General features: G+C 36.8%; 1 protein-coding gene across 1 annotated transcript; it reads left to right on the forward strand.

Moving 5' to 3' along the window:
* The first annotated feature begins 19,433 nt into the window (after positions 1-19,433).
* On the forward strand, positions 19,434-74,179 carry CCDC172 (coiled-coil domain containing 172). The gene is made up of 8 exons (XM_047702896.1): positions 19,434-19,832; positions 20,018-20,103; positions 43,165-43,281; positions 44,886-45,051; positions 55,053-55,154; positions 55,507-55,609; positions 71,693-71,780; positions 72,619-74,179. The coding sequence occupies exons 1-8, from the start codon at positions 19,754-19,756 to the stop codon at positions 72,652-72,654; spliced, it is 777 nt and encodes a 258-aa protein (XP_047558852.1). The 5' UTR covers positions 19,434-19,753; the 3' UTR covers positions 72,655-74,179.
* Positions 74,180-103,702: the final 29,523 nt, after the last annotated feature.

A 103,702-nucleotide genomic window follows, 5' to 3' on the forward strand; every position in this document is an offset into this window, starting at 1 on the left:
ATCAGGGAAGTGGGGAGAAAGGGATGTCGGTTGAGGTTTCCTGGGGGAGGTGACATCTGACCTGAGGAATGAGAGGGAGTTGTGATAGCTTAGCAGGGGAGCACAGCATTTTAGGCAGAGGAAACAGTAACAGGAGGGGGAGGGAAATCAATCCAACATCTCTAATAGTTGCTGGCCAAGTTCCCACGGCTCTCGCAAGGGGGAGAATTGAAGCAATTATTGAGAACACTGTCTCAATCTTTCCTTTTCTCCAGGCTGTGGAAATTTGGCCATTGCTGCATTTTTGTAAGAAAAAGAGCCCTGATTCCAGAGACCACACAATGTTAAGGGATGGAAGAATTATTTTTTCGATAGGATAGAGAAAAACCAGAGCACCTGAATTCAACTGGGGAAAACCAGACTTCCTAAGGAAGGAAAACAAAACCCATTCTTCTCTGTCTCTCTGTCCCCCCTCCTCTTCCTTCTTCCTCTTTCTTTGGGGAGAAGGAGGTGGGTAGAGGAGGGTTTTACTTCAAAGAGCAAATCCATTAAGTGAAAACCATGTGTCCGCAGCATTTGATGCCTTGTGAGAGCTTAATAAATAGTTGTAGTGGGATGACGGTAATTATTCAAATAATTTCTCAAGAATTTCCTAACATCAAAATTAAAATAAAGTGCAACTCCAGGAATTGATTCCCACACCCTCCCCTCCCTTATCCCATCTCCCCAAATGCCTGAGTAGCTTGTTAGCATTCAACACATCCTTTGAAGATTAAATAGCATTGAATTTTTGCCTTGCAAGGGAAGAGATTATGAATTTATGTGAAAATAAGTCTTTGGGAGAAATGTATGCAGAAATATAAACAAGGATGAGATTTTGGTTTAAAGTCCACAAAACATCCACATATGAGCAGAAACTGACCAAACAGACCTTAGTTCGAGGTTCAGCACCACCTTTTAGTAACTGTGTAACTCTGGACTCATGTCTTAATCTCAATAAACCCAGTTTTAAAGTGGGAATAATGGGGGCGCCTGGGTGGGCTCAGTCGTTAAGCGTCTGCCTTCAGCTCAGGTCATGATCCCAGGGTCCTGGGATGGAGCCCCGCATCAGGCTCTCTGCTCAGCAGCGAGCCTGCTTCCCCCTCTCTCTCTGCCTGCCTCTCTGCCTACTTCTGATCTCTGTCTGTTAAATTTAAAAAAAAAAAAATCTTAAAGTGGGAATAATAGCAGTATCTATAATATAGAGGTATTTTGAGCATGCAAAGGGATAATTTGTCCAAAATGCTTTACGCAGTGCTTGGCACATAGGGTTATCTTGAAATCAACAGAACAATGAATTACAAAAAATCGCCTCCACAGTCGATCTTAACCACAAAAGTAGATATTATATCAAGATTCTAATCTGTTTGTCCCTTCATTGAGGTGTTATATTAACATGATTTGCAGACTGTCCTTAAGACATTATTCTGTGCTGGATATCCCCAGAGGACTTAGGGATGATCTTCAGTGCTCCTTACCCTTCCTGAAAACCTTTCTGCTTGAGAAAATCATTGAATTCTCTTCGCTGAAAACCTTGGTCATTTGGCACTACATGAGTTTCATGGAGGAGAAGGGGGAGATCTTAACGTGACAGTCACACTGAGCTCCAAAGGCCACGACACCAGAGCCCCTGTCCCAGAGCAAGAACATCCTCCTGAAAATACATCCTCTGAAAATACATCTCAGAAACATGCCATTCCATTAAGTCTTGCAATTTGCTCATGTTTAGCCTTCAAGCTTGAGTAACATATTCTTTTCATAAAACAGAAGGCAGCATACATAAGCTTCTAACTGAAGTGCAGAGTGGGTAAGAGACAAGTTGTCTACAGCTCAAATGTGAGTAGGAACATTCTCTTTATTTTACACACAAGAAGTAGGAACATAATTCAGTGTGGCATGTCTGTAACCAAAAATATAAATATAGATAAATAAATAAAATAATATATTTGCTTGTTGGACTCCTGACTTGGAACTCGTCTCTTACAAAGGAGCTAAAATATAAATTTGTGTGGAAACAGAAGTCATGGTAAAATTTTCACTCAGCTGCATTGTAAATTAGACCTTTTTATTCTTCACTTGCATAGTTAACTGGTTCAAACGTTATAATTCATCTTATTTAATATACAAGGACTAAAGTATGACTGATTACAGATACCAGATTGAAAATAAACAGGTGGAAGAGAGTGCTTAGGGCTATCCACTTTGTGGACAGACTTTCCCCTGACTTTGTTCACAAACCTGCCATTTAAATTCATTTTTAGCTGGATATGTACACCAAAGGGATGTGTCGACTGTTTGTGATTTATTGAAACATCTGAACAGTTGCAAGATATAGCTCTTTGTGGTCATCTATCATTCCAAATGATGATTAAGTACAAAAGGAAGATACAATTTAGAAAAAGAGCTACATGAAGTTGGGATAACAGGAATGGGCCACACCGTGGTTGTATTCATAATAAAATCTGAGAAAAAAAGATTTAATAGGAAAATCACAATAGATATGTTAGATTTTGCAAAAGCTAATAAACATGACTATAGAATGGGTAAAAACCATGATTCCTATTCATAATTGAATATTCTTTCTTGGGTCAATTTTTCAAGTGACATTATAATGGTCATTGGTTATGTGTGCAAAGACTTCTCACCTTTCTTCAATAAGTGTGAGGTTGAGAGAATTTTTTTAAGGAGAAAGTAGTTCAGTTCAGAAAAAGTCAACCAAAAGTGGGGGCTTTTGAGTTTAGAACCAATTCTTTTTTTTTTTTAAGATTTTATTTATGTATTTGAGAGAGAGAGAGAGAGAGAATGAGTGGGGGAGGGGAGTAGGGAGAGGGAGAAAGAGACTCTCCCCTCTAAGCTCCGTGCTCTAGGCCTGGCTCAATCCCATAACCCTGAGATCATGACCTGAGTGGAAGGCAGACACGTAACCAACTAAGCAACCCAGGTGTCCCTGTTATTAGTATCTTAAAATCAATTAAATTAAAGAGAATTACAGTTCTTAATTCTGCTACAGTGCTTACATGTAGTCTTGTCTGGGAGCAGGGTGACATAAAGCATTATTTCTAAAGGAAACTGTTGTCTTCAAAGTGAGCTAGTACTGTGCTATTTGTTTTATAATCCTATTTTTATTCTATTCTCAGGCTGTGGAGACATAAGGACATATTGGTCACACTTAGAAGTCTATGGGAATTAATGTGCATGTGTGAACCCACATACACATTTGTAAAAATGAGCATGTGTGCATGTGTATTATTAGCCTAATAGATAATCCTGGAATTCTGGGACCAAGTGGCTTAAATTTGAATCTTACTTACTTGTTTATAAACTTGACAAGTAACTTAATCTCATTCTTGCTGTGTCCCACTTTCCTTACCTGGAAAAGGGAAAAAAATGTGGGTATGTTCATACAGATTAAATGAGTTTATACCCTAAGTACTGAGAATGGTGTCTCTACATGTCATTAGTCCCTAATAAATGTTCATTATTTTTACTGTCAGGAGGACCTATATTTCAAGCAAAATTATCAGTGGTGATTTACTTTGTTCAAAACACACTCATGTTCTGTCTGCCTGGTGATCAATAGTTTATCAGAATATTAGCATAGACCAGGATCTCAACTTTTGGAATTCCTTGGGTGGCCTGTGGACAAGCTCTGGTAGCTACCTAAACAGAAATCATAATAGGCTTTGAACCATAAATTGTATTTTGTAGAACATCTTTGACCCTACCATGGTGAAGTATGCTTCATGAGGAAAGGGTCATGTTTGGGAACACTGTGTTCAACTCTACAAATCAGGTTTCTCCATCGCAGATTGCAGGATATCTCAGAACCTTTAATAAACTAATGTGCATTCTGGGTCTCCGGGGACTACAGAATGCAATTTCTCAACCTATTTTCCTACAGAATCACTGTTTTTGCTTTTTTTAAGGAAAGCCTTATAAAATCACAAGGAATGTTAGGAATTCCTTAAAACACAGCTTGGGAAATGCTTCTTTAAGTAATTTTTCTCAAATTCAGATATTTTAGGCTGGTAAAGGACCCCAAGTACTCAACAAAATGCTCTATCAATGAGGGTAAGTGTTCCATGGAATCTCCCACTGGAAGGTCTTGGGGTTGTTGTTGTTGATAATGAGTTAATAATGGCTTGTCAGTGATTTTATTTTTTATTTTTTTTTTTAAAGATTTCATTTATTTATTTGACAGACAGAGATCACAAGTAGGCAGAGAGGCAGGCAGAGAGAGGAGGAAGCAGGCTCCCTGCTGAGCAGAGAGCCAGATGCGGGGCTCTATCCCAGGACCCTGAGATCATGACCTGAGCTGAAGGCAGAGGCTTAACCCACTGAGCCACCCAGGCGCCCCCATTGTCAGTGATTTTAAAAGAGCATCTCCCAAGCCCTAGAGATTGCTGAACACTAGGAACCATGAGCTCTAGGCTCAAGTGTGATCTTTTGGGAATCCATTTGTACAATTTGGCGATGATGAGAATTTCTTTTTTATGGGTTAAAACAAAATTGTTAACTGCAGAGCAGAAGTTGGGTCAGACAGATATACTGCTCTCAAGAATGTGCTGATGATGATTTGTATTTTATGGTAGCTGCAGAGTTTGAGCTCCTTGTTAATGAGATCAAGCACCATTACATATATTACTGGCATCCTCTGAAACTGCGGATCTATTTTGAAATATCTTTCTGCTACATTTGTTCAAAGCATTGTCTTCCTGTTAAAAGAATTCACCTGCATGTTAAATTTCCTCTATAATATACTACTGATAGCTTAAAGAAATATTTCTATGTATCTTCCTGTCTGAATTTGGAAGCGATGTATTTTCTTTGAGTTCCATTTCTTCTGAAAACTAGTTGTTGACAAATACGACTGTCACAATGATTGTAGGACTGAATTACCCTGTTGATTTCCTAATTCGTTGCTTGAATTGTAATGACTCAAAATAAAAGCAGTCTCTCTAAAATATTTTGTCATCTTACACAGTTTGAAAGATAAATGGCCTTAAGCAAAATAGTTGCTGAAATTCTTTTGGGAGGATGGAAGTGTTCGCATCAAGGCTTTATCTAAGAGAATGTAGGTGGCAAGGGTTACTCTTTTGGGAATAGGTTTTCTAATCCAAGGAGGGGAATTCTGTAGAGTCAAGTCTAAAGTAAAGAAAGGAAGGTAAAAGGAGATGGATTTCCAAGTCAAAAGGAGAGCTGGAATGTGTATTAAAAAGAGTACAGGGTTCAGGTCTCTATCTGAAGCCTTGGGTAAATCAGGTAGCTGTCCAGGTGTCAATTTCTCTACTTATGAGATGAAAGGAAAGGACATCAGTAATCTGGAAGATACAACACTTTTCTTAAGAAAGTTGGTATGGAAGGAGAGGAACACAAGGAAAAATAGGAAGTTTAGCAACTTACTATAGAATTCTTTCCATGTGTTAAGCATGGGGGAAAGTCATGCTGTTGGGCCTCATGACTATGAATTCTTTGGTTACCATTTCACATGCAGATTAACAATGGCTTTGCTTTGGGGACCAGAGCATTTCTAAACTCCATTCAATTTTCTGCCTAGAATTTTCTATGTTGCTGTTGTATGCCTAGAATGTTTTATCCATCCCCCCCCACCTACTTCTCATTTGAAAGGCTTTCACTTACTATGCCTATAAGCTATGATATTAAGGTTCAATGCCAGCAAAGTTTCAGGGAAAAGAGTGAGAAAATTATTTAAAAGGACTACTTTTTGATAATGGCAGTGTTTTGACAGTTTTTGACAGGCAATTTGGAATAATGCAACCTCCTGGATTACAGCCAACCTCTGAAATGGGCTGTAATTTAGAATGATGGCAGCTTCTATGACCTCTATGTTGGAGAGTCACTGGAATTAAAAAAAAAACCTCCAAATAGTTTAGGTTCATATTTGAAAATCTGGCTTAAATGTTCTGACATTGAGCCATTTTATTTAATGAAAAGATTTTCTTCTCTTATGCAGAGCTCCAAATACTGATCTGAAAGCTGGGGAAAGATTTCTCTGCCTTTTGCCTTTTTGTGGGCGGTAAAACTCTTCTTCTCAGGTTCCACTCTCAACCAGATCGTGAGCATTCTAATGAGCTGGTTGTGGGCACATCTGCCCCTTTTCCCCACTGCATGAAATCAGATCCACGAAGGCATGGGTAATTGTACGATGCTGTCATCCTGTAGTGAAGGAAGTCCCGGGCTGTTACAGCTTCCAGCTTCTGCCTTTAACAAAAAATGTGTTGTCTCAGGTTCTAAGTCTGGCCCTCAAGGCCCCTTTGAAAAATAGTTTCTGTTACTTCCTTAATGCTGAGAGTTAAATGCATTTTAAAGAGTTGTATAAGTTAAATATGAGCTGGGTGTGCAGTGTCGGATTTGTAACAGAACTGCAATTCTCCAAACATACCAATATATTCCAAAATTGCCAGTTGCAGGCCATAAAATATTTACATTACAGAGTAAATAATGTATGTTTAGTAAGAAATGATGAAATATTTACAGTTTTTCTAAAGATACTATATGGTTGGGTTTTTTTTTTTTTCCTCTACCACAGCCATTTTTCTTAAAGCAGGCAAAATAGGCAACTTTCAGACCTCTGAGAACAACATAGGAGCGTCTAGGAAGGGAGAGAATGTTCTGAGGCGCTAAGAAGAAAAGTTTCCGCAAGGAGAAGGAACAACAGCTGATCCCAGATATCAAGATACATATTTCATATGGTTAAAGGTCTAGGGAGGCATTAGCAAACAATTTTGGTATTTTTACCATGAAACTGAAGGGTTGCTGGGCCCCATTCACGTGACACAGTTTTTTGCCAGAGTCATTGTGTGGGAGTATTCTGAACCTCAGAGGATGGTATGACCTTCCAAGCTTCCAAACAAACACATTTTTTAAAACCTCTCCCATACACTCATTGACCCTGAATATGATCTAGAAAACCCAATCACAGTGTCATAAATCCTCACCGCATGTGTTTCAGAAAAAGCCTGAAGAAGCCCTTAATGGAAGTTTTCAACAGAAAACAGAGTCTCACAAAGAGATTTTCAGCCCTCCGCCCATCCTGAGCCATTCTGATAGGCTCACCCTCCTGCAGGACCTGGCAATCTTTATTTTTGAAAAGCTTCCCAGGTAATTCTGATGATCATCTGGGTTTGGGAACTGCAGTAGAAAGAATATTGATCCCCGAAAATATCCACATTCTCTTCCCTCCTGGGACCTGTGGGTGTTACCTTATGTGGCAAAAAGGGGGTTATGGATGTAGTTAAATTAAGATTCTTAGGATGGGGTTGTCTCAGGTTATCTGAGGGGCTATAAATGTAATCACAAGTCTCCTTTTCAGAGGGAGTCAGAAGGAGATTTGACAACAGAAAAAGGCAAAGTGAGGATGGAAGTAAGATGCTAGGCTGCTGGCTTTGAAGATGGAGGGAGGGGCAAGGAGCCAAGGAAAGTAGGTGGGCCCTGGAAGTGAGAAAAAGCAGGAACAGATCCTCTCCTAGAACCTCCAGAAGGAACCAGCCCCGCTGACATCTCTTTCCTTTTTTAAAATTTTTATTTATTTATTAAAGATTTTTATTTATTTATTTGAGAGAGAGAGAGAGAACAAGCACAGGCGAGAGAGCATAGCAGGGGAACGAAGCAGCGGGAGAAGCAGACTTCCCGCTGAGCAGGGAGCCCAATGTGAGGCTAGATCCCAGGACCCCAGGATCATGACCTGAGCCCAAGGTAGATGCTTAACTGATTGAGCCACCCAGGTGCCCTTGCTGACATCTTCTTAGCTCAGTGTAAGAGATTTTGGACATTTGACCTTCAGAATTGTAAAATAATAAATTTGTATTGCTTTAAGCCACCATTTGCAATCATTTTTCCCGAAGCAGTAGGAAACTAGTTCACGAACCATTGCCCTAAGCCACCTCAGTTTTAGGACTCCTAGGATGCCAGACCCTCAAGGCCTTGGGGTTTAACCTGTTCCCCAGCACAAGTGCAGCCTTGCCTCCAGAAACCACTGCCTGCTGCTCCTCTTCCCATCCGTGGTGGGCACTTCCCTCCCAGACAAATGCCCTTGAGGATGCCATAGGTGCCCAAAAGAGAAAAGGCATCAGTGTGGGACCGTGGCCAATAACTGCATCCCTCAAGTTTGGACATCAAGCCACAAGAATTCATCATAGCCTGCCTGCGTACTCAGCGTTCTGCAGCTCCTCTGGGCAATTCAGAGAACCCGGAGAGGTCACTCCTTATTCTAGAGCTGAGTACACACACTGCAGAGTGACTGTGGGCACTTAGGTTGCATTTTCCAGGAATGTCAAGACTGAGGCTCCCTTGGCCACAGAGGATATGGTCTCATTTTGGGAGAAGAGAAATGCATCACTGCCGTTTAGGGGAAGAAGATGATATCAAGGTATGGGCTTCCCAGTTATACGAACTCTGATTAGAAGACCTGGAAATCCAATCATTTTTCCATAAGTTTTGGCTCTCCATTAGCTGAGGGACCCATTAACAAATTGTCTTGCAGCCCTTGAAATGTAGCTTTATTTTCCAAGGAGGGGCGGGGGAGAAGCTCTGTATTGTATCAGTATTTGCTCCTATCAGAACTCCTGGCAGTGAAAGGGGCGGGCAAGGGGGGTGGGGTGGAGTGAGATGGCAGCTGCATAGAGCTGGGATAGCATCTTGTTTCTATGACAACAGTGTCTGCTCTGCTCCCGAGCTCCATCTGGTATTTTCAGGCTTAACAGCCAGGTAGCATCTAAATGCCTCATGGGAAAAAAAAAAAAAAAAAAAAAAAGTATCGATAGAGATTCTTCAGATCAGGCACAAATAAATACAGCAACACCCTGTCCTTTCTGAGAAAAACAGTGAATTAGTTCACCAGCAACAGGGCATCACAAAGACAAACCACTTGGTCCATGGAACATGCTCGCCTCTATATTATGGACTAAGCAAGCACAACGTGCACATAAAATAAAGTGCTATTGGGGCAGATGGGGACTTTTTCCTAAAGGCAATCTAATGAGGCTCACACGGGATGATTCTCTCCTTAGTCTCGTACTCTCTTCCCCATCCTGCTCCGTGGAGCTGTGTGTGCTTTAGGTAATCTGGATGCAGTAGCTCTTACCTGCCTCACTGACCTTCCTTTCAGATTTTATCCTTGTTGATTACTGTTCCCTGGTAGCTCTGCAGAATTTATGAGAAGCTGAATTTCAGTCCTCCTCCATGGCACTCGCTCACAGAAAAGCATGCTTTTAAAACAGCACATCATGACACAGCCGATTTTTACCTTGCCCTACCCTCATATTGAACATAATTGAGTGAAAGCACCTCCTTTTCCTTCCTTTATGGTACAATCACTAAAAACAACATTTTTACCGAGTCATAATTTATCTGAAATATGATGCAATACGGCTCCATACCTAGGTTGTCATGCAATACCTGGGATACACTTGTACTAAAAAATCACTCATTGTTTATCTGACGTTCAAATTTAACTGGGCATGCTGTATCTTTATTTGCTAAATCTGGCAACCCTAGCAGGAATACAGGCCTTTGCAACTCACCTGATTGCTTAAGCTTTGATACATTATATCACAATGTGAGCATATTGAACTGAGTATTGGTTTCCAGCATTTCCTGGTTATTACAACAACCGTTTAAATGTTTGTTATTTACACCAGAAAGTTTATTTACATGAAAGTTTTGCATACATTTATTTTTCTCCTTTATTTACTCAATGCAGATTTCCTGGGCACCTGCTACTAGCTTGGCACCATTCTGGGAGCTGGAAATCCACAATGCACACAAAAAAACGGGTGCTTCCTCGTGAAGCCAACATTCTCTTGTGGCTCCTCGTTTTTGTTTCAGGACTTTTACTCCCATTGCATACAAGGCACTCTGATATACAAAGGCCCATCACATATGGGCCCGTCCCCGAAAGCAGATAAACTATACTAGATTCGTTGTCCCTTACTCATCTCCAAATTTCCCCCAGCCTCATCAAGTCAATCCCAAGTCTTTCCATGAACATTCAGTTACAGAAGAAATTTAAACTGTCATTTTTCACTTCCTTTGCCCCTCAGTATCACAGATTGGGAGACAGTTGGCCCTGGAAGGAGGGGGGACATTTCCTATCTGTTTCTAAAGTCCTCTCTTGTCCTCCCTGAGGTCCATCCACTTGAAGGTCCTTGCTCTGTCCTTCTCTCCTGAGCCCTCACAGGAGAGTCAAATGAGTGGCCCTTAACTCCTTCTGTCCTCTGCACTCCTTTCTGTGTTGCTCCAACTCTTTTCTCTTCAACCATTTCATCCATTTGATACTGGTCACTACTAAACCAGACAGGAAGATTAAAGGTCTGCAGTATTCCAGAAACTTTTTGAGATATGGACCTATTGTAAAAATTTTTTTTTCTAGATGAGTCAGATCCTTTCCCTTATATCTCACATTTTGCAACACACTCAGTTTTATTTTATGAGAAGTCTAGGTAGGATATTATATACACCTAGGTATGATATTTAAAATGTATAACCACCATGGTAGACAAAATAAGGACCCCCAAAGACATTTCCATCCTAATCCCTGAATCCCTGAAAACTATGTCACCTTATGTGGCAAAAGGGACTTTCAAGTTGTGATCAAGTTAAGGATCTTGAGGTGGTGAGAGCATCTTGACTTATCCCAATAGCATTACAAGCATCCTTATAACAGAGTGGAAGGAATGGCAGAGGAGAGAGATTTTACGGGGCTACCATGCTGACTTGAAGATGGAGGAAGGAGCAGGAGCCCAGGGATGCAGGGAACCTCTATAAGCCAGAACAGGCAAGGAAGCAAATTAGCCTCGAGTGCTTCCAGAAGGACGGTGGATCCTTTGATTTTTGCCTAGGAAAACCCATATTGGACTTGTAACCTCCAGAACTATAAGATAACAAATTTGTGTTGTTTTAAGTCACCAAAGTTGTGGTGATTTGTTATAGCCTCAAGAAGACAATATACAGATAGGCTCAGGCACTGAGAAATCAGAACTGACCATGAGCAGGCTCCTCAATGCTCTTTGCTGAGTGTTACCTCTTAGTTGCCAGGTTGTGAGAGCTCTGGATGGTCATGGAGTTGGGAGCCCTGGTGGTGGAAGTTGGAGGTGGAGGTCTGGGGGGTGGTTATTTACCAAATTCTGCGGAGCATTTAAATATTTTTATTGCTACAGTGGATATACGTGTGGATTTCTGCTTGCACAAACTTATGCACAACTAAATCTGATGGATATAGGGTGGATTCTGGCATGACTCTTGAATTTTTCTTCCCTAAGTCCCTGATATTAACTCTTAATCAAAGTGACCAAAACAATGATTCTAATATAATTCTATACTCATTTCTATCTGTCCTACACTGGAATTTTCCAGGGTGCGGACTGGGATGACTGCTTCTTGCTCAAGAGCTATTAAAGATGAAATTCTTACTTGTTTGTTTGATTGTTTTTCCAACTTACTATCTGAACTTTCCATCTTTAAATATTAAGAGGATTTTCCCCCCTTTTCAACTCTCCTATTGCCTCCTTTCTTTAATCCTGCCTCTCCTCTCCCCAGTGAAAACAAGTGGAATAAGGGGAAAAGAGAGTCAGTGACTTGCTCAAAGTCTCCTAGCTAGTTATCAGCCACCCTGAGCATTGGACCTGGGTCAACACCCCATCCAGTGGTATGATGTCACACCTCCACAAGGGAACAATGCTTAGGGGTCACCCTCTTATTCTTAAACTGCGTTCAGACTCCTACAGATTCCTCTTTGGCCTTCTACTGCATTCTGAATACAATCTGGACTGCTTCCATCGCTTTCAGGGCCCTGCACGATGTGGCCCTGACCTCTTCACCATCCCGGTCGGTGCAGTGATCCCACTCAGACACCAGCTCTGTCCTGGCATACGGGCTTCGTGAGAGCACAGATGTGTTGCCCACACCATCGGCGGCGGGTGCTTGCCCCACACAGTTACATTTCACACTTAACACTTGCTCTGTGTGCCTTGAGTTAATGAATGTGTATACTTTGCTGCCTGTTGGCTTGTAGGGTCCATGCGTGCAGAGAGCTAGCTCATTCATCTTGTTCATTGGTGCAGCAGAGCCCGGGACTCAGTAGTTCTTCAATGAACACTTTATGGAAGATGTCTGTGGTCATTCCTCATGGCCTCCCCCTAAGGTCATCTCCCCACTCCCGAGGCACAGAATTCCTAGTCTATCTTGCAAACCACTGACACGGGCTGCCAACCAGATGCAGGGGGCCGAATTAAAGGAAACACAGGTGTCTGGTCATTTATGTAAAATATCATAGCTGGCACTTAAAGGAAGTGGAAACTAGCTTTCTGACCTCTGCAGTAATCAGCTTATACCGTGAAGCAGGAGATTTGAATCCCCTTATCTACTTCTGGATGAGAATATTATGTCTCATTTACAGTTACAGCCTTCTGGACTGAAATATCATATTTTATGAGTAATAGCATCTGTAAGTAAGATAAAAGACATCGCAGAAGAAAATGAAAGCATTTAAAATACAACAATTACCGAAATAAAATCATCTTTAGGACATTCTTCTGACATGTTCTCTTAGGGTTTATTAATTTCTTCTAAGAATATCACCATGAATCTTTTTTATGCGTGTTTGGATCCTGTGTGCACAACCTTTGCATTTATTCACTTGAGGCTAAGGCACAATAGAGTTCAGGATCTTAGCCTTTTCCTGCTTTTCTCTGCATTAACATCTTGAAAAAGGAAATTGTAAAGGTATATTATCAAACAGTTTAAGAAACCTATTGATGTACGCATTTCATACGTAGAATAATGAGATCTAGCAAGAACAGAATTACAAGACCAACAAATTTCGAATGATGATGTATATACGACTTCAGTAATTCTAATATTTGCAGTATTTCCTTATTTGTTTTCAGGTATTTAAATTCCTTTCACTCTGTATGCATTCCTTCAGTTCTATTCCACAACTACTTACTATTTCCTGTGAAATAATCAGCTTATTCTGTTTAAAAATGTTTCTTACTGAGCTCTTTTATTCAACGCTAATTAATTGTTTCCTTTAACCATCTTACAGAGTTTTCATATTCTATTATCAACACACCTGCAATGTCAAATAAAAGATAAGTTTTATGAGCCATGTAAACTATGATAAAACATTTTGAACTGTCTATGGCATCATGAAGGGTAAATAATGACAGTGTCTGGCTTTTATAAGGTAATACTGTTATACTAGGGCAGCTAAGTCATTCCAACATTGGAAGCATAAAGTAATTTTATCCTGACAAATGAGCAATTTAGCAAATTGTTTTAAGAAGAAAAAGGATTTATATAGTTCACCATATATGTGTATATATAGACATTACATTTTTTCAAATTTTCTAAAGACTCACTGTGAATAATTCATTGAAAGTAATAGAAATATTAAAATTTATCCCAAATTTCCAAATTGTCACTATGACTAATTTCCTGAAATTAATAGAAATCTCCATAGAAATTATAATAAGAGAATATGTTAATTGTTGACCTAAATTTGAATGTATTCAAAGAGTCATTTATTTGCTGAGTAGCCATGTACTTATTAGGTAGGCAAAGACTATGTTAATGATGAAAACAAATAACTGGTAAGATAAAAAACACACCTTGAATTTCTCTTTTAATTCTTTCTGTGTAATCCCGAACTACTTAAATTTATTGTCATGGAAACTACAACTTGATCCAACCAGATTTCAAGTCCCTCATTTATTCATCTTTATAATTGAAAATTCTTACTTCCCTTACATATAGTGTCCACCAATAAATATTTATTAAAACAAATGAATTATACAAGGTGAAGAAAAGTGGTTTCCAGGTTCTGTTTTGTTTCTGTTTTCCAGAGCTGACAGGCTAATCTCCTGGATAGGGACACCTGGGGCAGCCTTCCCAGACCCTGTGCTGGGCTCCTCACCCTGACAGTGTGAAAAGCCAAGTCCACCAGCGTCACTACAGCTTTTTATTTCCAAAGAGTTTGCTGTTTCATGACTCTTAATGTGTTGTTGGAATTTCTTCATACAATATATTTCACAAGCAAAACAAGTTTGTTTTTCTCAATCAATAATTAAGAATTGACAGTTTGCTTTCATTTCTATTATAGAAGTGTAAGATGGAAAATTAAATTGATAGCTTTAAGTATTTATATATATGACCTTATCAAATATGTGTGTGTGTTTTTGTATATATCCATAAGGATCTATGCGTGTGTGTTTTCCCTATATACACCTATATCTATCTATCTATCTATCTATCTATCTAATCTCCTTAATGGAGAAGGGCTCCTACAGTAGGTGAATTGCCCCAGGCCCGCTCTGAACTTTAGCTGTTATACCCTTGCTTCAAACTCTTACTAGAAAGTTCAATATAGAAAAAAGATAAAAGAGGACTTCTTTTAACTGAAATACTTGAAAGCCACTGGTGAACAAAAAAGATCTTTCATTGGAGCAGAAGGAATTAGGAAGGAGTTCTAGACCTAGCTCTGACATTAATTGCCTGTGCCATGTCGGGGAAATCCATCACCTCCAAAGGCCTCAGTGCTAACATCTATAATATGAAAGGATTGTGCAAGATGTTTTTAAAGTCTAAGACAAACACTAAACATTAAAATACTTTAAACACGAAATACTTCGATTGTAATAGAAATAAATCAGTCACTTAAGTTTAAAAAAAAAAAAACATAACTCTTTCCTCCAACTTAACTTTTAAGATCTGCTATATACATTGAATTGGGTCCCCACCCCCCACCCCACCAAAATACATTAGAGTCCTAAATCTCTGGTAGCTCAGAATGTGAGTTTATTTGGAAACAGGGTTATCACAGGTGTAATTATTTAAGATGAGGTCATACTGGTGTATGGTAGGTCTTTTATCCAATATGACTGGTGTCTTATAAGAGGAAAGAGACAAAGAGACAGAGACAGACTTGGAGAACGTCAACGGATAATGGAGGCAGAGATTGGAGTGTTGCCTCTAAAAACCGAAGAACACCAAAAATGACCAGCAGGGACCAGCAGCTATGAAGAGGCAAAGGTCTGACTGTCCTTAGAGAGCCCAGAAGGAACGAGCCCTGCCAACATCTTGATTTCAGACTTTTGGCCTCCAGAACTGTGAGAGAATAAATTTCTGTTGTTCTAAATCACTGAGTTGTGGTATTTTTGTTATAGCAGCTCTAGGAAACAAATATAAATATTAGGAATTGAATATGATACTCTGTATACAAATTTCATTTTTAGTTTTACATGTTAGATATACAGCTGCTTAAATAAGCATTTACAAAGCATGATCCATTCTCAATTATTTTTCTTTCAATCACATTTGATTTTAATTGGTTATACATGGATTGCATTATTAGCCCGAATTCCGTTGTCAAAAAATGTCTTCTGAAAAGATATTAACTTGTTGGTGATAAGCATTTTTTTGGGAAATATATCTGCTTTGAAATGAAACACAGCTGCTGAAACAGTCTTATTTTCTCCAGCCTCTAGTTTTTGGAAGCAGGAAATGAAGTAGTTAAGGATCTGCCTTAAGATTTTATCAGGGTTTAAATCCTGATTTTGCTACCATATGTGACCATGGACAAGTTACTCAATTCTCTCTGCCTCACTTCTCCAACTGTAATATGGAAAAAAATAAAAGCCTTGAACTTATAAAGTTTATTGGGTTGCTTAAGAGAATTAGGATGTGTCAAGGTCTCAGACAAGAGTTGGCATGTAGTAAGTTATTAATACGTGTTAGCTGTTATTTTCTTCCTTTCTAGCGCTTCAAACCCACTGCCACAGATGGAACACATGGAGCAAAGTTGACAGACCCCTCACCCGTGGAAAATATGTAAAGTGTTAAAGACCATCTGAATGTTGGCTTCATCGAACTGTCTTTTTTTCCCCCCTTACTAGCTATCTACTGAAGTCACACCCTCCTTGAAAAGGTAGCTCATATTCTATCCCCCAGTGGTAAGTCTCCCCCATCACCTACGTCAGATTTATTCTTTCTCCCTCTGCCATATTCCCCTAGCACAAGGGGAAGCCCTTATATACAATCTGCTTAGGAGTTATTTGTGCATGCTATGTCCCATTTGATAGACAATGACCTCCAGGAGGACAGGGCTTGCACCTTTCAATTTTCTATCATCTGTAGTACCTAGCAGAGATTTTTTTTTTTTTATACTTAGTAGATACTCAATAAATGGTTGTTAAAATTGGTTGAAACTACATTTTGTTTTTCTTTTTGGCAGATGCCCTAAGAAAAACATAAAAAAAATGAATTACTTTTCTTCTTTTCATTGCAATATATATGCCCTGGGCTAGTAGGTATTTGCAAGCCTGGCTTAGAACCTAGGGGAGTCATCAATCTAAAAATGGAGAGGAAATACATTTTAAATCACAAGAGCAATATAGCCTTATGTAAGGCCTTCTAGCAAAGCATTATCAATGACTCAATAACCCAGGTGCTAGAGTTATTATGAACAAAAGTCTGAGGTTGAGAGACAATGAGTGATCTTAACTTTTATATTCCATAGGTATGCAATTCAATGAAACATGTACAGATGGAAAGTTGAGATCTGAGAATCATATGTGGGTATCATAATGCAAATAATTGGCTTTCTTTCTGAAGAACATCTGTTGAAACATCTGAAAGCAGTTGTTTATACTGATGCCAAAATGCTGAAAAATATAATAATTCTCCAATGAGGTTAGAAATATCCGGGGGAAGAAAAATAGTTTTTATGTAGTTCTGTTTTTATTAAATCCTGTTGTTTCTCTAATATGGCACATAGGAGATCCTCAATAATATTTGTTGAATGAATAGCAGAGACTCATTAAACAGTTGTTGAATGAATCATTTTTTCAGACTTATAAGATACCATTTTCAGAAAATGGTATGCCCTAGTTTTACCATGCCATATACCATTTTTATTTGGCATAAATTGAAGTAATGCTACTCTTGCTCTGAATATCATAGAATGCAATGTAGAAAGTAATCAGCATGTATATCGTTAAGAATAAATATCTTACTGAAGAATATATATGAATAAAGCAATATATAAAGCAATAATAAAGAATATATATGAATAAAGTATATGATACATGAATAAAGCTAGTATATGATAATAATATTTTAATATCCTGACATGTTTCTTTCACTCATTATTATAAAACACTTAAAATTTGGGGCCCCTGGGTGACTCTGTTGGTTAAGCATCTGCCTTCAGCCAAGGTCATGATCCTGGGGTCCCAGAATGGAGCCCACAGTGGGTTCCCTGCTCAGAGGGGAGCCTGCTTCTCCCTATTGCTCTGCACCCCCCCCACACACTGTCCCGCTCCTGCTGTCTCTCAAATAAATAAATAAAATCTAAAACAAACAAACAGAAAAACAATTAAAATTTGAATTGTGGGCTTGCACAATCATGTTTGTTTCAACAAATAAAAGAAAATGAAAACCCCTGCTAATGTCTATGACAGTAGTGCCTCTAAGTAGAATTGAATTTGGGATTTAAAAACACCAAAATATTCTGTGATATGAAGACTGCAGAAGATGAAGAAGCCATTTCTCCCCCATAACCCCATCCCAGAATTTCCGCAGTTTCTCTCTTGCATAGGCCTGTGCAAGTGAGGCGACTAGGCTCCCCAAAGGCTGCCCAAATTCCACTCTGCCAAGTTTTCAGTACAGAAAGAACATGTTAAATAATAAATGTGAGTTTGAGTGTAACTAATAAAACTGGAATGTTAAAGAGCAGCATGCTTTTGAAAACCAGCCTCCTTGTGAGAATGCTCCCTGTGCAAGTCCACGGGAAATAATTCTGAAGGGAGTGATATTAATTAGTAATATAATTTATCTTCTGGAAGCTCTTTCCTTTGATAGCGCTGTGGCACAGTTCATAAGCTTCCGAACGAGTGCACAAAGAAAATGGTTAACCACAATTTCTGTTTTGTTTTCCATCCTTGAACAGATAAAAGAGTCAAATTTATTTCAGTATATCTGAGTTTTATACATGTATCACATGACGGAGGATTATGAAGATATAAAAGTGTATTTATGAAGAGTTTTCAATGAAATGGTAAAATGCTTATGATGTAATCAAAGGAAAATAAAGCAGTATCCAAAATTAAATTCATGGCCTCTGATCTCAGATTTCTTGGTTTCTGCTCTGGCTCTGCCATATACAAGGTATGGCACCTTGGCAAGATACTTGACTTTCCTGCTCTCAGTTTTCTCATCTAATACGATGACGGTAATAGTAAAAATCATTGTGTTCAGAATAGTGCCCAGCATATACTCCATAAGTAGTATTAACTGTAATTATTATTATTGCATATTCACAATATTGCCAAGCTTGTAAAAGAAAAATGCAAGGTGAGGAGGATTAGCTGGAAGGCAGTAGCCAAAATGTTATTAATATTTGCTTTCGAACGGTATGTTTATGGATAATTCTTTTCTACAGCATTACACTTTTCTGTAAGTATTCTTTTGTAATACAGTTTAAAAATTAAGTTTTATGCCTACATGGCTTGATGGAAATTGAGGTGGAAATTTGGAATAGGTTAAAACTTATAGCCCATTAATGCTACAGCATTAATGAAATATTAAGACTTTTATACAGATGATGCGATAGAATTCACACTTCTTTCAATTCTAACACAATCTAACTAAACATTATTTTTTAAAGTTTAGCCAATGTCAGTTCTACATTCAGAAAAAAAAGTCAAGTGTTTATTACGATCTTACAATTTTGGCCTACTAAAACTAAAAATGTTTTATTTTTTAATTTGAAAATCCCATGCAAAAATCCCGAAGGTGCCTTTCATGTTTAAGCTTTAATTAGCAACCACTTTGGTCTCTGACACATATTGTGCAGATATTGAAGTGTTAATATTACTGAAGCTTGATTACAAAAGGCAATGATTAATTTTAAAGCAGACTAAAAAGATATGCCCTGATTACAAAGGAATGATTAAGGCGGAATGTCAGACGTTGCACATTTATAGCAGTCTTTGCCACAGTCAAAGGATAAGACGTTGCAGTTTATATTTAGAATCCCGGGTACTTAGTTCTTCATAACGCCAGGTGTTTGCGCCTCGGAGAAAGATCACAAGTCCAAGTGCGGCTTTAAGACCTTTGTGGCCACGTGGCCAAAGCGAAGCCCCTGACGCAGTCTGGGCCCAACGAGACGCCGTAGTTCAGTCTCCACCCGGCGAGGCCAAGCGGAGGTCCCTGCTGCGGCCTGCAGGAAGGGCTCCAGCCGACGGTTTTGTCAGCAAGTACACGGATTACTGTGAGACAGAACACTGTGAGGACGTTCGCCCGAAAAAGAGAGGGGGTGGAGAGGAAAAGGCCAGAAACACCGAGGGGTGCTGCCCAGGCCGGCTCAGACGCCCCGCCTGGGCGCCTCCATTTTTATTTGCCACCAGCACAGAAGGGAAACCCGCGAGGGCCCGGGGCCTCGTCGGGGGAGCTGCGTTCAGCCGGGGAACGAAAGCCCGGCTTCTGTCCCTGGCAGGGCGAGGGTGCGAGGGGGTGGTGAACGGCTGTCCTTTGTTAGTGAAGCGGGGAAACAAAGGCCGGCAGCCGGGCTGGAGCCCACCTCGCCCATCCAGAGTCAAGGCCAGCCCGGGGATAGCCCTGAACCGTCCTCCTTCCTCACTGCGCTTTGCAGGCCCCTCGCACTCCTCGCCCGCTGGTACCGAAAGGCGTCAAGGGAGCCGCGGGAGCCCGGCGCGAGATGAGTTTAGAGTCCCTGTTTCGGCACATCATCTTCTCGGAGCATCAGGCCAAGGAGGGTCGCCGCGTGATCCGAGAAGGTGGGTGCTTCGGTCGCCCGCTGCGGGGGGGGGGGGTCCCTTGTCTCCTCCAGGTGGGGGCTTAGAGCCAAAGGGAGCCCCCAGGGCGCGGGCGGAGAAGGGAGGGGGCTCGGCTGTCCACGCGCATAGGCCTGGGAACTCCAGAAAGTTATAAGAGGTGTTTAAGGATTTCATTTGTATTCCAGTAAGGTCGGAGATAAACAGATGTCGTGAAGAAATGAAGAAAGCAGCCGAGCTGCTGAACGAGGAGAAAGCCAAGTTGGAATCTAAGGTAGCTTGACATGGAGAGCTTGAAAAAAAATCTATTCGAAATTGCCTTTTGGAAGATATTTTATTATTTAACTAGCTGTCCTTCAAGTAGGAAGCGTACCCCTGGGCTGGTTAGGGCAGTGCCATCTCGCTGGGTAATATTCCAGACTCCAGGTCCAGGGACACTCATTCCAACAAGGCACTTGTCCCAAGGAAACCAGTTTAAGGAATGAAGACTTGATGGTCCATGGTGTGGGATGGTTGACTTTTTAAAAGAGCCCGATGTCACTGGAAAAAATAATTGCTCAATAAGTAGTCGGTGCAGCGTATACGTTTTAAGTAGTAAATAATTGAAGAAGTGTGCCCTGTTGATGTAACAGTTGGAATGTGACTTTCCAGCCAGTCTCTGTCTTTTGTATTTTTCAATTCTCTACCACATTTGGGACATTTCTTTCATCCTAAAGTGTAATTTTTTTCACTAGCATCTCTCTTTTCTGCATCATTTGGGAAGTTATGTTATTTAGATAGAAGCAAGGCAACCCAATGGCCTCTTGAAGGAAGATTTTGAAGGATGGGTAGAATTCTGGAAAGGTAGAAATAAGTAATAGGAGAAAAGTATTGGGGACAGAGAGAGGATATGAATGAAAGGGAGACATGCCCAAGGCATATTGGGAGAGAAATCTAGTCAAAGCAGAGAGCTGCTATCTGGGAATAGGACGAAATAGGCTTTTGATCAGGGAGCGGTGTGATAAAAGTGGTTTTAGGAAGATTTCTCTGAGCCCTGGGAGGAGGGGAGCTAAGAACATCATCCAAGCATGCCCTAATGATAACCTTGCCAATGAGGGAAGACGGGAGGACAGTCATTCAAAAATATTTATTCAACACCTAGAGATAAACTAAGCAAGCCCTGTGCAGTGGGATATCTGTTTGAGGAAGACTGTTTGCTTAAAAAATGTCTATTTTAACTTACCAGTGTGAGGAATTTCTAGTTTTCTTTGTGAACAAAGTAGTCATCTATCCCTTCTCTACCTGATGAGTTTTTGCTCTTCTGCCAGGTCTTACTCGAATGTGACCTGTGAAGCCCGCCCTTGGGCAGCTTGGGAATTTTTAAAAATTACAGCTCAGGGTACCATGTTAAAATTAGACAAGAGTGCTTACTTGAATTTGTGTTTGTACCCCCTCACTGTTTTGGAAGCAACGTATTTGGAATTTTTTTCTTAACCATCTTATGTTTCCATAGCTTATGTCCAGCGCCTAGCACCTATTTTACTTTGGTGTTTGAATGAATTAATGATTACTAATAGTAAGATGTTCTTTAAAATAGAAGTTTGGACTGTTACTCAAGTGAGACCCTAGGTCCTGTTTTGCTTTTGAGTAGCAGATAAAGTAGCTGCGAACACTGTAAGCTGATGGGAAGGGCAGAGCTTTAAGAATGTCATGACCTAGGGGTGCCTAGGTGGCTCAGTGGGTTAAAGCCTCTGCCTTCGGCTCAGGTTGTGGTCCTAGGGTCCTGGGATCGAGCCCTGCATCGGGCTCTCTGCTCGGCAAGGAGCCTGCTTCCTCTTCTCTCTCTGCCTGTCTCTCTGCCTACTTGTAATCTCTGTCAAATAAATAAATATTAAAAAAAAAGAAAAAAAGAATGTCATGACGTAGCTTTCTTTTTCTTTAAAAAGAATTCAGATACTTAAGCATTGGTAACTGGAAGCTAATGGAAGTAATAGGCAAAACATACAATTAGGTAATGCTTAGCTGACACTTACTGAGCACTTACTGTATGCCGGGCACTATTCTAAATGCTTCACCCATGTTAACTGCTTTAACCCTGTCAGGAATCCTGTGATGAGGCACCATTATTAATCTCCCTTTATGGGTGAGGAAACACAGAGGTTAAATGACTTGCCCATGATATATAATTAAAAACAATTAAACTACCATAATGAAAGTAACAACTGAGTAATGACAGAATATTTTATTAAAACGGATTTCTTGAGCTCTTCTTAGACTTTTTTTCTTCATAAAATCCACATGTAATAATGTATCTGAAGCTTCTACAGTTAGTTTAGGGCAGTTTTTAAAAGGTCACTTAGGTAAGTTTTTCTACAAAATGTCTTTTTCCCGGATTGGTGAAGATACTGACCTGACAGATAACAAATGTTAAAAAAATTTGCTCTTTATATGTCTTCTTTGAAAAAAAAAAAATAGGTTTACTCTTTGTACTATTTTTCTTTTTTAGCAGCCTGTTTTGTTGAAAATGGAAATGTAATTTGTTGCTAAAATACACATACATAAAAAATGTTGACTCAAATATTTATACTTGAGAAAAGACAGAGCAAGTCCTTAACATTGTTTAGAAACATCTGCTGAAATTTCTAATTAATATAAGCTCTTAAATGTGGATTGTTTTTTAATCAGCTCATATACATGGGTAATAAGTATGATTGTATCTTACTAATAAAATTAACATATAAGGTTCACCGTTTCATACAATACTAATTTGTAATTGAAATAATTTGATTGATAATATAGTCAAAATGGTGTGTGTGAGTATGTATGGATAAAGATTTTAAAGTGGAACCACAATTATAACGTAGATGACTAATGGGAGGAACTGAAAAAGTAATCATAAATTGATTTCTTGTATCTTTTATTCTGAGTTAATTATATGTCTGCCAATAACAATGAAAATATATTTACTTGAATATTTGACTTGGCATTTATTGACCAATTTATCAAGTGGAAGCAGCATCGGGAGAAACTCGAACATAATTTGAATAGGCCAGTGCTTTGTGCTGTTTGTACGGTGATACATTCAGACAATATTTGGGGCATTTATTTTGGAAGTTGCTTGTGGTCAAAAAATGTATTTAGGAAGTGCAATACTCATTTTTTTTCTGTTCTGTAAAACCCAGGTAGCATGTAATTAGAACTTGAATGATAGCATTTGCCTTTCAGGGCTCGATGAGTCCTTTAGAATATATGGTTGCAAAATCTCAGATTATGTAGTATGCATACTTTGTGAGTTGGAGAGCTGCAGTATGGCTGGTTAGGTTTGGTGATATGAAAACAGAAAGACAAGAAAATGCCCTGGATTTTCATTAATGCTTACCAATATACCTAACGCCTCTGATAAAAGAAAGGTTTTGAGGTATGGATGACAGAGCAAATCAAAATTAAGAACTCCTAAAACATTTGTAATTTCTTCTAAGCATCTGAACGGTTTTTTTTTTTTTCTGTTTTAAAAATAGTATATAGTTAAAATTTGACTATTTAATCTGTATAAACATGTTATATAAAACCTAATGGATTGCAATACTGTCTCAAAAGAAAGGAAATGGTGGAAAGCTATTTTGTTTAATTTTTATTCTCTCACTTTTAACTTATATAAACATTATAACAGTAATAGGGGTGGCTACCCAGGTGGCTCAGGGGGTTAAGCCTCTGCCTTCAGCTCAGGTCATGATCTCAGGGTCCTGGGATCAAGCCCCACATCGGGCACTCTGCTCAGCAGGAAGCCTGCTTCCCCCTCTCTCTCTGCCTGCCTCTCTGCCTGCTTGTGATCTCTCTGTCAAATAAATAAATAAAATCTTTTAGAAAAATTATAACATAATAAAATAATATGGCATAATTTTTTAAAAAAATTCATTATATTGAAATAAACAAGTAACTTAAGGTGACTTCTTTTACTTCAAACTGTGCCCAGTCCTTTTTTTTTAAGTTGATAAAACCCCTGCCAGTTAGTGACCCTCCTACTTAGGAGCCCTCCAAGACCAGCAGGCAAAGTCATATCTGTTAGTACTCTATTACCTAATTAGGGAAAGAACAAAATCCCAAGTTGTTATCATGTATAATACTGAAATAGAGTTTTGTTATGGAGATTTTTCTTTTTGTAAAAGTTGCATCAAGAAAAATTTATATCCTTTTTAAATTAAATTTAATTAATTAAAAGTTACTTAAAAACATAAATAAAAGAAGGGCATTATTTCTTCCCTGTAACATTGTTTAAATAGCAGTACATGTGATTTATTTAATCCCAATTTTAGAAAATAATATGGAAATTCTGCTTATCACAATTTAGCACATTCCTATATATAGATTCATTAATTATGACCAGGACACTTCACTTAGTCGCTTGCACTTTCTCTGACTTTTTCACATTAAAGTCTTTTAAGGAAAATCCCTCCTGTCCTAAACATGTATGGCTGATTTCTGAAAAATGGGAGTATAGAATTTTGGCTTATTGTCTCTTTTACATTCACTTTGGTCATATGTACAGTTCCATAGTCAGTCAATGTATTTCTGAGTTTGGAGTCCATTCTACAGAGGACTTTTCTTTTATACTCAAAGTACTTCCTAGAGGTTTGGTGGATGTTTTCGTCACTCCCCAATATGCTAATTCAGGACATTTCTCTACCTGTTTATGGTAGCTCATGCTATGTTCTACCATCTTTTCACCACTTCTCTTTTCTGTTATCCTGCTAACTCTCTGTGTACTCTCCTTTGCCCTTAGAACTGGTCATTCCACTCTTCCTCCTGACCTCTGTCCTTTTTTTTTTTTTTTTTTACTCCCCTGGCAACACTCCAACTCCAAGTGACCCAGTTACTTGCTACAGTGTCGGCACTCGGGCAGTTCCGGGAGAGACTGGATCTAGTAGTCATGAATGTGAGCCTCAGCTTCCACTGAGACTTCCACAGGGTCTGGAAATACTACTGCATTCCTTTCTCACTCTCTCTAAGGACTATTTCAGCCTTCACTCTTCTATATTTGATCCTGTCTTCTGAACTACTTAACTCTCAGGAGTTAACTTTGCCTTTTGTTTCAGAGAAAATAGAAACCATCCACCAGGAAATATTTTATTTTCCCACCTTCTGATTTCCAACCCTGCCTAAGTGAAAACCCATCTTCTCCCATTTTCTTCCTTTTATCAAGGAGATGGGCTTCCTCAACAAAGGACAATTCTATCTAAGCTTCAAGTCCCATCATCTTCATTATCATTCTCATGGCCATTGTTATGCATATTAGTGGGAAGGGGCCTATAGAAAGAGGTTGAAAATAGACTAGAGAGAAAACACGCCAGTAGTTAAAAGTCCCTGAGGAGGTGGAAGGAGGATGGGTGGGATCTAGAACATAAGGTAAGAATTAGCCTTAGACGAGATGAGTGATATTTCTTTCTTTCTTTCTTTTTTTTTTTTTTAGTATTTCATTTATTTATTTGTCAGAGAGAAGTGGGGAGAGAGAGAGAGCACACAAGCAGGCAGAGAGGCAGGCAGAGGCAGAGAGAGAAGCAGGCTCCCTGCCCAGGAAGGAGCCCATGCGGGACTTGATCCCAGGACCCTGGGATCATGACCTGAGCCGAAGGCAGTGGCTTAACCCACTGAGCCACCCAGGTGTCCCAAGGAGTGATATTTCTGTTGTAAAAACAAAATAAGGGGCACTTGGGTGGCTGAGTCAGTTAAGAGACTGCCTTTGGCACAGGTCAAGATCCCAGGATCATAGGATCCAGCTCAGCATTGAGCTCCCTGCTTTGCGGGGAGTCTGCTTCTCCTTCTTCTTCTGCCCCTCCCCCTGCTCCCTGCTCATGCTCTCTCAAATAAATAAATAATCAAAAACAAAAAACAAAACAAAAAAAAACCCCTAAAAGTAGTAGGTATTGAGCACATCATTACTATAAATCAGACCTTACGCTAAGCATTTACAAACCTTAGCTCAGTTAACTCTCTCAAGCACCCTGTGAGATAGAATTATTCCATTATTCATTTGAGAAAATTGAGATCCAGAGAAATTTAGTACCTTGCACGAGGTCACATCATCATCATCATCATAATAATAATAGATGGAAGATTTGAACGTATATGGGGTTAACTAAATGAGTCTCTTTTTTTTTTTTTTTTTAAAGATTTTATTTATTTATTTGAGAGAGAGAACATGAGCAGGGGGAAGGGCGGAGGGAGAAGCAGACTCCCTGCTGGGCAGGGAGCCTGATGCCAGGCTGGATCCCAGAACCCTGGCATCCTGACCTGAGCTGATGGTAGACGCTTAACCGACTCAGCCATAAGACACCCCCGAGAACCCTCACTCTTAGCTGCCGTAGTATAGCGTACAGAACAGAATAAGGAAAGGGTGAGGTTATAGGAAAGTTTGGAGACAGTGACAGTGACAGCGATAAAGCCACCTGGTTTTACTAGTTCAACAATTTTGACGAGTATGTGTCCTATGTGTTTAATGAAATTATTAATAAGAATGTTTTATTTCTTTGTTCGTCTGCTTTTACTGTTAGGTGGCCTTATGCAAGCAAGGCAGCACCACGAGTTAGCAGAAGTTTCCCTGTCATCACAGGGGCTCATCGTTAGTAAAGATCTACTTCAGTCAGCCAGCAGGTTAGCCCCCGAGGGTTAAGAGGCCAGTCAGAAGCACCATCCCTTCCTTAGAAGGCCCTATCAGTTTGGGTGGTTTGGGCTGCAAATAATAGAAATTCAGTTCAAAATGGCTTAAACATATCGAGAAACAATTGGCTTAAATATTTGAAAACCCAACCTTTGATTCTGCCGTTATATCCTTTGGAATTGCATCCGGTTGCTTGTAACAAAAATGTAACCATGGTGGCTTTACCGAATAAGGGTTTTTTTTTTCTGTGTAACAGAAAGTCTGGAGGTAGGAGAGCCATGGCCATTTATTAAAATTGCTCAAGGAAGTTGTGAAAGTCCGCGGTATATTCTCTCCACTCCGCTGTGCTGAGCGCGTGGCTCTCATCCTTGCGGCCACAGCACTGCTCCATCTGCAGGCATCGTATTTGAATTCCAGGTGGAAGAAGAGGAGAGCATGAAAATCAAAAAAAGACTCCTCATGTGGCTTTATCATTGTTTTGGTGGAAGGAAAGTCCTCTCTAAGGACTCAGTCCTGCATCCTAAGGATTAGAATTTTGTCACATGGCCAACCTTGGAAAATGGAGCCTGGGGATGTAAATACTTTTAACTGGATGCGTTACTTCACTGAATAAAATTGGAGTTTTGGGGTGCCTGGGTGGCTCAGTGGGTTAAAGCCTCTGCCTTCGGCTCAGGTCATGATCCAGGGTCCCCTGGGATCAAGCCCGCATCCGGCTCTCTGCTCAGTGGGAGCCTGCTTCCCCTTCCTCTCTCTCTCTGCCTGCCTCTCTGCCTATTTGTGATCTCTGTCTGTCAAATAAATTTTAAAAAAAAATCTTAAAATTGGAGTTTTATTAATAAAGAAGAATGGCAGAATGCTTGTTCTCCTTATGTTCCCCTAAAAGTAACTGATAACTCCCAGAGCCACATGATTTTACCTTCTAAATCAGGGAGAGAGAGAAGGAAGTTTGTTTGAAGCTTTCTCTAAATTGCAAAGGAATTATCCTCATCGGATACCTTCTTTTGCCTCATATACACAAATTATAACAATAGCTGTGATCAAAGGTAGTAAATTCTCCCAAATTCAGTGGGCTGCCTAGGGATAGTACAGGTTTCCAAAAACCAATAGTTAACCAAGGAAAAGAGGAATGCATGTTTGGGAGGCAACCACAGTGTCTACAACAAATATTTTAGTGGTCAAAGCCAGAATGACCATGTAGAGAAGCCCTGTCGTTGGTTGGAATATGTAAGGTTAATTATGTTTATCACTTAATCTTAGTGTGATTTGTCATGTATGCAAGGATACAATGCAAGATTTTCCCTTGTAAGTTACCCCTCAGTCAAGCAAGAGTTGTTTTATGTTGGAGTCCTAAAAAAGCCGTTATGTTATTACATGCACTTAAAATTCCTTTATTTTGAACAAGAGCTCAATGAGAGTTTGAGATGTTTGAAGGAATCACCTGATTGAATTGATTTTTGAAAAGTAGACAAAGACATTTAACAGATTTAGTTATTATTCCTGGGAGTATGATCTCAGAATTTAAGTGCTAAATGTCATTATGAAAAAGCCACTTAATAATGACCCCCCCCCAAAAAAATCCACAAATCTCAAAAACATAATATTATGATAAAAAAGCAACCTATAGAAGGTACATATGTATGATACCATTTAAAAACACACAAAACATCTATGAGGGATTATAAATTTATAGTGAAGTTTAATGACATGCATGGGATGATAAGTAGCAACATCAAGTAGTGATTATCTCTGATGGGGGTTGGAAGATAAATGTAATCAGGGAAGGGTATACAGGTCACTTCAGCTGTACACATAATGTTTAATTTCTTAAGCTAGGAGTGGGGACATAGCTGTTATGTGACTTTAAAAAATAAAGATACATTTTATAAGTTAAAAAGCAGTATTTATAGTCTATTCAGTATAGTCTATTCAAAAAGTTATGCAGTCATCACTAATTACAGAACATTTTCATCAGCCCAAAAGGAGCTCTATGCCCTTAGCAGTTCCCCTCCATCCCTGTCAAACCCCACCAGCCCTAAGTCACCACTAATCTACTTCTGTCTCCAGACATGGCCTGTAAGTGGAATTCTAGGATAGCTGGCCTCTTCTGCCTGGCTTCTTTCACTGAGCGTGTTTTCAAGGTTCATCCATATTGTAGCATGTATCGCTACTTCATTCCTTTCTATGGCCGAATAATATTCTATTGTAGGGATATACCAGATTTGTCTATTCATTCTTCAGTTAATAGACATTGGGTTATTTGCACTTTTTTAGCTATTATGAATAATGTCACTATGAATATTTGCCTGCAAGTTTTTTGTACGAACATACATTTTCAGTTCTCCTGGGTATTCCACGCAGGAGTGGAATTTCTGAGTCGTATGGCTAGGATAGGTTTAACTTTTTGCGGAAACGCCAGACTGCATAGCAGCAGCACCATCTTACTTGCCGCCAGCAGCATCCCAGGGCTCCAGTTTCTCTATAGCCTCACGAACACTTGGGATTTTCTGGGTTTTTATTTGTTTTGTTTTTGTGTTAAAGCCATCTTAGCAGGTGTGAGACAGTATCTGGTTTATACTTTGGTTTTGGTTTATATTTCAAGTTCCTTAATGACATTAATGCTCGACATCTTTTCAGGTGCTTATTGGCCATTTGGCACATCTAGTCTTAGAATGAGCTGTTTGATTAATGGTCGTGTCCATGTTTCCAATTCTTTTATTGGGGGGCACTGGTCTCTGAGTAGTGATTGCTCTTCATACTGATAGAACTGAAATGATTACATTTCTAATTGAAGTGAAAAATATTACATGTAGCATTTATTGAACTCCTTTTTCTCAACTTTGTTTTCATGATCTTAAGAAAATCCGAAGACTATTTCATGGTAATAGCAGTTTAGAGCAAACCCTATAACAGTGTGCCAGAGAGCCTTTCTATTTGGAAGTTCTTATAAAATAAATCACAAAAGTTGCTCACTTTCTGTCTTGGGTCCACAAAGTGGAAAATCTACTGCACTGTTTCTAATTGTATAAAATTTACACCAGTGTGCCTATTTCTTTCTTCTCTTATCTTTTCTTTCTTCTTGTTTCTCTTTTCTTTTCTCCTTCCTTTCCTTTTCCCTTCAAAGAGCTACTCTAAGTAAATTGTTTACCCTGAAATGTTAGAAGTGTTCTCAACAGGAAAGAAAAACAAAAAACAAAAAAAAAAACCTTCATTTCCAGGAACTGAGAGAAGGGTTCTCTAATTAAAGAACAGTAATAAGTTTGTGGCTCAGTGTGCAGAAGGCATGAGAGTACATTTAGTTTGCTAACCTCCTAAGACTACACAGCACAAAAGATTGCCCTTTCAAAAGTTGGCCTTTTTGCGTTTTGTGATTTCTTAGAAAATCAATTAACTGTGTTCCTCATTTCTAAATATCTCCAGTCACACATTGGGTAATTAAAATTATTCATTCAACAAACATTCATTAAGCAACTTCTGCATCACACCATGAATAACTGGAAATAAATTACATAATGATTCTCTACCTGAGTTTGAGAGTTGGCATCAAATAGCTTCTATGTATAAACTTAACTGTAAACTCAAAATTCTTGATGTTCTCCTTTCTTAAAAAAAATTGTGTTTTTTTTTTAACTTTTGATGTTTTCTGTGCGGTTCTGTAAAGAAAACCTCTTCATATTTGTCGCAAGTAGTTGAAGCATAAAAATAGATGAGGGCACAAGATGTCCTTAGAGAACAGCACTGGGCATTTTCGTGGTGGTAGTCTGTTTTTCTAAGGGCATTTGCCTTTGCGGTGGGTTCTTTTGTTCTGGAATCTGTAAACCATTCTTTGACTTCAGGGATTTTGCACTGCTGTCTAATCTGCCTGAAATGCTTCTTCCCGCAGCTAGGGGTGTCTTGCGTCTACCAGGTTCTTTCAGGTCTCTTTCAGCAGGGTGGCCAACCATTCCACTGCAATGTGAGACTTTACGTCACGACATGCAAATCTTGATGGCTCTTTACCTGAGGTTACAGTTGCCACTTGAGAGCTATGGGTTTTAAAGTGTAACCTGCAACCTAGGCATCCCCAAGACTCCCTCAGGAGGTCTATGAGGTCCAACTATTTTCTTAATGATGCGAAGGCATTATTTACCATTTTCACCGCGATTGCACGCACATTGATGGTAAGTATAGGCGATGATGAGTAAAACCGCTGGTGCCTTAGCACAAACCAAGGCAGTGGCACCCAACCGCTCTAGTAGGTCATTGTCTTCTTCACTGCTGTAAGCTCACAGTAAAGAACAGAACCCACCAGTTTCACTACACACCTTGATTGTTTTGAAGTTGACCATTGGGTCTATGAGTTTTTAATACCGTGTGTGATGAAATGGAAGTTCACATAAAGTACCTATATTCCAAAGTACAATGACTGTCTCAAGGGAGAGTACTTAACGTGTTTGAGTTACAAAATGAACTAACCTTATTTTTCTTTCCCCTTCCCCTGGAACACCATTTTTACTTGAATAACTGACAGGCTATAGTTATTTAAACTTTAGTACTTGGCAAAATTTTCTCAAAAATGAAGTGACCCTGACATTTCGAGGTAAACAACTGATAGTAGTAGTAGTATCTTGCCAATGATAATATTCAACCTTTCAAACAAAAGTCTGAATTTTCGAAGACTCTTATCTGTCACTATAAACTTGACAGTATTTTTCCCAAAACTTAAAGATTTTTCTGATGAGTTTGTTAATGATGTTAATGAATGTTATTTTTTAGTATCATATAATTAAATGTATTAACATTTGGAGGATTGGAATAATAGTTCAGTGAAGCAATATTTCCCAAATGACCAGCATATGTCACAAAACCATACATGGATAAAATATCCTCTGAAAGCACAGGATAGACCAACAGGTTTTATTGTAACAGAAGGTGAAAAGCTCTCTGAAATGATTCCACACTGCAACTAACCTTTAGGGAACTTTCACTGGTTTAGTTCGGGTACAGTATCAAGCATACCACAATCATTTGAAAAGGGTATTAAAATACATTGTGTGAAGCCAGATTTCCTGCATGTACTTCAGCCAAAAAATGCATTGCAAAAGATTGAATAAAGAAGTAGATGTGAGAATCCAGTTGTCTTCTATTAAGGCAGACATTAAAAAGATGCACAAAAAAATGTGAATCCAGCTCTTCTTACTATTTTTTTGGGGGGGGGAATACTATTTTTTCTTAGGTATATATTTTTAAACATGCAATAAATTTACTGTTACATTAATTCTTAATGAATTAATTAAATTAATGAATTAAATGTTTCTTAAAATTTCTGTTTTAATATCTGATACAGAAAATATTGATAGGTCTAGCTTATGAAAACAATCTAACAAAAATGTCTTCAGTAATTTTTTAAGACTGTGTTAAAGTCCTTAACACAGAAAAGTCATGAGGCCAAAAAGTTTGGTAATGGCTGCTGGAGAGGATCCTCTCTGACCTCCAGTCTATCAAATGGTATCACCCAGTCCCATCTCTCCTCGTTCACAGTCCTTTATTTTGTAACACTTACTGCCTCTTGACATATTTTATATCTATCTGTTTATTACTTGTCTCCCCCCAAAGGAATGTAAGCTCCACAAGGAATACAAATTTATCCAGTTTGTTCGCTACTGTTATTCCCAGTATCTAGAACAGTGCTTCAATTGTAGAGGGTGTTAAATAAATATTACTGAGTGAATAAATTAAAACTTTTCTCATAGGATTCTGTTTTCTGTTCTCTTCTGTGAATTCTGCTTGTTTAAGCTGGTGGCTTTCTTATGTAATGGTGTATATTCTTTTGAGCTTCAGATTTTTCTGTTGTGAACTTATCTTTAGCAGGGCTTATGTTTCCTAGGGTACCACATATTCCCTTGATAAAAAAGACATCCCTATGGAACAGTATCACCCCGGCTGCCAGGGGCGTACAAATATCACTTGTTCAGAACCAGTTTTTATGTTAATTTCTGAGCTTGGGATTTCTGCAGTACATGAGTGAGAGATACATAAATCTCATACCCATGAACCATTCAAGCTTGGGGTTGGAGCTTCTTGGGGATGACACCTTCCACTCATGGCTCAATGGTGGCAGCTCATTTATATGCTCCTTCTCTAAACCAATGAATGGAGTTTTGTTATTCCACTTGCACAGCTGGCATAGACACTGCTCAATTCCTGACTCTATCCAGTGAGCCCAGTTCCAGCTCCCTCTGGTCTTGACTTTCGGTCTTATGTGGGCATTTAAAACCCTAGCCTGTAACACCTGTACCCAATCTCAAGGATACCCCTTGGACTTAAATTCTAGCACACCGTTTTAACCCGAGTCACCTCTTCGAGTTTGGCTTGACAATTTCCCATTCTTGCTTTCAGTTTGACTATGTAAATGATACCTTATTTTAAATGTAGTTCTGTTTTATATAGCATTCCTCTATATTTGAGCAGAAAGTGGGTCCTTCCCACATTTGCTTAGACTGCCATATTAACCAGAATTCTTAACTTTAACTCTTTAACTTTAAAATTTTTTAATGCTTCAACTTCCTCATTCTTGGATTTTTATTTCTTTTTCATCTTTTGGTCAGTCTGTATAATTGTTCAAGTAATTTTTCAGGGACTATTGTGCATGATGAATTTTCTAAGCCATTAAGATCTTAAATTTCTTTCTATTGTTTTCACACTTGAATGAAAATTTGTCTGTATACAGAATTCTTGGCTCATGCCTTTTTATAGAAAATTATGTAGATCTAACACTACTGATTTTTTAAAAGTTTTTATTTAAATTCCAGTTAGTTAACATACAGTTTAATACTAGTTTCAGGAGTACAGTTGAGTGATTTGGTACTTACATGCAACACCTGGGGATTGTCACTAGAAGTGGCATTACTGATTTTTGGAATTTATTAATGCAGAAGAGAAATACTGAAATCAGCCTGTTTTTTAAAAAATTATTTTTAAAGGTTTTATTTATTTGAGATAAGAGTGTGCATGTACACGTGCATGGACGAGCTGGGGTGGGGCGGGAGGGTGGGAGAGGCAGATGGAGAGGGAGAAGCAGACTCCCTGCTGAGCAGGGAGCCAGATTTGGGGCTTGATCCCAGGATCCTGGGATCATGATCTGTGCCAAAGGCAGATGCTTAACCAACTGAGCCACCCAGGCGCTCCTCAGGCTGCTTTATTAAAATCCTTTTCAGGTAAACTGTTTTCATTATTTCTTCCCTGGTTGATTGTGCAGATTTTTTTTATTCTTATAATTCCAAATATAACAGATGTACGTGTTAGTTTTTTCTAGACCATGGGTGTCCCTCATTTTAACCTCAACTATTACTTTTTAACCTCAACTATTTTTATTAACCTAATTATAAGTTCCCATTTTAACTTCAACTCCCATTTTAACCTCAACTATTACTTGTGATTTCTTTTTTGTGTTCGCCTATTCCTTATAAGATGAGATCTTTGTTCTCTGTTCTCTGAACCTGTGATCTTCTCAGCAGCCTTAGAGAACTCTTTATACTTTACCTTACTGATTCCATCTTTTGCAGTGTTGGTTCTGTTATTTAATACTCTAAATTTAAAAGTTCTGTTGGGCTCTTTTCTTTTTTATATTTCTTTTGTTTCCTGTCTTCCTTATTATCTCAGCTTTTTATTTTATTAATATTACTCTCTTATGTCCTTACTTGCTCTTTTACTCTTGTTTTTTGGGGGACATACCTTTGCATTGTCTTGGTATTGACATAATTGATTAACAAAATTTATCTTTTTGTACCATGTAACAGTAGTATCTTACAGAGATTTGTAGTACTCTTTTTGTAAGCTTTTGAGTAATATTTTTTTTTTATCTTTCATTACAGTATTTTTTTTGGGGGGTGGGGTTAATTTCTGCTGTTTTTATGTGAGAGCTGTCCAGACTTACAGCTTGCCAACAGGTACAGTATACACATTGTTCTTTGTCCCATTCTTGTTTGCTCCAGTTCTTAAAGAATGAACTGTCTTCCTAAAGCTAAAGCTGCTGGTTAACAAGTTGATGTGAATATGTGTCTCCCTTCCTCCATCCCCCCACCATTTCTTGTAGTGTATTTGACTGAGGTAGGATCTTTTCATGCTCATGTGCCAAGTTTTCTTATTATGAGGAGGAAAGTGCGTGTTTTAAAGAATCTGTGACATTTTATAGTTCTTCCATTAAAAGCAGTACATGAAAAATCACTACCTGCAGCATTCCATTGTTTTATATCCTGACAGAATAGGAAGATGTAGTGATAGGTAAGATAAGGTACTGCCTCCTGCGTTGTCAAATAACACAGAAGTCACCTTATTTCAAAGTATCTCCCCAGTGAGTCTTTCAGATTAAGAAGTATCATTACAAATGTTCTTGGCCTATCAGTATTTGTGCATTACTGCTCTTTCCCTAATCATATTAGTATCTAGCTGTATCAGCAGTTCTTTGGAAATGGGAGTTTTATTTGAGGAGAAGGGAAAGAGTAATTTTGGAGTATGGGGGTTATTTTGAGAAGGTTAGATTTGGGTTGACTATGGATTTTGTAACACAAGACGGGTTCAAAAAAGGTGAATGAAAGAGGTCAAAAGCAAACTGGCTACTTGCAGCTGTGCCTGTGATCTTGATGTTGCTGAGAAGAATATCTCATATAGCCTTTGGTACTTATGTGGTTTTATGAATTGTTATTGCCTGAATTAATAGCTCAAGATAAGTTGAAAGGTTGCCTACCTCAGCTTCTTTGATTCAGTCTAGTTTCATGACTTTAAATATAGTCCAGTTTTTCCTGGTTAAAATTCTAATTAGTTCCTCCCAAGAGAAGACAGAAAAGATGAAGGAATGGGAGATATGTGATTGCCACTGTAGAAAAAATGGATTAAATGGTCTCTAAAATGGTCCTTTTTTCTTTATTATGAGCTCCTCTTTGTCTCCATCTTTATTAGGAGCACTTGCTTATGTTGCTACTGGAAGAGTGGCTTATAGTCTCGGGAAATATGAGGACCTCCTATCATTTTTGATGAACATGCAGCAGACATTTTTGTTTTCTGAATTGGACTAGTTTAATTGTTTTAATTCTTCATAAAAGTAGTATGTATTTATTGCAGATTATTCCAAAAATATAAATAGGTCAAACACAGAGTGAAAACTATTCATAGTTCCGCTCTATAGTTAATATTTTCATAGATCTTCTTTCAGAATTATTTATAAGTGCATGTATTTTTTCTGAAATGATTTGCTTTTTTTCCATTTACTGTATCCCACATATCTCAGTAAATATATATATCTAAATAAGCAGTTTTTAATGATTGCATAGTATTCCACTCAATGGTTATATCATATTTTAGATAACTGCTTTCCTACTGATAAATACTATTATTGTTAATAATTACTATTATTACTATCACTGTGATGACAATCTTGCACATGCATCTCGGTGCACTTGGTTTTTTTAGGATAAAGTCCTAGAAATCAAATTGCTCTATCAATAGTTATATATTGTTAAGGCTTTTGAGAATTTCTAAATTGTCATTCAGAAAAGTTGTTCCAGTTTATTTTCCCACAATTTCACTACTTGTAAAATTGAAATTATCAGTTGTTTTGGCAAATATAAGAAAAAGTGGCATCTTTTTATAGTTTTAATTTGAACTTTTTGTTTACTTATATTTTTATTTTTTTCATTGATTGCTAATGTTTACTATGTTTTTTGCCTATTCAAATCCTTTCCTTGTCTTTTTCTTATTGACATCTAGCTTTTTATAAGTTACAGATATTACCCTTTCTTTGTCATCCGTTGCAAACTTTATTGTTTGTAGCTTGGCTTTTTATGACATATTTTATCTAGTCAAAGTCTAGAATGTTTGTCTTGATAGAATTTTTAATCTTTTAAAAGATTAAATCTGAAATCTATCTCAGGCTTGGGAAAGCCTACCCCACTCCAAGATTTTTAAACAGTGTGTTTTTCCAGTACTTTTCCAGTTTTTTTTTCTTTAATATCTTTTTTTTTTTAAGATTTTATTTATTTATTTGTCAGAGAGAGAGAGAGAGAGCGAGCACAGGCAGACAGAGTGGCAGGCAGAGGCAGAGGGAGAAGCAGGCTCCCCACAGAACAAGGAGCCCGATGTGGGACTCGATCCCAGGACGCTGGGATCATGACCTGAGCCGAAGGCAGCTGCTTAACCAACTGAGCCACCCAGGCGTCCCTTTTCTTTAATATCTTAAATAAAAATGACTCTTCCTCCATTTTTCCCTGGGTAAATATCACATGATCTCCACTGACCAAGAGCACCATCTTTATGATGCAGTAACGCATATATATTTGTTTTTAGATAGCCTCTACCCTTCTATTAATCTGTTTGTTTCAGCGCTGGTAACATATTTACTTAATTACATTTGCTTCTAAGTATCTTTGATTCTCTGGAAGGATAGTTTCTTTTTTAGAAGTTTCCTGATTCTTTTCAGGTTTTTTGTTATTCTAGATAAACTTAAAATCGTTTTGTCAAGTTCTAACAAAATTATGGGGTTTTAATTAAGACTCTACTACATTTATGTGATAATTCAGGAAGAATTGGTGTATTTCCATCTTTGCATCTTTGCATTCAAGGACAAAGCCTATCATTTTATTTATTTGGATCTTTTATGTTCTTCAGTAGAGGGTTTTGTTTTTTTTTTCCCATATAGGTCTCATATTTTTTAAGCTTATTTGTGTTTTCTTTATGTGGTTACTGTTATGAATGAAATATTTTCCATGCTTTTTTTCTATTTATTGTTGGTAACTAGAAAAGATACTTTGTTTTTTATATTTATTTGTTACTAACTTTTTTACTGGATTCTTTTTTATTTCTAACCGTTTTCAATAGATTTATTTAGATTTATTGGGTATGTGACAATAACATTTATCTAAACAAATGAAAGAGAGCTGTGTACCAGCTTTTTGATAATTGTATCTCTTATTCCTTTTTCTTGCCATATTGCATTAATGAGAACTTCCAGAACAAACTTAAATAGCAGTAGTCTTATCTGGCATCCTAATAACCACCAATGGAAAGATGAAAGATGAGCGAAGATTTGACTGAGGTAAAGACATGAACCAGAAGGAATCTGGGAAAGGAGATTTTCAGGCAGAGAACAGTCAGTACAAAGGTCATAATGAGGGAGTGCACCTGGTAAATCTGAGGAATGACAAGAAGGCCAATGTGGCTGGAGAAAGTGAGTGAAGAGGAAAGTAGCAGACAATAAGGTTGGACAGTGAATAAAGGAGTGCAGATCATGAAAAGTCTTATGAGCCATGTAAGGATTAATATTTCCTGATATTGAAGCTTCCTACATTAGGATTCCTGTGTCATAGTGAGTTTTCCTTTAAGTACTGCATCTGGGTATTATTATATACAACTGATAAATTGTTGAACACTACATTTGAGACTAATGATATGTGTTGGCTAATTGAATTTAAATTAAAAAAAAGAAATAGATGTATAAAAAATAGATATTTTTCTTTTACAAAACCTTCATATCTGTTATTGATACAGTATTCACTGATGTACCTCTAGCATTTAAAATGTCTTTTATTATAGTCATAACACATTCTCCCCCCCAATTCCCATGAGCTTACAAATGTGAAATCTACATAACTCTCTTATGCAAAGTTGCCTTACACTGTGGGGTAGATCATTTAATCAGCAAAATGTCAGTTCCTAAAGTCTGAGAATATTTAAACAACAGCAGCCACACAAAGAGTAGCTTTGTACTTTGCTTACTTGGACCTAAACATTAATTTAGAATTCTCAGTCATTTTCAATTTTTGAGTTCTTCTGGTAGAAAAATACCTAAAGGCACCCAGGCAGCAAGAGTAGTGAAGAGTCACAAATCATGGCTATGCTGAAAACTGACCTAGTTGACCAGATAAGTCAGCTCACTGGGAAAACTATAAGCTCTGTTGAAAAATCAAATATCCCAAGAGGAATAAAACAGGGAAAGAAAAAAGCCTTTATGGCTGAGGGAAGCAGAATTAACCTGAGTGTTGGCACTGCTATAAATTAAAATTTTCCAAAACAGCAATATTTTCTGACAACGCTTGGCTATTTGATTCTAGAATATAACTTTAAGGCTGCATGCAAATATTTCTCTTCATTTGTAGTCAGAGGAAGAAGAGAGATGAGAAAGAGAAATTTGTATTACTGCTACTAGGAACCTTCTACCCTTTTCTTCTTGTTGTTATAACCCCTTGACATTCCTGGGTAATTTAGGATATAGTGTTAGTAGTCTCTAAAGTGCTGATTTATGAAAGATGTCCAAGCTACCATGGAAACAACCTAAGTATCCATCAATGGGTGAATGGATAAAGAAGATGTAGCTAAATATATAATGGAATACCACTCAGCCATACAAAAAGAATGAAATCTTGCCATTCACAACAACATTAATGGAATTGAGGGTATTATGCTAAGTGAAATAAATCAGATAGAGAAAGACAAATACCATAAAATTTCACTTAAATATGGAATCTGAAAAAACAAAACATACTAACAAACAAAGGAAAATCAAACTAATAGATACAGAGAATAGATTGGTAGTTACCAGTGGGGAGGAATTTGGTAGGGGCGGGGGGGCAAAATAGGTGAAGATGGTCGAAGGGTACAATATTCCAGTTATAAATTAAGTAAGTGCTCAGGTCATAATACATGGTCATAATGCATGGTGACCATAGTCAGTGATACTGAAAGTTGCTAAGAGAATAAATCTTAAAAAGTTGTCCTCAAAAGAAAAAAAAATATTTTATACCTTTGGACACAAATGGTAACTATACTTGCTGTAGTGATCATTTGGCAATGTATATAAATATCAAATCATTTTGTTGTACACTCAAAACTACTATAATGCTGTAAATCAATTATACCTTAGTTAAAATTATTTTTAAGTCTGTTCTACATTTCTTCTAGTATCTTTCCAATTCTCATCTGCACCCATCATTTTTACAAAAAAAGAGATGTTTCTGATGATAATTTATTCTGTGAAATGACCTTGTCTTGTGATCATAGCAATATGTTCCGGGTTATATCTGGAATTGTTTACCTAGATTTTACATATCAGTAGGTCTGGTTTTCAAACACAAAAATAGTTTAAGGAGTTGGTCATGATAACAGAAAGAACAAAAGGGATAATGAGAAACACATTCTGCAAATAGGTGGCCATGAAAAGCTATTTCCGTTTTTAAGCGTAACAGCTTACACTTGGCAGAGAGGAACTGGGAAGATCCACAAGTCTTTGTCCTTTCAGTTTCATTAAAATATGAAAGAACTCTATTAATAATAGACCCATGTAGCTTCTGGAACCTTAACTTACCGTTGTCTTCACCATGTGAATCATCATATTGTGGGCATCTGCTATTACTGACTTGAGCTTTCCCAAACTCCTGCCTCTTTTTCTATTACGCTTTTTCCTTTACTTGCCAGTTCCATTTTGTATTAAATGTTTTCATCACAGACCCCAAGTGAATTTAGAAATTAGTGTTACTATAATTTTCTGTACTTATTGACTCTGGAACTTTTTTAGGTTGATTTAAAGAGGAAAATGTGGAATTAAAAGATAAAGACAGAATATAAGAGGGAAAGTGGGAATGATGAGGAGAAGCAGACCAATAATAATAAAAACAACAACAACAAAGAAGCTGAAAAGACCTCAAAATGATAATTCCCATAGAAGTTTGGGGGAAGAGGAAATTTATAGATATGCTTTTCTTATAAAGCTTTTGAATAGTTCTCTACTTTTCATTTGGGCTATATAGGTTTCATTTTTCAGATTATGGTAAAATATTCCAGTTAAATGACAACTTGTCTAATAGCTCTCTTTAATATTTATTTTCTTTTTTAGGAAAGAGGACAGTGGTAATTTTAGGTCTTAGTTGGTGATAGCTGGAATGGGACACCTTAATTTTTTATTTCTTACCATAAGGCTTTTATGAACCTGAATAATAAATTTGGTTATGACTTAAATTTCTTAGCCTGATAAGTACTATTTTCTTCATTTTTGGGTTTCGACAAAGGTCTTTCACAACAGATCAGTGACGGAAACAATTAGAATTCAGGAGTTTTGATTCATACATGACATACCTTATTGGATTAAACCAAAAATTTTCCAGCCCAATATCTGGTCTCAAAGCAATTTTGCAGGCATTCATGGTTATTGTCCAAAATAGCAGCTCTGAGAGTTAGGTATATACTACAAGCAACCTTCTCTCATTAAGTTCTGGTGGTTTTACCATTTCTCAAACTTACATACTTTCATACTCTGCATTTATCAGAAACTAAAGTCCATCTTAGTTGCAGAAGTGTCTCTATTACTTTGAAATAGCTCTAGTCCTAATTTAGGAGAAAGGAAATTAGAAGAGCTGGGTTTTAGTCCCGGGTTTGCCCATAATTAATTATATTACCTATGTTAAGAAATTTCACATTTTTGGAACTCATTTTTTTCTCATATAATAAGTAAACAGTAAATAGCTCTGAAGTATTTTCTTATTCTAAAATAATGTGATAATGTGATAGAATTCATGGTCCTCCTTTTGTTTGCTGCTTCCATCTTCTATATGATTTTGTAAGGGCCTATTTAGCCAGAGCAGCCCCACCCCGGTTGAACTGCCATTTTGTTGTAAAAGTTAAATTGACTCTGCCCCCCCCCCCCCCCCCCCCCCCGCCCCGGGAACTTACTTAAAAACAAGTCCTGGAAACCAGCCCCAGGTAACAAAGCCCAAATACAAGGGTGGGTCAGGCCAGGTGGAGACATCCGATCAGTGGGGGGGGGGGGGGCCCGCATACTGTCTCCGTAGTTACCAAGAAGTATGGGCCCTGCCTTTTGGGCGCCAATTGTGACCAAGGTGACAGGCTGGTTCAAATGTCTACTAGGGTAAATTGTAATTCAGTTGAACACTTATGTGTGACCTAGCATGACTGTGTGGCTTTCTCCGTGTGTTACAACTTCATTGGCCACCTGTGCGTGGCCAGGCCCAACTACATGGCCTTTGCTCTATAAAAGCTAGTCTGTGAAACAGAGAGGGATCGCCCTCTCTGTAAAAGGCGTGGCCCCAAACGCTGGGTTTGATTCTTGATACTTGGTGCGAAATAAAGCTTTGCTTGATCTTCACTTTGTATCAGTCTCGCTCCTTTAATCATGGACCCATTATTGGGGGACCCAACAATTTCATAGATCTGGCCATATGTTTTCTAATTTCTGTCTTCTTAGATAGTAAAATAACTAACTGCCACATTCTTCCTTCCGCCAACTTTAAAAGTATTTTCTGAGTTTCTTTGGTCATGAAAATTGCATCTCTTTCATCGTTCTCTATTGATGTCTTTCTTAAGATAGAGTCGATGAGAACAGCAACAAGTATTGAAGGTGTGAGCAGATGTGCCAGGATATTATATATATGCAAGACCATATTTTCTGTTTTATTTCCATTACTTTTTTTTTCTGTTACTTTTTTAATGCCAGTATTTCCTGGACTTTTTAGCCATATCATTTCAAAATATCTTTCAGGCCAACCCTTTGCCTCTGGACTAGACTATTCTTAAGCTCTTTACTATTCAGTATCTTCTGGGACAGAGATTTCACACCCTGTCTCTCACCTTCAGGAAGTTCTGGTGGCTAACATAAATCTTGCTTTCTGCAATTTAAATTGAATTTATTTCCTTTTTCTTTTCACTGTGGAGATGGGAACAGCCCCAAACTAAAAGTGATGCTTTCTTATGAGGGCCAGTGCTGAATATAGAGGAAAGATTATTCCCAGTCTGGCATCAATTTTAGCTTTTATATATTAAAGCTTCCTGACTTTAATTTCAATATTCATGGTCTCAGGAAATGCTATTCTTTATAGCCCAAATGAAATAATAGTTACATATCCAATATTAATGTTTATTATGTCTTTTGCTAACTAGAACCCAGATGAGGTACTGAAATAAAAAATGAGTTCTCAAAAGCATTGGAGGATTTTAGCAGATTTGTGTTTTTCTTGGTATAACTATAGTCGTGGGACTGGATTTTTGCCTATGGTTTATAGATTTTATCTCATTTTATTAGTCTTACTGTATACATGTTTAATTCATCCATATCTTCCTCATAAGTGATGAGAATAGAAACTTGTTCTTTAACATGGGCTGTCTTGAAGCAGAGTCTAATATGTGTAGTCAAAAAGCTTTTGATATCTAGGCTAAGAATTGTGTGAGGTATTGTAAAGAAAAAAGAAAACACGTTTTCTGTCATCGAGGGGCCTATATTCTTACTGGGGGGAAATATTATAAAACTTGCAATGATAGAACCGTTATAAAATAATATATGATGGTGTATATAAAATAAGGTGTTTTTTTTTTAAGATTATTCATTTATTTATTTATTTATTTATTTATTTGACAGACAGAGATCACAAGTAGGCAGAGAGGCAGCCAGAGAGAGAGAGAGGAGGAAGCAGGCTTCTGGCTGAGCAGAGAGCCCGATGTGGGGCTCGATCCCAGGACCCTGGGATCATGACCGGAGCCGAAGGCAGAGGCTTTAACCCACTGAGCCACCCAGGTGCCCCTAAAATAAGATGTTTAATGTGAATTTTATTTTGCATTTAAGATTAATACAGAAAATACCTTATACTATGCAGATCTGTTCTGTTAGCTAAGGCACCCTAAAATGTTTAACAATTATTTCATTCTGATTTCTGTTTTTTCACTTTAAAGGTTCAGCAGTTTTCTGAAAAAGCCTTCCTCTTACAGCTTTGGAAAATTCATGAAAATGCCTTAGAAAGACAGTGTAGTGAAATTACAAACCAGAGGAATATGCTTCTCCAAACCTTTGTAAGTCTCCAGCTCCTTAGAAATATCTATTTCCACTAACTGTATTGAAAAGTATTTAAATATACTTAGGTGTACTTTTAGAAAATTATACGTATGCATATTGGAAGATAGTCCTGTTCAGATATGGAAAAGTATTAAATGCTACTTAAAACCAGTTGGTAGAGTAATATAGTTTGAAAGAATTCTATTAGAAGATATGCAATATAGGAATTATTTGCAATTGTAATAAGCATAGGAAAACCCAGTGAAACTGACTTGAATTGCTCAGACTTTCAGACCTTGGTTTTAATGCTTTTGAAAGGCAGAGAGGTTCACACTTTAGGCATATTTATGGATCTTGGTGAAGAGATAGATTTTCTTTATTTTTATTTTTTTTTAAAGACTTTATTTATTTATTGACAGAGAGAGATCACAAGTAGACGGAGAGGCAGGCAGAGAGAGAGAGAGGGAAGCAGGCTTCCTGCTGAGCAGAGAGCCCGATGCGGGACTCGATCCCAGGATCCTGAGATCATGACCTGAGCCGAAGGCAGCAGCCCAACCCACTGAGCCACCCAGGCGCCCCTTTTATTATTATTTTTTTTTAATCTTAACTCAGAACCAGCAGACTCAGTTTTAAATGACAGGGCCAGTTTAAGAATGTTACTTACAATTAATTGACAGTTCAAAGAAAATACATTTAAAAATTCTAAGAATATTTATCTGAAGTCAGAACCAACAGAGTTTGAGCTTATGCATGACATGGCTAGTTCCCCAATGTAGTTCACAATTGGTTGACATTTCTTAGAAAAAATAGAAAAATACAGTAATATTTAGATTCTATCATGGCACAGAGTTTTTGGAAATTCTTATTTCCTCTTCATGTTGATGTTTCATAAAACATAAACTACTTTGTAGAACTGAATTGGAAATAAATATATAATTTTACTTTCTTTGTTTATATTTTAAAAGGTTTCCTTGGATTTCCTTATTTGTTGTTTCTCTATAGCAGTAATTCCTTTGAGTGTAGATTTTCATTTTCCTGTTTGGACATTTAATTATTTTACCTAATTTTATATTGCAGTGACAAAATGGCACCTATGCTGCTAAGTTTAATACATAAACAAACACTGATATAATGACAAGTTGTAGGATTTCTATCTCAGTAATACTCCCAAAACATTAAGGATAAAACTTTCATGTGGAAATTGTTGGTTATTAGTAGGCAGTAGCTTCATGTTTTTATTAATATTGCTGGAGGAATAAAGCATTTTTGTGATAACACCAGGAAGTATAATCTTATATTTTTGTTGTTAGTAATTCCAAAGGATTGCATTTTAAATCTCTATAGAAAAATAGTATTACAGGGGCACCTGGGTGGCTCAGTGGGTTAAGCCGCTGCCTTCGGCTCAGGTCATGATCTCAGGGTCCTGGGATCGAGTCCCACATCGAGCTCTCTGCTCAGCAAGAAGCCTGCTTCCCTCTCTCTCTCTCTCTCTCTGCCTTCCTCTCCGTCTACTTGTGATCTCTCTCTGTCAAATAAATAAATAAAATCTTTAAAAAAAAAAAAAAAGAAAAATAGTATTACAATTAACATCTATAGTTGATCTTTTGTTTCTGTTTTTCAGGGGACTACAAAGAAAAAGATGACCGAGGAAGAAGAAAAATTTATTAAGGAAATTGCAGACTTCAATAATGAGTATGAAGTAACAAAGAAAAGAAAGCTTTTGATGAAAGAAAATGCCAAGATTGAAATATCTGCCTTAGAAAACCAGGCAAACATTTTGAAGAGGGGTATGAGTATATAGTGCCACCTCTTTTATCTGTCATTAATGAAAATAACTTATTTTGAGCCAGTGAATTTTCCAGAAATTAACTTTTTCATAAGTAAATTGGTTATTGCATAGCTATTCTTTTATCTTTATCTTAATTATCCTAATGGAAATGTATCTTACATTGTGAGCGGTCTCAAGTTCTTTAGAAGTAGATGTGACATGAGCTTTTAGTCATTCATTCAGTAAGCAATTATCTGTTACTCTCTGTTATGTGATGGGCATTGTTGTGGGTTATGGTGATATAAAACTAAAATGTGGAGGAATCAAATATGAAGCAGATATTTATAGTACAATATTATAGAAGCTATAATAGGGGTAGGACTGATATGATGATCCTCATTTTACCATCAATACAATTTAAATTAGGAAACAAGGTTACACAGTGGCATGGGGAGAATTTCATTTCAGAAACCCTAGCATGTAGGTTATTGCAATCTGTGATAAGATCCTGAACTAAAGACATTGCCAAAGAGAAGAGAGGGTAAATTAAAGAGATATATAGGCATAATAATAGGACTTTATCACTGATTGAGGTGAACAAAAATAGGTAGGTATGAATTATAGTTTTCATATGTCAGAGATTGGGTAGAATAGGGTACCAGGAGGAAGAGCAGAGGTAGAGAAGTATGTTGGAACTATAGCCTATTCTGGACAAAATGACTGAGTTTTGTTTCAGGTCTTTTTAGTTGGTGGTGTCTATGGAATATACCAGGGAAGATTCCCAGGTGGCAGGGGAAAATTTGGTTATAAAGCTGGTAAGAAAGATTAGAGCTAGACCATTAGGTTTGGGACTGAATCCAGAGGAGTTGGTGACATCATTCAGAGAAAACATATAGAGGGAACATAGATGAGGAGCGAAGACTGAAGCCAGAAACTGGGAAAGCATTACATTTATGGAAAGAAAGAAAAAGAATGGGACAGAGTAGTCAAAGAAGGCAAGAGGAGGTCCAGCAGAGAGTAATATTTTAGAAGCCAAAAGCAAGATATGTATTCCTCAAATTAGTGGAAAATAAAATAGGATATTAATTTGACAATCAGAAGATGTCATGTGCAGTAGTATAGAGTAGAGCAGTAGAAAAAGACTGGTGGTAATAGATTGAAGTCAATGGGAGTTGAGGAAGTAGAGAATGAAAATATAAATGATATTAAGTGCAAAATTAGTTTTTAATGGAAGCCTTTCTAAAATATATTTTTACTTTGATGACTTTAGTAAATGGAGAATAATAAACACATTTAACTCTTTTACTGACTTGGAGCTCTCAGTATGAATAATTTATTGATTTGCTTTACATATGACAACTACTATTTTAAGTAATATTCATCAAGCTTATACTATAAAGGAACCGCCATCCTAAAGACTATAAATGCTAATATCATGTTGATTTCATTTAAATCTTAATTTTACCATTTGATAGCTGTGTGATTTGGGGCAAGATGCCAAACTTTTCTTTGGCTCGGTTTCCCCATTTGTAAAGATGGGGGTTAGTAGTCATGACCTTAACAAAGGTTGTTGTGAGAATTCAGTGAAATAATACTGAAACACATAGGATGCTGCCTGCCACATAATTAAACCCTCAAAAAATGTGAGGATTATACTTTTTAGTCTGATTTTATAGATGAAGGAAATAAAGTTCTGAGAGATAAATTACTTTGGGTAGAGAGTGTAGGACAGAGGCACATCTGGAAAGCTTTAAAAAAATATTAAATGCTTGAGTCTCATTCAAGACCTATTGAATCAGAATCTGTGGGAGAGGATAGGGAACTTTTTTTAAATCCGTGAGGTGATATTGATGTGTATTTTCAATAACAAGTCAGAATACAAAAGTAATAGATGCATACTTTAAAACTAACTTTCTGACAACTATCATATGATCTCCCTGATCTGAGGGAGAGGAGATGCAACATGGGGGGTTGAGGGGGTAGGAGAAGAGTAAATGAAACAAGATGGGATTGGGAGGGAGACAAACCATAAGTGACTCTTAATCTCTCAAAACAAACTGAGGGTTGATGGGGGGAGGGGGTTGAGAGAGGGGGTGGGGTTATGGATATTGGGGAGGGTATGTGCTATGGTGAGTGCTGTGAAGTGTGTAAACCTGGTGATTCGCAGACCTGTACCCTTGGGATAAAAATTTATGTTTATAAAGCTGTAAAAAAAAAAAAAAAAAAAAAAAGAAAAAAGAAAGGATGAATACCCAAGTTTTGTAGCAACATGGATGGGACTGGAAGAGATTATGCTGAGTGAAATAAGTCAAGCAGAGAGAGTCAATTATCATATGGTTTCACTTATTTGTGGAGCATAACAAATAGCATGGAGGACAAGGGGAGATGGAGAGGAGAAGGGAATTGAGGGAATTTAGAAGGGGAGGTGAACCATGAGAGACTATGGACTCTGAAAAACGATCTGAGAACTTTGAAGGGGTGGGGGGTGGGAGGTTGGGGGCACCAGGTGGTGGGTATTGTAGAGGGCACGGATTGCATGGAGCACTGGGTGTGGTGCAAAAATAATGAATACTGTTATGCTGAAAAAATAAAAAATTAATCAAAAAAAAAACTAACTTTCTGCAAAAAGTCATGGGTATCACCATTTCTTTCGAACATATATTAGAAATTTTAGCCAAATCAATTGGGCAAGAAAAAGAAATAAAAGGCATCTACATTGGGAAGGAAAAAGTAGTCTCTGTGCCCAAATGATAATGCTCTTACATATAAAACACCTAAGGATACCACAAAAAAAAAAAAAAAAAAAAAAAAAAAAACCCTGCTGGAACTAATAAATAAATACTGCAAAGTTGCAGTATACAAAATCAACACACAAAAATAAGTTGCATTTCTATGTATGAGCAATAAGTGATCTAAAAAGGAACAAAAATTTAAATTCCATTTATAATAGTGTCAAAAAGAATAAAATACTTAAAAATAAATTTAACCAAGTGGTAAAAGACTTGTACATTGAAAACTATATAAAACATTGCTTAAAGAAATTAAAGAAGACCCAAATAAGTGGAAAGACATCCCATGTTCATGGATTGGAAAACTTAGTGTTGTTAAGATGACATTATTACCCAAAATGATGTATAGATTCAAAGTAATCTCTATCAAAATCCCAATGGTGTTTTTTTCATGAATTGAAAAACCATCCTAAAATTCATATAGAATCCCAAAGGATCCCAAAGAGCCAAAACTATCCTGGAAAAAAAGAACAAAGTTGGAAGACTCATACTTCTGATTCCAAAACTTACTAAAATGCCACAGTAATCAAAACTGTGTGGTACTAGAATAAGGATAGACATAGAAAATCAGGATAGAATAGAGAGCTCAAATATAAACTCTCATGTATATGGTCAAATGATTTTTTATAACAGTGCCAAGACTATTCAATGGGAAAGGATAGTCTTTTGAAAAAATGGACCTGGGAAAACTGGAAACCACCCTTACCTTACACAATATACAAAAATTAGCTAAAAATGAATGAAAGTCTTAAACTTAAGAAGTAAAACAAGAAAGCTCTTAGAAGAAATCATATAGGAAACACTTCACACTTCATCATATTGGATTTAGAGATGATTTCTTGGATATCAAAAACACAGGCAACAAAAGAAAAAATAGATAAATTGTATTTCATTAAGATTAAGATCTTTTGTATGTCAGAGGACACTATCAAGAGAGTAAAAACGGAACTCTCAGAAAGAATGAGTTGTGGTTTTTTATGGAAGAAAATATTTGCAAATCATATCTTTGATAAGGGATTAATATCCAGGATATTTTTTAAGTAGTTTCTGCACCCAGTTTAGGGCTTGAACTCACAACCCCAAGGTCAAGAGTCATATGCTCTACTGACTTAGCCAGCCAAGTGCTTCTAATGGCCAGAATATAGAAGAACTATAATTCAACATCAAAAAAATAAGCAACTCAATTTAAAAAATGGGCAAAGGATTTGAATAAACATTTCTTCAAAGATATGGCCAATAAGCACACAAAAAGCTGCTGTACATCACTAGTCTTTAGAGAAATGGAAATCAAAACCACGAAGAGACACCACTTCATACCCATTAGAGTGGCTATTATGAAAAAAATCCAAAGTTTACACAGCATGATATTCACAATGTTCAGGATGCAATCCAAAATTACTTGACCTTTGAAGAATCAGTGAAATGTGACCTAGTATCAAAAGAAAACCCTGAGGGGAGTCTGGGTGGCTCAGTGGGTTAAGCCTCTGCCTTCGGCTCAGGTCATGATCTCAGGGTCCTGGGATCGAGCCCCGTATCGGGCTCTCTGCTCAGTGGAGAGCCTGCTTCCCCCTCTCTCTCTGTCTGCCTCTCTGCCTACTTGTGATCTCTGTCTGTCAAATAAATAAATAAAATCTTAAAAAAAAAAAAAAGAAAGAAAGAAAATCCTGAGATGCCAAACCCACAGTGATCTAGATATTGGAATTATGAAATACTTTATAGCATCTATTATTGAGCTACTCTCAGTGAGCAAGGAAGATGCACTTGTAATACATGATAGGTAATCTCAGTGGAGAAACAGAGAATGTGAAAAAAATATTAGAACTGAAAAATACATTATCTGAAATAAGAATGTCACTGAATAAGTTTAATAACAGAATGGAACTCATAGAAGAGCCAGTGAACATGAAGATAGATCGATAGAAATTGTCCAATCTGAAAAAGAGGGGGGAAATTAAAGCAAAATAAAATGAAACCAAAAAAATTAGAAATTTAGGGACATGTAGGACAATTTTAAAAGGTCTAACATTCAAGTAATTGAAGTCTCTGAAGGAAAGGAAAGAGAATTGGCAGAAAATATATTTGAAGAAATCTCAGCAGAAAATCTCCCAAATTTTCTAAAGGACATTAATTTGCAGATTCAAGAAGTTCAGCAAATCCAAATAGGATAAATTCAAAGAAATCCATGCCTAGCCATTTAATAATAGTCAAACTGTTAACAAGTCAAAGAGAAAGAAAAAATCTTGAAAACAGGGAACAATAACTCTAATGACTATGTTCCTGTAACTAGAAATGATAAAGTCATAAAGACAGTGGAATAACATCTTGGAAGTGTTGAAAGGAAAATTTCCCTCCAAATCCAGTGAAAATATCCTTCAAAAATGAAGTTAAGAAAATATATTTTCAGATAAATTAAAAATTAGGGGAATCCATTGCCATCATGCCCAAAAGACAAGAAATGCTAAAGGAAGTCTTCCAAGTAGAAGCAAAAATAATACCAGAGAGAACTTGGATCATGTTTAATGAATTAAAATAAACAGAAATGGCAAATATATGGACAATTATAAATACCAGTTTTTTCTCTTAACTTGAAAAGATACATATGATTGTTTAAAGCAAATAATATGTTGTCTTATGGAATTTATAATGTATGCAGAGGCAGTTCGTATACATGCATACCATATGCATCTATTACAGCTATCTCATGAAGGACTGGAAAAGAGAACTGGTAAAGGGATCTATACAGCCCTACATAACTCCCAGAAAACCAGGAATAGAAGGGAACTTCCTCAACCAGATAAAGAACCTCTTTGAAAAGCCTACATCTAATATTACACTTAATGATGAAATAGCAAATACCAGTATCATTTGAAATGGTGACATATTAAATACTTTACCCACAAAGATTGACAATAAGGCAAGAATGTCCATTCTTATCACTTCCATTCAATATGGCTGTGGATGTCCTAGCCGTTTTAACCATTTCAATGAGAGAAAGTTGTCTCTATTTATAGATTACATGATTGTTTACATAGAAAATTATAAGGAATTTAGAAAACTATTACTAAAATTAATAAGTCAATATGGTAAGGTTATAGGATATAAGGAATATATTTAAAATCAGTTGAGGGGCACCTGGGTGGCCTAGTTGTTAAGTGTCGGACTCTTGATTTTGGATCAGGTCATGATCTCAGGTCTGCCCAGCATGGAGCTTGCTTAAGATTCTCTCTTTCCCTCTCCCTATTTCCCTCCCTCCACCACTCTCTCTTTCTCTAAAGAAAAAAAAAATCAGTTGAATTCTTATATACTAACAGCAAACAATAGAAAATGGAATAAAAATACTGTTTAAACAGCATCAAAAAACAAAATAGAAACAAATTTAACAAGAGACATGAGGGACTTCTATACTATAAACTACAGAGCATTGCTGAGAGAAGTTAAGGAAGACCTAAGTAGATAGATTTATCATGTTCATGGATTAGAAAATTCAATTTTGTTAATAGGTCCATTCTCTTCCAATTGATCATAGGTTCAACAGAATCTCGGTAAAAATCCCATTAAGTTTTAGTAAGCCTTGACAAGCTAATTCTAATAATTATATAGAAATGTAAATCACTTAGAACAGCCAAAATTTTTTAAAAGAACAAAATTTGGGGATTTATACTCCCTGATTTCAAGTTTTGCTAAAAAGCTATAGTAATCAAGATAATGTGTCACTGCCTTAAAAATAGGCATATTGGTACCACTGGAAGGAAAGAGAAATAGCCTTATGTAGATAGGGTCAGTTGATTGTCAACAAAAGTAGCAAGGCAGTTCAGTGGGGAAAGGAAAGTGTTTTCAGTAAATGGTGCTGGAACAATTGGACATCCATTGCAAAACAATGATTCTTAAATCTTCATACCATATTAAACATTAACTCAGAATGTACCATACATCTAAACATAAAAGCTAACATCATGAAACTCCTAGAAGAATTCTTAGATGGGACAGAGAAACATGAAAAAAAAAATACACTGGATTTCAAATAAATTTTAAAAAATACTATTAAGAAAAAGACAAACCAAAGACTTGAAGAAAATATTTGCAATACATACATCTGCTTGTGTACTGTTACCTAGAATATAATGAACTCTTACACCTTAATAATAAGAAGGCATCAAAACTGATTCTGAAAGGGGAAAAGGATTGAACTTCACAAAAGGGCATATACTGATGATGAATGAACACATGAAAAGATACTCAGTATCTTTAGCCATCAGGAATATACAAATTAAAACTACAGTGTAATATCACTGTACCTACATTTAGTTAAAATTCAAAAGGCTGGTCATATCAAGTGTTGGAAAGTATGGGGAGCATCTGAAATTCATATGGTACTGATGAGAACATAAAATAAATGGTACAACCACTTTGGAAATTGTTTTTCAGTTTCTTAAACCATTAAACAAATATTTGCCATATGACCCAGCCATTCTACAACTAGATACACCAGAGAAGTGAAACTTAGGTTCACACTAAGTTTTTAGTAAATTTATTCACTGTAGCTAAAAACTGAACATAACTTAAATGTCCATTAAGAGGTAAATGGATAAACAAAATTGCTGTACCCATGCCGTGGAATACTCAGAGTTAAGAAATAACAGATCTGCTCACAGACAACACGGATACATCTCAAAAGGATATGGTGATGGAAGGAAGCCGGGCACGGAAGAATACACACTAAATACAAGGCAAACTGCGTGGGATGACAAGCTGATCAGTGGTTGCCAGTGTCAGAATGAATAAATTGCAAAAGGGCAGAGGAAGTTTTTGGGATTGAAAGAAACACAGTTTCTTGATTGTGGTGGTGTTTTCACGAGTGTATGTGAGAGCCAAAACTCACAGAATTGTATGCTGTTAGGTGGATATACTTTATGTAAATTATTCCTCCAAAAATTGATAAAAAAGTCCTTGATACCACAAATACTGTAGGAGCCCTCTCTTTTGTGTCCTTTCTTCCAGAAGTATGGATTTATTTTAATAGATTTGCTTCCATAGTACCTGGTACTGTTGGTCTTTGTACTTGCACAAAACGCATCTGTCTCTACATATATTTTAACATTTTTATATGAAACTTTAAACTCTGTAATGGCAGGATTTTGTTTTGTTTAATGCTCTGTCTCCAATAGTATGAAAGAGATAATTATGAATTGATGACTGTTTCAAAAGAAGTATAAAATGAGGTGAGAATGTATAGTAAGGGAAGTTACCCTGGACCAGGGGTGAAGGAAGATCTCCCAGAGCAAGTGACCTTCAGACTGAGGTCTGAAGGGTGATAGGAATTAGCCAAATGGCAGATCTGAGTGCCAATATCAGAAAGTTGGATATGTAATTCAAGAGCTCTGAGGGAGATTTGAGCTGAAACTGTTACATGCAAACAATGAATCATGGGATGCTAGAGCAAAAAACTAATGATGTTCTGTATGGTGACTAAGATAACATAACATAAAAATTAATTAATTAATTAATTCGGGAGTCATCCAGGAAAAATGTATTGAAAGTAAGTAATAGAACACTGAGGAACACCAGGATTTTCAAAGCAAGAAGGAGAAAAAGGCCAGTGATGAGTGTGTAAGGTAGGCAGGACACGTTACTGTGTGAAATGGGAGATCACCTCAGGGAGAGAGAGTGTGTGAGCGAGCGATCAGCCCATGTTAAATGTTGCCGAATTGTCAACCATGGAGACTAAGAAGCAGCCTTGGAAGGTCCGTTGTGATCTTTAGGGAAAGCAACAGATGGGGGTAGGAAGAGAGGAAGGGTAGAGGCCAGGTTGTAATCGGTTGAGCAGTGAGAACAGAGGAGATGGTGATCGTTAAGCGCCCACAAGCCCTTGAAGCGAAGTTTCTCTGGATGAGAGAGTCCAGTAACCCAGGGGGTTATGAGGTCAGGGGAGGGCTTCTAGTGGGTTATGTGTTGTCCATTTTTCATTTCTGTTTTTTGAGACAGGAGGTATTTGAACGTATTAAATGATGATGGATCAGAGCCCATGGAGAATTAGAGTTGAAAATTCAAGAGAGAAGTAAAGTTCCCAGAGAAGATAGGAAATGGTGCACAGGTGGAGGGATTGGTGGTGATTTCAGAAGAAAACAAAATAAAAACAAAATCAGTAAACAACCTACATGACCATCAATAAAGGCCTCTAATTATCTGAGTATATATCTCCTTATACTTTTGTCACTAAATTTGTGTCATAGAATCTACTAATGGAACTGCTAGGTCAGAGGAAAATATTAAGAGACTTAATGTCAAATTAGATTCCTTATATCACCAAATTAATTAATTTTCCCACCAACTGTTCAGGAGAGTGCCTGTTTTCTTGTATTATTATCCTATACCATTACCAATGTGGGCATTATCACTGACTTTAATCTTTGCCAATCTGACAAGCAAAAATATTATTTTTATTGTTGCTTTAATTCACATTTCTTTGATTTTGCATGATGTTGAATTTACTTCTCTGAATTTATTGGTCACTTAAATTTCTTTTTATTTTCCTGTGAACAGTCTGTTCATACTCTTTGTTCATCTTTCTACATTTTTGTTCTTACTGATTTATATGAGCTCTTTGTAAATTAAGGAAGTTAGCTAGTTGTATGGTGTCATGTGTTTAAATTTTGTGTCCTAAATTATTGTTTACATTTTGAAAAATTAGGAGATGAATCTTAAAGGATGAATTGGAGTTTATTGTGGGGGAGAAAAAGAGGAAAGATATTCTAGGTAGAAGAAGCAATATTAGCCGTATTGTGGAAGTTTGTAGCCATATAGTGAGTACTATGCAATGTATTTTAAATATGCTTTACTTATGAAGGATAGAGTTTTCTTATTATCTCATTGGGAAGCTTGTTTTACTTAGTGATGTTACATTGTTTTGAATTTTCTCGAGGTAGTCTAACCCTCAATTAACTAATTCTTTTGTTTCTCATTGTTGCTTAACTAATTCTGGTCAGTTTATTAGAAACAGTTTCTAGATGGCCAAAGAAAGCTTGTTGGGGCTTAAAATTGACCATATGAATCATTTCTCAGCCTTTTGACTAAGATAAAATACAGTATCTGTTCTTATCAGTTTAAAAATTGACCATATACTACTTAAATTTTTAATACACACACACACACACAAAAGTTAATACTTGTTGACATATTCAAGGCAAAGCCTAAGTGGTTAAAATATGGCTTTTATTTGTCTATTTATTTCTAGAAATGAAATTGATGGACCATGATAGTGGCCAGTTATGTGAACTTCAAAAACAAAAGAGTGAATTAGTACAAGAATTACTTACTGTGCAGAGAAAACTTAAAGGTATTATCTTTATGAGCTAGTTTATTTTGCTGATGAATATAGTTACATATGCATAACAGGGTCATATTATTCTTTCAAAGTATACTCACCTATTGAGATACAGTGTTATTATTGGTATAAAGATGAAACAGGTAAAACACTAAAAAAAACAGTTTTAGATCTGATACTTTTAATGTCATAAATTTTGTCAAGATCTTTTTTTATGCCTGTAATTGCTATATTAAAGTAGAAAACTAAGAATCATGAGTGCATATGTTTTATATAAAACACCAAAAATTAGAGTATTGTTCTTATGAATGAACTCTTCTGTTTATTTTTTTAAAAGATTGTAAGCGTTTTCTTAATTGTTTAGTTTTTGAAGATAAAAAGATTGAAGCCATTTGTACTACCAAATACCTAGAGGCAGAAAAAGTAAAGATCAATGAAAAGCCTCAAAATGATGCTGAGTGCTTAAGGTAAGAATTCCCTATTGTATTTTTTTATAAAATCTGGTAGTTTTTCAAGTTGTCAAAGAGATTTCAGCATAAAGCTAAATGTGTAGGTTTTTTTTTAAGTTCCAGATAAAGATATTAATTCCTTTTATGTGTATTGTGAAATATGCTAATGAGAAAAGGCTTCACTGGCTAAAAAGTGGTACATGTAAGTTTCACAGTGTATCAGGTTGATAATACTGAAATCAATTTTTTCTTTTACCTCATGGACTTAGTGTTATTCACATCCCAGTAGATTAAAAACAAAGTATTAGTTCTAAAACTCTCCTTTCTGTTATTCCTAACTTTTTTTTTGAAGATTGATTGATTGATTGATTAAAGAGCACAAGAGAGAGCACACAGAGGGAAAGGGAGTGGGAGAAGCAGATTGCCTCCAGACCAGTGAGCCTGATGTGGGGCTGGATCTCAGGACCCTGGGATCATGACCTGAGCCAAAGGCAGACACTTAACCAACTGAGCCACCCAGGCACCCCTTAATTTTTTTTTTAATGATTGAAATTATTTTTTATCGTTTTAAATTTGAGGGGGGGGGAATCACAACCTACTATTTTACTTGAAATTTATTACTATTTGTTTTATGGTGAAAGAATGAAATATATTTTCTGTATGGAATATTGAGCTACTTTTTATGTATTTGGATAATGAAAGAATGGCTGGTGTTTGAAACAGCATAGTCATACACACAAGGAGAAAACCTTCAGTTTGTTAATTTTACTATTGTTTATTAATAATTCAATGTTATATTTGCCAGCCTAATTTCAAAGAAGTTCATCTACTTTCCGGGCTAAATATAAGGAAAGAAACCTCATTACTGAATCTATGAGAAGCAAATGAAGCCTTCTTTTACATAAATCATATAGAAATATGTCCACTAGAGCTGAACAAATGCTTCATATTAGCTGTGTATTGCCTTAGGCCATAATTTTAGTAGATTGTGAGAAAATATTTGCAATTTAATTTTATGTTAAGTTTTATAAGCATGAAATATCAATCTCTTGGGTGATATGTGTGATGCAGAATGAGTTTCTGTAATGACAATCTGCTCATTGATTTTTTTACATTTTCAAAAATGATAATGCCCACTGGTGTCATGATGGTTAGTATTATAAGGGCTTCTGACATGAACTCCAGTTTTGTGGGTTTATCAATCATAAAAATCTGCCCTGGGTTAAAATTAAACACACAGAGTCTGTTAGAGAGTGTTTTTTCCTTCACAGATGGTGACAGAAGAAATGTGAATAAAAAGAAACATCAGTCTTTATGCATTGTCCATTTTTTGCATTTTAGCACTTATCGAATGAAATGGCAATATTTACCAGTTCCCACTTTAAATCATTTAATATGTGTAGTTTAGTTTGCTTACTGGTATGTTCCATAAAAGTAATTTCAAGTATAAAGAACCAAGTCAAAGTATTGAAATAAAGATTTTAGGAAATAGGGCCATAAACCTTATAATTAGTGCAAAAACAAGAAGCTAATAATGGCAAGACATTTATTAATATCATGAAGGCCAAAATTAAGTTGGTTTTATCCCTAAATTTTGGAATATTCTTTTCCATCTGTGTGTTCAAATGTATACTGAATTCTGTTGCCTTTTTCTTAAATTGTCAGGTTTAATTACTATTGGTATAGATGCCATTTTTATAGCAGGGTTTCTCAAACTTGGCAGTGGGGCCAGGTTATTCTTGGTTGTGAAAGGACAGCCCTGTGCAATTTAAGACGTTTAGCAGCATCTCTGGCCTCGACCCACTAGATGCCAGCAGCATCTCCCACCCTCAGCTTTGACAACCAAAAATGTCTCCAGACATTGCCAAATGTCCCCTGGACAGAGAGGGGTGAGAAAAATTGTCCCCAGTTGAGAACCAGTTTTATTTTAAGATTATTATAATTGTACTTCTACTTTTATTAAACTTTAACCAGTTAAGAAAGCAATTATAAAATTAATATTAGCTTGTTTATATGCATTTATTGTTTCTACTTTTAGTAATTAGAAAATTTTACACATATTTTATACTGTCTATATCATTGGAATTCTTTCATAATGATTTTTTTTAATTAATCTGCCATGTTCAGATTATTTGTTGGACTCTGTCTTGATGCCATTCTTTAGTATAAAAAACTAGTACTCTTTTTTTTTTAAGATTTTTTTTAAATTTATTTGACAGAGAGAGAGAGAGATCACAAGTAGAGAGAGAGAGAGATCACAAGTAGAGAGAGAGAGAGGAGGAAGCAGGCTCCCTGTCTAGCAGAGAGCCCGATGTGGGACTCGATCCCAGGACCCTGAGATCATGACCTGAGCTGAAGGCAGAGGCTTTAACCCACTGAGCCACCTAGGCAGCCCCAAGAACTAGTACTCTTATTCACAGTGGTTTCATGGTCTCTCCTTTAGGTAATCATTTCCTATTTATAAATACCAAGATGCTTATTTATTTAAAAGATTCTATTTTGAAGAGTGTGGGATCATTAATTAAATATGTTAAGGCAGCTAACTTGTAGAATATTGCTATGATTAACACTTAAGTCAAAGGTTGGGTTAAAGTCATAAGAAGCTCCTGGAAGACTGTATAACTATGACTGATCTAGTTCTTTCATATAGTTCAGAGAGGATAGAAAAGATAAACCTTGGGTTCTTGAGAGGCGGTAAGCATAGAGGTTAAGATTACAACCCCCTTAAATCCCAGCTCTGCTATTTACTAGGTTAGTAACCTTGGACAAGCAATTTAACTTGTCTGTCCTCAGTCTCCACATCTATAAAATGAGGTTGATTATAGCACAAGATTATAGTAAAAATTAAATGACTTAAAAGCCCTTAGAACAGTGCTTAGAACATAGTAAATGCTCTAAAATTAGATTCAATTATAATTATGTAATTACTTGTAATTACATTTTTATTTCATATTATCCATGAGGATTTCATGACTTTCAAGCTTTTTTCTCATTTTTTTCTCTCAATTTCTCCCCATTGAAAATGATACTCACTGTGGGCTTTTTGTCAATAGCTTTTATGATATTGAGGTGTGTTCCCTTTATCCCTACACTGTGAAGAGTTTTAATCAAGAATTGGGATGTGTACTTTGTCAAATGCTTTTTTTGCATTTATTAGGAGGATCACGTGGTTCTTGTCCTTTCTTTTATTAATATAGCATATCACATTGAGTGATTTGCTGATGTTGAACCACCCTTGCAGCCCCGGAATAAATCCTACTTGGACATGGCGAATAATTCTTTTAATGTACTCTTGGTTCCTATTGGCTAGTATCCTGGTGAGAATTTTTTTGCATTTGTGTTCATCAGGGATATTGATCTGAAATTCTCCTTTTTGGTGGGATCTTTGTCTGGTTTTGGGTTCAAGGTAATGCTAGCCTCGTAGAAAGAGTTTGGAAGTTTTCCTTCTTTTTTTTGAAACAACTTCAGAAGAATATGTATTAATTGTTCTTTAAATGTTTGATAGAATTCCCCTAGGAAGCCATCGGGCCATGGACTCTTGGTTATTGGGAGATTTTTTTATTACTGCTTCAATTTCCTTGCTGGTTATGGGTCTGTTCAGGTTTACTATTTCTTTCTGTTTCAGTTTTGATAATTTCTGTGTCTCTAGGAATGCATCCATTTCTTCCAGATTGACCCATTTGTTGGCCTATAGTTATGCATAATATGTTTTTAAAATTGTTTGTATTTCTTCAATGTTTGTTGTGATCTCTCTTCTTCCATTCATAGTTTTGTTTATTTGGTTCCTTTCTCTTTTCTTTTTGATAAGTCTGTTCAGGGGTTTAATGATCTTATTAATTCTTTCAAAGAATGAGCTTCTAGTTTCACTGATCTCTTCTACTGTTCTTTTGGTTTCTATTTCATTGACTTCTGCTCTTTTTATTAATTCTCTTCTCATGCTGGATTTAGGCTTTTTTTGCTATTCTTTTTCTAGCTCCTTTAGGTATAAAGTTAGGTTGTATATTTGAGACCTTTCTTGTTTCTTGAAAAAGTCTTTTATTACTATATACTTCCCTCTTAGGAGTGCCTTTGCTACATCCCAAAGGTTTTGAACAGTTGTGTTTTTATTTTCCTTTGTTTCCATGAATTATTTTAATTCTTCCTTAATTTCCTGGTTGACCATTTATTCTTAGTAGGATTCTCTTGAACCTCCGTGTATTTGACTTCTTTCCAAATTTCCTCTTGTGATTGAGTTCAAGTTTCAAAGCGTTGCGGTCTGAAAATGTGCAGGGAATGATCCCAAACTTTTTTAAGTTTTTTTTTGATCCCACAGTTTGATACCAGTTGAGACCTGGTTTGTGATCAGTATGTGATCTAATCTAGAGAATGTTCCATGTGCCCGTGAGAAGAGTGTGTATTCTGTTGCCTTAGGATGGAATGTTCTGAATATATCTGTGAAGTCCATGTAGTCCGGTGTGTCATCAAAGACCTTGTTTCCTTGTTGATCTTCTGCTTAGATGATCTGTTCATTGCAGGGAGTGGGGTGTTAAAGTCCCCTAATATTATTGTATTATTATCAATGTGTTTGTTTAATTTTGTATTAATTAGTTTATATAATTGGTTGCTCTGATGTTAGGGAGCAGTGGTTAGATCTTCTTGTTGGATTATGATATAATCCCTTTAGTTATGATACAGTATCCTTTCTCATCTCTTATTTCAGTCTTTGGTTTGAAATCTAATTCCAGCTTTCTTTTAATGTCCATGAGCATGATAAATTGTTTTCTACCCCCATCACTTCAGTCTGGAAGTGTCTTTGGGTCTAAAATGAGTCTCTTGCAGACAGCATATCAATGGGCTTCCTTTTTTTATTCTCCTCATACCCTGTGTCTTTTGATTGGGGCATTTAGTCCATTTACATTCAGAGTAACTGTTGAAAGATAGAAATTTAGTGACATTGTATTACCTATAAATTCACTGGTTCTTGGGGCGCCTGGGTGGCTCAGTGGGTTAAAGCCTCTGCCTTCGGCTCAGGTCATGATCTCAGGGTCCTGGGATCGAGCCCCACGTTGGGCTCTCTGCTCAGCGGGGAGCCTGCTTCCTCCTCTCTCTCTGCCTGCCTCTCTGCCTACTTGTGATCTCTGTCTGTCAAATAAATAAATAAAATCTTAAGAAAAAAATTCACTGGTTCTGTGTATTGTCTCTGTTCCTTTCTGGTCTATGTTACTTTTGGGCTCTCTCTTTGCTTAAAGGATTCTCTTTAATATTGCAGGGGTGATTTAGTGATCACAAATTATTTGTTTCTGTTTGTCCTGGAAGCTTTATATTTCTCCTTCTATTTTGAATGACAGCCTTGCTGGATAAAGTATTCTTGGCTGCATATTTTTCTCATTTAACACCCTGAATATATCATGTGAGTCCTTTCCAGCCTGCCAGGCCTCTGTGGATAGGTCTTCTGCCAGTCTATTGTTTCTACCCTTGTAGGTTATGGACCTCTTGTCCCAAGCTGCTTTTAGGATTTTCTCTTTGTCTTTGAGATTTGCAAGTTTCACTATTATATGTCAAGGTGTTGACCTATTTTTATTGATTTTGAGTGAGGTTCTCTTTGCCTCCTGGAATTGAATGCCTGTTTCCTTCCCCAGATTAGGGAAGTTCTTTGCTATAATTTACTCCAGTATACCTTCTGCCCACTCCTCACTCTTTTTCTTGGATCCCAATTATTTTAATATTGTTTTGCTTTATGGTACCACTTATCTCTTAAATTCTCCCCTTGTGATCCAGTAGTTGTTTATCTCCCTCTTTCTCAGCTTCCTTATTCTCCATCATTTTATCTTCTATATCACTAATTCTCTCTTCTGCCTCATTTATCCTAGCATTTAGAGCCTCCTTTTTTTTTAAATTGCATCCCATCAATACCCTTTTTTATTTCAACTTGATTATGATTTTAGTTCTTTTATTTCTCCAGAAAGGATTCTCTAGTGTCTTCCATGCTTTTTTCAAGCCCAGCTAGGATCTTTATATTCATTATTATTCATTATATTCATTATTATGAACTCTAGTTCTGACATCTTACTTATATCCATACTGATTAGATCCCTGGCCAAGAGTACTGCCTCTTGTTCTCTTTTATGAGGTGAGTTTTTTTCTCTTGTTATTCTGTCTAGAGAAGAATATATGAATGAGGGGAAAAAATACTAATGATCCCAGAGAAATATGCACTAAACAAATCAGAAGAGACTCAAAACTTAAAAACAAATTAAAAAAAAAAAGAGTATAATCAGACAGGTGAACAGAATAGAGCAATACACTGGATCCTGTGTGTAGTTAGGTCTGTTTTTTTAGTAAACTAGATCCCAAAATTGTGAAGAAAGAAAAACTTATATATGTACAAAGATAAAATAAAATGATAGGATGTACCTGTAAAAATGAAAATTAAAAAAAGACTTGCTGAAAGTGGTTGCTTATCTATTTGTAGAATTGCAGCAATTTTTTTCTTAGATCTCTAGTTGATTTCGTAGGTATTCAGAATGATTTTGATAGCTATCTAGCTGAATTCCCGGGACCAGACAAAACTAAGGTCTCTTACTCCTTCACCATCTTGGACTCCTTCCACCTGTCTTTTAAATGCATGAGATCCCAAAAGGTTAATCACTGAATCTTCTCTCTTTATATTCTTTATGGGCTACCTCATATGCTCTAATGGTTTTAGTTATCACAGATAGATAATTTCCAGATATTTTTCCTAAATCCCTCTTTCTTAAACTCCAGTCCTGAATTCCCAACAGTTTAATATAAACATAGATCTGAAATGATGTTGCGCTGATTAAATAAGCAAAAAAAAAAAAAAAGGCAAAAACAAAAGTCTTATGAGAGGTTCAAAGGTCTTATCTTGGGCAAACCACCCTGAACATGCCCAATCTGTCTAATCTCAAAAGCTAAGCAGGGTTGGGCCTGGTTAGTACTTGGATGGGAGAATTCAAAGGTCTTCATAATCTGGGTCCTTCCACTATCTTCCTGCATTTTTATCACATATCCTAAACTACTAGTGCATCAGAATACTGTTTATGGAATTCTGAATATGATACAGGAACTCATACCTCTATCTTTTTTTCTCCATGAGCTAAAATCTAACTTAGTCCTTAATGCCCAGCTCACATGTCATTTTTTATGAGTTTTGCTCAAATCTAAAATGTAGCAGGCATTTTTTTTTTAAGATTTTTTTTTCTTTTCTTTTTTTTTTTTTTTTTTTTTGTCAGAGAGAGAGGGAGAGCTAGTGCAAGCAGACAGAATGGCAGGCAGAGGCAGAGGGAGAAGCAGGCTCCCTGCCGAACAAGGAGCCCGATGCGGGACTTGATCCCAGGACGCTGGGATCATGACCTGAGCCAAAGGCAGCTGCTTAACCAACTGAGCCACCCAGGTGTCCCTGTAGCAGGCATTTTTGATGTATTTATAATTCTCATCATTCTCACCCCACCCTAATCCATTATCAAGTTTTGTTGCTTTTACCTAGAAAATGTTTCCTGAATCCTTCCAGTTCTCTCTCCCCATTGCTAACGTCCTGGTTCTAGCCACCACTCTCTCTCACCTGGATCACAGTAATAATCTTCTTCTTTTCCCCATTCTTCCATTTTTGCACCAGCCAATCCATTGAAATTGAATCATGTCATTGAAATCAGTCAAAGGCTTCATAACAAACATAATAAAACCCAACATCCTTAGTATGGTCCTATCGCAATGTGGCCTCTGACCACCTCTCTTGATGTTATTTTCAGCTGTGGTCCCCTCTTCCCTCTGCTCCCTCAAGCACTCCAAGCTTTTTTCCATTTAAGGACCTCTTTCTCTGCCTTTCCTTCTCTTCAAATTTTCTCTTAGCCCCTCTGCCTGTCTTTCTCCTACCTATGTGGAACATACCCTGTCCTTTAGATCTCAATTGAAATTTTCCTCAGAGAAGCCCTCCCTTACCCTATGATCTAAATTTGTTTTTACTTTTTTTATAACACCCTATATTTTTTCCTTTATAGCACAGATTCTATTTTGTAATTACGTACTTACATGCTTTACTTTGTTAGTATCTGTCTCTGCCATGTGCTCCACAAGAAAAGAGATCTTGTCTACTTGGTTTACCATTGTGTATTCATGGGTACAGATATGGTATGGGTACAGAGCTTGGCATATAGTAGGCATTAAATAAATAAATGAATAAATGAGTGTAATAAGTTGTGAAAGCTTTCCTCTACTGTTCATTTCTCTGTATTCATAGAGAGCATGCTTATAATTCTGTTATATCATTAATCATATTCTATAATAGGTATTTGTATCAATCTATCTCACTCAATGGGGAATTCCCTTTACTTCCTTTACATTTTTCTATCAGTCTCACATCTAGCACAGTCAAGGGCACATAGTGTTCAATAAATATTTGCTCCAGTGATTGAGTCTACATATAATTTTATTTTCAATACAAAGAAGATACAAGTCCTTCATATATTTTCAATGTTATTTGCAAAGTTGTGGTATATTCTCACCACAGGGATAGCCTGATAGAGTTCTTTTTCCACTCCTGATTTTTACCTCCATGTGGAAAAAGCTATATAGGTGTAATCCCCACAGCCTTTCCCCAACACCTTCCTTTCTTTTTGGAAGGTGGGGAGGAGTGACTCAATCTGGCTGGTGAATTTGGAAGGGTGAACTGGAGCCTTGCCCCTTTTCTTTCCCTATTTCTTTGGAAGCTGGCCTGCCTCAGACAGTGTATGTTCCTCTCTGCTCCTCTGTCCCTTAAATTTTACAGTGCTAGGAGTCCATAAGAGAGCTTGTTGTATCCAATTGTGCCTGTAAAGATGTGCATTAAGTTAGTCTAATTCTGGGGTTCCCTATTTAGTAAGCCCTTTGCTTGTAGATATAAGCCACATTCTCCAGTATCTGCTACATATGTAGTAAATGAGATTATCTTCTGCTTTCCTTATTTCTCAATTGGGCAGAAAGAAGAATGTTATGTATTGGGCTCTTTCAAACTCCCAACACCTATTATTTTTGTATTATTGCCCAACACCAAGGCCACCAAAATATAGTTCTTGATCATGACTTTTCATTTGCTCCAAATACTGACATACCAGACAACTTGAAATATTTCAGGCATTTTCCATACCCATGAAACTTTTTTCTAGAATGCTTTTACATTTTCTGTAACCAGCATTTGTGCCTGTTTAATACATTGGGAAGTTTATTTCAGAAATGAAGCTGCAAAGTCAACAGCATGGGATTTTCCTTCTGAACTTTTGAAGATAGCGTGGTTTTGTGAAGAGATATTTGCAATGGAAACTGCACGAAAGTTAATACTTACCTCCTACTGAGAGACTTTAAATGCATTTATATGAAGTAGTAAATCAGTGCTGTTGCCTTTTCGGTGAAAAGTCATCCAGTTAAGTTGGTTGTAGAGGTCACATTGATTGGTCCTTCAATTTTTAAGAAGCCGTAAATACATGATGGTATTCAAACACTCCCAACCTTTCTAAAAGATACCTAGATAAATATGCATATTTACACACATTTATTTTTTTTTATTTTACCAGATGTATATAGGTGTTTTTAAATTATGAGACTAGGCTATGTAGACTGAATCCAAAATTCAAACACTATGAAAATGTAAAACATCAAAGTCTCCTCTCTTATCACCTTATTCCAGAAATCCCCTGTGTAACCATTGTTAAAAGTTTGACATGTGTCTTTTCAGTTTATATCTCTGTGCGTGTGTGTATGTGTGTGTGTGTGTGCACATACATGCCATGTGTGTGCATTTAGCATAAAATGGGATCAGAATTACTAGTCTGTAATTTGCTCTATTACTTAGCAAAATATTATAGATATTTCCCATATTAGTTTGTGCTGATCAGCTTCATTCTTCTTTAATGCCAGTATATGGAAATGCCATATTGATGTAGCCTTTCTACCACTGACAGATATGTAAGAGTTTTTACATTTTCGTAATTGAAGACATTTTACACATGTATCTTTAAATACTTGTGGGAGTATTTCTGTATTATTAGAATAAGCGTTATTTAGTAGAGTAATAAGAATTGTAATCCTGGCTGCACGGAGGAAATAATGCACAGGTACCTTGCAGTGCTTTGTAATATCAACAAGAATGAACTCCAAGTTGGTAAGTGTAGTAAGATCTCAGCATTAAAGTTTCTGGAAAATACCAGTCAAATAATTATATACCTGTAGCCAATCCATCTCTCTCTTTTTTTTAACATTTATAAAATATGAAAATCCCCATTTAATTCCAGGATTATTCTTAGCTATGTATTTTGTTGACTATTTCTGCTGACTCTGCATCTTTTCTAGTAAAACTTCATCATTTATTCACTAACAGAAGTGTCTCTACAGCATTGATTATGTAGCCTTCAAGCTAATAGAGATCTCCTGTTTTGTGAATTCTTGGCACATACTATAGTTATTAAAGCTTCTAAGTAAATACAAGGGAAATTTTGATGACAGAATCAATTGATTATTTTAAATTGATTATTATATTCTGATGTAAATGTGACTATTTGTAAATGTTCCTAAACTTTGAAATAATTTTGTTTATTGCAGAAGCCATATATAAATGTTAAAGTAATCATTTTCAAAAATCACTCGTGTCTTTAATAGAAATAGAAATAGAATAGAAAGCAAATTTTTTCCATTTTCATATGTTTACCTTTACGAACTACCCCTTTTGGTATGAGGGTAGGAAGATAAGAGGAAATATGTGGTTAAAGAAGATGCCTAATCCAGCTCACCCAGGATTTGAAATAATGGAGATGCTGTTGGGACCCATCCCCCGTTTACCGTCCTTCTAAGCAGTTCTCTCTGGTTTGTCCTGACACACCTGTGAAGGTTCTGACCTGTCTGCTGGTGGCCTGGACTGAGGGAAGGCGTAATTAGAACACTGAAATTCCGGTTTCACACATTCAACTTTTAAACCCACTTTCAGAAATAAATTGTATATGAAAGATAAATTGTATATAACCTGTATGTCTTCAAAAATAGTGTGTTTGTGTTTAAATTTCACTGAAATATTTTCATATGAATTAATACAGAGAAAGACTATTAGGAAAATCAAGCCATGGAAACACTAGCAAAAAGTAAAAAGAACTACTTAGTAAACATCTGGTGTGATTAAGGAAACCAAAAAGGATAAAATTAATACACTTAATATATAAGATTTAAAATTCCATGTGTCGAAGAAGTTCAGCATCAGGGAATGGTGAACTGGGAGAAATTTATAGTAGTTACAACAAAGAATAACAGCATGCCAAGTAATCAACTGTGAAAAAAAAAAACAGTCAGAAAACACTAAAATCAAGTTTTCATTCATGTATTTATCCAACAAACATGCGTTGAATGCATACTTTGTGTCTAACGGTATACAAGTTAGTAGGGATATCAAGACGAATAAATGAGATGCTAAATCAGTTATACTGTTTATCAATTACTTGCAAATTAAAACCACCGAACATCATTTTTCTATCAAATTTTGAAAGACATTCTTAAGTGACCATACCGAAGTTGGCAAGGGTGTGGTACAGAGATTATTCTTACATTGCTGAGACAGTATACATTGCATATATTCCAAATGCAATTTGGTGTACATAAATCACTGAAAGCATCTTAAAAATGTTTATGTAATTTAACCTAAAAATTACACTTACGAGTTCTATCCAAAGGAAAATAATTCTAAGTACAGAGGAAACTTTATGCACAAAGGTGTTCATAGAAATGTTATTTATTGTAGAGAAAAAACAGGAACAACTTAATTGCTATACCATAAATGAACAATTAAGTTAATTCTGGTATCGCCACTTGGACTACTACATATTTCTCTTATATGGTATTAATTGGCATGTGTAATTAACTGAGAAAAATATAAGTGATAACATTAGGCAAAAGAAAAAAAACTAGAAATAAAATTACATAATCACCATTATATGGAAACAGAAGACCATGATGACATATACCTAAATTTCAATATCATTTGAGTTTGTGTTTTAGGACTTTGGGTGAAATTTGTCCTTCTTTCCACTGAGTACTTCTGTACAGTTCTATAGCTAAAATGAATATTCTTTTAGTAAGCTCTTTTAGTAAAATATACCTTAATTTTATTATCATTTCAGTCTATGTACTAGGACTTTGGCTGAAATTTTCCCTTCTTTCTACTTAAATAGTACTTATGTACAGTTCTATAGCTAAAAAGAGTGTTCTTTTAGTAAAGCCTTTTCTAGAATACTTAGAGTAACCGAAAAAAAATTGGAATTTGCAGAAAATTATAAAAATACACAGAACATAAGTCTTGCACAACTAACTATAGCAGTATTGGCCCATCCTCATCATTATTTGATGATTCAGAGAAAGGTGACAATAACCAATGCAAACTGCCCTGAGTTATTGTGCAGCAGGTGAAGGAAGTCCTTCTTTACTCCTGTAGGCAATCAGTCTATGCACTGAAGCGTGAGATCTGCTTACCATTATATAGCTTTGGCTATCTGCAAATGTTTTAATATTCATACCATTATTATCCAGCGTCTTTTAAAGCTAGCAACAGCAATTTTTTCTTTAAGTGCAGATCTAAATTCTATAGCCTGATTATATGCTGAATAGTGAAATACTTCCTATAATTTGCTCTAAATGCCCTCCTTAATTTCAGTAGTCTCTCATTCTCACGGTTATCTAACTGAAAGGGAAAGTGGTCCACCGCCCAGCTCTGAGGGCATGAAACATCTCACGGAACCTGCAGTTCATTTCAACTGAAAAGGGGGAGGAGCGAGTATGGATGGTACGGTGGAAGAAAGATGGCTACCATTTTATTTGAAGAGATAAATATATTCAAATGAAGCCTGAAGTACATTGTATAGCACTCCACAGTACATTGTAATTCTCCATTTAACTTTCCACTTACTCTTTAAAAATATTCATTACAAGGCTTTTTATGCTTGTGTAAACATCTAATGCTCAAAATTAATAACTTGTTCTATCTTTCCTACTTGAGCATTCCTTCAGAATTCCTATTTACTATTAAATTCATAAAAGTTCAGAACACAATGAAGTTCACATGTATAGGGTATTATTTTCTCTTCATCCCTACAATTATTATGTTTTTCTTCCCTAACTATGTGTAAGTTGTAAAGTATAAAAATATAATGATGTACTGTATGGTGACTAACCTAACACAATAAAAAACATTTTAAAATATACGGCATTGACTTTGTTTATATGTACAAGATCCATTTTCATTTTTTTGCACATGGATAATCAGTTGTCCCAGCAACATTTATTGAATGGTTTCTTCTTCCTCTAGTGATCTACAGTGTGACATCTTGTATTAAAAATAAAAATAATAAAAAATTACTAAAAAAAAAGAAAGATACTGGTCATTAAAAAATAAAAATAATAATTGATCATGGATATAATTCTTATTCTATTTTCTATTCTGTTTCATTGATCAGTTCATTCCTTATTGCTCAGAACTGCCTTAATTACTACTAAATCCATACTATTCCATTTTAAATATTTAATTACTCTTACTTTATAATGAGTCATGATACAAGGTAGGATGCCTCCCTTTGTCTTTTTTTTTTTTGTCTTCTCAAGAGTTTATTGTTTATATTTGGCTCTTTGCTTTTTATATACATCTCTGAATCAATTTATCATATCCATGAAAATCTATTGTAATTTTGGTTACAATTGCACTTATTATTATAGTTACTTTTAAGAGACTATCTTTATGAAACTGAGACTTCCTGTCTATGAACTTAGGATATCTCAATTTGTCTTTTTAAAATATCTTTTAATAAAACTTTATAATTTTCTGTTTATTGATCTTTCACATCTTTGGTAAGTTTTAATTTTAGGTACCTTGTAGTTTAAGATGCTGTTGTAAATGGTGTGTTTATTTTAAATGGTATGTTCTAATTGTTTATTGCTGGTGCATGAAAATATATACAGGTTTTGTATGTTGACTTTATGGCCACTATCTTTGCTAAACTCTTTTTCTTAAAATAATTATTACAGAAGATTTAAAACACATACAAAGGTAAAAGAGAAAAATATAATGAATTGTATGTACTCATCACTCAACTTTAACAGTTCTCCCTTTATGGCCAATCTTGTTTCATCTCTCTCTACTTGTTTTTCTGCTTTATTACTTGAAGCAAATCATATATATCATACAATTCATAGGTGTCATTTTTTTTTGTTTGTCTGAATTTAGTTCAAATTAGGTCTACACATGATAATCAGTTGATAAGTCTTTTAAATCTCTTTTATCTTGAAGATCCCCCTTCCTTTTTCTTTTTTAACTTGTAATTTATTTGTTGAGGAAATTATTTTTATTCTGTAGAGTTTCCCTTGAGTTGGATGTAGTTGATTATATTCCCATTGTAGTATTAAATCTGTTTGACTTATATATATTTTTTGTAAATTGGTAATTGGATCTAAAAGCTTGATCAAATTTAGGCTCAAATTTTTTTTTTCTTTTTTGGCAAAGCTGTATCATAGGTGGTGTTGTTTTTCCATCAGGAGGCCTAGTGCCTCTTGTTTTGGAGGTGTTAGTGGCCATCAGTGCTCAGTTCCTGGTGACTATCTGATTATTTTTTATATTTTTTTCTGTGACCTAGACTAAATTATGCTTCAGAAGCAAACAGCTCTTAAATGTTAGTGATTTACAATGGGTGTTTTATTTCCTGCTCACACTGCATACATGTTCATTGGGCATTAGCCACACTTCTCATCTTTATTCTGCAACCAAGTGTGAAGGATCAGCCTCTATGGCATATAGTCATATCCTTGTCAATACTTGGAATTCCTTGTTTTTCATTTTAGCTCTTCTGGTGGGTGTGTAATAGCATTTCATTGTGTTTTTCTTTTGTATTTCCTTAATAACTAACAAAGTTGAGCACATTTTCATGTTTTTGTTAGCCATTGTATATCTTTTGTGAATGATAATCTGGTAGAGATTTGTGCAGGGAGGGGTGGGGGGTGGAATGCCCCTTTTCCATTGTGTTGTCTTTTTCTTATTGACTTGTAGTTCTTCATGTATTATGGACACAATCGATTGTCTCTGCTGACTTTTACCTGTGGTGGCTCCGCATCTTGAGTGCTTGGTGATCTTTGATTGTGAGCTTGTGGTTTCCTCTTAATCACTAGGAATCCTGTAGGTCTAAACATGTTAAACTTTCCTTCAGAGAGGATTTTCTTTTGCTTCTACAAATACACAGGGAATGCTACTGACCTAAAACCCTTTCAGACCTTCTTTAAGGATTGGAGTTCAGCAGAGGTTCAAGTCTATCTATTCACTTCACCCTGTGGCTGGCCCAGCCAGCGTAGGTTTGTGAGATCAGTGTTGCTCCCTCGGGGCAGCCTCGTCTGCCCCCTGCCCTAGCTTTCTGCCTCTCCAGTGGCAGTCCATGGCTTTTCCTTAAGTTTTTATTTTTGGAAGGAATATTAGTCCTAATGCTAGAAATAGAAGACAGTTTTTTCACTATTTTTTTTTCCATTAAATATAGACATAAAATATTTGTTTAAATTTCCAAATATTCAAAGGATTAAAGACTTAATTGGAAGAAAGACATATTGATATTGTTTTCTCGCTCTAAAATTAAAATATATTTTTAATTACATATGTGTACTATAAAGTTAATGTTTAATTTTAGTTCAAGAAGAAATCTCAGAGGTCATTTTTTCCTGTAATTAAAATTTTGCAGGTGAAGTTCAGAGAGGCTAAATGATTTAGCCAAGGTTTTTCATCTTGTTAGTGGCCAGGACTCAAACAGAGCTCTTCAGACAGTACTATATTTTTCCCCACCAAAATATGTTGCTCTTTTAATTAACCTAAAATTGTCTATTATTTATTTAGTCTGCCTTATTTTCTTTATGGAAGTTTTTTTTACTTCTTCACAATATTATACAGTCTTTGTAGAAGTATAGAGAATTGAAATTTCTTTCCAAATTCTTTAGTGTTAAAATTCTGATGATAGAATGATGATGATAAAATTCTGATTACAGCTATAAATCTGCCTCTATCCATAGGATAAAAAAAAAATTATAAAAGTTTATTCACTCATAGGGTAAATTTTTCCTTTAAAACAGACTTAAAAAAGAATTAGAACTTTATAAGGAAGATGACATGCAAAGTGCTTGGGAAGCTCTCCAAACAGAAATAGAAGTTTTGGAGTTGGTAAGCCACCCTGATTGTTTAACTTCTCTTCCCCATGCTTTTCCCTACTGGCAAGAGTAGGTTTGCTGGGATACATATCACTGGACTAATGCTTTGCCCTTCACAGGGATTTTCACTAGATACAAAAAAATAAAACAGCAACAAGAAGCAAAACTAAGGTCAGGATATAAATCTCTGAAGTGTTTTGAGTTCCTGGAGAGTTAGGTGCTACATAAAGCAAATTATATTCAAAGAGAATATGTACAGTTTCGAACTAAGTTAAAAAAAAAATCCAAACCTGACCTCTCAACATTCTCTTGACTGAAACCGTTATTAGAGGATTAATGCACTGAAGGAGTTTTAACTATCATAATGCTTAAAAGCTTTTTGTTTTTGATAGGCATAAATTATACTTTTATTATATTTGATCCTAAAACTTTCTTATTACGATTTTTTATGATCTCAAGAACTTTGGATTCAATTATTGGAAACTTATTTTCGGATTGTGTGGGAGCACTTTAAATTGCTTTTAACCTCTTACTTTGGTTGTTTATAAAATGAATGCAGTATTTGCCACGCTCCATTTTAATGGAAGACATATATAACTAGCTTTAAAATATGTTAAAATGTAATTTTAATTTAGTACATTACATACTGTTTCTTTATTTTCTGTAAACATTTCGTGTTTAAAAATGTTCCAATAGCTTATGTCAGGATTTATATTTTTTATAAAAACTTTCAAAAAGAAGATTTAAAAATGCCCAGTTATTGTTGTGTTAAATTTACATGAACTTTACGGAATTCCATCATTAGGAATTTAATTTTCCTCATAAATAATTTCTGTATTTTTTCTTTTCAGACATTGGCACAGAAGGATCTTCAGGAAAATAAATAACTTGTGGAGAGCTGACCAAAGCTATCCAAAGTTTGATGAAAGCATCTTAAAATCAAATCTTTGTGATAGATATACGAAAAATACCCATTACAACAGATTTTTGTGGAAAACGTGAGGTTCAGAATGTTCAAAGTTGTTGCTACCCAGAATTGGTATATTAGCACTTTAAAAATGTAAATTTTTTGTCTTGTTACTTGCTGGAACTTTAAAGCTCTTTATAGGGTTTGATTTTGTTTCTAAAGGAAGAAAAAAGGACAGGTGGATGCTGTGTTCTCCGGCTTCTTATCTTCCTTGACCCTTAAGCTGATCTGTACTTTCTGATGTTGTTCATTTTTTGTTGCAGTTTACCTTGGGTCCAATCAAACACTGGGAGAGAGAAATGATCAGATTATTGACTCAATTTTGTCCCTGCCATTTCCACCAACAAAGATGTTCACTTTCATTTTAATCCTTCTCTCATCTTAAAATGTTTGTTGACAAAGGTCCTCGGTGGCCTTTCATGTGCAAAAGCCAGTTTTCTGCTCTTTTCTCTAGACGTGTCTGTGGAGTTAAGTTTGGGGCTCCTGCTGCCTTTGCCAGCTTCGCACCTGGCAGTTTTCTTCCTGATGCTGGTGATGCCGGTGTTGGTAGAATGAAATAGGTCATCCACCTGGGGATGTACATAATCTCCTGAGGGGCCTCAGGATTCATTTTCCGCTGAAACATGGCAACTAAAACTCATGTTTGTATCAGACTTGGTATTTCTACCAAATTTGCAACGTCGCGTAGCTTTCTGTGATTTTCCATCCTGTGTAGGAAGAAAGGTGTATTTTCCCTAGTTCCTAAAAAAGTGTATGGAAACTGCCCAACAAAGCCCTAAATTGTGGTCGGTGGGGGGAGGGAGATAAATTTCAAAGTACTGAGTGCAAAATGTTAGAATCATTTTTTCTTTTGTGGTTATAGCTGAATGAGTTTAACATCAACTATGAAAGGTTTGCAAACGTCTTCTCTCTACCAATGATAAAGGTGGTCTAGTTTCAGAACGAGGCTTATTTTGGGATAACTTTCTGTATATGTTGTTTTATACTCTTATTTTTTTTTAAATAGGTAAAGTTAAAACTCTCCTTTGAGATGTGTTGCAATTGCCAGCTGTTTAAATAATTTGCATTTTCAGAAGTGATTTCTTATTTTGATTCCTTAAATATTTGATAGTAAATTACTTTTGCCTAAGAAGAAAACAGTTAATGGTACCAGGGAATTACATTCTATTTTATATATGCAAATATAGAGCAGGAAATGGTTATTGGGATTAGTCATGACTTTAGTTCTGTCTTATTTTATTCCATTTATCTAAATTCTTAGTCTCATGAATATCTACTTATTGTATGTGTATTATATTATTAATATGCTGACTGAGTTTACAGATAAAGCTTTATTCACTTACGTAAATTTTTTTCATTATTGGTTTTGTAACTAAATATTAATGTGAACTATAGATCTGCCACATATTTGCATAACTAACACACAATGACATATATGCAGAATAAACTCTTTACCGATACAACTCTCTTTTCTTTTCTTTTTTTTTTTATTATTTTTTTTAAAGATTTTTTTTTTTTTTTTTTTTTATTTGACAGAGAGAGATCACAAGTAGACGGAGAGGCAGGCAGAGAGAGAGAGAGAGGGAAGCAGGCTTCCCGCTGAGCAGAGAGCCCGATGCGGGACTCGATCCCAGGACCCTGAGATCATGACCTGAGCCGAAGGCAGCGGCTTAACCCACTGAGCCACCCAGGCGCCCCAACTCTCTTTTCATATGTGTATCATGTAGGCTATCAGGATTAAATATTCAGTAATGGAATCAGGATTCATATGAACTGAGTTTGAGAAAAAAATGGAAGTTTCGTTATTTTATAATTCCTATTTTAAGACTTAAACTAATTTTGAAACAATCAAATGTATGATTATTTTGGCGCTATGTGGTGGAGTCATATAAAGCACTGCCCATGCGATACCAAATCGGAATAACTAGGACCACCAGAATCAATGTAATCAAAGGAACAGGTTCACTGAACAAAGGAAGTACGACAATCAATAGAAATCCCAGTGTACTAAACTAAACTGCACTGTCAATGTAATATGCCAGCAGTAGATTTGGTCCATTTTTAGTTTCCTTAAGACAGTATTCATAAACCTCTTAAGTAGGAAAAATAACTAAAATCTCTGGGTAAAAAATGTGTCTCAAACTGACTATAATTATTTGGGAAGCAGGACTTTGGCTATTCAGAGAGGCAGTTTTTAAATGAAAGCAAATAATTCACTAAATTTCCTTATGCTTAGTTATAGCCAAGGCTCAAACTAACGGGGAGTAAGAGTGCTCCAAGCTTCTGGGCACAGCATTACAGTTCTTCACTGTGACAGAAGTTCTTCCAGAAGCAACTTTCTAATTCTCAGCTCTCCGTTGGGGATAATAGGAGGATGTATAGATAGTTTGCTGCATATTTTTCCCTGCTGATTAAGGGCACTATTTGGCTAGGAGAAAAACAGCAACAAAATGATAGGATGTGGAGTGTGACCACCGGACTAGAAATTCCTTTCTTCCTTCCCTGCCTTGATTATAATGGAAGGAAAAAAAATCAAAGAAAAGGAAAAGCTTTAAGGTGAATACAGTCAATAAGATTTGTATATACTACTCATTGTTTTGTCAGTAGTAGTGTTTTCTCTTGTAAAAGAAACAAAAATTGAGGAGTCCTTTGCCTGCCTTTTTTCTCCTTGAACCCTGATCAGGAAACCATGATGAGATTGTTAAAAGTCTAAGATAAGGTCGAAGTCATAGAATTATAATGAATTGGAATCTAGAAATGTCTTAAAAGAGAGGCAGTTGAGATTAGTAATTTATCGTGGAGTGGAAATTATGCTGTGACAAATCTACTGAGTCCCTCACCAGAAGCATAATTCAGCTGGCTGGCTGCAGATGGATTGGCTGATAGCTTGCACGGGACAGGCCCTGTTCTCAGCATACACTCTGGACAAAGTCCCTTTCTATTTCATACCAATCAATCACACATAACTGTGTCACATTATTATGAATAAGTTGTTTATTTGCAGTCCAGAAAACAGTAGCAGTTCAGTGACATGATTAGAAATAAATATGATATGATTTTTTAAATCCTGGGTGTACAAGGGTAAGGTGTTCTGTCATTCAAATATTTATTTATAGCATAACATTTGAAATTTGAAGTTGTTCAGTGTTCTAAAAAATATTTTAATATTTGAAACAAATCTTTTTTAGGTCAACTCTAATTTCTTGACTCTTCTCTCTTTTGTCATCCAGAAAAACTGAAGAGAAGCAAATACATTCGCCTTTCAGAGTCAAGTTCAGAACATTTTCTGTCAAGTGAAATTTATTTTCAGGATGTGAACTAAAAAAAAATGAAAAATATTTTTTGTCATTAGCCTGAAGCAGGGATTAAGTCTTGGAGTTTTGTGGCCCTTTTATCTTAAGACAACAGATTTTTTTTTTTTAATGGAAGAACGGGGAAGGTGAAATTATCTTTGAAAATGTTAGAGGTAGGAATGTACAGTTAGTTGCATTTATACTTTCTAAATATTATATTTTCAAGTTAGGTATGTTTTTGTTTGGCCTGCTAATGATCTAATCATCATGCCTGAAGAAGCTTTAATTTTTTAATTTATTTTACTGACGTTTGGCCAAAAGACAATATTGAGATAGCACTGACTAATATATGAAGGAAATAATGTAACCATTCTCCCTGTTCTGTAAGGGAGTATGGGGATTTCATTTGTTTATTTGTTGTTCATTATACTGATGGTCGCATTCACTAAACATGAGGAAACATTTTGCAGGGTGATGCTAGTTGTAAGAGCATATTTACTTTGATTGGAGGGGAAAAAAGGAAGCATTACAAAGAAAGCCATGACTGATGGTAAAATGCTCTCCTAGCTATTGCTATGAAAAGTATCAAGAGCAAAGCTGTCAGCACTGAAGGCTTATTTAAACAACTGCTTTTGATACATAGCACATTTATCTTTAAAAGACCTTTATGAAATTGACAGTGCCAGAATTCAAATGTCTGGGAAAATAAAGAGTAAGTAAAAATGTGAAATTAATAACAATGACTGATATAAGTAGCTGTGCGAAACAAGGCCTGTAGAGGGGAGAGAAATGACTTTCTTTCTTTCTTACAACCAGAAAAGCTATACTACTCTATTAATTCTAAGTTAATTATTTTTGTACTTGTAATAAATTGTCATCCTAATTAGTTGGTAAATAAAATCTTGTTAAGATAAAATCCTCTTAATCTACATTTAATAGATGCAAATACAATTACTAATGAATATTTCTGGATATGGCTTTGTGATTGCTGAAAGTATTTGCAAATTCAAATCACCATTAAATGGGGGTGGTGGTTGATATTTTTGTGGACCTCAGACAAGGAAGCTTCTGGTTGGGAATAGGTGACATGGGAGTAATCCTAAAGTCAGTGTAATGTCAGCTTTAAAATTTGTTGTCAATTAAATTTTGTAAAATATCAAGGTTATGTTTATAAAAACAATTTTGTCCAATAAAACCAAAGCTCTTTTTTGAGTTTCCATTTGGAGACTATGCATAGATCCCAGGGTTTGCAGGAAGAACTGAGATTTTGATTGATGATCTGATATATATGAGGTCACAGAGGGCAATGGGTCTCTTTATTTACAGTAATTGCTTGGGCTTCAGTTCCAACAACTGTAAAAATATATTGCTTTTGAAAATTTGCTTATAATAAATTCTTACACATCAGGTAAATATTAGAAGATAAGAGAAATTTGAGAATCATTTGAATCACCCTTTTGGTACCAGAAAACATTGATTAATCAGAATCAGTACATGTAAATCATTAACTAAGAACATCTTTTACTCTCCATGAGGAGGAAAGGGCAAATCCATACAAAACAGACTCAACTCAAGTATTATTGAAAATTCACCTCCCGGGTATCTCTTGAAATTAATACCTATTCATCCCACTTTATTACACTTTCTATAGATGTTTTTTTTTTTTTTTTTCAGTGTTACCCTGAAGGTCATTGATAATTTAAGGTGATAACCTAAGGTTTGGCACCCTCTTAAAATATTAAATAATAAGAGTTATATTAATTTCTCAGTACTTGCTAAGGCAGGATTGTAAACTAATAGAAAACTTCCAGAAAGATCAACATATAAAAGAATCTCTGATTAACCTTGCTCATTTCTTTCTGTCCTCTTCTATTCCATCCCCTCCCTTCCATCCATTCTTCCTTCCATCCATCCATCCATCCATCCATCCATCTATCTTTTCATCCTGGCTCCTGGCTACCTCTCAGAATTCATATCACGGCACTCTCCTCCTTGAAAATTCCTCTCCAGCCACACTGGTTTTTCTGCTTTCCAAATAGTCCAGACTCACTCTGGACTTGGGATCATTTCAGGAACTGTTTCTTCTGCTCCTCCTCGTGATCTGCTCTGTCATTCAAGCTTCAACTGAAATATCACCTCCTCAGAGAAGCCCTCCTTTAAGCCGTGGATCAGAAGTAGCCACTTGAGGTCGCCTGGGTGGCTTAGTCGGTTAAGTGTCTGCCTTAGGCTCAGGTCATGATCCCAGGCTCCTGGGACCTAGTGGTACATCAGGTTCCCTGCTCAGCAGGGAGCCTGCTTCTCTCTCTCCCTTTACCCTTCCTCCCTCCTTGTGCTCGCTCTCTCTCAAATAAATAAATAAAATCTTAAAAAAAAAATAAAGCAGTCACTTGGTCACATTATCACGCACTCGAGTTTAATGTTCTTCATACTACTTGTCATTTCTGATATCTGTCTTATTTGTTTCCTTTTCTATTCCTAACCACTGACACACAAGTTCCATGAGAGCAGGGGTATTGCTTGTCTTATGCACCATTTTTTTCCTCAAAGCCTGGAACAGTGTTGGCATTTAGCAAGCGTTAAATAAATGTATGTTGAAATATGGCTTGAATTAACTTGTTCATTTAACCCATATTAATTAATGGAGAATTGAAGTATAAATTATTGATTCTCTAGTTAAAGAAACTGAGTTCATTTATTGCTGATTCTTTCTTGGTTGAATTACTGTATCCCCTCATTTTTTACTCTTTCTGAGACTGTGTTTACTAAGCTAAAAATTGGCAGTAATAATGTTTGCTAATTTCAGAACCTATCTTTGTAGAACAACCAATAAAAGCATTAAAAATAAACTAGAAGAAAATAATGATCCCATATCCCATCATGGAAAAAGTTTGTGGGTCTCTCAGTGTTTACTTACAGCTTTCTATTATCAAGCTGTTGATCGGCAGGTAATGGCTTTGAATGCTTACTTCCCACCAGCTACTAGAAAAGGAAGTGAAAATTGTAAGTTGCTTGCAAGCTATGAATGTGCATTAGAGTAACTTAAAAGCATTATTTCTCCATAGTAATAGAAAATTTTGAAATGCATTTGCTTCTGACTATGATTTATTCGGTCTTTCTGGTCTGAAATGCAAAGTTTAAGCAATCCTGTTTTTATTCAGCACCATATTTAGAAAAATGTGTGAGTGCCATCTGCTGGATTTCTTTGGTACCACCTTGAACAAGATCAGATAAAAATGGAGGAAGTTTCCAAATAAAAAATAAACAAATCCCAATGAAAAATAAACAAGTGAGCCTTCCTTCCTTTCTCCTTTCTTTCCTTCCTTTATTACCTCCTTCCCCATTTATGTAGATAAAAATCATAAATTTCTATATATCGTTTCCAATTGTTCCATATATAGTTTTCAAATATGATAACCAGTTTTCAAATTAGTATCACATGTATCCAAGAGAAAATATAAAATTTAAGAGCTGTAAAAGTGAAATTTTAGTAATTACTGCTTCTACTTTTGCTAATATTGAAAGAACTTAGTTGGTTCAAGACATTTTCTTTATTTTTGAGGGTAAAAAATATAAATAAGACTTTTGCTCTGAGATTGCATGAAAAATTGGTGTAAAATCAAATTGTTGATTATACAACTTCTGAGTTTGTTAACCTCAATTATTTAGTGTTTGTCTTTTTATTTATTTATTTATTTATTTTGTCTTTTTTTTTTTTAATTTTTTTATTTTTTTCAGCATAACAGTATTCATTATTTTTGCACCACACCCAGTGCTCCATGCAATCTGTGCCCTCTACAATACCCACCACCTGGTGCCCCCAACCTCCCACCCCCCACCCCTTCAAAATTCTCAGATCGTTTTTCAGAGTCCATAGTCTCTCATGGTTCACCTCCCCTTCCAGTTTCCCTCAACTCCCTTCTCCTCTCCATCTCCCCTTGTCCTCCATGCTATTTGTTATGCTCCACAAATAAGTGAAACCATATGATAATTGACTCTCTCTGCTTGACTTATTTCACTCAGCATAATCTCTTCCAGTCCTGTCCATGTTGCTACAAAACTTGGGGATTCATCCTTTCTTTCTTTTTTTTTTTTTTTTTACAGCTTTATAAACATATATTTTTATCCCCAGGGGTACAGGTCTGCAAATCGCCAGGTTTACACACTTCACAACACTCACCATAGCACATACCCTCCCCAATATCCATAACCCCACCCCCTCTCCCAACCCCCTCCCCCCATCAACCCTCAGTTTGTTTTGTGAGATTAAGAGTCACTTATGGTTTGTCTCCCTCCCAATCCCATCTTGTTTCATTTACTCTTCTCCTACCCCCTCGACCCCCCATGTTGCATCTCCTCTCCCTCATATCAGGGAGATCATATGATAGTTGTCTTTCTCCGATTGACTTATTTCGCTAAGCATGATACCCTCTAGTTCCATCCACGTCGTCGCAAATGGCAAGATTTCATTTCTTTTGATGGCTGCATAGTATTCCATTGTGTATATATACCACATCTTCTTTATCCATTCGTCTGTAGATGGACATCTAGGTTCTTTCCATAGTTTGGCTATTGTAGACATTGCTGCTATAAACATTCGGGTGCATGTGCCCCTTCGGATCACTATGTTTGTATCTTTAGGGTAAATACCCAGCAGTGCAATTGCAGGGTCATAGGGTAGTTCTATTTTCAACATTTTGAGGAACCTCCATGCTGTTTTCCAGAGTGGTTGCACCAGCTTGCATTCCCACCAACAGTGTAGGAGGGTTCCCCTTTCTCCGCATCCTCACCAGCATCTGTCATTTCCTGACTTGTTAATTTTAGCCATTCTGACTGGTGTGAGGTGATATCTCATGGTGGTTTTGATTTGTATTTCCCTGATGCCGAGTGATATGGAGCACTTTTTCATGTGTCTGTTGGCCATCTGGATGTCTTCTTTGCAGAAATGTCTGTTCATGTCCTCTGCCCATTTCTTGATTGGATTATTTGTTCTTTGGGTGTTGAGTTTGCTAAGTTCTTTATAGATTTTGGACACTAGCCCTTTATCTGATATGTCATTTGCAAATATCTTCTCCCATTCTGTCAGTTGTCTTTTGGTTTTTTTAACTGTTTCCTTTGCTGTGCAAAAGCTTTTGATCTTGATAAAATCCCAAAAGTTCATTTTTGCCCTTGCTTCCCTTGCCTTTGGTGATGTTCCTAGGAAGATGTTGCTGCGGCTGACGTCGAAGAGGTTGCTGCCTGTGTTCTCCTCGAGGATTTTGATGGATTCCTTTCTCACATTGAGATCCTTCATCCATTTTGAGTCTATTTTCGTGTGTGGTGTAAGGAAATGATCCAATTTCATTTTTCTGCATGTGGCTGTCCAATTTTCCCAACACCATTTATTGAAGAGGCTGTCTTTGTTCCATTGGACATTCTTTCCTGCTTTGTCAAAGATGAGTTGACCATAGAGTTGAGGGTCCATTTCTGGGCTCTCTATTCTGTTCCATTGATCTATGTGTCTGTTTTTGTGCCAGTACCATGCTGTCTTGATGATGACAGCTTTGTAATAGAGCTTGAAGTCCGGAATTGTGATGCCACCAACTTTGGCTTTCTTTTTCAATATTCCTTTGGCTATTCGAGGTCTTTTCTGGTTCCATATAAATTTTAGGATTATTTGTTCCATTTCTTTGAAAAAAATGGATGGTACTTTGATAGGAATTGCATTAAATGTGTAGATTGCTTTAGGTAGCATAGACATTTTCACAATATTTATTCTTCCAATCCAGGAGCATGGAACATTTTTCCATTTCTTTGTGTCTTCCTCAATTTCTTTCATGAGTACTTTATAGTTTTCTGAGTATAGATTCTTAGTCTCTTTGGTTAGGTTTATTCCTAGGTATCTTATAGTTTTGGGTGCAATTGTAAATGGGATGGACTCCTTAATTTCTCTTTCTTCTGTCTTGTTGTTGGTGTAGAGAAATGCAACTGATTTCTGTGCATTGATTTTATATCCTGACACTTTACTGAATTCCTGTACAAGTTCTAGCAGTTTTGGAGTGGAGTCTTTTGGGTTTTCCACATAGAGTATCATATCATCTGCGAAGAGTGATAGTTTGACTTCTTCTTTGCCGATTTGGATGCCTTTAATTTCCTTTTGTTGTCTGATTGCTGAGGCTAGGACTTCCAGTACTATGTTGAATAGCAGTGGTGATAACGGACATCCCTGCCGTGTTCCTGACCTTAGCGGAAAACCTTTCAGTTTTTCTCCACTGAGAATGATATTTGCGGTGGGTTTTTCATAGATGGCTTTGATAATATTGAGGTATGTGCCGTCTATCCCTACACTTTGAAGAGTTTTGATCAGGAAGGGATGCTGTACTTTGTCAAATGCTTTTTCAGCATCTATGGAGAGTATCATATGGTTCTTGTTCTTTCTTTTATTAATGTGTTGTATCACATTGATTGATTTGCGAATGTTGAACCAGCCTTGCAGCCCTGGAATAAATCCCACTTGGTCGTGGTGAATAATCCTTTTAACGTACTGTTGAATCCTATTGGCTAGTATTTTGGCGAGAATTTTTGCATCTGTGTTCATCAAGGATATTGGTCTGTAGTTCTCTTTTTTGTTGGGATCCTTGTCTGGTTTTGGGATCAAGGTGATGCTGGCCTCATAAAATGAGTTTGGAAGTTTTCCTTCTATTGCTATTTTTTGGAACAGTTTCAGGAGAATAGGAATTAGTTCTTCTTTAAATGTTTGGTAGAATTCCCCCGGGAAGCCGTCTGGCCCTGGGCTTTTGTTTGTTTGGAGATTTTTGATGACTGTTTCAATCTCCTTACTGGTTATGGGTCTGTTCAGGCTTTCTATTTCTTCCTGGTTCAGTTGTGGTAGTTTATATGTCTCTATGAATGCATCCATTTCTTCCAGATTGTCAAATTTGTTGGCGTAGAGTTGCTCATAGTATGTTCTTATAATTGTCTGTATTTCTTTGGTGTTCGTTGTGATCTCTCCTCTTTCATTCATGATTTTATTTATTTGGGTCCTCTCTCTTTTCTTTTTGATAAGTCTGGCCAGGGGTTTATCAATCTTATTAATTCTTTCAAAGAACCAGCTCCTAGTTTCGTTGATTTGTTCTATTGTTTTTTTGGTTTCTATTTCATTGATTTCTGCTCTGATCTTTATGATTTCTCTTCTCCTGCTGGGTTTAGGGTTTCTTTCTTGTTCTTTCTCCAGCTCCTTTAGGTGTAGGGTTAGGTTGTGTACCTGAGACCTTTCTTGTTTCTTGAGAAAGGCTTGTACTGCTATATATTTTCCTCTCAGGACTGCCTTTGTTGTGTCCCACAGATTCTGAACTGTTGTGTTTTCATTATCATTTGTTTCCATAAATTTTTTCAATTCTTCTTTGATTTCCTGGTTGACCCATTCATTCTTTAGAAGGATGCTGTTTAGTCTCCATGTATTTGGGTTCTTTCCAAATTTCCTCTTGTTATTGAGTTCTAGCTTTAGAGCATTGTGGTCTGAAAATATGCAGGGAATGATCCCAATCTTTTGATACCGGTTGAGACTTGATTTAGGACCAAGAATGTGATCTATTCTGGAGAATGTTCCATGTGCATTAGAGAAGAATGTGTATTCTATTGCTTTGGGATGAAATGTTCTGAATATATCTGTGATGTCCATCTGGTCCAGTGTGTCATTTAAGGCCTTGATTTCCTTGTTGATCTTTTGCTTGGATGATCTGTCCATTTCAGTGAGGGGAGTGTTAAAATCCCCTACTATTATTGTATTCTTGTCGATGTGTTTCTTTGATTTTGTTATTAATTGGTTTATATAGTTGGCTGCTCCCACGTTAGGGGCATAGATATTTAAAATTGTTAGATCTTCTTGTTGGACAGTTCCTTTGAGTATGATATAGTGTCCTTCCTCATCTCTTATTATAATCTTTGGCTTAAAATCTAATTGATCTGATATAAGGATTGCCACTCCTGCTTTCTTCTGATGTCCATTAGCATGGTAAATTCTTTTCCACCCCCTCACTTTAAACCTGGAGGTGTCTTCGGGTGTAAGATGAGTTTCTTGTAGGCAACATATAGATGGGTTTTGTTTTTTTATCCATTCTGATACCCTGTGTCTTTTGATTGGGGCATTTAGCCCATTAACATTCAGGGTAAGTATTGAGAGATATGAATTTAGTGCCATTGTATTGCCTGTAAGGTGACTGTTATTGTATATTGTCTCTGTTTCTTTCTGATCTACTACTTTGAGGGTCTCTCTTTGCTTAGAGGACCCCTTTCAATATTTCCTGTAGAGCTGGTTTGGTATTTGCAAATTCTTTCAGTTTTTGTTTGTCCTGGAAGCTTTTAATCTCTCCGTCTATTTTCAATGATAGCCTAGCTGGATATAGTATTCTTGGCTGCATGTTTTTCTCATTTAGTACTCTGAATATATCATGCCAGCTCTTTCTGGCCTGCCAGGTCTCTGTGGATAAGTCTGCTGCCAATCTAATATTTTTACCATTGTACGTTACAGGCTTCTTTTCCCGGGCTGCTTTCAGGATCTTTTCTTTGTCACTAAGACTTGTCAATTTTACTATTAGGTGACGGGGTGTAGACCTATTCTTATTGATTTTGAGGGGGGTTCTCTGAACCTCCTGGATTTTGATGCTTGTTCCCTTTGCCATATTGGGGAAATTCTCTCCAATAATTCTCTCCAATATACCTTCTGCTCCCCTCTCTGTTTCCTCTTCTTCTGGAATCCCAATTATTCTAATGTTGTTTCATCTTATGGTGTCACTTATCTCTCGAATTCTCCCCTCGTGGTCCAGTAGCTGTTTGTCCCTCTTCTGCTCAGCTTCTTTATTCTCTGTCATTTGGTCTTCTATATCGCTAATTCTTTCTTCTGCCTCATTTATCCTAGCAGTGAGAGCCTCCATTTTTTATTGCACCTCATTAATAGCTTTTTTGATTTCAACTTGGTTAGATTTTAGTTCTTTTATTTCTCCAGAAAGGGCTTTTATATCTCCCGAGAGGGTTGCTTTAATATCTTCCATGCCTTTTTCAAGCCCGGCTAGAACCTTGAGAATCGTCATTCTGAACTCTATATCTGACATATTACCAATGTCTGTATTGATTAGGTCCCTAGCCTTTGGTATTGCCTCTTGTTCTTTTTTTTGTTGTGAATTTTTCCGCCTTGTCATTTTGTCCAGATAAGAGTTTATGAAGGAGCAAGTAAAATACTAAAAGGGTGGCAACAACCCCAGGAAAATATGCTTTAGCCAAATCAGAAGAGATCCTGAATTGTGAGGGGGGAGAAAGGGGATAAAAAGGGGTTCAGAAAGAAAGAAAAAAAAAAACTATTAAAAAAAAGAAAGCCGATAAAGAAAAAAATATAAAAAGAGAAAAAATATATATATATTAGATAAACTATTTAAAAAACGTTAAAAAAAAGAAAACGGTAAAAGTTAAAAAAAATTTAGCAGAAGAGGAGAAAAAGAAAAAAAAATTGAAAAAGAAAAAAAAAATTAAATTAACTGCAAGGCTAAAAAATCATGGGGAGAAAGCCATGAGTTCTGTGCTTTGCTTTCTTCTCCTCTGGAATTCCGCCGTTCTCCTTGGTAGGTGAACTTGGTCCTGGCTGGGTTTCCCGTTGATCTTCTGGGGGAGGGGCCTGTTGTAGTGATTCTCAAGCGTCTTTGCCCCAGGCGGAGTTGCACCGCCCTTACCCGGGGCCGAGCTGAGTCATCCGCTCGGGTTCGCTTTCGGGAGCTTTTGTTCCCTGAGCGCTTTCTGTAGAGTCCGGAGGACGGGAATAAAGATGGCGGCCTCCCGGTCTCCGGCCTGGAGGAGCCGAGAGCCCGGGGCCCCACTCCTCAGTGCGCCCTCAGAGAACAGTGCCAAATGACTCTCGTCACCCTGGCCTCCGGCCGCGCTCCGAGCTGACCGAGCCTGCGACCGGTTCAAGGCAACCCTGAGCTGAGAGTCACTCCTCGGCTCTGTCTCTGCAGCCGGCTTCCCCGTTCTAATACCGGTAAGCTCTGCGACACTGAGACACCCCCGATCCTTCTGCGACCCTGCGGGACCTGAGGCCGCGCTGACCCCGCCTGGGCTTCACCCCAGTTAAGCCTCTGGAGCGATGTCCCTCAGCGGAACAGACTTTTAAAAGTCCTGATTTTGCTCCGTTGCTCCGCCGCTCGCCGGGAGCCGGCCCCTCCCCCCGCGGTCGATCTTCCCGTCGCTTTGGATTCACTTCTCCGCCAGTCCTACCTTGCAGAAAGTGGTTGATTTTCTGTTTCTGGAATTGCTGTTCTTCTTCTCTTCAATCTCCCGTTGGATTTGTAGGTGTTTGCAATCTTTAGATAAGCTATTTAGCTGATCTCCCGCTACCCGAAGTAGTCTCAGCCTGCTACTTCTCCGCCATCTTGACTCCTCCAGTGTTTGTCTTTAGTCTTCAAAGATTCACTCATTAATTGTCCATCAAATGAAGTGAAGTCATTCTACTTAAGATCTTTGATAATTGACCTGCCAAGCACCTTTATCACCAGATATGTATTTTCTTTGAAGTTTTACTTTAAAATTCCTGTCTTTTTATCATGTGTCATCTACAGAATTCATGCTGTTTCATGAATTAAGTGATTGAAATATTTTCTAGCATAATTCTGTTGATGAAGGGAAATTGGGGTGAATCTCTATTGACTCCAAAAATATCCTAATACTTGAATATTTGACAGTATTCCATGTGTCCAACCCATCACTAGATCTTGTCGTTTCTCTGAACTCTTGTCATCACAGCATGGCTACACCCTGGCGTAGGCTCCCTGATACTTCCTGCCTTTCTTTCCTGCTTGATTTGTCTCTTAGCACTTATCCTATTATTTTTCTTTTTTATAAATTTTGTCACATTCACCACCTTTCAGGCTAGAATATAAGCTTCATGAAATCATCTCTTTCACTGCTGTCTCCCTAGTGCATAGGACGGTGCCTGACACGTGGTGGGTACTCAGACAGCTTATTTCTGAAGTGAAAGGCTTTACTTGAGTGATTTTCCTCTTTCTCACATAAAATATTTTATAAATTATTTAGTTAGGGATATATTCTTGATGCTTCTGTCAACTCTAAATTACAATGTCTAAGTAGGTATAATCTCTGTCATTTACATGCATGCAGAGTGACTATATAGCTTAAATTTTAAAGCGAAAAATGAGCACCTACTAAACAAGAAATCATAATTGTGATATGGGACCAAAAGTGACTAAGATGTGGTCCTTTTGCCTACCTACAGAATTTACGCTTCGTCCTGAGGATTGTTAAGGCGTTGTGGTGAATGACAAAACAATTCAGACTCTGAGCTGCTGGATTTGTTCTTCCATGAACTAGGAGATGGGTTTCATTTTGTTGCATTTTGCTGATTTTTCTGAGGGGCAGCCATTAAACTTGGCAGTGCTTCTGGAGGAGTTCACTGTTTTTCCTGATACACGAACACTTGACTTGTGTGTGTTTTGGCATTAGAGTCCGAATTCAGAATTCCCATTTTTGATCTCTCGTGCTCGGTGCTTTACATAAACCAGCTCTAATCTTCACTACTATCTTAAAAGACAGGAGTGTTGGTTATTGTTCAATATCCAAGAAACCCAAGGCTGCAAGCCTAAGCAAACTACCAAGATAATGCAGTGACCATTTCCAAGCAGATTTGAACCCAGGAGTACCTAAATTCAGTTCTCTTTAGTAAATGCCATCTTTCCCAATTCAGAATACATAGGTGCTAATTTGCGTGGATTTAGAGAAGCAACAAAGAGATTCCCCCCCCCCCCCCCCCCGTAGATGGAGAGAGCAGTTACCTAGGTACCAGGGATGCTGAAACTGCCTCTTCTCCAGCAGTGGCCACAGCCGCCTCCTTCCAAGCAAGTTTGGAGGTAACTGGAATAAGAATACTCCTTTTCAGATACTGCACACGTGTTTCTTTCTCTGCCATGTGTCTCCTCGGACCACCAGGCAAATTGAGGATGCCATCCGTGCCCCCACGGAACCTTTACTAGATGTGCATTAGAGTATGATCCAGCAGTGGTGCAATTAGCCTCCTCTGGATTGTGAACTATATGAGGGCAAGAGTTTTCACTTATCTTTGCATTTCAAACTCATATCAAAGAGCCTTGCACGCTGCAGTTACCCAGTAAATGTGGAAAATTTGATGTATATGATTAACTTCCACTTCACACACTTAGTGGGTTGATTAAGTTTTATAGATTGGCCTGGAGCCCAATCACCTTCAGTAATCTTGGTGACGGAAGGTGATTGCTAAGATTTAAACCACCTACTTCTCCTGAAACTAATATTACACTATATGTTAACTAACTGGGATTTAAATAAAAATGTGAAACAAATAAATAGACAACCTAATATTAACTTTTGAGCACTAGATGCTTAACAATTATTTCTTTCTCAAATTCTTGTTCTGGTGATTCCCGCCCCCCCTCAAAATTCAAATTTGCTCTCAGTACAACCAATTACTGTTTGCCATTCATGGTCACACCTTGATATTGTTGAAAGGGAAGCTGGGGATACTCACTAGCATGGGAACGTTTTAAAAGGAATGGAGGAAGCATCTAGAAAAAAAAATAGCTGGTGATAGACTATCAGAATTAAAGAATTAATGTATACATGCACACAAACCAGTGGAGGAAATTCTTAGGGAAGGACATTTGGCTAATCCATCCTGCGAGTGGAGAGAGCAGTCGAGTTGGCCACACTACAACAGTACGATGCAATGATGACGATGTGCGAAATAGGCCACTTACACATGTTTAATTCAGTTCTGATTTCTGTTTTCATAAAACCTCATTAATTAAGCTTAACTGGGAATGCACTTATTTGAAACTGAAAAGGGGAGTCAGTTTTTGTTCTAACAAAAAAAGGCGACAGTTTTCCTTTTTGCCAAGCACACTGTTAAATGAAGATTGACTGGCTGGCTTTAGAGAGTAAGATAAGACTAACGATGAGTTTACATACATGGGCGTGTCAGTCGTTTTGGTTTCCCATTGCTGCGATGACAAATTACCACAAATTGGGTGGCTTAAAACAACACACATTTGTTATCTTACAGTTCTGGAGATCAGAAGTGGGATATGGGTTTCACTGGACTAAAAGCAAGATGTCGTCAGAGCTGCATTCCTTTCGGAGGCTCTAGGGTAGAATCTCTACTTTTTTTTTTTTTTTTTTTTTTTTTAAAGATTTTATTTATTTATTTGACAGACAGAGATCACAAGTAGGCAGAGAGGCAGGCAGAGAGAGAGAGGAAGGGAAGCAGGCTCTCTGCGGAGCAGAGAGCCCGATGCGGGGCTCGATCCCAGGACCCTGAGACCATGACCTGAGCTGAAGGCAGAGGCTTAACCCACTGAGCCACCCAGGCGCCCCTCTAGGGTAGAATCTCTAGATTCTTGCCTTTTCTAGCTTCCGGGGGCTGCTTCATTCTTTGGCATGTGGCCCCTTCCTCCATCTTACTCCAGCCTGCGCATCTAGCCAGGTCACTCTCATGTTGAGTCTTCCTGGTCTCCCTCTTCCACCCTCCTCTTCAACTTATAAGGACCTTGTAATTTTGAGGCCCGCCTGGACCATCCATGCTTATCTCCCTATCTCAAGGTCAGCTAATTAACAGACCACTCCATCTACAACCTTAGTTTCTCTTTGCCACGTAACTTACATATTCACAGGTTTTGGAGATTAGAACGTGGACCTCTTTGGAAGGGGTTATTACTCTGCCCAGCACATCAAAGAAATATTTGTGCTCTCTAAGACAGTTGTGCAGCACATTTTGTGTTTGGTTTCCTAGCTAAATTGAATGAAAAATTTAGTATTAGTTAATGACATTTTGCTTTTTGTGAATCTGTAGCCCATCTCCTGGCCTGCAATAAAGTGAAAACTAACGTAGTTGAGTAATTTCTCCCCCTCCCAGCAAAGTGGGTTCCCTAGTCCTATAACAAAGCTGTTCCATGGGCAGTTCTAAGCAGTTTTCTCTTCATCTCCTTCATCTCCTTCTCATCCTAAATGTTAATATCTTTGCCTTTCCTTTCTGAGTTTCTTCCAAACACATTTTTATATTTTTTCCTCTTATTTTCCACTTCTACTCTTGTTGCCCACTGTTCTCTTATTTATCTGTTTTACTGGGATCCTTTCACTCATGGATAATAAAAGAAGTTCCATCTCCTTTTTTAGATTTTAAAATGTGATCATTAGGCCCCTCGCTGAATCTCTCTTTGCTGATAAAAATCTTCATTTGTAAGACTCCCCGAAGAGCATAAAACTTTACAGTGACCCAACTGAGGCTAAAATATCCACCCTCAAAGTATCCTTCAGGAAAACCACTTTATTGGTTCAAATGTGTAGAATCTGTTTTTATTTAAAAAGTCAGAAAATATTGCCAAGTAATGATAAGGAACAAAGTCTGTGTGTCTCTGAAGGGTTTTCTGTCCTGTTGATTTCCCTTGGCAGAAATCTGTCTAGTGACTTACCAGACATGTCTATAGTAATCTTGAACAGACTTGTTCTGTGTATTATTCATAGAGCTATTAAATATATTATAACCATCTTCAATTTAATGACTGTTTCTTAAAGTTTTGTTCTGGTGGGTGCTGTATGTGTCACACCCACACAAAATAAGATGTGGTCCAAATCTGTAAAAAAAAAAAAAAAACCAACAAAAAACCCAACTTAAATTCAAATACACTGTGTTGCCTTATAAAATCAAAATCAGCTTGGGTTTTGTGTTCAAAATAAATATTTTTATTTGCTTTTAACTCACCCAATTTCAAAAATGGTCATGCAGTGGCTTTAGAATCCCATTCTGGCTCTGCCCTTCCTTTGGCCTTGGGCGAGTTATGTAACTCTTTTGGAATTCAGTTACCTAACCGGTAATAAAAGAGTAAAATAATATGCATTGTGTTGGGTTGTTTTAAAGATCCTATGAGACAGAGTATGAATGGAACTAGCATGGTGCGTATGAATCCTTGTCATTTTAATTGTTGTTGGGCAGAAGACAGTATGGAACAGAGAATGTACCTTAACATGGTATTAATGTTTTTTAGTGTTGTTCTTTATATGCAAAGATAAACTTTCTGGTTCATATACTTGGATTTCTTGCTTTGAGTCACCAGAATTTCATATGGGTGGCTTGTATCCCAGACCCATGACACACTTGTGGGAGAGGTGCAGTCTGAAGCTGCGAAACAGATTGTCCTATATGCAAACACAGTTGACATCGTCAAACACAGTTGCCACGTCTGAAATAACTGCACTGACCGGTCTAGCAGAACTTTTGGGGATGGTTCAATTTGCTTTTGTTGTTTTATATTCTGAGATATCGTTAGTCTGGGAATATCATTTGTTAGATACTGAAAACCTTTCTACCTTTCAGTTGAGGGCGGCAGATTGAACACAAACTTTTACCTCTGGTTCTTCCCCCAAACGCTACCAATATGATACTAAAATGATTTTTTTTTTTTTGAAAGCCTAAAGGACAAATAGAAAATGATGTAGAAGTGTTGATAGTAGTATGATTTTGGAAGCTGGAAATAGATGGATGATTGGGAGATGACTTAACAAACTTGAGAAAGTGGATCCCAAACTGGCAGAAAGGAAAGATGGTGAAAACCATCTTGACTTGCCCTAAAGAATTCCCAAAACAGTTGGAACCTGGCAATACTATGTACCTCTGGGAAGTAGAAGTGAAGGTGGGACTGAAAATAAAAGGATTCTTGGATGTGTGTTTAGGAAACACTGAGATCCTTGGGTCCTATTCTTCATTCAGGCTAGGAACAGCCCCCTCCCAGCTATGGCAGAAGATTTTAGGCTTATTTTCTGGAAACTATAAAACAGAAGGTCTCTGGACAGAAGGTACCAGGCACTTTTGAGGATAGAGTATAATTATTGAAAACAGAAGGATTAACAAAAGCTTACATTCTAAATGTTGTAAGCCTAACACTTTAAACTAGACCTTGATTTGGGCAAAGAAATTTATATCCTCTAGGCCAGCCAGCATTCTCAATGTGTGGTCCCAGGACCAACAGCATCAATATCATCTATGAACTTGTTAGAAATGCAAATTTTAGGGTTCTATCTCAGAAACTCTATAGATGGAGCCCAGCAATCTGTGTTTTAACAAGATGTCTAGGTGATTCTGATGTATACTCAAGTTTGAGAACCATACCACTCCAAACAAAAGATTGGAATATCCTTCTCTGAGGAATTTCACAAGTTCAACAGAAAAGACTTAAGGAAAAAGTTGTCAATGCAACAGTCCAGCCAGATGACCTAGAGTGAAAACTCACAGTTGACAAATTCCACCCATGTGTCCAGAAATTTAATTTAATTTACTTTTTTTTTTTGAGAGAGGGAGCACGGGTGCAAGTGGGGGTGGGGGAGGAACAGAGGGAGAAGGAGAGAAAGAATTCTAAGCAAGCTCCATGACCAGCACAAGGCCCAAAGCAAGCCTGGATTTCACAACTCTGAGATCATGACCTAGGCTGAAATCAAGAGTCAGATGCTTAACTGACTGAGCCACCCAGGCACCCCAAAGAAATTTTAAAACATTTTACAGCCTCATTCTTAAATAGAAGCAGTCAATATCCATAAGACATTCCTTTTAAGAAGAAGAGGGCCTATCCATATAGGGAAAAAACAACTTGGAAGAGATTATTCAGGGACATGAAGGCTTTAAAAAAGTCACTGATATCCTTGGAGAGATATGAGAAGATATTTCCCATTATAAGATACAAAATAAATTAAATTTAAAATGTTAGCAGGAGTTTTTTGTTTTGAGTTTTTTTTTCTTTTTAAGAGTGAAAAGATAAAGTTGAGGAAGTCTTCCAGAAACTAAAGCATACACACACACACACACACACGGAGGACAAATAGGAAAGAAAGATAAGAGTCAAGAATCAGTTCATTTTGTTCAATATCTGAATAATAGGAGTTTGGAAAGAGAGCAGAAAAAAAAATTTTCAAGAATTAAAGGACCTGAGTTTTTAGGTTGAAAGAACACATTAAGGGGCGTCGTGGAATCATTAAACCTGCCGTCCAGGTGACGTCATCAGAGAATTTCAGAATATGAAGGACAAAGATAAGATCCTATGAAGGAGCAAAGTGAAAAATAGGTCACTTCTAAGGGATCAGGAGTCAGAGTGCTTTGAACCTAACAGCAATACTTAGAGGACCTATCTAACAATTGGTTTACCAACTCCCAAGAGAGGTAATGAGAATCTTGTGGGTAAGATAAATCCCAGGATCATAGCTGTGGTATTCCCCCAAATGGAATTGCTACAAAAATCTGATATGTTGGAAATATTGAGAGGAATTTTAAAACAATTTGGATAGAGTTTCAGTCAGTGATAAGTACATAGAAAACTAAGCAAATAAAACAAACCACAAGAATATCATTAACTCCAGAGAAAACAAAAAGTTGTGCAAGGAAGGATAAGTAATACTAATTATAATATTAGATAGCTCAGCTGTGGGTATTTTGATAATCGTATTAGTGTAAACACTATTGATCTAACAAAGTGTAACACAATGTTGGAAAGATAGGAGTGGGAAGAAGCGTGTTTGTGATAATGGCAGATGTTCTGTGAGAAAGGAGACTAAATTCATATCTTTCATGTGGGAGCTCAGTAGATAGTGCCAAACCTGAAAAAATAGGCAACAGCAGCATTTTAGTGACATGAAGGCACATTAAAAAATAACCGGCCAAAAGAGTTCAAATTATTACTTGGGAGCACACGTGATGGGAAGAAAAGGGCAACAGGCATGGAGATATTGATAGTCCACATTAACACAAATAATTTTTGGAAAGTTTGTTTTGTTTATTGACCATAATTCTTAACATGACATGCAAAGTAGATCTTTATTTTAATATAAATCATAAGTGCAGTGGAATGCTAGTAAACCAGCTCACTGAGGCAGTGGGGGTGGGAGGAGCCCTGATTTGTAATGTGTTGTAAAGTCTTCTACCATGGCTAATAGTTTAACAGCTGGCTCACAAAGTTCCTAAAATTTCATAATCAACTCATACAAGACAGTATAAATCAGCTTTTAACGACTTCGACCAAAGTACATGTATTTGTTTTTGTTTTTGTTTTTAAAAGGATAAAAGTCCTCTCTGGCTTGCATAAAAGTATAGTGTTGATATGTAAAACATATTTTTCTTTGAAGTTATCTTTTCTTTAAATTTAAACCACTTTTTGAGATGTAATTCATAGGAAATAAAATGCACAGTTTTGTTTTTTTTTAATTTGATAGACAGAGATCACAAGTAGTCAGAGAGGCAGGCAGGAGGGAGAGGAGGAAGCAGGTTCCCCGCTAAGCAGAGAGCCCGATACGGGGCTCGATCTCAGGACCTTGGGATCATGACCTGAGCCGAAGGCAGAGGCTCTAACCCACTGAGCCACTCAGGCGCCCCTAAAATGCACAGATTTTAAGTGGATTTTGATAAGTTTTGACAAAGGGAAATTACTACCCAACACAAGGGATAGAACAATTTCATTTATAGTTATTGACTGGATGGAATCAGTAATTTTAATAATATTGGATATTGGGTTTGGGCTTTAATGAAAGGACTACAGAATCCAGGCTACAGTAATCCACTAAGGGGTATCCTTTATTTTTTTCCAGGCAAAAATTTAATAACCGGCAAAAATTTGGAGCTATTAAGTGGAGAAGCCGTGAGATGATCAACCCTTTATCATTTAGGTTTTATATAGTAAGTTTCTGTCTTTGAAAGCTCTGTTTTAATGTACATTGGAGCAAATTAACTAATTTAACTGGGAATCCATGAGGTCTCCTCTATCAAACCAGTTTATAAGTGCCAAAAACTTACTTTAATTTTCTTTCATTTTTAACTGTGTTAGAGCATTCATGCCCAATATGGGCCATTTTAGGGAAATGGGTACTATGACTATAGGAAATTTAGGCAAGGCTACAGTTAAAGTGAGGCATATATTTTTCCCTTATATTATATTTAGTTACCTTCTTAAGATTATAGGGAGCATGAATGTTTACATTTGGTAAACATTTACAAATGTTTACATTTGGTCCAACTTTTGAGCCCTAGTATTAAACCTACAAACCACTTTCAATTAGAGCATTTCAAACGCTGAAGTTAATCTAGAACATAGGTTATAGGGATACAAAAGCCCATTGGTGCCCTATTGATATTTTTGTTATATAAATTGTTTAGCATATAAATTTTGGATTTCCAATTAAGAAAAGGAAAAGTGTGCCAGATAGAAGACTGTCTAAAGCAGAGCTATGTTTGAGTTATGTTAGGAAACAAAAAAGGAGGTTTCTTGTGTATACAAAAGTTGCAGTATTAAAATTACACAAGACAAGCTGAGAAGATCTGCTTCGACAGATGTGTAATTTGATCATGCAGGAAAGGTAGTGAAGTCACGTCATCATAAGTTGGCAGTGCTCTAGTCATAATGTATGTTGCTTGACTATACTACAGATTATGCAAATCTTCTGGTTATACATCAAGAATAGGAATTGTTTCCTGGTGCATGTCAGGTAGAATGACATCATAATGATTGGTTTAAGGATTGATTCTAATAGCTGAATACAGATATAATAAATGGGTTCTGTAACACTGCCTTGAATCTTTTTGTTCAGAACATGAACAAAACACATAAACTTCTTTGAACAAAACTGGACAAATCATTCCTTTACTATGTACCATGATTCTTATGAATGACAATTTGAGAGGTGAAGAGAAGCCTTCAGATAGGTACCTTAAGAAGCATGAAATATCTTGCATCTATAGGCTGCTGAGAACAGGAACATACATATATTCCCCCATTTTTAAGAAAAGATAAATTAAGCTGTCTAAAACTTAATTTCCTCCTTCACTTAATGCTATTTATTCCTTTGACCCAAAACCTTATCTTGTGTTTTCTGCCTCTTACTTTTGTACACATTTTAGTAGTTATTCGTTGAGTGCTGAATAAGCTGGGACACTTCTACTTGTAAAAGATCAGATATCCAACCCAAAAAGCAAAGAAGGAGTGCGCTGTCTTGCTTAAGTGGTTAAGTCCTGGAGTACATATTGGCCTTTTGTACAGCTGATCCAAGGGCTTTAACAAAGTAATTAAACCAGTCTCTTTCTCCACCCCTAGGTCCATTTTTCAGTCTTCCAACTTTATCTTCTGGTAAACTCTACCTACATGGTATAAGACATGGCTACTAGCAGCTTAGGCTTTTGTCATCGTGTAGCTATCACCCATGGAAAGAGTGCTTCTCCTCTGCTAGTTCTGTCAGGTCTCTGTACTGGTTTTCATTGGCCTGAAAGGAAAAGGTCCCTGCGCCTGAGCCACTCTCTTTGATTTCTGATTGGCAGGGCCAGGATGAGGGGTGGGGCAAAGAATGAGGTCAGTCGAATGCAAACCACTGGGAAAAGAGAAGCATATTTCTCCAGAAGAAAGTGGGAATATTGTTACTGCTAGGAGGAAGAATGAATGCTGGGCATTACCAGCCAGAGTACTTTCAGTAGTCCAAGCACTCTGAATGTCCACATATTCTTCAAGGTTTGGTTCAGGCATCATTTTATCTATAAAGCCTTTCTGAGCCCTTCCCAATATAGGCAGCTTTTCCATACACCTACACTATGAAACATAATTTTGGCACAGTTATAATTAGTCATTTTCTTTCTTTTTCCTCCAGGTTCTTTGAGGGCAGAAACTATATTTTATTTTTCCTTGAATTCCATTTATTCATTTGGTTGGTCAGCAAATATTTATAGAGTACACCAGACACGACACTAAGACTAGCAGGATGACAGAGTTCAGTATACACATTGTCCCTGCACTAACAAAGCTGATTTTAATGGGGAAGGAAAAAAATTACAAAGTGTGTGTTAAATTTTGTGATACAGGTATAAAAAGCACCATGTTAATAGACATGGAGGGAATGAAGGAGTTAACATGATGAAGGTGAAGTGGAGATCGGAGGTGATTATTTCAGGAAAAAGGAAGGACCTGTGACAAGGCCTGGAGGTAAGATGATACTATGAGTGTTCAAGGAATTGAATCTCATATAGTATAGAAACAGCATAGGCCAGATCTTGGAATGCATTATTAAGCTGTTTCAGCTGCTTGGATTTTACTTTAAGAATAATAGACAAAGAGTTTCAAGAAGGAGAAAAATATGACCTTATTTACATTGAGTCATTCTTTCCTACTACAGTATGGGGAAGAAATTGAAGAGGAACAAGACTGAAGGCAGGGAGATTGGAGAATGTTGTAGAAGGAAGAGGTAAAAATTGATAGCAGCTTGGACCAAAATCACTGTAGAGCAGAATGGGAGGAGGAGACAGATTTGGGGAAAGTTTAAGCCCTAGAATTTAAAGGACTTCATGACTGGTTGCATAGAACAAAGTAGAAAAAAATGGAAAAAGAGGACTCAGAAATTACTTCTAGGTTTCTAGCTTGAACACGAGGTTGCATGAGAGTGCTGTTTGAGATAGTGAGTTGTGGGGCAGAAGCAAGTGGAAGGAAGGTTAAGGGGAAATGAGTTCCAGTTTGATGCCGATGAATATGAGGTATCTGTGTGATATCTAAGGGGAGGAACCCAGGGACAATCAGATGTATCATCTGTTACTCAAGAGAGAGACCTGTGTTGGAAATGAAGATTTGTTGTCCATTTACAAACAATAATTGAAGTCTTGGAGATAGTAAAATGACCCGGGGGAGAGTGAGCAGACTCAGAAGAAGACCTATGACAGACTCTGGAGGAACTACCAAAAGTTAATGGACAAGTAGAGGAGGAACCAGCAAGAAGAGTGAGGACTTCCCAGAGAAGCAGGAGCAGAAGCAGGTGACTGTGACATTACGGAAGTGTAGAAACAGAGCTTCAAGGAAGGAAGGAATGGGCAACTGTTTCGAATGCTGTCAAGAAGGGTAGGGATTTAAACATGTCCATACTGCCTAGCACAGCACCTGGTTTCATTCATTATTTGTCAAATAAATGTTTACTAAACATCAATGATTGGGGCACCTGGGTGGCTCAGTTGGTTAAGACTCTGCCTTTGGCTCAGGTCATAATCCCAGGGTCCTGGGATGGAGGCCCACATCAGGCTCCCTGCTCAGTGTGGGGTCCACTTCTCCATTTCCCTCTGACCCTTTCCCCTGCTGGTGCACTTTCTTTCTCTCACTCTCTCTCTCTCTCTAATGAATAAATAAAAAATCTTTTAAAAAAAATTGATTATGCCAGGCTCAGTGCTAGGTACTAAAACTTACAAGAGTGGGAAAACACTTTTATTTATTTATTTATTTATTATTTAAAAGGTTTTATTTATTTATTTGAGAGAGAGACAGTGAGAGAGAGCATGAGAGGGGGAGAAGGTCAGAGGGAGCAGATTCCCCATGGAGCAGGGAGCCTGATGTGGGACTCGATCCCAGGACTCTGGGATCATGACCTGAGCTGAAGGCAGTCGCTTAAACAACTGAGCCACCCAGGTGCCCAGAAAACACTTTTAATAGGTGGTTATTAGATGTTTGTTGAATAAATGGGTCATTAAATGAACTGTTTTTGTTAAAAATTTAGATGAGGTTGCTTGAAGATGGGATAAAATATTTAATGACACACATCATTGTAAGGCTAATATTCAATCCAACTTTTTACTTTTCCTGGTGGATGAACAATCTCAGTGACCGAAAACTGGTTTTGGCTTAATTAATCTGGGCCAGAGGAAGATATCAATGTTAAGTAAAGGACTTCTTAGTAGAGTACAGCAGTAATTAGAGTCTCACTTGAAAAGCTTTATTTCCAAATGTAGTTAACTGTCAGTTCTCACACTCTCAATTTCCTCGTGGAAACTACCACATTTTTCATCTAGGTTCACATAGAGCTTCTGATTCTTTTTAAAAGTGTCCATCTTATCTAATAACACCTGCAGAAATTGTATCACTGAAGCCTGTCTGATCAAGCTGAGCAAGATAGTCCACTAAAATCTTTTCCTGTGGCAGAAGGTGCACAGGGAATACAGAAAATTACATCAACATTTCTTTCATTTCTATCCAGGTATGTATTTCTCATCCAGGGAGCATGAGACAGACTACAAGGCTGATGACACCTGTCACACCTGTGTTCCTCTGTCTGAGGACATTTTGTTCTCAATGGTGAGTCATAAGAAGTGAAATTATTTTCTGATGCTTGTCATGCAAAATGGTATCAATGTTGTAGTGTGAGTTGGAGTATATTAATTAAAACTCAATTTCCTGTAGAAGTTTTAAATTTAGCTAGTTTGTTACAGAATGTGGGAATAGGAAAACAGTTCTCCATGATTGTTCTGGGGGGGAGAAGTCTGATATAAGTCAGAAGTGTAGAGAAAATGAAGCATTTAGCTTCCTAATGGACTTTAGTAGCACAGACAACAAGGTAGGCTCCTAGCATCAACCATTGACATGACAGGATTAATAACAATAGTTCTGTGCATTGGATGTCTGCTATTCCCTGTGCCAAACACTTTATAAACATTCATCTATTTCTGACACTTATAAAACACCCAACACACACATGCACAGACACATGCACACACAAAACTTGGAGAATGAATTTGCAACAGATGATAAGTGGAGTGTTAATATGAATAATGCAGCAAGAACCTCAAAAAATTAATAAAAAGAGAAAAATGGGCAAGGGATATTAACAATTAATAGAAAAAGCTATAGAGTCCGCTATTCATACAAAAAAATGCTAAAACTTATTTATAATTAAATGCAAACAAAAACAAGATAAATTTCTTTAGGAAGTTAGCAAAAATTAAACAAAAAGATGATGCCAGTATTGGTGAAATTAGGTGGAAAAAGCATACTCTTATTACAACATTTTTGGAGACTCTATCAACATTTTAATTTCATGGTTTATAACCTAGCAAGTACTACTAGGTACCAGCATGGGTTGTGTGATGCTTGCAAACAAAAATACAATGTCGTTTGTAGTTTTGAAAAATTTGGAAATGACAAATATGGAATTAAGGCATGTTATGCAACCATTAAAAATTGACGAATATTTATATTATTACTTTTGGAAAATGTCAATGATATATTGTTAAGCAAAGAAAGCAATCTAGATAACACAGTACAATAACATTTTAAAAACCTGTAATGTGATACTTTGAAAGACAAGTAGAATCGATACACCCCAGCAAATGTATCCAGAAGAGAGGAAACACAAGTTACTGATATCTGGAATATAAAAGGGGACCCCACTACAGATTCTGTAGACGTTATAAGGATAATGTGAATACTACAAACTTCTTCTTTTTTTTTTTTTAAGATTTTATTTATTTATTTGAGAGAGAGAGACAGTGAGAGAGAGCATGAGCGAGGAGAAGGTCAGAGGGAGAAGCAGACTCCCCATGGAGCTGGAGCCCGATGCGGGACTCGATCCCGGGCCCGGGGATCATGACCTGAGCCGAAGGCAGTCGTCCAACCAACTGAGCCACCCAGGCGTCCCTGAATACTACAAACTTCTTTATGCCAATCAATTTTGCAACATAAAATAGACAAATTTCTTAAAATGCATAAATTACCAAAACTTACATAATAATAGAGCATCCAAATAGCCCCATATGTATTAAATAAATTGAATTTGTTATCATAAATCTTCCTACAAAGAAAACTACACCCTAGATATCTTCATTAGTGAATTCTACCGAACATTGGAGGAAGAAATGAAACCAATCTACATAAATTCTTTCGTAAGGTGAAATAGAACACAATACTTCTTTTTTTTTTTAAGATTTTTATTTATTTATTTGACAGAGATCATAAGTAGACAGAGAGGCAGGCAGAGAGAGGAAAGGAAGCAGGCTCCCCACTGAGCAGAGAGCCCGACACGGGGCTCCATCCCAGGACGCCGGGATCATGATCTGAGCTGAAGGCAGAGGCTTTAACCCACTGAGCCACCCAGGAGCCCCAGAATACAATACTTCATATTTCATTTTATTTTTTTGTAAGATTTTATTTATTTATTTGGCAGAGAGAGAGAGAGAGAGACAGTCAGAGAGGGAACACAAGCAGGGGAAGCAGGAGAGGGAGAAACAGGTTGCCAGGATCCTGGGATCATGACCTGAGCTGAAGGCAGACACTTAATGACTGAGCCACCCAGGTGCCCCTCTTATTTTCATTTTATGAGGCTAGAATAACCCTGAGACCTAATGATGATATTACAAGAAAAGTAAATTATAGATTAATAACTCTTATGAACATAACACAGAAATTGTAACAACCTGGTAATATACACAAAGGATAATTTATCATGATGAAGTAGTTTTTTTCCCACAAATATAAGGCTGATTTAACACTTGAAAACCAAGCCAATGGAATATACGACTTAACAGAATAAAGGAAAAAACTCACAATAGATGCAGAAAAAGCATTTGGCAAAGTTTGATACTCCATCATGATGAAACCTCTCAGCAAACCAGGATGACAGTCTCCTCAGTTTGGTAAAGGGCATTGCAAAACAGTCTATAGCTCACATAATACTTAATGGTGAGATGTTAAATCCTTTCCTCTGAGATTAGAAACAAGGCAAGGATGTTTGCTTTCACCGTTTGTATTCAACAGTGTAGTAGAGGTTCTTGCTGGTGCATTGAGGCAAGAAAAGGAAACAAAAGACACCTGAACTGGGAAAAAGTAAAATCCTCATTATTCATAGAAAACATCACTGTGTATTTTAAAAATTCTATAGAATCATCCAAAAGTATAGTAGACCTTACAAGTAAAATTAGCATGAACACAAGATACACAGGCAATATTCAATAATTTTATTCTGTATACAAGCAATGAGCAATTTAAAATTAAATTGCAAAAGACATTAAATATGAATGCATCAAAAACATCAAGTACTTTGGAAAATACCTTATGGATATCTTACAAAAGATGTACAAGACTTCTACATTGAGAAGTATGAAATGTTACTTAGAGAAATTACAGAACACCTAAATAAGTGGAGAGATACATTCATGGATTGAAAGGCTCATTGACATCTGGATGTCAGTTCTCTCCAAATAAGTCCATACACTCAATGAAATCCCTACTAAAATACACAACCTGATTCTAAAAGTTACATAGAATACAAAGGACCCAGAATATCCAAAACTATCTTTTAAAAAAAGCACAATTGGTAAAATTACACTGCTTCTTGATTTCAAGACTTATTCCTTGAAGCTTAGATCAAGACAGTGTGGTATTGGTATAATGATAAACATACAGATCTAGAGAACAGAATAGAGAGGCTAGAAGTTGTCATACGTATATATGATCATTGATTTTTTTTTGCCACTGTACCAAGGCAATCCAGTGGGGAAAAGGAAAGCCTTTTGAAACAAATATTCCCGGAAAAACTAGGTATCCATATGGAAAAAAAATACACTTAAACTCCTCTCTCACTACACACACAACTTAATTTGAAATGGATTATAGACTGAAATGTAAAACCCAAAGTCTGGAACCTTGTAGAAAGAAAACATAGGTGAATATCTAAGCCACTTTGGGATAAGCAGAATATTTTGGATAGGCCACAAAAAGTGCTAACCATTTAAAAATATTTGGTTTTCATCAACATTAAAATTTAATTATTTAATTTATTATTCAATTAATCAAAATTTAATTATTTAAAATATAATATAATGTAATTTAAATATAAATATAAATTTTTAATTATTTAATTAAAATTAAAATTTCTGTCATCAAAAGGTATTATTTAAAAAAATAAAAGGCAAGCTACAGATTGGGAAGATACTTTTAGCTCGTAACTCTGACAGAACTTGTATCCAGAATATAAAAAGAATTCCTATAAATTAATATTAGAAATGATCAAGAAAAAAATTGATAAGCTAGACTTCATTAAAATTACAAACTGCTCTGTGCAAGACAATGTCTAGAGAATGAGAAGACAAGCCACAGACTGTGGGAAATATTTGCAAAAGAAACATCTATTAAATATATAAAATATACAAAGAACTCTTAAACCTCAACAGTAAGAAAAACCACCCAAATAAAAAAAATGGACCAAGACCTTAAAAGAAGACAACCTAAAGAACACATACAGGTGGCAAAAGATGCTTCACTACATAGAAGAGTCAGTGTTTAAAGATTTATTTATTTGAGAGAGGGAGAGAGCAAGTGGTGGGGAAGGGCAGAGGGAAAGAAAGTCTTAAGCAGACTACACTGAGCACGGAGCCTGACACAGAGCTCCATGCGGGGCTTGATCCCCGGACCCTGAGATCAGGGCCCTGAGATCACAGCCTGAGTGGAAACCAAGAGTTGGCTGCTCAGCTGACTGCAGCACCCAAGCACCCCTAGAGAAGTTAGTGTTTAGTAGGTAAAGGGTTTTATTTGGGGGATATTGAGTTCTTTGGATGATTGGGGGTGATGGATACACAACTGTGTGAATGTATTTAATGCCACCAAACTGTACTTGAAAGTGATTAAAATGGTAAATTTTATGTTATTTACACTTCACCACAATAAGAAAAACTCATTGAATACCTAAGACCTGTATATTTTATAGAATGTTAAATATACCTTAATAATTCATTTTTTTATGATAGTTAATTTTACTTATTAAGGGTTCATATTGCCAACATTAAAACAAGTGTATCTTCGAATTTGTGAGCCCTGATTCACATATTTAGGAAGATAAAAGCAAACGGTG

Source organism: Lutra lutra, chromosome 14, assembly GCF_902655055.1.
Source record: "Lutra lutra chromosome 14, mLutLut1.2, whole genome shotgun sequence".
NCBI lineage: Eukaryota > Metazoa > Chordata > Mammalia > Carnivora > Mustelidae > Lutra > Lutra lutra.

What these genes read in the sequence shown, in the direction of transcription:
- CCDC172 (XM_047702896.1), top strand. Translation starts at nt 19,754, where the DNA reads ATGAGTTTAGAGTCCCTGTTTCGGCACATCATCTTCTCGGAGCATCAG. An exon ending in GGCAAACATTTTGAAGAGGG is followed by an intron (nt 45,052 to 55,052) that starts GTATGAGTATAT and finishes ATTTATTTCTAG; the next exon opens with AAATGAAATTGATGGACCAT. An exon ending in AATGATGCTGAGTGCTTAAG is followed by an intron (nt 55,610 to 71,692) that starts GTAAGAATTCCC and finishes CCTTTAAAACAG; the next exon opens with ACTTAAAAAAGAATTAGAAC.